Source organism: Camelus dromedarius, chromosome 9, assembly GCF_036321535.1.
Source record: "Camelus dromedarius isolate mCamDro1 chromosome 9, mCamDro1.pat, whole genome shotgun sequence".
NCBI lineage: Eukaryota > Metazoa > Chordata > Mammalia > Artiodactyla > Camelidae > Camelus > Camelus dromedarius.
Genome location: NC_087444.1, coordinates 80,001,331 through 80,143,239, shown reverse-complemented (window position 1 = coordinate 80,143,239; position 141,909 = coordinate 80,001,331). Strand labels below are relative to the sequence as shown.

At 45.4% G+C, this 141,909-nt stretch overlaps 6 protein-coding genes, 3 long non-coding RNA genes and 1 other non-coding gene across 14 annotated transcripts in view; 5 read left to right on the top strand and 5 right to left on the bottom strand.

Annotated features, from left to right (window-relative positions):
• Nucleotides 1–5,866, bottom strand: part of ZNF135 (zinc finger protein 135) — a 12,141-nt gene extending 6,275 nt beyond the window's left edge. Inside the window, exons 1-2 of one of the 2 annotated variants that reach the window (XM_010989239.3) lie at nt 5,620–5,866; nt 4,149–4,233 (exon numbers count right to left, since the gene is read on the bottom strand). In XM_010989239.3, coding sequence (XP_010987541.1) covers nt 4,149–4,181 — 33 coding nt within the window. In that variant the 5' untranslated portion in view covers nt 4,182–4,233; nt 5,620–5,866. Of the gene's footprint in view, nt 1–4,148; nt 4,404–5,619 lie in introns of those variants that run through there. The other variant, XM_064489946.1, reaches the window with a different exon arrangement.
• Nucleotides 5,867–12,102: 6,236 nt separating this feature from the next.
• On the top strand, nt 12,103–31,316 carry LOC135322146 (uncharacterized). The gene is made up of 3 exons (XR_010382512.1): nt 12,103–12,808; nt 13,657–13,752; nt 30,528–31,316. It is a non-coding gene; the product is annotated as an uncharacterized LOC135322146 (long non-coding RNA).
• An 833-nt stretch (nt 31,317–32,149) lies between these two features.
• ZNF606 (zinc finger protein 606) lies at nt 32,150–51,425 on the top strand. Of its 3 annotated transcripts, none has more exons than XM_010989241.3 (7): nt 32,150–32,480; nt 33,494–33,602; nt 34,257–34,313; nt 34,808–34,896; nt 42,818–42,944; nt 43,146–43,244; nt 48,195–51,425. In XM_010989241.3, the coding sequence occupies exons 2-7, from the start codon at nt 33,572–33,574 to the stop codon at nt 50,180–50,182; spliced, it is 2,391 nt and encodes a 796-aa protein (XP_010987543.3). In that variant the 5' UTR covers nt 32,150–32,480; nt 33,494–33,571; the 3' UTR covers nt 50,183–51,425. The 3 variants fall into 3 exon arrangements, with proteins under 3 accessions (XP_010987543.3, XP_064346011.1, XP_064346010.1); XM_064489941.1 differs by having other exon boundaries at nt 33,443–33,602; XM_064489940.1 differs by having other exon boundaries at nt 32,692–33,602.
• A 5,495-nt stretch (nt 51,426–56,920) lies between these two features.
• On the top strand, nt 56,921–64,389 carry LOC135322149 (uncharacterized). The gene is made up of 6 exons (XR_010382515.1): nt 56,921–57,083; nt 58,882–58,986; nt 60,052–60,601; nt 62,079–62,184; nt 63,187–63,291; nt 64,347–64,389. It is a non-coding gene; the product is annotated as an uncharacterized LOC135322149 (long non-coding RNA).
• A 152-nt stretch (nt 64,390–64,541) lies between these two features.
• Nucleotides 64,542–70,440, top strand: C9H19orf18 (chromosome 9 C19orf18 homolog). Its single transcript, XM_064490039.1, has 5 exons — nt 64,542–64,707; nt 64,964–65,215; nt 65,629–65,731; nt 68,916–69,079; nt 70,185–70,440. Exons 1-5 carry the CDS (start codon nt 64,542–64,544, stop codon nt 70,298–70,300), a joined length of 801 nt encoding a protein of 266 aa, XP_064346109.1. The 3' UTR covers nt 70,301–70,440.
• TRNAV-CAC (transfer RNA valine (anticodon CAC)) lies at nt 66,944–67,016 on the bottom strand. The gene has a single exon. It is a non-coding gene; the product is annotated as a tRNA-Val (tRNA).
• A 4,899-nt stretch (nt 70,441–75,339) lies between the features above and the next one.
• On the top strand, nt 75,340–84,158 carry LOC116154688 (uncharacterized). Its single transcript, XR_004138626.2, has 2 exons — nt 75,340–75,604; nt 83,950–84,158. It is a non-coding gene; the product is annotated as an uncharacterized LOC116154688 (long non-coding RNA).
• On the bottom strand, nt 84,061–104,858 carry LOC105096816 (zinc finger protein 154). 2 transcript variants are annotated; one of them, XM_064489950.1, is made up of 10 exons: nt 104,632–104,858; nt 103,583–103,684; nt 100,878–101,004; nt 98,213–98,290; nt 95,327–95,408; nt 92,175–92,324; nt 88,951–89,063; nt 87,706–87,874; nt 87,205–87,373; nt 84,061–86,212 (listed from the first exon to the last, which is right to left on the bottom strand). In XM_064489950.1, exons 1-5 carry the CDS (start codon nt 104,659–104,661, stop codon nt 95,353–95,355), a joined length of 393 nt encoding a protein of 130 aa, XP_064346020.1. In that variant the 5' UTR covers nt 104,662–104,858; the 3' UTR covers nt 84,061–86,212; nt 87,205–87,373; nt 87,706–87,874; nt 88,951–89,063; nt 92,175–92,324; nt 95,327–95,352. The 2 variants fall into 2 exon arrangements, with proteins under 2 accessions (XP_064346020.1, XP_064346019.1); XM_064489949.1 differs by lacking the exons at nt 84,061–86,212; nt 87,205–87,373; nt 87,706–87,874; ... (1 more) ...; nt 92,175–92,324; nt 95,327–95,408 and having other exon boundaries at nt 96,670–98,290.
• A 6,598-nt stretch (nt 104,859–111,456) lies between these two features.
• On the bottom strand, nt 111,457–122,222 carry LOC135318416 (zinc finger protein 345-like). Its single transcript, XM_031457435.2, has 3 exons — nt 121,711–122,222; nt 120,260–120,386; nt 111,457–116,071 (listed from the first exon to the last, which is right to left on the bottom strand). Exons 1-3 carry the CDS (start codon nt 121,741–121,743, stop codon nt 113,742–113,744), a joined length of 2,490 nt encoding a protein of 829 aa, XP_031313295.1. The 5' UTR covers nt 121,744–122,222; the 3' UTR covers nt 111,457–113,741.
• An 8,945-nt stretch (nt 122,223–131,167) lies between these two features.
• LOC105096815 (zinc finger protein 256-like) overlaps nt 131,168–141,909 on the bottom strand; it is a 14,107-nt gene continuing 3,365 nt past the window's right edge. The window contains exon 3 of the mRNA XM_064489945.1: nt 131,168–134,983. Coding sequence (XP_064346015.1) covers nt 133,164–134,983 — 1,820 coding nt within the window. The 3' untranslated portion in view covers nt 131,168–133,163. The remainder of the gene's footprint in view (nt 134,984–141,909) is intronic.

Sequence of the window (141,909 nt, the reverse complement as noted above, 5' to 3'; positions counted from 1 at the left end):
AACATGGATACCTGCTTTCTCCCAGCAAAGACGGAATGTGTCCCTCCCACTTCTACAACCAGCCAGGGAAAACGCTCTGCTCTTAAAGCCCTCATGGGAGCAGGTCAGGCCTACACAGACGCTCTCCCTTTCCTCAGGCTGATCGTGTTGGATAACATAACATCTTAGATTTCGACTAGGACACTCCTCTCCAAAAAACTGAGTTGAATTGAGATACTCAACTAAATTAAAACGTATGCACTGTAAAAACTACCATCAATCTTAAGAACTGGGAAATGTATGCGCAACATGTGACGTACGTGGGGTACTAATTTCTTTCCTTAATATGTAAAAAGCTCCTATGAATCAGTAAGACAGAGGCCAGTCAAATTATGAGTGACAGATGTCAGGCAGGAGAGAGCCCATTTCTTCAGGGAAGGGAAGACAGTTTCTATCTACTGTGTACGCCAGATGTGCCTCCTCCATCTGCGTGACCTGCCCTGTCTCCACTGGCACCTGGGTTTGTGTCTGGATTTGGTAGGGAGGGGATGGTGGCCTCTGCGTCCGCCCAACTAGGAGTAACAATGATAATGGCTTATGTGTACAGGTCACGTGTCAGGGGCTAAGCACTGGGATAGCATGGTTAAGGATTATTATGGGTCTGGATACACTTCACCAGACTTGGAAGTATATACATGATAATGATGAAGACTAAAACCACGTGCAGCAGGCAGGGAAATGGGAGCTTCATGGACTAGCTCAGCCTAAAACTAGGTCCTAACACAGGAAGGAAGAAGCCCAAATTAGTAAGGAAGAGAAAGACTGCCCAGAAAACACACTGATGATAACTGGTGAGCCTGACAAGGGGCGAACCTACCTAAATCCTCACCGTTCACCACAACCTGAAATATATTCTGTAAGAGTTATGAAAGATTAAAAAAATGACTCAATGAAACCCTCACCCACAGTGCCCATGCTGGGCCCTGGGCCAAGATTTCATCCCATCCAATCTAATCAGGAATCTTGGGAGAGGGTCCCTGCTGCTGTGAGCCCGTTTTACAGAGACTGGGAGCACTTAAGAGTCTTGCCCAGTTATAAAGCTAGTAAGCAGCAGGTCTAAGGATTGGACCTGGGCGATTTTAATAAGAATCTGTTCACCATGTAAATTAAATCCAAGCACACGAAGCTCCACGTGTAAGTGGAAAGTATGTGTGGTGGTGGGCGCATTTCAAAGCAACAGGCACAACAGGGCACGGGCCCTCTGTCTGGGAGAAAATCAGTAGATACCTGCCTCACACTGTAAATACAGAAAAATCCCAGAAATCTTAAATATCAAAAGGGAAAAATTTGGAGAAGTTTAAGCCCTTAATAAACTGGGGGTAGAGGAAGTCTTCACACAAAATATAAGACACTAGAAGTTAGAAAGAAGAAAAATGAGTGTGGTGGGCACGACAGTGTCACCACCAACCCTGGATAGCGACGGGGAAATTACGGTGGCCGGTGCGATGAAGGCTGCTAGTCAGCAGATCTTAGAAGATTCTCCTGGAATATCCTGGTGAAAGCAGTATAACCGCAAGAGCCTTTCAATGGGGACAAGACAGAAAGTCAGCCTCACAGTGGCGGGATGAGAGGAAGACTGAAATGGCCAAGCTGGCTTGGACGATGGGAGGGGGCCAGGAGCCAAGGGACGTGGGAGGCTTCTAGGAGCTGGAAAAGGCCCGGACGTGGATTCTCCCCTAGAGCTGCCAGGAGGCACACAGTCCTGCTGCCACCTGGATTTTAGCCCCATGAGATGCCTTTCTGGCTTCTGACCTCTAGAAGTATAAAATAATACATCTGTGTGGTTTTAAGCCACTGAGTTTGTTGGGGTTTGTTACAGAATCAACAGGAAAATAATACACTGAGCAAAGTGTGTGACTTCTAGTGACAAAGCTACTACAAGCCAGGACAGCAAAATGAGCATATGCAGCATAAGTGGAAAGAAGAGCATTCGTGGCTGTGCAGGTGAGGGGCTGACGGCTCAGTAAGTGAAGCTCAGTACGTGAAAGGCAGACAACGGGACGGGGAGCCGGACCCTCGGAGAAGAGGAAGGGTGGTGTGTACGCGGGCGTGGGCTACTGTTACCACCGGCAGGGTTTCTAAGCGCGTCCGTTCGTTATTCCAGCAATTCCACTCCCCTCCATCCCTCTCCCTGCAGAGCCCTGTCCCATGCTGCCTCGTCTGCACCTAACAGGAAGCCACTGACAGCCCAGACACCCCTGGTAGGGGAGCAGCCAAAGTCAGGTTCACCCCGCCGCAGAGCACAGCACTGTGACGCACAGCTGGGGCGCAACCTTCCGGATGGAAAAATCTCAAATGGTCGGACATTGCCAGCACAGAACTGTTTATGTAAAACAAAACTCGAATTCCTATCTGTCTGAAAACATACCCGTAAGCACAGGAACCAGAGGTGTGTGGAAGTGACACCAGCGGCAGCTTGAGAGGGAAGCCTGGGCCGGGCGCTGGGGAGCAAGGGGGACTTTCTAGGTGTTGCTCGACATGTTTATAATGAGACTGACTATTCCGGGACTATGTGGCCTTAAAGAAATAAGTCTGCCAACTTATCAACCCAGAAATCACCATGGAAGATACCAGCGTTTTGACACATTAAGAACTTTAAATTTGTGAATCTTAAAAATTCAGAGCAAACAGACGGTGCTGAGAGATGATGTGGATCGCTCACTGAGTAAGCCTGGGCCGTGGATGACAAACCAACCCCTGCTCACCAGAGAAGGACGCCAAGGAAGTCACCCAAAGTCCCCGGGGGGGAGAATGGCTGAGCTGGGATTTGAACTGGTGGTCCAGAGCCACCTGCTGGCCAGGCCTGAGCCACCTCCTTGACAGACGACCCGGGGGTTGGGAGACTTCTGGGCCTTGTGGGTGGGCAGGAAACTCGCACCCTCTCTGGCTCCTCCTTGGACAGGACTCCTAAGATATCACAGCACATCGACGGAGAAAGGGGTTGCCCTGGGGGGTGGGGAACCTCCGGCGCCTCAGCTGGACCGTCCGCTGGGGTCCCCCAGAGCCGCAACCAGGCCATGGATACAAGACCTCCCCTTCCCCGTGGTGCTTGGGTGCTGGGAGCAGGGTCCGGGCAAGGCAACATGAAAGTCTCAGGAGGGTCGGCGCTCGGGAGAACCTGGCAGCGCGCTTCCGGAGGAAGGGCCACGTGGGCTGGGCCTTGGGGGCCTCAGAGGGGCAGGCGGTCAAGCTCAGGCCGGCCCGGCCACTCCCACTTGCACAACTTGTTCTGGGCCGTGGCTTCCTCCTTGTTCCCACCGTATGGGATGGACTGGGGACGAACAGGGTGAAGCGAGGCCAGCACTGACCAGAATTGGGAACGTTCATCGTTCCCCCTTCACTCAGCACCTACTGTATGCAGGGCCTCTGCACATGGCGAAACCAGCCAGAACTGCTTACCAAAGGCCACGCGCCCCTGCAGCTGGCGTAGAAAAACCCCGTTCTCCATCTTCCAGCCCCTCCTCTGCAGGCTCTTCATAAGTGCCCAGCAGGGTCCCACTTCCATGCCTTGGCTCGTGCTGTTCCCTCCACCTGGAACATTCTTCCTGTGGGCCTCGACCTCACCCTCTGTGTTGCTGCAGGTCTCTGCTTGGGGGTCGCCACTTCCTCAGGGGGACCTCCCGAGCTGTACGGGTTAATGCCTGGTCCCCCAGCCCACCTTCTTTCCCTCCCCAACATTTGGCACATTTACATTCCTCATATGGTCTCTGAGCCCCATGGGGTGGCGATCTCTGTTCATTTTGTTTGTTCTGGCCCCTGCAGCACCTGGAATGGTGCCTGCTCATGGCAGGTGCTCAGTACGTCTGCCAAGGGACTGGATGGAGAGAGCGAGCTGGGAGAACAGACCCAGAACCCTATGTCGGGAAAGTGCCAGATGCATCAGTGAGATGGATGAGTGATGTCTGCCAGGCTGGCACTGGGCAGGGGAGAATCCGGGAGGTCTTCTGGGAGGTGGTGAGGTGAGATCTGGAAGAAGACATGGAGCTGACTAAAGCATATTGCTGGCAGGGAGCAGAGTGAGGGCCAAGGCCCTGAGGGCAGAATGAGCTTGGTGGGGAGCCCAGGCTGGAGTCTGGGAAGCCCAAGTGTGAGGGTGGCAGTGTACTCACCGGGTCCACAGCAGTGAGGAGCCCAGCGGTCATTCCCTCCTACTCTGGCCTCTTGCAGGAACAGCCAGCTCCTCTGCAGGAAGTTCTGGGGGGAAAGGGAATGTGAGAGACTGAGCAGGCAGCTGCAGTGATCAGGAACGCCGGGCCCTGGAAGCCCTATGCGCAGGTGGAAGGCGCTGCAGCTGCTGGAGCCTGGACCAGCACCGAAGCCAAACCCGACAGCAGTGGACCCTTAGCTTGGCATTTTCCAAGCTCCTGCTGTGTGCCCAGGTGCTATTCCAAGCACTGGTGAAGGATGATCTTGAATTTCCCTTACCCCATTCCACATACAGGGAAAATGAGGGTGGGTAGCGGTTGCACAGGTGATTTCCAGGGTGGTAAGTCTCTCTGTTACTGTGACAGAAAGCCAGACAGTTCTGGGGTTCAGGGCACTGTTGAGTGTGCCTCAGTTTCCCTCTCCCACAAAAAGAGGGTGTGACCCACAGAGATTTTAGGAGTTAAAATGGGAAAAGGACTGAAAATGGAGCCCGGCGGGCAGCAGAATACACAGGAAGGCCACAGTTCCTGGGAGGGAAGCAGTGCTTCAGCGGGCATCAAATGAGCACCTACTCAAGCTCCCCTGTGTTCCCCACCATTTACAAGCTCATCCCTGGCTGACTGCCAAAGTGAAACTCAGGCCAAAGGTAGGCCGTGTTCCCCTTCTCTCTGTACGGGCCCTTGGTGGCCCTGCCTCTGCACCCCTGATTCTGCCCCATCCAGCTTGTGCCCCGTTGTCTTTACTAGTTTCCTGGGTGGGAGTTATCTTGTTCAGCGACGTTTTATGGCTTTGTCGTCATCGCCCTGACTCTCCTGGCGTCCGGGGCACAGACAATGTTGGGCGCTCTTGGATATGATGGGGCACCTTGGCAGCCATCTAAGTACTTGCTTGTTGAATTAATGAAGGAGCCTGCATGGTGCCTGGAATGCAGTTGCTGCTCAATAAGAGTTTAATATAATGGGTCCCAGGTGGCTAGGATTAAAATGTTGTGCTTTAGGTTTCCCTCACTTTCAGGAAGGTGAGGCTCCAGAGCTGACATGGTGCTGGGGCCTTGGCCTTCCCCACCCCCGAAACTCTGGACATCTCACCAAAACGGGGGAGGGATGCAGGTCAGGCTGGCTCCAGGCTCTGAAAGGTCGAGGCAGCTAGTCTCTCTGACTGTGGCCCCAAGCCCGAGACCCCATCTCTTTGGCCAAAGCCAGGACTCAACCCCGGCCCCAACACCTCCTCTAAGACGCTGGGACCCTCCTTCCCAAGCGGTCCCGCCCACTCGGCCCCGCCCCCACTGACCCAAACCCCGGGACCAAAGCAGCAAAAAGGACTCGACCTAGACGTGCGCGGTTGGGTACACACCCCGGCCAGGGCCCCAGAGAAGGCCCTGGACCCATGCCTAGCTCGGCCTCCCCAGAGCCGAACACCCCCAATCTCACTTACCTGGCGGACTGCAGGACAAAGGCCGCGGTCGCCACGCAGCGAATTGCGCCTGCGCAGGCGCGCTAAACTACATCTCCCAGAAAGCGGCACGCACACTTCCGGTGCCTCCGCGCTCGCCCCGACCCCGTCCTGGGCCGAGGCAGAGGGATTCGGATTCCGAGTTAGGTCTCGCAGACCCTCCGAACTCAGCCTGGTATCCGACCCCGGGACCCTCCCACGCCGCATCTTCGTGGATCGCAGGGCGAAGGCTGAGCCCGTGACTAGTCGGGACTGCGCCTGTGCAGAGGGCGCCAAACTCCATCTCCCAGAGGGCCACGCGCGGCTGCCGCGCTCGTCGGTCCCCGCCCGTCGGGTTTTCTGGGACAGGGGTTCCCGTCTTGACGCCCGTACTGGTGTCACCTCGTAAATGTTCCCTGCGCAGCCGCTGCGTTAGGAGCCTTGACCGCCTTCCCCGCGCTTCTCCAGCAGATGACTGCCTGGGGGACTAATTCAGACAGGGGGGCCATGGGGTCAGGAGTGAAACCGAGCATCAGCAGACCCCTGGTGTTCCTTACCTCTTGCTTAAGGGGAAAAACTTAAGTCCCCTGAACCTCCCCTGAGTTTCCAAAAGTCTGGCTTGAGGGTTAATGATCAGAGCAGCGATGACATGCAGAGACAAAGAACAGCAGCCCGGCAGGGGAAGTGGTAATCATTTAAAGGATAGATGAGCCATGTAGCAGTCACAGGACCTTCAGTTCCTGCGTGAAGGACGTAGGTAACAATGTCTGGCGGGCATTCCCAGGCTGCTGCTGCTGTTTACAAAAACCAAACTCCGTTAGAGGGAAACTGCTGACCACAAGCGCGTAGACTTCAGGCCAGCTGAAACCAGAATGCTGATGATGTTAGCACCTGAAACATCACACTGTTACCCCATCACCAACCAGTTAGAAGAAAGTCCAGTAGCCGCCATCCTCACCCTTAATGTTGCCTTTGAAAACCCTTCTCTGAAAGCCCTCCTGGAGTTCGGGTCTTTTGAGCATGAGCTGCTGGTTCTCCTTGGCTGGGGCTCTGCGATGTATGATGTACTTTCCTTCACCACAACCCACATGTCAGTAGATTTGCTTTGCTGCACACAGGGCTAGTGGACCCAGTTTGGTAACAATACTGGAAATTTTACTGTAAGTTTTATTGTAAAACAAACCAGGGGGGTCAACAAAAATAAAACAATTACAGGAAAAGCTGAAACAAAAACATTCACTAAGATTCCAAACACAAGAGCAGTTCAGACTTTGCCACACTGACCAGCTTTGGACAGTTGCCAGTGTTTAGCACGTGGTTATAGAATGTCACCGCTAGACCTAGGCACTTGATACTTCGCTGCATACTTGTCAAAACTGTGTGTTTGAGAAGTAGCACATCATTCAAAGCTGATGTGCCTGCAGGCGACTGAATTCGACATTTGGCCAACACTGACCAAGGCCCACCCGGCAGAAGGTCCATGGTACAGCAGCCAACAGTGGACGAGGTGAGGGCATTCACCATTCCCCACCTGAGCTGGGCTTATTTTCACAAATGCACGTGGAACATCCATGGAGCAGTGAGCAGGAAGAATCTGACCAACACTGAGCCACGTGTGTTTGCCCTTTGAAGAAAGGACTGATTGATTCAGATCAGTCAGGGCTTGCCTGCTGGATTTGAAGCTGAGAAAAAGTTTCAAGACAAGGGCATGTTTTCTTTGCCCAAAACAACTATTTCTTTGAAAAATCTCTGACTCTGAAAACGAGAGAGAAGATAGTAAGAATTCTCATGTCAGGAAAAAACCTAGCTGATTACATTTTCTTTACACATATAGAGACTCTTGAAAAGATTTGGCTGATTCACACATGAGTGAAAGACTTTAAATCTCATAAGCGCTGTAACAGTGGTTGTTACGACAAGATATGATGGATCCCCAAAGTCAGAACACACTGATGTAAACAAAGCAAAGGCAAGCTCATTAGCTTTTCTTTAAGGGTGTCCAGCACATTCGGAAAGTATAAAGGCCCACATTTGTGATTGCTGTACTGAAACTACCCTTCTTTCTACTGCAGTAAGAAAGCTTTTTTGGGGCGGGGGTTAGGTTTATTTGTTTGTTATTTAATGGAGGTACTGGGGATTGAATCCAGGACCTTGTGCACGCTAAGCACACACTCTACCACTGAGCTATATCCTCACCCCTCCCAGAAAGCTTTAAAATGTATATAAAACATCAATTACCAGTTCCCTCACCTGCAAATCCAAGTGCAAAAAAAGACAATTTTTTTCTGTTAACTTTTCTTCCACAAAATGTGTACCCTTTACTGGATCAAAAGATATGGACACAATTCTCATGGTGAATTCTTTTCCCTCAAAGGTCTGAGAAGACTCCCGGTGATGAGCTGACGGTGGTGTGGAACCAGACTTGCCTGCCCTGAAGTTGGCTCAGGTCCCTGCCCGCTTCCCTTTGGACTTGCCCCTCTGCCACCTGCCTCTGGCCTTTGAATCCTTGTTTTTCCCCAACCAACTTTCACAGGCTTAAATGCCTGTAGGGCCTGGACTCTTTCTAAAAGGGTTGCTGCTCATGACCCCAGCCATGAGGTGCCATGGGGACAGGTCTGGATTTCTCAAAAGAAACCAAAGATTTGGATTTGTGTGTGAAATCTCTTGATTTGTAAAAGCTGGCAGGGGAGGAGGGTATACATCAGTGGTAGAGCATGAGCTTGGCATACACAAGGTCCTGGGTTCAATCCCCAGTACCTCCATTAAATAAATAAACCTAATTACCCCCCCCCAAAAAAAACCCCAAAATGAGAAATAGAAGCTGGCAGGGAATTCAAAGATTTTAAAAACACTCTGCCAGTCAACTAAGATAAACTGCAGGCTACATCTGAGCTGCCTTCCCTCCCCACCCCGAGACCACGTTGTCACCATTGGCTGGGTCCTTCTAAGTCCAGTCTTGGCTTCCTCCAGCCACAGGTGTCCCTCCCCGTGGCTGTGGCAGGACCCACCCTGAGCAGTTACATTACAAATCAGTGTGGCTTTCAAGGAATTCTATAATTATATCATGGAGAGCAAGACTGCAGTTATGCTGCGTTTTTGCTAATTTGTTCCATAGATACATTTAAATATGGTCCAATGTTTATATAGCTCTCTGGATACATTTCTTCCTTAAGAATAATCATTTCAGGAGCCTTGAAGCCTAGCAGTGCCCACCCCTCCTCCAACCCTAGGGGCCCTGATCCTCCAGCAGCACCCAGGACCCAGCAGGCAGCTGCTCTGTGACAAAGGCTGGAGGCTGGACAAGGGGGCTGGGAAGGGTCCTGCTGGGCGGGCACTGAGGTGTTGCAGGGGACGCAGGTGGAGGAAGGCACAGGGTGAGCCAGATGTGCAGGGAGTGAGAGAAGAGGGCCAGAATAGGATTGCCAGATTTACCAACTGAAAAAATACAAGAGACCCCGAGAAGAGCTGAATTTCAGATAACAATGAATTGTTTTTTAGGATTAGTATGTTTCTCATTGAGTGTATTTGAAGAACTTTAAATAGATGAGCAACAAGGATCGATTGTACAGCACAGGGAAATACAGCCATTATGTTGTAATAAATCTAAATGGAGTATAATCTATAAAAAATACTCATCACTATGTTGTACACCTGAAACTAATGTGATATTGTAAATCAACTATACTTCAAATTTTAAAAAGTGATCAAAACCCAAGAATAACAAAGAGGTGCTACCATATATGAAAAAGGGAGGAAAAGGATTGCCTCGTCTGTTCTGGGACCATGTAAACATTACTTGAAAAATAAATATGAAATAGGCACAGGAAAAACAAATTTTGTTGCCTGATATAAAAAATCCCCAACATTCAAAAGATGATAAACACAAAAACTTTACAAATATACTTGTGTAAGTAATTTTCAGTGTAACTATGTCCCATAGTAGGGTTGCCAGATTTAGTAAATAAAAACACAGTCTACTCACTTAAATTTAAATTCCAGATAAACAGTCAATACTTTTTTTGGTATAAGTGCATCCCATATTTATTATATTTTCAGAACTTTTAAATAGAAGTATATTTAGTATGAGTCATTTTTGGTATGTGTCACATTAGGGTTCCTACATTTAGGAAATAAAATTACAGGACAACACTTAGTTAAATATTAATTTCAGATGAGTAATTTTTTAGTAAAAATATGTGCTAGGGGAGAGTGTAGCTCAGTGGTAAAGTGCAGGCCTAGCATGCACAAGGTCCTGGGTTCAATCCCCAATACCGCCATCAAAAAACTAAATAAACAAAGTTAATTACCTCCCCCCTGCAAAAACCTTTTTAAAAATATTCAAGCACATTTAAAACATTAGAAACTCTTTTTCTTCAACACCCCTCAAGAAACTTTTGTTTTCCCATATTTGTAGGATTGGTTGCCAGATAAAATGCAGGATACCCAGTTCAATTTGGATTTCATGTAAGAAATGACTAATTTTTAAAAAATTTGTCAAAAATATTGAATAGGACATACATGAAAATAGTATTCATTGTTTACCTGAAATTCTAATTGAACTGGGCATCCTGATTTTTATTGGCTGAATCTGGCAGTGTTACTGAGTCCAAATTTGTTCTGATTGCCACATGACATGACAATAAATCGGGAGACTAGGTGTTGGGGTAAGGAATAATGACTGTATTCAGAAAGCCAGCAGACCGAGATGGGGGAATTAACGTCCAAAAGAACCATCTTCCCCAAGTCAGAATTCAGGCACCTTTTATACTGAAAATGGGGAGGGGAGTGTAGTTGGTTGTTGCAAACTTCTTGAGGTCGGAATCCTTTGTTGCAGCTGTCCACTTGGGTCAGGTCATGGTGTCCCTGTAAACCTACAACAAGACAAATGTTATTCTCTGTTCTGCAACTTTTTGTTCCTATATGAATGGGGCAGTCTTATATCTTTAAAGACCAGAACCTTTAGAATGGGTTCTCCTACATATTTCAAACTATAGGCAACATTCTTTTACAAAAGGTGTAGAGCCAGCATGACTAAGCACAGGAAACAGCTCAGGATTAAGGTTGAAGAAACAGAACTCATATGGAGTCAGATTTGTTCTTCCCTAGTACAGTAGCCCTACCTTTGTGGGATTTAGTCGCCCATATCCGTCTCCATAAACCAATCAGGCCAAGAAGCCTTCCCCTTAACTGTGGAACCTATTTATAACCTATGTTATTACTACCCTCTGGCGGTGGAACAGCAGATTGCTGGAGCCGGTTCAGGCATCAGCGTTTTGTAGTTAACTAGACGATCCCGGGGTGCCCCCAGTGGGCTAGGACCTCCTTACTCAAAGTTCGGACCTGGAAGACATTGCACATACAGACTCTGGACTCCTGCATCAGCGCCTGGACCGCAACAGGCCCCCACTTAAGACAGAAGGGGCTTCAGGCTCAGCTGCTGATGTTCCTTGAGTGAGGACTGTGCTCCAGGTGCTGCTCCTAGTAGGGTGACTACCACCCCCTTATGCCCAGGACGGAGAGAGCTCATGGGATGCAGGCCAGCAGGACGAGATGGTGACAGTGCCCACCTCCCCTCGTTTAAACCCACGGTCAGCCCACACCCGAGCTCCCACCGAAGGCCCCTTCCCTGTTCTCACGGCCCCTCCTTTATGCCTTGGCCCCCTCCTGCCCAGGTCAGTTACTTGGCCAGCCTCAACGACAAGACCCGGTTCCTGTCCTTCCTCTGGACCCTGGCCAGTGCCCTCACCTCCTCTCCTCTCCTGCAACCTGGCCTTTTTCTTCTCAAGTGGGAGTCAGGCTCCCATCGCTGGACCCCCAAACCCAGGGGATGCAAGGTAAGCATTCACAGCAGTCCCTAGAAATCTCTCAGTGGGCTCCAGATGGGTGGAGACCAGCCTGGAGACAATGGACTACAACTCCCAGAATGCCTTGCTCCCAGAGGCTCTGGCCTGAAGACAATGGACTATAAATCCCAGAACACACCGCTCCCAAAGGACGCAGAGCGGGTCCGCCCACTGTGCCGTGGAGCTCTCTGGGAGGTGTAGTACGAAGCTCTAGGTGCACACAGGCGCCGCCTGGCGGACAAGGGTAGTTTGACTATGAGTCCCTAGAACGCCCAGAACGCTCTTACCTAGGCCTCCTGGACCCTGTGGATGCCCGCCCAACGGTCATTTCTGTGTGGTCTCAGGGCGGCCTAGGCCTGGCCTTTAGAGCCTTGACTATGAGTCCCAGAGGGCCCCATGCCCAGCGAAGGCCTGGCCGCGCACACCCATTGGGCATCCCCCCGCGCCGCCGCGCTTTCTGGGAAATGTAGTCGAGCTCTCTGGACGCCCAGGTCCAGGGCTTGGGCCGCAGGACTACAAGTCCCAGAATCCCCAGCACGGCGGCGCTTCGACGCTGCGGACTCTCCCGTCGCGCCCTCGCGTTGGCGCGCCGCCGCGCCGCGGGGGCTTCTGGTCGTGGTAGTTCCCGTCGAGGGCGCGCTGCTCCGGGGCTCTCTGGCTTCCGCAGCCTGGGCTCTGGAGGGCTGCGGGGTCGGCTGGTGGGGTCTGGGCCGGTCGCCGTCGGGAACTGATAGGGCCCCAGAAAGGCCAGGGTTGGGCCTCACTGCTCCCCACGTCTCTGACTCGCTTCTTCCACCTCTGACTCGGTCGAGACTCCGGAGTCAGAAGAGGTGGGGGCCGCGGGGGTCCAGGCAGCCCGACCCGCGGTGAGTCGCCGCGCCGCTCCCTCGAGACGGGCTGGGGTGGTCCCAGGCTGGGCGGCAGGGACTCCCCCAACTTGCCGGGCCCCTACCTCGAGACGGGCTGGCCTGGTTCCCAGGCTGGGCGGCAGGGACTCCCCCAAGGTGGGACCCTCAGCGCGTCCTCTGGCCAAGGAGCGATGAACAAGAGGCAGAAAACTGACCCCGCAGCCCTTAAGTGCCTCAGGTGCAGCCCTAACACCGCTAAGGACCGAGTCACAAGGCCCCAGCGAGAAGACCCCTGACCCGAAGGCTTCGGCTACCGCACATTGCCATCCCCTGGACCGATGTGTCTCAAAGAGGGACTTCGTTTCCGTTAGTTCTTAGGAAACCGGCGTCGCCATGATTCCGAAAGCTGGACGCGTCTCGCTCAGGCTACTCCTTTGAAAAGACAAACAAAGAGACTCCAGGAGGAGCGGCTGCTTTTTCTCAGGCTGTCTCGAGGGTCAGGTGCGTTTGCGTTAGAGCCAGTGCTGGTAGCACTGCGCCCGGGCTGGAGCGCCCTGGGCAAATGTTAAACGTTATTACCAGCAGACGACATCGTCATCTTTTTATATCTAGTGGTATAAAAAGGAAGGGGACCAAAGCGGAGGGTACAGCCCAGTGGTAGAGCGTGCGCTTAGCATGCGCAAGGTCCTGGGTTCAATCCTTAGTGCTGCCCTTAAAAAAAATAAGTAAACCTAATTACCTCCCCCAAAACAAACAAACAAAAAAGAAAAGAAAAAAAAAAAAAAAAAAAGGGAAGGGGACCAGAAGGGAAATCCTAAAGGGGGCCTGTACATTTTGATCTTGTGGAATATCCCTAGTTTATCAGGAAATGGGTGAGATTCTTAGGGGGTAAACATTCCAGTATCATGGGAGCTCCCCTCGAAAATGGCTGATTCAGACCCCCTCTCCCGGAGCTCCCAGGAAGCCTCGAGCGCAGCCCTCAGACCCAGAATCGTCGCAGGCCATCTCTCTGCACACCTGGGTCCATCCTCACGTCCTCATGTACCTCCCTGCCCTTCTGGGAGCTTTGCAGAGATGAGGGTCTCCGCCCAGCAGACGTGGGTGGCAAATAAGGGGCAAGTAACCTTGGATAACATGGCTGTGGACGTCATCCAGGAGGTATGGGTGCTGCAGGTCCCTGGCCAGAGGACCCTATACCACGATGGGATGCTGGAGACCTTAGGGCATCTGGTCCCTGTGTTGACTTACACCTGGCAGGGGTCTTGGCAGAGTAGCTGTGTGAGGTCTGTGAACCCTAGGAGGGTTCCTCTTATTCCAGACCCTCACGGCCTGATCTCTCACTTGGACAGGGCCTTGGATACCCAACCCAGCTCTCCTTGCCCCACTGGAACTTCTAGTGGAGCCATGGATAGTGGACAGAGGACTCTCCCAGGATTCCTGCCCAGGTGAGGTGGCGAAGGGTCTTTACATTCAGTGTGTCTGTTTCCCTTCACATCTGCTCTCTCTCGCACTCTCCACCCACTTTGTAGTTCCGAGATTCCACCCAGGATCGTTTTCCTTTCGCCTGAAGAGCTCCGTTTATCATTTCAAGTGACAAAATTCCCCACTCTGTTTCCCTGAAAGTGCCTTTATTTTGTCTTCATCCTGGAAAGATACCTTAAGCAGAGCATTGTAGGCAGGTAGGTTTTTTATTTTCTGGCTCTTTAAAGACACCCTGCTGTTGTCTTCTGGACGCCATGGTTTCTGTTGAGAAGTCAACACTCCTCTCATTGCTGTTACGTTGAAGACAATAGGCCTTTTTTATATATTTTTGCTAATGATACCTTTTTATATACGAATTTTATTTCATCGGGTCTTTTTTAGGGGGGAGGTAATTAGGCTTATTCATTTATTAGTTAATGGAGGTACTGGGGATTGAACTCAGGACCTCATGCGTGCTAAGCACACGCTCTACCACTGAACTGCACCTGCTAATGGTACTTTTTCAAAGACACAAATTTTAAGTATACAATTGGTAATTTTTGACAAATGTATACATATGTGCAATCATCATCCAAATCGAGCTTGAGGACACTTTCAGTACCTCACAAAGTCCCTTGTGACCTCTTTCGACTTAATAAAGGCAGCCACTGTTCAGATTTTTTCCACCACAGATTACTTGTGCGTTTCGTAGAACTTCATATAAAGAGAATCATACATTACTTCTTTTGTGTGAGGCTTACCCTGAGATTTTTGAGATTCATCCGTGAGATTGTATGCATCGTTAGTTCATTTCTTTGTTACTGTTGAGTAATACTCCATTTTTTGAATGAACCATAGTTTGTTTCATTTCCTGTTGATGAACATTTGGGTTGTCTCTAGTTTGGGGCCATTATGAGTAATGCTGCTCTGAACATTCCTATACAGTGATTTTAGTGGATCTCTGTATTTCTCTTGGGAAAATATCTAGGGGTGGACTTGCTGGATCGTAGATTAACAAGGTCTGATTTTATTAATCTTTTCTTTTATGGTTAGTTTTTTGGGGGGGGCAGTTTTTAAAATGTCCTAAGAAATCTTTGACTGTTCCAAGACTCCAGATGTATTGTCCTGTTTTCTTCTGGTAGTTTCATAGTTTTTGTTTTTACATTAAGACTTAATGTCCACCTTGAATTAACTTTTATGTAAGTGTGAGGCTGTAGACACGGTATTTATTTTTTCTTATTGTTAATCCAGTTGTTCCAGCACCATGTAATGAAAAAACTTCCCTCCATTGCATTGGTAAAAATCAACTGAATGTGTGTCGGGGGAGTCTATTTCTTTGCTCTCTTCTCTTCCATTGATCTGTTTTTCTAGCCTAGGGCCAACATTACTCATCTTAATTATTGTAGCTTCACAGTAAATCTTGAAATGAGGTAGTGAAAGTCAGCGTCTAACTTGATAACTGCCTTAGCTGTCCAGGTCTTTGGCACTTTCACACAAATTTTAGAATCAGCTTGTCAATTGGAAAATATCAAGCTGTTAAATTCCACAAAATTTGATTTGCAGTGCCTTCCAGATCAGTTGGGAACAATTTACACCTTAATTCCTTGATCATGGTTTAATCGTTTAGGTACTTTATTTTTTCTCAGCAGTATTTTGCACCTTTAAAGTATACAGGTCTTGGACATCTTTCATTAACTTTATTGCTTTCCATTTGATATTTTTGGTGCTACTGTGAATACTATTGTTCCTTTTTAAAAATTTTCTATAATGCTGTTTTTTATTTCATCTGGAACAAATTTTAATTTTATTATTTTTTAAAGTATAGCTGATTTACAATATTATATTAGTTTCAGATGTAATTACTATTGTTCCTTAATTTTACTTTCTAATTGTCTGTTGCTAGTGTATACAAATATAGTTTATTTTAAAATTGACCTATTCTATTGTTGATGAAAATTTAATTAACAATCAAGTTTAGAAGAAAAAAGGAAATTTTATTCAAGCCAAACTGAGGATTATAACCCAGGAGACAGACTCTCAGAAGCTCTGAGAGCTGTTTTGCCTGTTAGAAGCTGAAGGTACAGTCATATACATTTTCAAAACAAAGGATGGTACATCAAAATGCTTATGTTTTATATAAAATTCACCAACGATATATAGTCAGGTAAGCATGAACAAAGTGAGCAGTTAGTCACTATGTCTCCTACAGAGCTGAAAAAGAACGCCATTCTTTTAAGAAGTCACATTGTTAGTGTCAGAAGAAAGGGGAAAAATTGATACTTGTGGTTGAACAGACGTTCTTGTCTTTGAGAAGTTCTGGGTAGTGTGTGATGCAGGTGCACTCTGCTCGTGAGGGAGGGGCCCAAACAGACACAGAGAGTGAATTTTATGTTTACATTTTCTTTCCTGCCTTAAGATGCAAATTTTATTTCATCACTGTGAACCTGCTGAAGTCCCTTGTTCTAGTAATTTGTCAGTCTCCTTGGATTTCTTACACAAGTATGTCATCTGCAAATAAAGATCGCTTTATTGCTGCTTTTCCAGTCTTTATGTTTTTCTTTTTTAATTCTAGCTATACTGGCCAGGACCGCTGGTACTTAAATAAAATAAAATATTGGTGTGTAGTTAACGTACAGTGAGACATGCTGTCCTTAAGAGTTCAGTCCAATAAAGGTTTACAACTGTGTACTTGTGTAACACACCCTCTAATCCACGCGTGGAGTGTTTCCATCTCCCTGTACTTTCCTTTTGAGTCCCTTTCCAGTTAGTGTGTGCAGAGGTGGCAGCCATCGCTCTGGTGTCTCTCACTGTAGATTATTCAGCACAATATTGAATAAAAGTGAGAGTGGATGTCCTTGCTTGGTTACTGATATTAAGGAACAGCAGTCAGCATTTCACCCTTAAATATGATCCCATGCCCTGTGCCTGACTGAGGACTGTTCCTTGTCTGCTGAGTTTTGTCGTGGATGGGTGTTGTACTTTGTTAAATATGTGAATATATTGTCGTGACTGTATTTTTTCTCCTTTGTTCCATTGGTTTCCCCACTGGATTATTTCCCTCCTTTGTCTTCATTTAATTTGCTTTCCTTTGTCCTGGTTTCTTGAGGCGGGGGCTTAGGTCGTTGATTTTAATCCTTCCAATGTTTGCATTTATAGCTACACATTTTCTTTTAAGCCTTATTTTAACTGCATCCTGCACATTTTCATGTGTTACATTTTCATTACTGGCCTGTTCTTTGAATATCTGAAACTGATTCCTTCTTTGATTTGTGAAATATTCACTGTAATTTCTAAATACGAGTCTTTTGTTGTTGACGGCTAGATGAATTCCATCGTGGTCAAAGAACCTATTCTGTATGAATTCATTCCTTTTAATGTATTGAGCAATGTTTTTATGACACAGTGTACGATCTATTGTAGTGAATGTGTATTCTGCTCTTGCTGGGCACAGTTGATAAATGTCAGTCAAGTTAGGTGTGTTGCATACTTAATTCTGGATTTTCCTCATCTGCTTGTTCTCTCGGCTACTGACAGAGGAGTGCTAAATCTCCAGCTGTGGCTGCATTTGTATATATGTAAAATTCTAAACAATTTTTTCCAATTTTATTGAGATATAATTGACATACAAAATTGTATTACATTAAGGTATATATACTACAGTATGGTTGATATACATGTATGTTGTGAAATGATCACCACATTAAGTTGAGTTAAAATCTATCACCACATAGCTATAATTTTTTGTTCCTTGTGATGAAAACTTAAAAAAAAATTTTTTTCTGAAGATGGCATAACTCTCTTTTTTATTGAGGTATAGTTGATTTACAATATTATGTTAGATTCGTATATAACATAGTGATTCAGTATTTTTATGGATTATACTCCATTTAAAGTTATTACAAAACAATGGCTATGTTTCCCTGTGCTGTGCTATATATCCTGTTGCTTCTCTAGTTTATACTTAGTATTTCATACCCCTGAACATTTTTTATCAGGTTTTGCTTCGTGCATTCTGAAGCTGTGTTCCCGGGCTTAATGACCTGTCAGATTGTTGGGCCCTCCTGTTGAGCGTGCCTTCTCTTCACTGTGAAATGTCCTTTCCTCTGGAAATTGAGAAATGTTTTTATGACACAGCATACGATCTATGTCCTTGAAGTTCACTTCGCTTGAATATCACATAACCAGCTGGCTTTCTTGTAGTCAGGCACTGCATGACATGTCTTCTTTCTACTTTCAACTCACCTGTTGAAATGTTAAAGTGAGTCTCTTGTGAGCAGCATTTAACTGGGTTTTGTTTGTAATCCATTTTGCCGTCTTATTCTTTAATCTGACTGTTCAGTAAATTTGTATTTATTATATAATTACTGGTAGGTTTGGGTTGAGGTCTACCGCTTGTTACTCTGTCTCATCTGGTCTTTTACTTTGTTTTTCCATTCTGCCCTCTTTTGGATTAACTGGGTAATTATTTCATCTCCTTTATCTGTTTTTAGCTTTATAAGTGCTGTGTACTCTTATGTCTTATTTGCTCTAAGGGTGACAGTACAAATTCTAGCTGATCATAGTCTACCCGGAGTTAACCCTGTGCCACTTAGTGTTCAGTGTGAGAACTTACATTGGCATCAGTGTGATTTTCGCTGCAGTCACGTAGGTCACTTCTGCATATTGTACAAGCCCCGTGGTGCACTGTTGTCATCCTTGCTGTATCCAGTCACCAGCATTGTAAAGGAATTTAAAAGTACTTTTGTACAATGCTTTTCCTAATTAATTAGGTGGTTTTTTAGATTTTAAAAAAGTTTTTGCATTTTTAAAAATGATTTCTTTGGGGGGGCGAGGTAATTAAGTTTATTTATTTACTTTAATTAAAAAAAATTTTAACGGAGGTACTGGGGATTGAACCCAGGACCTTGTGCGTGCTAAGCACATGCTCTACCACTGAGCTACATCCTCCTCCCGAGTTAGTTAGTTTTGGGGTTGCTATTAATTCCTTTCTGCAGCTGCAGGTTTCTGTCTCTGATTGCTTCCCGTCTGTCTAAAAAACATGCTTTCCCCAGAGGGACTTTTGGATAAAGTCTGTCATCATTTAAAGTCTTGGCTCCATCCTTCAGTGGTTCTGGCCTTGGGGAGGCTCCCATGTGTGTTTCAGTTCTCCCTGGAAGGCAGGTGCAGTTCATGAACTGTTCTTGAGAGCAGAGAGGATTTACAGGGAACAGACTAAAGAAATCAGAACTGGAGTTTCAGTTCTTACGTCTCCGGGTTTGGTGCTTTAAACTTCAAACCCACGCTGCTTGTGACCTTTCTCTTGTTTGGTTCTGTTTTGGTAAGTCTTTGTTATGGGCTCAATTAAAAAGTTACAGTTAAAAAATGGAAAATTAGTTTTCACGTGTATCTTTCCCCCAGAGACTGTCGCTTAGAATGGCTTTCCTAGCTGTACTTACCATAACGTTGGAGTATGTTATGACGAGCTAAAAAATGTGAGTTCAAACGTCAGAATCATAAGGTTTTCTCTGTAGATTGTTGCCTTTGAACAGTAAACATCTGTTAGGAAAGGACTACGTTATCACCATGTCTGGCTTCTCTATTCTCAGTTCAAATTACTTAACTTGGTAAATATTTGTAATACGCCAAGTTACATATCTAGCAGATGTAACATGCCAGGTTTCAGTTCTTTGCAAATCCCACCACCTAAGTTACTTCTTCTGTTCTTATGATCTTTCTTATACTGATTAGGTTTAGCTTTCTTACTAAACATCGCATGTCAGTAACTTCTCCCCACGATCAGGCTGCCCAGGCCGCCCAGGTCAAGTTTGAGGCAGACGTCTTCAGTAATTGACACTTACTTACTTATACAGGCGAGGAGCCTCAGTCATTGTTGATTTTACTAGATTAACTCTCAGAGGGTTACCTTATTCTTGAGTTTTGAGTTTGCCTTACTGTCACCAAAGAGTATTAGCAATAGAAATTAGCAGTAGATTAAAAAATTAACATCGATGATAATTGATTGAAGAACTGGAAGAATATCTTTGAAAGATAATAAAATTTAAAAGTTAATGTTATAAGGGGGAGGCTAGAGCTTGGTGGCGAAGTTCGTGCTTAGCACACATGAGGTCCTGGGTTCAATCCCCCGTACCTCCAATAAAAAATAAAGCCTAATGACCTCCACCCCCCCAAAAATTAAAATTTAAATTAAAAAAAAGAAAAGTTACTGTTATGACTGTCAGACCTTAGGGGTAGAACATTTGCCAGGAAATACATGTACATGCCTGTAGTGCGCTGTTACGGGGTGGTGCTGATAGGAGGCATCGTGGTGGGAGGGGAGAGGCTTCCCCAGTTAGATTGTAACCCTTGAAAACTCAGGTCATGCAGGCAGTTGACAGAAGCCAGCAATAGTAAGGAATGTCAGCTGAACGCAGCAGTGAAAAGAGAGAGGGCCAGAAGACGAAACATCGGCTCACAGCTTTTCCTCCAGTTTGTACACGGCCTCCAGCTTCAGGGACCTGCTGTGTCACCAGGTTCAGTCATCAGGGTGATCTTAGTTACCTTCTGGCTTTCATGTTATGTCATTTCACGTGACTGTAGAGAATAGGGAATAAACCACGTAAAAACACTGCTGTGATGTTTCTTGTGGTGTGCTCAGGTGGTGAAAAACCTCCTCACTGTGTGTGTGTGCGCCTAAAAACGTCCTTCGTTATCCTCCTTTTTGGAAGGACTTTTTTCCCTGGATATAGAATTTTAGGTTTTTCCTCTCAGGATGAAAGACGCTTGTCTCTTGTTTTCTTGCTTCTGTGGTTTCCTGTGTGGAGTCAGCTGTCTTCCTAATTGTCCCATGAATGCAATCTGTTCTCTTCTCATTACTTTCAAGAGTTTTGCTTTGTATTTGGTTTTCAACACATTATGCTGTCTTAGGTGAGGTCTTCTTTGAAATGACTGGAGTTTGCTGAGCTTTTTGGATCTGTGGGATGTTGCCTTGAGTCAGTCTAGGACACTCTCTCCCACCACCTCTTCAGACTCGCCCTCTGCTGCCGCTCCAGCCGCACGCGAGTCCCTTTGTCAGATGCTCTGCTTGTACGTTCTTTTCTCTCCCTTTGTATCTTCATAAAGATTCCACTTACCTGCCTTGAACTCACAATTCTCTCTTCTACTGTGTCCGGTCTGCTGTGAAGTCCATTCATGCTTTACTTCAGACACTACATTTTTATTTATTTCTAGAATTTTTATTTGGTTCTTTTTTCAGTTTTTCCATGAAATTCTTTTTTTAAAATTGAATATACTTGATTTACAATGTTGTGTTAGTTTCAGGGGTACAGCAAAATGATTCAGGTATGTATATATATTCTATTTCTACATATTCTTTTTCAGATTGTTTCCCATTGTAGGTTATCCATGATACTCCTTACCATGTTTATAATAGGCATTTTAAGATCTTTTCCTGCTAACGTGGGTACGTCTGTTTGGTTGCCTTTTTTTCTTGATCATGTGTTGCGTTTTCCTGACTCGTACGTGCCTCGTTATTTTTGTGTCCTGGACACTGTGGATGAGATGTGGTGGAGACCGTGGCTGTTACCTGCCGCTGCAGGGTGTGGGTTCTGTTCCGGCAGGGGTTGCGCTACTGCAGGGAGCCCTCACTCTGCTGAGGCTGGTTTTAGGATTGATGAGGTGGCGTTACTTCGGTGTTGCCTCAGTCCTAGATTGTAGTCCTTATTCTCAGGCGTCGTCTTTCCTTCTGGGGTGCAGCTTTATCAGATTTCAGCTGAATGCCTAGGGTGCTGGGTCAGAACTCGGGTGTTTCCCAACCCTGCGTGACTTCTGAAACGCCTGCTCAGGACCCCAGCAGCTGTTCTGTGCCAGGTCTGTGCATTTGCAGTTAAGGGTCCAGCTAAGAAACCTGCTCCATGAGTTTCTAGGTCCCCTCCTTTGCCCTTCAATTCCACAGCCTCCTCCCCCCGGTCAGGCCTCCCCTCCCAGGAGGCAGGCTGCTGGGGAGCACAACCACATCGCCTGCCTGCACATCCCACAGACGTGCCTCGGCACCCGCGGTGCTCCGGGCGCCGTGCTGGGCACTGGGGACACAGTACGAACAGGCTGACGAGGTCCCCGCCCCCGTGGAGCCTAAAGCCTCTGCCGTGTGGTGTCTGGGGGAGGACAGACAGTAAAGGGCCAGAAGAACACGGTGTGTTATATAGCACTGAACGGCGCTGTGCTGCAGAAAAAACAGGACAATGGGATGGAAAGTGAGAAGGAGCCCATATTGGTGGGGAGGTCGGAGAGGGTCTCTCAGAGGAGGTGACCTGGGAGTTGTAACCTGATCGGTGACAAGAAGGGGAGGGGTTGCTGTCACCTAGGACCTTGAGGACCAAAGGCAGGTCTTCAAGTAGAAAGGAACTGTGTATAAAAATGGGGGAAATGGTCATATACAGCGAGGGCTAGAGAAGCCTGGAAGAAAAAGGAGCAGGGCAGCTGGGGTGGTCTGACCGGGTTCGCAGCGGTTGGGAGGACTGGGTCTGAGGGGGTGTTCTCTTGTGATACTGGTTTGTTAGGAAGCTTAGTATGATGTCAGAAACAGGAGGGATGGACACTAAGCACAGAGATGGATAGAGAAATCCGCTGCATTTCTTTACATTAACAATGAAACAGCAGGAAAATAAAGTAAAGAAATGATCCCTTTTAAAATCACATCAAAAACAATAAAATACTTAGGAATAAATCTGACCAAGGAGGTGAAAGACTTATACATGGAGAACTACAAAGCATTGATTAGGGAAATGAAAGAAGACTGAAAGAAATGGAAAGATACCCCATGCTCTTGGACTGGAAGAATCAATGTTGTTAAAATGGCCACACCACCCAAAGCACGGAGATGGACCAGAATTTGGAGATATCTAAGCATTCAAGAAGGGTGGCTGTCCTGAATGGTTTATGTGGGAATGCCTGCTGCTTCCATGATCTTCCCCTAATGCTGTCTTCTCCCCTGTGTTGCTGGTGACTCTTAGCTGATCAGCCTCCCTGTGGACGCCTCTTGTTCTGTGCGTACATTTTGCGGCCTCTCTTCTTCGTCCCTTAGTTGATACTGAAAAACATCTACGTGTGTTGCGCACACCTTGTGGCTTTTATCTCATCATTCCCACTGAAGGAGTTTTTGTCCAAGCACCATTTTTCATTTCCTTCCAGCGTGGAAGAACAGACCTAAAAGCCAAGAGTCACCATCAATAGAGGCCACTTCTGGTGAGGAATTACCCAGCAGCGTGAACCTGGAAAGGTCCACAGGGGGTGATTCCGGGCGTCCCACCGCAGCCTGTGACTGGGAGTCTGAGGATGAGTCAGAAAAGCAGAAGACACGCAGTGGTGGTGTGGGGCCAGTGGAATATAAACAAGGGCAAACAGTGACCCTGGACGGGGCCTGGGAACACACACAAGTTGCCAGAAAACGCAGCTTCGATTCAGACTTTGTTCCTTCACAGAGATTTCTTATCAAACAGTTCCATCAGATTGACTCAGACATTCAAAGCTTACAGCGTAACTTTTTTTTACTGAATCATCAGGAAGCCTTAGAAGAGAAATCTTGTAAAGGCAATCCATGTGGAAGTCTTGGGAAAACGTGCAGGTTGAATGAGTGCAGTAAACATACCAACCAGGGCATATACGTTTCTACACGTGAGATAATTGACACAGGAGAGAAATTTTATGGATGTAAGGAAAGTGGGGATTTTTTAACCCAGAGGTCACATCTCTCAGGTCATGTGGGCTCAGTGGGGGAAAATCCTGTGAATATAGTGGAAATGCCTTCAAGAAGCTTTCATCTCTTTCTCACCATCTGACAACTCACAGTAGAGAAAAAGCCTATGAATACAGTGAATGTGGGAAGTCTTCCTGGCAAAGACTTCACCTCGTTTTGCACCAGAGAATTCACACCAGTGAGAAACCTTACGATTGTAATAAATGTGGAAAATCTTTTAGCCCAAGTTCTTACCTTCTGTATGTACATCAGAGAACTCATACTGGAGAGAAGCCCTCTAAAGGTGATGAACATGGAATGTCCTTCAGTGGAAGGTCTAATCTTTGTGTGCACCGGAGATGCAACAAGCGTGGACGAGCCTTCAGCCACAGCGCTCACCTTACAGTTCATGAGAGAACCCGTACTGGAGGGAGGCCCTACAAACATGATGAAGGTGCAGACCCTTTCGGTTTTCACTTAGCCTTCACTCACATAAGAGAACACACACTGGAGAGAAGCCATGTAAATGTCAGCCGTGTGGGAACGCTTTCCATCATCAAGGCTCTAAACTCACTGGGCACCGAAGAACTCATACAGGGTGCAGGGGGGCAACTGCATCTTTCATTTTAATTCAGAAAAGCTATACAAGTACATGTAGATTTTGTCTTTTTCAACCATTCCCAGAGAAGGGCTGAGCCTGGGAGGCATTTGATAGCTGGGGAAATTGCCAGTGAGAAATACTTAGTAAGATCAAAACTCCCCTCAATAATCCTAGGTAATGCAATCAACCGGTGTGGGAAAGGCTGTTGCGAGAAGTCACAATAATTGATGACATTTGACTAAGTGACTGAATGAAGTACTTCAAAGAGCCAGAGTGCTCTTATTTTTTTACTTCTTTGTTCCCCCAATGCTGGAAGGCTAGGCTACTTCTAGTTTGTTTCAGGAAGCCACCCTGAGCTGTAATTATGAGCACTGTGTGGAAATGTGGAGAACACCCATAATGCACTGAGAGGTGCAGAAACGTGGCTGTGTGACCCTGTGTGTGCACCTGGAAAGGGCTTAGAAGGAAACACAGAAGTGAACCTAGCTAAGTTTTAATTATTTATATACATTTTTACACTGTTTTGTTTCTTTTTCATTTCTTTTCTTCTCTTTGGAACATAGCTAATTTAATAAGAGTCTTAGAATACTGTGTGACTTTTTATGTTTCTCTAAAAATTGCTACAATTTTACAATAAATAAAAAGACAAAGAAGAGAAAGACGTAGATCCAACGTCAGTCTGAGTCATTAGAAATGGGTGCACCAAAGTAGCAAAAGCAAGAAGAAGTGGACAGTTAGTGGCCAACACACGAAATGAGAAAAAGAAAATATTTCTCGGGTGTGCTCACAATATAGTTGGGCCTCATACCCTCCGGGTGGGCAACCCACAAGCTGAAGAACAATTAAGAGAATATTTCTAATCAAAGCAAAATCAAAGACATAATAAAGATAAAAGCAGAAAATACCTGGTAAAAGGTGACTCTGAGAAAAGCAAACTGTATACATTCCAATCTAAGAAAAATAACACAGATTTGCAACTTTGGGAATGAAAAGGGAAATCAACACAGAAAATTATATCAGAAAGTTTGTACATCTTTGTGTTAATACACTTGAATAACTTAGATGAAAAAAGACAGTTTTCTAGGAAAACATAGTACTGACTGAGAAAAACATAGAAAACCTAATAAATATTTCAGCTTAAATTGAAAAAGTTCTCAAGAGAATTACTCCACAAAATTTTAAACCCAGGCTGTTTTACCAGCAAATTATTTACTTGTTCAAGACAGAGAAAACTCTTTGATCAACAACTGTCCCAGAACATGCAGAAAGCTAAATTTTACCTCTTTTGTGAGGTAACTAGTCACTCAAAGCTCAAAGAAAGAAAAATTAAAGGCCAATATCTCTCAGGAATATTAACGCAAAAGTTCCAGCTCAGACATTACAGTGAGGACGCATGGATTTAGGAACAGTCCTTCCAGGAAACGGGGTTCTTTGTTTTGGGAAGTGTACAACTATAGTGCTCCATTTTAATCAACCAGTGGAGAAAAACAAGTCATCTCAATCATCAATGAAAAAATTGATAAAGTTTAGTATTTATTATTTCAGGGGAAAAAAGTGTTTTTATAATATGGTGATATCAGGCTTAATGGCGACACTAGAGCTGAGATTGGCAGACTAGGGCCCACAGTCCAAATCTGGCCCATGTGTTTTTGTAAATAAAGGTTTATTAGAACATATCATGTACTCAGTCGTTTCCTTATTGTCTACGGCTGCTTTATAAGGTAGAGCTAGTAGTTGTGGAAGAGATTGCATGGCCTGAAAAGCCAAAAGAACTTACCAGAAAAGGCTCTGCCAATCCCCGATCTAGGGCCATTCCCATCCCATTCAGGGAGGACCAAGGCTGGGTGGCTCCCCGTCCTTACACATGAGCAGGCAACGGATGAGAGGACAAGTGGTCAGTGAAAACATGGACAAGTGTATGAACTCATCAGTACAAGAGTTGTAAGCAAAAATGGTAAAAGTATACACTTGGGCACATGTTATGAGGTAGGTGGTGTCCGAAGCACTCAGTCTGAGTAACCTCATTTGATACAGAAATCCTAGTCAGGAGTTTCTTTTTAGACTGCAGAAAATGCAGTCCCGGGAGGGCAGCTGACAGGTAAAGACTGGCAAAGATTATAAAAGACCGTCGGACGTAGGCAAAACTAGTGGGGACATGGACCCCAGTACTCAGCACACGTGGGTGGTTATATGGGTGCACCTTCTCTATAGGGCGGTCAGGTTAGAAGAGTCCCAGTGTAGAGAACGCCTGTGAGTCGACTCAGCAGCCTCGCCTTGGCAATTCACTCATGGAAGTAACTGCCCAGGTATGAAAGCACGTGGGTGTGGGACCTTCATTATAGCGTGAGTCACAACAGCAAAGTAAGGAGTGCTCACCAGTAGGAGATTGTTTACGTAGTTATGGTGCAAGAATTAAACAGCCTATTATTGGAAGACAAAATTAGGCTCATAATAACACGGATAATCCCAACTCTGTGAAACCATAACGCCCTTCTAGGGGAACTCCCTGGAAGAACGTCACCCACGTGTTGAAACTGATTACCTATGAGCAGTTGTAATACTTCATGCGAATATCAGCCATACGTGAGAATCCTGCTTCCCCGCATCCTCAGCATTTGGTATTGTCCATCTCTTCCATTTTGGCCATTCTAGTTATAGCTCATTGTGGTGTGATGACTAATGACACTGAACACTTTTCCATGTGCTTTTTGGCCACCTGTCTTCTTTTGTGAATTATTCAAGCCTTTTACCCATTTTTTTGTTGGGTTATTTGTCTTTTCTATTATTGAGTTGTAGGAGTTGTATATAGATCTTAGATACTAGTCCTTTATCAAATGTATATGTTACAAACATTTTATAAACAAAATTTCAGGACATTGAATCCAATAAAATGATAATAACATAATAAAAATAATTTTAAAAACATCATGATCAAGTGGGGTTTATCTCAAGACTGCAGAGTTGGGTGTAACAAAAATCAATAAATATGATTCACTGGATTAACAAGCTAAAAAGGAAAAAGTATGATTATCTTAATACATGGAGAAAAAAACCTGACAAAATCCAACATCCATTCCTGATTTAAAAAAAAAAAATACAACTTTCATCAAACTTGGAGTAGAAGGAAACGTTCTCAACCTGATAAAAGGCATCTGCAAAAACCCACAGGTAATATCACACCCAATGGCAAAAAACCTGAATGCTTTACCCCTAACATGAGAACAAGGCAAGGGTGCCTGATTTCATCACTTCTGTTCAACATCGTAAGGGAGGTTTTAGCTAAGGCAATTGGCAAAGAAATTGAATTAAAGGAATTTATATTGGAAAGGAAGAAGTAAAATCTGATGGAATCAACCAAAAAAAAAAAGCTATTAGAACTAACAAGTGAGTTTAGTAAGATTGCAGAATACAAGATCAACCTACAAAAATCGATTGGATTTTTATATGCTAGTAATGAACAGCTGGAAATTGAAAATATTAAAAATACCATTCACCACAGCATCAAAAAATATGAAATACTTATGGATAAATATGACAAAAGATGTGAAGAATCTCTACACTAAAAACAAAATATTGCTGAAAGAAATTAAAGAACACCTAAACAAATCGAGAAATATACTTATTTATATGTCAGAGGAGTCAATATTGTTAAGATATCAGTTTTGTCAAATTGATCTATATATTCAGTGCACTCCCAATCAAAATCCCAGCAGGACTTTTGTAGACAGGGAATCATGGAACTGCAAGGAACCTAAAATAATAAAGACAACTCTGAACTGAAGAAAGTTGAAGAGTTAGCACTATCTGATTTCAAGAATTATTATAAAGTGCATAATCAAAGCCTCATGGTATTGGTATAGAGATAGACAAATATGTCAACGGAACAGAATATACAGTCCACAGAGAAGCCCACACATCTGTGGATAGCTGATTTTTCACAAAGGCATACAGGCAGCGAAGTGGGAAATGGATAGCCTTTTCAACCAATAGTACTGGAACAAGAGGATAGTTATTTCAAACAAAAACAAAAAAAACCAAAACTGTGACCCTTACCTCACACCGGCTACAAAAATTAAGTAAAAAAATGGATCAACAATAAAAAAAAAACCCCAATTTTTGAAAAACAGGAAAAATATTTTCATGAAAGAAAATACACAAATGACAAAGAAGCACAAGAAAAGATGTTCAACATCAGTAGTAATTAGGATATAAATTCAAACCACAGTGAGGTACCAATACACATCTGCTGGAGTTGCAGAAGTCAAAGAGACTGACCACACCAAACATTGGTGAGGATGTGGAGGAGTTGGAACGCTCATACGTTGTGTGGGTGGGAATGTAAAATGGTACAACCACTTTGAAAAATAAAATGACAGTTTCTTTTTTTTTTTTTTATCACAGATTAGAACAGTTTCTTTTTTTCTTTTTTTTTTTTTGACAGTTTCTTAAAATACTGAACTTACACCTACCATGTGACTCAGCCATTCTGCTCCTAGACATTTACCCAGAAGGAAATAGATGCCCATACAAAGACTTGTACCCTATGCTAATGTCATATCCGCTTTATTTATAACAGCCCTGAACTGGAAACAACTCAAATGTCCAACAACGGGTGACTGGGTAAACAAATTGTGGTAGATTCATAAAATGGAGTATTACTGAGCAATAAAATGGAATGTCCCATTGATACATGCAACAACATGGATGAATCTCAAAATAATTATGCTGAGTAAAAGAAACCAGATCCCCCCAGATAAAGAGTATGCAATGTATCGTCCCATGTGTGGAGAGATGGGAGGGAGGAACTTAAAGGGACGTGAAAAAACTGGGGATGATGGTTAGATTCATTCTCTTGATTGTGGTGATGGTTTTACAGGTTTAAACATATCAAAATTTACAAAATTATACACTTTAAATATGTGCAGTTTATCATGTGTCAGTTATACAGCAATTAAGCTGATTAGGAAGTCTTTTAGGAGAAAATACAGGATCTAATTTTTAGGACTGAAATGTAGCTGAGATTTTGAAATGAAGACAAAACACAATGGAAACAAAAGATATTAAAAAAATCCTTCTTTTCTTCAAAAGACACCATAAACAAAGTAAAAGATAAGTTACGACTTAGAAGGGATATATTACTAATAAAAGATCAATGTTAAATTTATGTGAAGAACTTTTACAAACCAGCAAGAAAAAGACAAACCAAGAGAAAAATACAGGAATGAAATGAGAAATGAGAAGGTAATTCAGAGAAAACACAAATGGCTAAAAACCATGAAAAAATGCTGAGTCTCATTAGTAAGCGCACACATGTCACAATGAAATACCACTCTGTACCATGCATTTGGCAAACATTTTAAAATCTGACACTACCAAGCATTGGTGAGGATGTGGAGCAGGTGGAACTCCTAGATGTTACTAGTGGAACTATAAAAAGACGCAATCCTTTTGGAAACTGGGTGACATTTCTACCAGTTGTGGACATACTCACACCAGAGAAACCCACAAGGAGAAACTATAAGGAGACCTATACGTGAATGTTCATAGCAACATCATTTATAGGAGCAAAAACTGGAAGCCCTTTGCTTGCAAAGGTGCAAGCAGATGTCTGAATGGCTGGCTTCCTCCCTGTGTTCAGATCTTTGCTTCTCAGTAAGGCCTTCCCTGATCCTCCAGCCTCCCCTGTCACCTTTCCCTCCTTGGCTTTTAGCAGTTATCCCATCAGATATGTTACATGTTCTACATGTTACAGTTACTTCTTTACTGCTTATTCCCCTCTAGAACGTAAGCTCGATTTTTTTTCCACTACTTTATTCCCAGTTTTTTTGCTTTAATGAGTATTTTTGAATGAATCCAAGTGGCTATCAAAAGTAGAGACGATGTGGGGAGGGTATAGCTCAGGTGGTAGAATGCATGCTTTAGCATGCATGAGGTCCTAGGTTCAATCTCCAGTACTTCCTTGAATAAGTAAACAAGTAAACCCAATTACCTCACCGCACACACACACACAGAAGTAGAGAGGATAAACATTGTGGTAAACTCATTCAATGGGAAACTATACAGCAGTGAAAATAAATGAAATACAGCTTCACATACCAAAAAGGATAAATACACGGAGCAAACAATGTAAGTTGCAAATGAAATCTTATGGTATCGATAGCATCTCTGTGAATGCAAAACATGCTTTGTATTGCTCTGGAATACAGACGCCTTGTAGTTTCAGGAAACACGTGGAGCGACCCACATCTCATTCAGCATAGTGGCTGCCTCTGGAGGAACCTGCGGTTTCTGTTGGAGAGGGGGAACACAGGGGTTTCAACCTGTGGGTTGATTTTTTTTCTTTTTCAGCTTAGTGTGTTCACAGGGTTTCACTGAGTTTCTTACAAGTTTATTGTTCTACATATTTTTCTTAAAAGCAAAATGAGCAGACTTCTAACATTAAATTACAGGGATGTAAGAAATTGAAGGCTGAATACTGAGCTGGTGGCAAAGAGCCGTGGAAGGCGGGGCTTCTGCGTGGTTATCAACAGTAGACAAGCATCGGGACTTTCACGTGGGGAACCCACTCCCATCGACTGTTGACCTTAGTGACTCTTGGACTCTTGGCTGGAGGAGACGAATTAATTCTAGGATTTGAGAGCGTAAGGTAACTGTGAGCTAGCTAATTTGTGCTAGTTATTTTACTATTGGTGACCCTACAAACGAGTTCATAAAATGCCCTAGGTGTTCCAGTTAACGCCTCCTGGACTCCCTCTCCCTTTACCTTTCATTCTCATCTGACTATGAGGAAGTGGAACCAGCTGGAGCCCTTCATGCGGCATGGGGTGGCCACACTTTGGGCGTCTCCCAGAGGAAGGGCATGTCCATAGAGAACCTAGATTCTCCTACTCCTCTGGTCTTTTCCCACTCAGAAAGCTCAGTAACAGCTCAGATCCCCTAATAGGGACATCCAAGACGGCTGTCCAGCCCAGCCTTTGCCACCTCGTAGCACAGAGCATAAGGTACCATCCAGCAAGCTGGGGTAGCTGAAGTAGGAGAGGGCCTGGGTAGGAGGGAAGCCAATCACTACACACCTGTAACCATTCCCAGCCACCCTGGGTGAGCAGCTCCGCACGGAGAGGCCTCCTCTATGCCCCCCCCCCCCCTTTTTCTGGGTATTACAGGCTGGACTGCAGCCCATGACGCAGAACCTTGAATACACTGTCTGTTGGCTCTACTTTTAATTAAAATACTAACATGTCCACAATCTGACGGCTGATCACCACCCCCTTGGCTACTGCGTTGGTTCATGGGTCACCCCGGCCTTTCCCTCCCGGGCTCGGTCTGCTCTCTACGGAAGCCGGAGAGCTCTGGCGAGGCCAGAGCCCAGGTCTGCTCGGCCCACCTCGCTCAGGGCCGGAGCAGTGACGGCTCCCTGCAGTCGGACACTCTGTGACCACCGTGCTGTTCCCTCAGCTGACAGTCGCAACTAAGGTGAAGTGAACGGGCACGGCGAGCACGGAGCAAGGAGAAGGCGGCGGGGGCGCGGGAAGCCAGGGCCTGGGCAGGGGTGGGAGAGAGGCCTCGGTCCAGGACTCAGTTCGACTCGGTAACAAGCCACGTGGCTTCATACGTGAGGGGAAGCTCAAAGTCAGGCTCCTCATCCGAAAACGGGGCATCGTAACAGCCACTTCCTTACAATCTCGCAACTGTTAAGCGACGGAGAGCGCTCGGACTCCCCCACGTTCCTCCTGCTCAGCGCGGCGACGCGAGCCGCCATCTTACGGACGGCGGGCTGATGCTCGCGAGCCGCGATCACCCAGGCGCCCCACGTCGGCCAGCGGCGGCGGGGGAGCGCGGTCCGCCGCTGGGACAGAGCCGCCCGCCCTGCCGCGGCTTCGAACACGGCGACCCGGGTCAGCGCGTCGGAGGGCGCGTTGGAGGCGGCGCAGCCCCAGCAACTTACCGTGGAGGCACTTTCGGCCCCACCGGAAGCGCGCTGCCTGGAACTACCACTCCCAGCAGCCCGCGCGGCGCGCGTCCCGGCCGACGCCGGGGGAGCGGCCGCCATTGTCCGCGGCCGAGGTGAGGCGGTCGCCCGGACGGTCTGGCTGCTGCTGCTGCTGCGTTCGCCGCTGCCGCCGGCCGGGAGGGTCGGGAGAGGCGGCGCCTACGCTCGCGGCGGGCGCGGCGCCAGGGCGGGTCCTCGGCCCGCCTTCGGTCTGGAGGCCGCGCCGGACCAGCTAGGCGGGCCCCGGTGAACCCTGCTTGTCGGGCTTTTGTGCCCCGGGCGGGAACCGCGAGCGTACGGCCGGGCCGGGCCGAGCGCTCCCCGTGAAGCGCGCGCGAGCTTGCTCAGTCGTCCTTGAAGAGCGGCGGCGCCGGCCCGCGAGGTGGGAGGCCTGTGGCTCGCAGGACGGGCGGTGAGCATCACTTCCGAGCCGGGGTGCGGAGGAAATCTGGGGCGGGAGGCCGGGAGGCTTGAGGTGAGGACGCCTCCGAGGCCTCTCCGGGAATCCACCTTTCTATTTCTCCTGCGAGCCCGTCCTCCTCTGGCCCGGAGGGAAGTCAGAAGTGGGCTGGGGATAGCCCGGGGCGCCTGCAGACGTGCCGTGACCGGAGGACTTTGTCCAGTTGCAGACAGCGGTGCAGAATACTCAGTGTTCCGCCTCGGCGTTTGGGCGCAGATCTCGGGTCTCCCGGAGCCCAGTGGGTGTCCCAGTGCTTTGTAGACGCTCCCAGGAAGTCGCGAAGCCCTGCCAGTTGGCGTTGGTACACTCAGAGGTTGCATAAAGACCTAGAACCTGGGGAATGGGAGGAGGACGGGGTCTGGGCTCCAAATTCGGCTTTCCGTTGGCCTCTGCACCAGGAGAAAGAGGCTTGGGCCTGGCAGGTCTTTCAGGTGGTTTTTTTTGGTTTTTAAGCTAAGATTTATGTGACATGAAATTAACCATATTAGCGTACAAATCAGTGGTTTTGTTGTACGTTGAGAACGTTATGCGGTCCTCACCACTATATAACTCCAGAACATTTTCATCGCCCCCTCGCAAAAAAAAAAAAAAAAAAAAATCCAACCGTGAACCTATTAAGCGGCCACTTCCCGTTCCTCTCTCCCTCTCAGCTCCAGGCAACCATTTACATACGAAGGTTGTAGGTAGATTTTACGTTAATTTTTGTTAAGTCAACAGAAAGTTACCTCTCTTGGGAACCAGAGACAAATTTCCGCTGTCTCCTCCTGGACTGTTCCCTTTTTCAGCTTATTCAAGTCACCCTTCATTTCTTTTCAGGAATTCTGTTATGTTTTGACACGTACATTCTATTTTCTTATAATGCTCCCTAGGAGTCTTTTGTTGCTTCTGTAGTTGTGTTCTCTTTATTCCCACAGGATCGTCTGTGAGAAAGAACCACTTTTGTCTTTTTCCACTTTTGTGACTAGGTGGGTATTGGAGCTGCTTTCTGTAATCACCCAGATCCACTGCTCCTGGGCAAGTGCCTGGTGGATTAATCCTGCAGGATGGCTGCCATCAACCCTTGGGCCTCCTGGGGTGAGTCTAAATCCCTGTTTCTTCTGGGCCTCCCCAGCAATGCCCTGCTGTAGCCAGGGGTCAGAGCTGAAGGGAGGTTGGGCTGAGGGCTTTTGGGGATTGGAAGGGATCTCTCTGACTTGGTACAGAATTAGAACTGAGTGAGATTTTTAAAAAATTGTCTGTTCATATAAAAGACAAGTGTAATTTTTGTGTATTTTATAGTCATTTCCTGAGACATTAGTTCTAAGAGATGTTTCTGGTGATTTGTGGGATTTTTTGGAAAACAGTCATACCTACAACTAAAAATTCTCTACTATTTTCATGTTTTTTTACTTTTATTATTGTTTATTATTTATATAGTATTGGTTTATAATTTAAGAACATATTTTTCAAAATTAGGTGATGTTAATTTTATCAGCTACTTTTCCAGCCATTTAAAGGGATCTATTCTGTCATATCAATAAATTTCCTGCAAGTGACCCACCTGTGCATTTCCACTATAAATTTAGCTTATGTTGGATTTTTTTTTTACATGTCCCTGGGCTCTGTTTATGGAATTCTGTTATGCCCATTAGTGAGACAGGTCTCCTCTTCCGTTTTGTTGCCTTCAGTCACTAGAATTGATATCACAATTCTTTCTTTTCCTTGTCCTAACCTGATCCTCTGGTGCAGGTTTCCTTACGGACCAGTCCTGGGGGATGGCAGCTGTTGACCCGTGGGCTTCCTGGGGTGAGTCCAGAACCCATATCCTCATCAGCCACGTTGGCTGCCATGTCATGGCCTCTCCCAGCAGTAACCTGCCATTACTGGGGCTCAGAGCTCAGGAGCCAGGTCTTAGGACAGGGACGGTGGTCCAGATCTGTCTCTGTGCAGAGCTGAAGCAGGAAAGGATCAGAAGATTCCATGAGGGATTTCAGAGTGGTGACATTTCCAGGACAGGATGTATGAGAATGAATGTGTGGCCATTTAGGGCCCAGGCCCAGAAAGGCTGTAAACAGACACTGCTTCTCTGAGACAGTGCCTTGGAGCAGAGGGAGATGGTCCATGGTTTCTGTGTTGAGTCACATTCTTTAACTTCTCTGGCCCCATGTCCTTCATCTGTACCATGAGGAGGTGGGTCTTTTCCCTTGCCCAAAGGGGCGGGCCAGGATCCAGAGGTAGGATTTCTGTGGGCACACTTCAGCAGGGAGAGCTGCCTCTGTGACTTCACTTTCCTCCCCCAGCTCTGTGTCCTCAGGACGCTGCCTGGCGCATGGAGGAGACCCCTGAGGAGAGGAGGAGGGCCCCCGGGTTCCCGACAGCCCAGGCCCAGGTGAGATGGGGCTTCTGCTTTTTCCTGAGGGGTTACCCTGTTCCCTAAGGTGTTCAGGGTATCCCCAGCCATCCCAGTCAACATGGTTCCTCAGTTTACCATGGCTAGGGTTTAGGTAGAGAAGGAATCAGCCAGAATTTGATTGATTCTTGAGCGTGGGTAGGGGGAATTCAGTTTTCCATGACTGGGAGCCTTACTGTCAACCAGCCTGTTCAGAGTCCTGAGCCCCAGCTGTGCTATGGGCTGTTTGGTAGGTAAGGGACACCCCCTTTGGCTAGCAGCCCCTCCTCTCCCACCTTCGCACACGTATTCAGTGCCAGATGCAGGTTGATGCAGGGATGCTGTCCATTAAGCTCTGTGCTTGCCGGGGGTGGGTACCCCCATCCCAAGGAGCTCCCAGGCCCCTCTGCAGGGTTGGTCAGTCGGCTCCTGAGGCCTCACGAGCTGCCTGGTGCTACACACGTGGTCAGGCCCCAAAGAGCCAGAGATGCTTAGGGAGGCGCTGAGCCTGGAAGTAGCGAGCACACCTGGTGCCCTGGGAGGTGGGCAGGTCTGTATGGAGGTTGTGTGCCCAAACAGCTGGGGCCCCTCTGCTGTGGAGGGGGAGGCGCCTGGGAGACGGGACACTCCTGAGCAGGGAGGTAGCTGGGACACACCAGCCTGGCGAGCAGGAAATCAGTTCCTGCGGCACCACAGGGACACACTGCATGACCAGCATCTGTGTGAAGGCTGACTGGAGTGAGATTTTAGGCCAAGGAGGCCGGGCCTGACTCAACCATGTCCTGAATGCCTGCTGCAGAGCCAGGGCACCATCCTGGTGGTAATAAAGAGCCTCAGAAGTCTCGGGAGCAGGAGACATCAGGGTCTGGAATGGGGCTGGAAAGATGCCCCTGGCAGGGGAGTGGAAAGAAGAGGGAGGTGGGAAGCAGATTCAGGCTTCAATCTGACCAGCACCCAGAAGCAAGGTGTGAGGTATGAGGGAGTCAGTCAAAGCAGGAGGACTTTGTGACTGTAAGGCCATGACGGTGGCTCCAGAGAGAAGTAGGGCAGCAGAGCTAATGGTGTTGGAGAGGTGTAGTCTCCCTCCTCCCTCCTGCCACACCCCCTGCTAGAGGCAGCCACTTAGAAAAAAACATTTTTTGTAGCAGCTTTATTAAAGTATAACTCAGATACCATAAAGTTCAACCTTTTAAAGCATATAGTTGGGTGACTTTCAGTATATTCACAGAGCTGTGCAGCCATCACCAGTATTTAATTCTAGAACATTTTCATCAAGCCAAAAAGAAGCCCCATACCCATTAGTAGTTACCCCCGTTTCCTCAGCCCCCAGCCCCCGGCAAGCACTAATCTGCTTTCTTTCTCGACATTTCATATAAAGGGAATCAGACAATACATGGCCTCTGGTGTCTGGCGACTGTCACTGTAGCAAGTTTTCAAGGCTCATCTATGTTTTATCATGTTACCATTTTTCTTCTTTCCATGGCTCAGAAGTAGCCATTTTTAACTTCTTCAGTTTCTTAGGGTTATTTCTAAATTAGGGATTTTTATCCTAATTCATCAAATTTACATAGTCTGTAATGATTCTCTGCTATGAAAGACAAAGAATAGTTTCATTACTATATTTAAGGTTTTTGTTTCTAAGTTAAAACAATGAATCATGCACATGTGAGATACTGTGATATAAAAATATTAACATCTCTGTTCAACTTTATGCCTCCTACTAAATTAAAAAATAAAAGGACCCCTCCCACAGTTTGAAAGCTGACTGGTGAAGTCCATCGTAGTAACTGCCACCACCCATGGCAGCGCTGCTGTCTCAGGGAGACAGAAAGGCCTGAACCTCAGGATGCAGGGAGGTGGCTGTCAGGCGTCAGAACCTGGGCGGCTGTGGTGTTAGCTGCTGTTACAGGGTGCAATTGGTTTTAGATTCTGTAACAGTTAATAGGGAAGCTAGACTAGGCTGAAGGATGAGCCCTGATCAGTCGCTGGGGATCAGAAGTTAGCTGTAGTGAACTGACATGAAGTTCTGAAAACCACTGTGCTGTACTCTGCTGTCAGTTTATGTGAGGGTTTCTGAGAATTACTAGCCAAGAAATGGCAAGAGAATAAAAATGGAGAATTAAAATAACATCGCCCTGCAGTGTCTGAAGAGTTGTGATTTCTAAGCACATATTCCTGGCCCCATCCCCGCACTCACTTTGGATCTCTCCCTGGAAACTCAAGAGCTGATTATGTGAATTTTGTGTTAAGTGAGGTCTTCAGGAACACAAGTGAGTGCCCCTTATCCCTCTATTGTCCCCTCCGAATTAAGCATTGAAATAAAGCATTCATCTGGTGAAAAACGTCAAATGCTGTCATCCCTTGTTACCTGAACAGTCTGATCTTAGAAACAGGTTGGATAGTGAAGTTTCAGCTAGTTGGAGCACAGGTCCCATTATGTTGATGAATGGGGGAATAATAATATCCCAGCCCATGTAAAACCCCCGCCAGCCTCCCCAAATGTGAAAACTCTCAAGGCCCTCTAACCACCAAAGATTTGTACACAGTAAACATTCACAGAGAACACCAGTAGTTGAATACTCTGCCCCTATCCTTGATTGTCTCTAGGATGAGCACGATCTAGTTATGTTTTTCTTCTCTGCAAAGTTTGCCCTAAAACCTTAATAAATAAGGAAATTGTGGAGATGCCAGAGTCCATCTGAATGTACCCAGGTTCCATGAAGGGGCAAATTGTCAGAGAATTCAGGTAATGCAGGAGCAGGCAGATGAGATCTTGTCAGCAAGCAGCCAAGACCCAGCTTGGCACCCCTGTACCCTCCGTTAAGCCCTCCTGTGTGCCAGCGGATTGCTCATAAAGTGCTTTAGAATGCCTGGGCAAATGTTCATATGTGTGTACAAAGCAGTACATCTAAAAATGTTTACAAGAATGTGGGTGAAACATCTTTGCAACTCATAGCAGATGGTATTTGGAAAGTGGGAGTTCAGGTGAGGGGGTTACAGGGGAAGTGGAAGGGCTCACTGGTACCCCAGACTGGGCCCTCAGTCCTGCCACCTTGCCCTGAGCATTAGGTCGCAGTGATACCGGCATCTCGTCTCCCAGCCCCACCTCTTGTCTCCACAGCCTGTCTTCTGCCATCTCTCCTGTTCCTCACCAGCCTCAGTTTTGCATTCTTCTCTGTATCCCTAAGGCCTCCATGATTTGTGGGCCCCAGCAGAGGGCGTGTTCCTCTGGGAGTCTTTTTTCTTGCTGTTTGGCAGTCCGTGGGCCCTTCAGTTTTTGGTGACATCTCAATTCTGGAAATCTTTCTTTTTAAAATTTTTATTTTGACAAATCCCATAATTGCAGAAAAGTACAAGAAGTGATTAAACATCCCCATCACTCCAAATGAACAGTGCTCAGTGTCTGCCACGTCTGCTTTGCTTTCCTTTTTAGTCCCCAGTAACATTCCCTCCCCACCCTCCTCAGGGTGACCCCTCAAGATGGCGCGCACAGCTGGTCCATTTTCACACAAGTAGGCAGTAAATCACGTAGGCATTGCAAGTTGAATAACCTCTTCTTTTTAGACAATGCTTTTTCTACATGGAACTTTTCTACACCTCTCTGCTCACTCGGGCAGGTTTGAGGCCCATCCATGTGAAGGTAGAGGTCAAGCACGTTTCTTTTGTCCCATCAGAGAAGTGGGCTTGGTTCGTTTCTTCTGTCCTCCCTCCCTCCACCGTTTTTCCTGTTGCAGACGGCCGGTAGGACATTCTTGGAGTTCTGTGTGCATACGTGCATGTGCCCCAGAAGCAGATTTCTGCTGAATTTCATGGGGCGTGTGTGTTTCAGTATGACTAGTGAGGCCTCGTGGCTCTGAAGAGGTAAAGCCCTTCTCAGTCTCACACTCTGGGAGGAGGTGCCTGTTTCCCCACATTTCTGCTGATACTTGACAGTATTGGGTGTTTTAATTTTTGCTTACCTCAAGACTGAAAAAGTTTTATTTTAATTTGTATTTCCTTGATTGCCAGTGAGGTTGAATACCTTTGCATGTAGTTACTGCCCATCTGTGTTTCCTTCTCTCTGTGTGCCTCCCCATCCCTAGGTTTCTGTAGACTCTGACTTCCTGTTAAAGGGGCATTTCATGCTTTCTGGCTCCTGCCTTTGGATTGTGTGTATGGGTTGTCTTCTAATCTATAGCTTGTCCTCACTTTGGTGTCTTATCAGAGAGGTGTTTTTTGGTGAGTTTTTGTCAGAAATACCTGTTTATGGCTGGTGTTTGTGTCTTTTTAAAAGAAGTCCTATATTTTTAAAAAAATTCCCTCCCGTCCTTGTCTTTTATATTTTTATGAGGTCAGCTGTTACATGGCCTCCTGACCTGATTACTGTGTCTTCTTCATATTCTGTGAATTCTTTCCTGTGTTCTGAGCCTCTCATGTCCTGTCCTGTTTTATACGGAGACTCCAATCCAGGAGTTAGAATTACAGCTCATTGAAAGTTGGATGCAACCGCTGCCTGGATTCTGTCTTGGCCGCCACGTTCGGTCTCCAGCTGAGCAGCAGGTGTCCTTGCGTGCGCAGGGGCCCTCTGGTCCATCCGTGTTTCCCAGAGAAGAGCTGTGAGGCTGTGTCTGACAGTTGTGCTTGGTGCAGCTGAGCTGATCTGGTGCCTTATCAATTTGCCTCCCTCCCTCCCTGTGTCTGTCTGTTTGCGTCTCTCTGTCTCCTGACAAGTCTCACTCTAAACTCCATGGGCCTGGGTGGGCCGAGATCACCAGGTCGGTTCTGCTTCCAGTTTTGTGAGTGCACAGCTGGCTGTCAGGCAGAGACCTCACTCTTCTCCCTGTGTTGGGCTGAAGAGGGCTCAGCTCAGGGGTGGTCACTCACCTGGGCAGCGAGACCCTCCCACACTCTTGAGTCTCAGAGGGTCCGGGGAGTTTTGCCCACAGGGTGGAATGGCTGGCAGGGAGGTGGGGCAGCTGGTAAAGCCCACCTGAGTGTGGACCTGACTGTCACTCTGCCTTCATTTTAGCTCAGAGCCCAGAGCCTCTCCTGGTCCTTCTCCTGCAACCCCTTCTAATGTGCAGCTGGGGCCTCTGCTCTGCTGCTTCGGTTGGCCGTGCTGCCACCTGCCCCCTGTCCTGCAGGAGTGTGCAGACTGCTACATGCCAGCAACCTCATCTCTTCATTGGTGCAGTGTCTTTTACTTTCTTAAAAAACTTTAGATTTTTAAACCCTACATTAGCTTCCTGTTGCTGCTATAACAGATTACCACAAACTTAATGGCTTAGAGCAGCATGAATTTATTCCCTAGTTCTGGAGCTGAGTCTGTGTTCCTTCTGGAGGCTCAGGGAGAATCTTCCTCCCTTCTTCGCTGGCTCCTAGAGGTGCCTGCATTTCCTGGCTCATGGCCCCTCCACTTTCATTGTGCATCACATTGACCTCTGCTTCCACCCTGTCATTTTCTCTGATGCAGGCCCTCCTGCCTGTCACTGGTCCAGACCCTTGTGATTACATTGAGCCCAGCGGGTCATCCAGGATCATCTCCCCATCTCAGCGTCCTTAGTGGAACCACATCTCTGCAACATGATCTCTTTTGTTAGATTAAAGTAGCAGTTACTAGGATGGTTACGTCTTTGGCAGGACCATTAGTCAGCTGACCACAGGCACCCGTATTCACCAGCCTTAGCAACTGTTACCTTTCAGCTTTCTGCCTTTTCATCTATTCTGGCACAACCTTTTTATTTTTATATAAAAAAAAAAAGTATTTTAAAGCAAACCTCAGATACTGTATCATTTTACCCATAAACAGTTCTGTGTGTATATCTGAGACATACATACCTTTTAGAAGATAAACATTGCTTTCATCACACCCAGCAAAATTAACGGCGGTTCCTTAGTGTCACCTAATACCCAGCCCACGTTCGGTTTTCCCCACTTGTCCCCAGTGTCTTTTGCAGTTGGTTCATTCAGATCAGGACCCCAGGGAGGACCACACGTTGCATGTGCTTCGTAGGCTGGAGAAAGCAGGTCGCCTGTCTCAGGGTTTCCCTGATTTTTGCCCCTGTGGCGTCATTGAATGTTCCTCCATCCCTCCGACTCCTGTTGTCTGGCAGTTGGGCTGCAGCAGATTCAGGCTTTGTATTTTGGGTGTGCGTGCTTGATGGGTGGTGCTGGGTCCTTCCTACTGTGTGATGCCAGTGGGCTCGGGATGTCTGGTTGCCCCACTGCAAGATGCTGTGACGGATTATTGGGTGCCGGTGTTGTCGGCCTGACCCCTCCATCGTAAATTCCCCTGCGGGCCGTTCACCCGTGGTTTCACAGTCATCGATGTTCATGGCCAGTGTGCACTTTCTTTTAGGGTTTGCAGAATCTCTGATGATTTCATTCCTTCTGAGATTCTTAGGTGTAGTTCTTTTGTTCCTTTTTAAGTGTGTGTGTGTGGGGGGTCCGTCGGGGTCTTGGGAGGGCTGGGAGGTGAACGTGTAGTCCGTCCCCCAGCTTGACAGCTGCCGGGGTGTGGGTTTGGAGCCGTCCGAGTAGATGGCGCCCTCCAGGGAGGTTAGGTGGCAGGAGAGGAGCCCCCGGGAGGAGCGCGGGGGCAGGAACAGGGCCCTCTCCCAGCTGGTGCACTGCTCTACCGGTTAAGTGTTACATTTAAGTAAAAAGTTTACGTTACCCCAAAACGTAGACGCAGCAGCCGTCACAGAAACGGAGGCCCGGGCCGGTCTGTGAGAGGGAACCCAAGAAATCGGCGTAAAGGAGTCCGAGGCGGGGGAGGGCTTCCCCGCGGGAGGTTGGGGCCCGCAGTTTCCAGTGGTTTTTGGAGTAAGGGACTCGCTGGAGCAGAGCCAGCGGTGTGGACGGGAGGGGGGCGGCTCCGACGCGCGGAGTCGGAGTCGGTGCTGGAAGACCCAGCACGGGGCGGCCCGGCTCAGAGATGTCGGGCTGCAGGGGCCCGGAGAGGAAGGCAGTAGGCTGGGGGGAGGGGGGCAGAGGCGAGACGGGCGGGGCGCGCTGCACGCGTGCGGTTCCGCGGGCGCTCGTCCCGTGGGTCTGCGCCGACGTGGAGGGGGCACCGAGCGCGCAGGCAGGCCAGGAGGGGCCCGAGAAAGGAGGAGGGGATGTGGGGTTTGTAGCTCACCCGCCACCCGCTCCTCGAGGGAGGGCGCGACCCCACCCCACCTCGGAAAAGCCCAGATCCCCGGGCTCACGTTGACTGCTTCACAGGACTGTAAGGGTTAGGATTCACTGCAAAAATCAGACTTCCGTTTGTTTTTCTGTGGGTATTCCCGGTTTTCCTTTTTCTAAAAGCACCAGTTTGAACTTGTAAAAACTCAAGAGTGCTTTGACAGCAACTGTAAGTGATTCTCCTTGACTTGGGCTGCTCTGCACAGGCAATCCTGTCTCACAACCCACCTCCAGTTCTCCGGCTGGAGACAATCTGGGAGTGGAAACTTCTCCGCTGTGCCCGGGAAGACAGGCTCTGAGTGTTCGGATCACCCTTCCAGGTCCGCGATCCCTGTGGAGCATATGCCACCCCCAGGTTCTCTGGTCTGTGACCAGGGCTCATTATCTGTGTCCACTCTGGTCCAGGTCTTGTCAAGTGTCTGCAGCTCCAGAGAAGCAGGGGGCTTGCCCTGGTGGGAATCCTGCCCACACTCGCCAGTGTTACCAGAATTGCACAAGGCGCTTAGGAGAGACCTGCTCATCTTAACTGTCGTCATTGTGGGCCCAGATACCTGACTCCCTAAGTGTACATCCCAGATGCAGGGTCCCCAGGGCTCCCAGTGAGACCTGAGCCAGGCCAGGAATATGGAACGCTTCCAGGGCAGACAGTTCCTCTACATCCTGTCCCCTCCCCAGGGCTATCAGTCTCATTCCACCCCCAGAAAACACGGGAAGGGGTAACTCCGGGCTGAGGAGGAACATGTGTGTCTTTTAGGAAACTGTGACCTTTAAGGACGTGGCTGTGGACTTCACCCAGGAGGAGTGGGGGCAGCTGGACCCTGTTCAGAGAACCCTGTACCGTGACGTGATGCTGGAGACCTATGGGCACCTGCTCTCTGTGGGTAAGGCGGGCGCTGCACAAGTAAACGAGGCTGCCGCCCTGCAGTACCTTCTGCTGTGTGTTTACGGCTCGCGGGGGCCTCACAAGGGCTGAGGTGGTGATGAAATCCCTAGTGCTCATAAGGCATGTCGTGAAGTCTTTCACGAGGAACAGACAGGAGGGTTACTGGCCACACAAATCCGTGCTTTTCCTCCACGTGCAGGGAATCAGATCGCCAAGCCCGAGGTCATCTCCCTGCTGGAGCAAGGAGAAGAGCCGTGGTCCATGGACCGGGTGTATCCCCCTCAACGCACCTGTCCAGGTGAGAGCAGGCCCCAGGTGGGAGTGGGGAGCCTTCCTCCAGGCCTCCTTGTTGGAGACACAGGTGAGACCATGAGGACGCCACTGCCTCGGAGACAGCCGCAGCCACTCCCGAGGAGCTGTGTCCCTCGTACTGACTGTTTTCCTGCCGTTGAGTCAGAGCAAGGTGCCCCTCTTTCTACCAGGGTAACTGTCTGTAAGGGTTCCCTCCTCACCCCTACTCTCCCGTCCACTCCAGTGCCTCTCATCCTGTCTTCTCTCCCTTTCTCCTGGGTGACTTCTCCTCATTTACCTGCTTTTTAATTTTTTATTGTTAAACTTACAGCCTATAGTCACAGACTGCTCTTTAAAAAAAAAAACCAAAAACGGTTTTTTTGTATAGATACTGTATTCACATGGTTAAAAAAGCTCAAAGCTGTATAAAATGTGTAAACTGATAAAAACCCATACTCCCTCCTCTTGCCCACATTATCTTTATCCCCCAGACACACACACACACACGTACACGTACACACACGTACACACAGGTGGCCACTTTCTTTTTACAAAAATCTTTGGGTTGTTTTATTAGTGATTGTCCTGGGAATTGTAATTAACATCCTAATTTATAACAATCTAGCTTGGATTACTATTAGTTTAATTTTGATAGTGTATAAAAACTTTGCTTCTGTGTAGCTCAGTCCTCCCCCTTTTGTGCTATTATTGTCACAGATTACATTGTACATTTGTGTCCCTTAACACAGGTTTATAATGATTGTTTTCTGTAGTTGTATATTAAATCAGATAGGAAACAAACAAAAAATGCCTTTGCGCAGTCTTGCTGTGTTACCTGTGTAGTTACCTGTATTGGTGGTCTGTATTTCAAGTTACGTCTAGTGCCCTTTTATTTCAGCTAAAGAATTTGCAGCATTTCTTGTAGGGCAGGTTTACTAGCAGCAAACCAGAGTTTTCTTTATCTGGGAATGTCTTGATCACTCCATTTTTGAGGGATAGCTTTGCCAGATATGTATTTGATGATTGACACTTTTTTCTCTCCGGCCACTGTGGTCTCTGATGAGGAGGAGGCTGGTGATCTCGGTGAGGGTCTCTGGTGTGCGATGACTTGCTTCTCCTGCTGCTTTCAGGATTCTCTCTTTGGCTCTGGGAGTTTGAGAGCGGTGTACGCAGGTGGCCGTCTAGATTGCTGGGAGCAGGGCAGAACTTCTCACAGCTCCTCTGGGCATCCCACTCCTCCACTTCTCCTTTCACTGTTTTGGTTTGTGCATTTGGTTTGCTCCGACTGTCTTCCATCATCTCAGACAGTAGCGCCTGTAAGTGTTTGACAAATACCTACTTCCTAGAGGTTTTTAGGACTGTGCAAGTTCCCAGCAAGCCTTTCGAGTGGGGTCTCCCGGGGACCCACCAAGCAGGTCAGATGGTGACTGCCCTTTGGGGCGAGGCTTTGGGGAAGCTCTAACTCGGTCTGCTCCTGCAGCACCAGAGACGCGGGCTGCTGTTTTCTAGTTGCTGCTGCTGAGCTCAGGAGTCAGAGATGGGTTTAGGGTTAGAATACCACAGAACTCAGCTGTTTTCCTTGAATAAACTCCCCTTGGGTTGCTGCAAGGCTTTGTTAATTTATAGAATTCTGAAGAAATTTATTCTGTCAGTTTTTGCCAGCTTTATGGTTGCTTTTCCAGAAGGGTGAGATTTCAGAGGTCCTTACTTTGCCATTTTCGCTGAGGTTTTGCCCAGGTTAGTTATTTTCAGTGATTTCTATTGTTTGTTTCCAGAGTCTCTTTATTCAGCTGCAGGCACATAGGTGTGCGTGGTTACTGTTCACCTTGCCAAAAGTGGGACAGAGCACATCGTTCTGCGTCATGCTGCTTTTAACTTGACGGTGTGCCATGGCCTCCTTGAGTCCTGAAGGTGGACGTCTTCCCGTCCAGTCTACCAAAATGGGCTTTTGTGGAGTCTTCCCCATTGCCCCCATTTAGATCTGAAACCTCCCACCAAGGACTCGTGAATTCCAGTAGCTTTAACTGTCCCACCATCTTGCTGGCCAGTCTCTGTAACCATCCTGGGCCCTGCAGCTCCACCGCTGCCATCGTTACACTTGTACTGCCCTGCACATCATTCGGCTGCCTCCTTGATCTCAGCAGAAACAGGAACCCCAGCTCCTCCTGAGATGTGCGTCCATTGTGCTGGCCGTCTGTGAGTCCTGCGTGCTGGACATTTGGAAGCTGCCCTGACTTCCTGCCCTTTCTTCTCTGAGGAGTAGTCTCTCTTCTGCCTTCCGAGGCTTTCTTCCTCTGAAGTGCCCACTGTGTCATTCTTCCTCCACCAACATCCCCGCCACGTGCTTCCCCATAAAATCCTAGCTCAGGTTGATGAGTGCATTGTTATTTGTTACTAGCTTCCTCAGATGTTAACTCTGGATTTATGCCCCTGGAGTCGTCCATTACGAGGGCTCTGCCAGTAAACCTACAGTGACTTGAGTTGCCTTTTAAATAACTCAGCTGAGATTTGAAGACCTTCCAGTTTTTTGTTATTTTTCTCTTTTCCTGACTAGCTCCTACAGTTCACCCAGCTGGCTTCCTGAAGGCCCCCCTCACATTTCAGTCGCATCGCCCAGGCCTTTGCTCATGCCCCGCTAGCAGGCTGCCTGTGCCGGAGCCACGCTCAGAGACTGAGCTCATGCCATTTCTCTTATATGAAACCTGCCTTGATTGTTTCTGTCGGTGCTGGTCTCCTCCGACCTCCCACGTACTTAGCGTCTGCAACCCCACAGTCTGTTCATAGCTGTTCAGATTGTTCTTTCATCACATAGATTATAAGTTACAGGTGGAGGAGACACTCTAGCTGTGAGTACTGCGTATAAAGCTGGACAGGAATTGCTTATTTGGTCACTGACTTGGTCAAGTACCATTTTTGAAAGTTTCTACTGGAAGAATTCAAAAGCTGTGTGAAAATCATTCCCTGACATCTAGGGGCTAAGCTTGGGATTGGTAATAAATGCCAGTTCTTCAGCAGAGAAGGATCCCTGTTGTAATGGATTTGGGTAGTAAAAAGGGGGCGGTGGTGTATAGAGAAGAAAGAAGACAAGGGTCTAGGTCCTGCTGGGTACTGCAGCTTTAGCCCCTGTGGTGTGCTGAACAACGACCCCCCACCAAAAATGTCCGCTTCCTGTACTTGTGCATAGGGTGCCTTATGTGGCAAAGGGGGTTTTCAGATGTGAATGAAACCCTGGGTCCTGAGATGGAGAGATTGTCTTGGATTATATGGGTGGGCTCATTGTAATCGTGAGGCCCTCACGAGAGTGAGTCAGGAGTATCAGACGCAGGTATAACTGACAGGAGCAGAGGTTGGAATGATATTCTTTGAAGATGGGAGAGGAGCGACAAGCCAAAGAATGCAGGCAGCTTCTAATGCTGGAAAAGGCATCAATGAGGATTCTCCCCTGGAGCCTACAGAAGAAAGCTACCTTGATTTTAACCCAGTAAAAAGCCATCGAGGACTTCTGACCTCCAGCCTGTAAGACAGTGAATTTGTGTGCTCATCAGGCGCTGCATGTGTGGTATGTGTCACAGCAGCTAGAGGGCACTGATTCAGACCCCTCCCACTGTTGAGGGGCCGACACTCAGCAGTGATGAGAGGTGGCTCCCACGTAATGGATTTGCCAGACCTTTCGCTGGATTCTCAGTCCCATGTAATCCTGGGAAGGGTCCTCTAAGGATAGTGGCAGAGCGGGGGCTTCCGCGAGCTGCAGCCTGACAGCCCGTGTGTGTCTGTCTCACTGCGTCCTCCCAGCCTGCAGGTGGCGCTGGTGTGGGAAGCACTGTAGCGGTGCCCTTAAAGCCTGTGGTGGCTGCCCTGGGGCAGATGAGTTCTGTGTTACTGAGGGCACCGTCTGTGGCGTGGGAAATGCTGTGACAGCTCGAAGCTTCTGTCGGTGATGCTTTCTCTTAGCCCAACCCCTCCTTTTTCTGGCAGGTGTCACAGTAGTGGAGCAGTAAGGACCTTATAGCACAGAAATGAATTAGCACACTTGAGTAACTTAAACGTTAGTTGCTGAGGGGCTGGTTGTACATCTTTCTTTTTTTCAAGCCAGTTAATTTCTTAGTTTTCACCTGAATTGTGTTGGGACCCTCCAGACCACCCCCAGGTTCAGCGATTCACTAGAGGGACTCCCTGGACTCAAACATTATACTCAAGATGATGGTTTATGACCTTTGTGAAAGGACACAAGGCAGCATCAGCCAGGGGAAGGTGCAGGGAGCAGGTCCAGAGGGGACCGGGTGCAGGCTTTCCGCAGTCCTTTCCCAGTCCCTTTGCACAGGACACACTTAGTTCCTTCAGCAAGGAGCTGTGACAGTGTGTGTGGCGTGTCATCGACTAGGGCAGCATGCCTGAGCCTTGGAGCCAGGTGTTTCCTGGGGGGTTGGCCATTTAGGCACACATGGCTGACTGTAATCACGGAGGCTGCAGAACCCTGGAAGGAAAGCAAGTGTTCATAAATGACGTTGTTTGTACAGACCGTCTAGAGAAATTGGCTCAGTGTGCTTCAAGGCCTTACGCAGGCAAAACTCTCTCATGAGTTAGAACATTCCAAGGTCTCAGTTCCTAGGAGTTGGCCCAGGGAGTCATGAAACAGGCCTTTTTAGCAATGTGCAAAGTTTGAGCAACTCAGGTGTGCAGAGTTAACTCCTTCCTGCACACCCTTATTCTGGTCCTCTTTTCCTGGGAAAATACTCCTATATGGGTTTTATTCGTATTCAGCGCACACTGTAGTCTGGTAACCACTTTGATTCACTTTTTACTCACTATTACAATCTTTCTCTGGGTTGCAAGTCTATTTGGAAACAAGTTCCCACTTGCCTTCTCAGTAAAATGGACAATAAATCTTACCTTTTCCATTTTGCTCTTAGAGGTTCTTTCTCTGTGCTCTCATGAGTTTTTTTTCTGTTTATTTCAGAGTGGATGAGAAATCTTGAAAGCAAAGCATTGATCCCAACACAGAGCATTTTTGAGGAGGAACGGTCCCATAGCCTGAAGCTGGAGAGACACATATGGGATGACCCCTGGCTCTCCAGGTTAGAAGTTCTGGGATGTAAGGACCAGTTAGGAATGTGTCACATGAACCGGAGTACAGCTGTGAGGCAGACGGTCTTCATGCAGAAGCAAGTGCTGTCTCAGAGAAGCTCTGAGTTCTGTGAACTTGGGGCTGGGTGTAGCCAGAGCTTAAACATTGTTCCATCTCAGAAAGTTTCTCAAGTAGAACATTTCTATAAGCCTGATACAAATGCTGGAAGTTGGAGATGTAACTCAGCCATAATGTTCACAGATAAGATTACCTGTGAAAACAGTGAGTGTGACGGAGCCTTCTGCCAGTCCGTGCAGCCTGCTCACCCTGCAGGGCTGCACGCTGGAGACAGCCATCTCACGTGTACGGATGCCGTTAAATCTTTGAATCATATACTGCATTTTGGTGACCATGTGGGAATGCATACAGGAGAAAAGCTCTATGAATATAAGGAATGCCATCAAATCTTCAACCAGGGCCCATCATTCAGTGAACATCCAAGACTTCATATTGGAGGAAACCAGTATGATTACAAAGAATATGAGAATATCTTTTACTTCTCATCCTTTATGGAACACCAGAAAATCGGTACTGTTGAGAGAGCATGTAAGTACAACGAATGGGAGAAAGTCTTTGGGTACGATGCGTTCCTTACACAGCACACGGGCACTTACACTGCAGAGCAACCCTACGAATATAATGAGTGTGGGACGTCTTTCATCTGGAGCTCCTACCTTATCCAACATAAGAAAACTCATACTGGAGAGAAACCCTACGAATGTGATAAATGTGGAAAAGTTTTTCGGAATCGTTCGGCCCTTACTAAACATGAACGGACTCACACTGGAATAAAACCCTACGAATGTAATAAATGTGGAAAAGCCTTCAGCTGGAATTCTCATCTTATTGTACACAAGAGAATTCATACGGGGGAGAAACCTTACGTGTGTAACGAGTGCGGAAAGTCTTTTAACTGGAACTCCCATCTCCTCGGGCACCAGAGGACTCACACTGGAGAGAAGCCGTTCGAGTGTACCGAGTGTGGGAAGTCTTTCAGCTGGAGCTCGCATCTCATTGCCCATATGCGAATGCATACCGGAGAGAAGCCCTTTAAATGTGACGAGTGTGAAAAAGCTTTTAGGGATTACTCAGCCCTCAGTAAACACGAGAGAACTCACTCTGGAGCAAAACCATACAAGTGTACCGAGTGTGGGAAATCCTTCAGCTGGAGCTCCCACCTTATTGCCCACCAGAGAACTCACACGGGAGAGAAGCCCTATAACTGTCAGGAATGCGGCAAAGCCTTTAGAGAGCGTTCAGCCCTCACTAAACATGAAATAATTCATTCTGGAATTAAGCCCTATGAATGTAATAAATGCGGCAAATCCTGCAGCCAGATGGCTCACCTCGTTAGACATCAGAGGACTCACACTGGAGAAAAGCCCTATGAGTGCAACAAATGTGGAAAGTCCTTCAGCCAGAGCTGTCACCTTGTCGCGCATCGGAGAATCCACACTGGCGAGAAGCCCTACAAATGCACCCAGTGTGAACGGTCCTTTAACTGTAGTTCTCATCTCATTGCGCACCGGAGAACTCATACTGGAGAGAAGCCATACAGGTGCAACGAGTGTGGGAAAGCATTTAACGAGAGCTCTTCCCTTATCGTGCACCTGAGGAACCACACTGGAGAAAAGCCCTACAAGTGCAACCACTGCGAGAAAGCCTTCTGTAAGAACTCCTCGCTCATCATTCACCAGAGAATGCACAGCGGAGAGAAGCGCTTCATCTGCAGCGACTGCGGGAAGGCCTTCAGCGGCCACTCAGCCCTGCTGCAGCACCAGAGGAACCACAGTGAAGAGAAGCTCTGTGCGTTGAATTGATGCGAGATGCTCCTTTTACTGTACATGTGATAACACATTCGGAAGCCCTCTAAGCCTAATCAAGAGGGGCGTTTTCAGTAAGACTTGACCCCTCACTAATCAGTAGAAGTTTCCTTTGTAGAAGAAACCTGTGAATGAAAAGAACAGGCAGTGGCCTTCCACCAGGCCTTATTCTTACTTAAAAGCAAACAGTTGCAGAGAACAAGTCCCCAGACTCCCCTCATGACTTGCGGAGGTCCTGCCTGAGGAGCACGGACGTAGGGAGTGAGACGCCGGCTAGTGAGAGATCTCTGCCCCTTGTGGGTCAGAGTGTGCTGTTAAGGGAGGAACTTTCTCCTAGGGAGCGTTTCAACTAGAAATGCACTGTTTTGTGTCAGGCTGCGGTATTGGATGGAAGCATCACAATAACGTTTTGTCATTATGGAAACAGATTTTCCTCTGAAAAGGGGTAGGTTCTGGGTGCCCTTTAGCGAATAGAATATGGAAAACTAAATCTGAATTTAAGAAAAAATAATATTGAATGGGATGTTTACTGATGATCAAGATTAACCTTAGAAAAGCTTAGTGGATGAGATTACTAATGATGGAAATGTCATTGCCCAGAAGGATGAAACTGATGCTGTTGAAACAGGAGGTGGTGCTTCGTAGCTCACTGTGTCAGTGTCCTCGGTTTGTGACTCACTCCTTCGTTGCTGGACAGGTAGTTTGTCATTTGTTCCAGGCAATCACTGTGAGTTATGATTATGGACGCTGCATCAGTATCCGTGACACGAAGGAATAAAAAGGACACAAAATTGTTTATAAATATCTACTATAACATCCAAAAAGTGTATATGGAAAAGGGCTGGAAAGACCCATGGATAAATTAACCCAGTTAATTTAAGATTTTTTTAAAGTTTTACAAACACAGCACTTACCATGTGCTAGGCTTTGTTTTAAATGCTCTTCAAATATTAACTTGTTTGGTCCCCTTAGTTCTCTGAGATAGGTACTGTCACTATCCCAGCTTTGCAAATGGAGCAACCGAGGCAGAGATGATGAGAAACCTAGCTAGGGACACCCAGTAAGGAGTGGAGCTGAGATCGTTTGGCTCCAGAGCTCATGTTTTAACCACTATGTTATGCTGCCTCTGCAGTGATTTTTTTTTCCCCTAATGTTTTTTTAAAAAAAAAAAAATTTGTTCAGTGTTTCTATAGTAGATATTTGATAATAAAAATCAAATTCCTAAACAATGTGAAATAAAGGTACCTGGCTCTCTGTCCTGCTGGATTTCTGCTAAAGACGAGAGCTGAGCTCCTTTTGGAAAATGAAGTCTGGATTGGACGTTCGGAATCACTGCATTTCTGAGACCTGGGTCTCACCACCTACACCCTGAGGATTACAGCAGAGCCAGGGCTGGAGGACTCACCAAAGGTTTGGGCAAGTCAGAGGAGTGCCCCTCGTGAAGCAGAGGGCAGGAGACACCTCTGCCGGGGCGGGGGGGTGGGAGAAACGGTGGGGTACCGTTTCTCAAGGTCTCCCTTGAATTCAGTGTTTATGTTTTCTTTAACTTCTCCAGTTGAAAAGATCGCTTGATAGTAAGGAGGATTCAGAAAGGGAGGGAGCTGATGGGTCCATAACAAAGTGAGGAAGTTTCTCTGAGTGCTCAGAGGGGAGCGGGGATAGGAGAGGATGGACAGCGAACCCAGGTTGTCTGATTTGGGGGCCCCGGAGGACTTTGTAAGCCGTGCAGTGCTCCACAGGCATCCCGGCAAGTTCCTGTGTGACTGTATTACCAGGCCTACTGTCTTTTAAGAAGCATTTCTGAAGGGGCCTCCTGGATTTCTACAGGGCCTTTCTAAAAGGGTCCGGGACCCTGCTGCTTCCGGGGGTGTTCCCTGCCTCCTGCCTCCTGGCTCACAGCCTTGTGTGTGTCCAGGACTCCCGGGTCCCCTCTGACTCCCTGACTTGAACCCACATGTGCTCAGTTCATTGCCTTCTGACCCCCGTTCCACCCTCCCTGACTCTGAACCTGCTGGGCGGGGTGGGCCCTCTCCGTTCAGCCGTCAGGACTCTGCCTTGACCTTCCTGCTGTGGCTGGAAGCTGGGTCTCCCCTCTGCAAGGCACCACTTAACGATCCTTCCAGGGAGGGGCTGCCTTCTCTCTGTCTTCTTCACTTGCTGCTTCTGGACTGTTCTTCCTCCCTCCCCTGGAGCTCAGTCCTGACCCAGGGGACACCAGGCCCTCTCGTCACTCCTGCTCCCCTTGTCGCAGTCAGTCACCCTGTGAGTGGGTCACTCGCCCACGAAGGGTTCAGCTCCTGCTCTGCGGGACCTGCAGCGACCCCCATCATAATGCTTCCTGATCCCTGTGTCCATGTGGACACTTTCCCCATGTTCTGCCCTCACAGCTCTTTGACCTCCCTGCGTGTGGTTTTGTGACCCGCCCTGCAGCGGCCCATCACTCCCAGGGCCATCCCTAGGGCCATTCCATTACCCGTGACGACACCCGCGCCCCCGTCTGTTTCCAGCACCTCTTCCTGAGCTAGTCAGCTGCTTAATACCAACGTTCCAGCAGTCCCTTGGCTGAACCTCTCACACTCAACCCCAGCGGATGGCTTTGCTTCCTGTTTCCCCGGGACAGCGGACGCTGTCAGCGGAGGCCTTCCGTAGCATCCTTCCTCCGCCTCCCCTGGCCTCCCGTGATGCCCATGCCCTCCCGCCAATGCCTGTGTGTGGAGCGGCTGGGTCGGCACCAGAGCCCTGACCGCTGCCCCCGGACGCCCTCCCGCAGGCGTCGCTTATCTCTCATATCATCGGGCTTTCCCTGTACTGCATTCTTCCCATCGACAAGCGCACATACTTAAAAAGAAAAACAACCTCTTGTTCCTATGTCATTCTCTGCTTGGTTTCAGAAAGCAGGACGTCTCAAGGGCTGTGTGTCCTTGCTGTCCCCACTCCCTTTCCATTCTTTCCTGAATCCCGTGGTTGATTCTGTCTTCTTCCCAGACGCCGTCATCAGCATCTCAGACTCTCAGACAGTGGATCATGTCCTCCTTGAAATACGTTCACCTGGCCTTGGGGACTTGCCTCCTGCCCCTCTGGCCTTCATTTCAAGTCCCCTTTGCTGTTTCCTCCCACCGCCCTTACCTCTTAACTGTCAGGCTGCCCATTTCCCATCTGCTCACACTGCCTTTACCTCATCCCGTCTTGAGGCTCTGCACGCACCACTGGTAGCTGACGACTCTCCCTGTCAGGCTGCAGTTCCAGGAGTTTTGAAAAAGTGCCTACACCCTTGTAACCACCACTACAATAAAAATAGAGACTATTTGCACTTCTCCAAAGAGCTCCCTCGTGTCTCTTCACAGGTAATCCCCAGCCCTACCCGGCAACCACGCGGCTGCCTTGTCAGTGCATCTCAGAGCTTTATGAAAACAACCGTACAACATTCTGTGCACATGCGACCTTTCGTGTCCAGTTCTTTTGCAGAACGTGGGGGCTCATCCTTGCTGTCTGGTGTGGTTTACCCTTTCTTTGCTGAGCATCAGTCCGCCAGGTGGGCGGGCCACCGCAGGCCGTCCTCCCGCGCGCCTGGGGGTGGGCAGCCCTGGGCTGCTGTAAACACAGCTGCTGTGGGCATCCTTCAGGCCTTCACTTACCTTGGGTAAAAACCTAGGTGTGGACTAGCTGGGTTGTGTGGTAAGTATGTGTTTAACTTTGTAGACGTTTCTATGGGCCTTTTAATCTTGCATCTTTATTCTGTTTTACATTCTGGGAAATTCATCTTTTTAATATTTCATCCTTTCCATTTAAAACCTGTCTCTTTTTAGGACTCCTATCATTTAGGTGTTAGTGTGTTTATGTCGGTTGTTCATGTCTCTCACCTTTGCTTGTCTGCTCTCTCATTCCTTGTCCTTTCTTCCTTTTGTCTGGACTTTCCCTCAGTTTGCTCCTTGTTTCCTCTGTTGTGTCTGCAGCGACTGTCTTATGTACATAGTATTTCTGCTTGGTCCTTTTATGTGTAGTTCTCATTTCCTGTTGCTAATACCATGCCTTCTCTTTAAATGTACTTGATTGACTGACTTAAAATTTTGGTCTGTCTGTTCTAATATACGTGCTTCTGATGGAATCTGTAATCCAGTGTGTTGTTTTTCTTTTGAAATAGTTATGCTCAGAGAATTGCTTATTTCTTGGCCCGTGAGCACATTTGTTTCTCTCGGGGTCATTGCTGCTCCATCAGTGTGTGTGCATACACAGGACGGGATCAGATCCTGGCCCCTGTAAACCCCACTGAACTGAGGGCTGGAGGGACGGAAGCTGGGTTGGGGAGGTGAAGGCTCCACCTCACAAGATAACGAGGTTCCTCTGAAATGGGGTTCACCAGCCCAGGGCTGAGGAGGCAGGGTGGAGAAACGTGTCCCGCTGTGAGGTGGTCTCTGCGTGGCCTCAGCTGCTCCTAAGCGCAGGCCGCCGCCCTGCCTTGACTCCACGCCTCAGGGAGCCTGGGCTGCAGCTGGGGACAGACACGGTCTGTGTCAAGGCAAAGGCCATGGAGAAGCAGGGCAAACTCCAGAGGCTTCTTTCCTGTTCTTAGAGCCAAGCCGTGTGCTGCCTCCTGCCTCAGCCACCCAGCCCCGCACTCCAGTTCAAATCAGAGGTCAACCCGGGTCTTTCTAACAGTTTCTGATATTCCCTCCTCTTTTGCCTCTTAAGTTACGCGTGGCTTTATCTCAGCTGCCTGTGATTGAGCTGGCTTGTGGCACCCAGAACTGGAAACCCGGTTGTGAATCCTTTTTAAGTGAAGGTCTGTAGGAAGGTACTGGAGTCCCCGTCCCAGCGACCTCTCCTTGTGCTCAGCTTCTCCACAGAAGCAGCAAGCGCCACAGGCAGGCCCAAGGCCAAGGGGCTCCGGTCCAAACGGCCGCTCCCTGCTATTCTTGACCGCCTCCCCTGCGCTGCTCATCTGCTGTAAGTGCTCATGGCACGTAGCAACTGCAGGCGTGCTGTTTAATCTGACTTACTTAGCATGTTTCTCTTTATTGCTTGTTGCTCTTACTAGACGCGACCTCCAGGAGGGCAGCGATTCTCACTCGTCTGGGACCTAGAACTGCTGGCCCACAGCGGGTTCAGTTCTCGATGAGCATGGGGTGGACAAATGGCCAGACCAGCATTACAGTTATTCCCAAGGCACCAAACTCAGTCTCTAAAGACCCTCCCGTGTTATTAGGACAACAGAGGGGGCCTGATAGAGTCCAGGGAGGGCAACCCAGGCGAAGGGAAGAAGGTGGGGCTTGGATTTGTGTAGCGCACACAAGGGAATCGTGGGTGAGGTTGATCTGGACTTTGAATAACTGGAAAAACAAGCCTCCGTGTTAATGAACTTCGTGGGTGCTGTGCTTCCTCCAGTTTATTTACTGGATATTATTCTCGTCCAGTGAATAAAGCAGCTGGACTAGGAGGCCTTGACTCATGCTTTTGAAACTTGGTGTAAATTGGATGGGGACTGCCGTGTGGCCACTCATAGCCTCAGTGGGTCTTCTGGTGTCTCAGCGCGGCCAGGGGTGCAAACATCCTGATAGAGGGCAGCGGGGGAGAACTTCCACAGTTAACATTCTAGGTAAATGCTTGTAAGCAAGTCTTTCACAGTCCTGATGTGAACAGCCCAGTTGTAATCATCCTAACATGGGACATTGTCATTTCTAGTTCTTTCGCAGGGTCGGGTTCACTACTCAGCACAGAAGTTGAGTGTGTACCATCACAGTGCATAGCTCACTGATATAAGAAATAGTGATGGGGTTTGTGGGGGTCGGGGAGGGTCATGGACTCCAGGCCCTTTCAGAAACCAGCTATGAGGACAGCAAAGACTTGGAGCTGATGCCACCAGACAGTGATTTCATCTCACGGCTGCAACTTGGGGATAAGTCCAGAAGCAGAACAGAAGCAGGTAAGTTCTGCAGTGTGAACGGCTACACCTGGTTCACCAGCAGGAGGAAAGAGCATCGGGAAACTGCGCTCCAGCACGTGTTCGCTGGTCCGTCTGTGCCTTCAGAAAACCCTCCTGGAGGGGCTGGGGTAAGGAGTCCTGGGCCAGGCCCTGCGGATGCCCTCAAGGAGCCACAGTCCCATAGGTGAGACATTGGGTACACTGGTGGGGACAGGTCGCGGTGTCTGGACCACGGCAGGGGCTTCAGCAGGGGTGATGGCAGCACCCGTGCAGGCACTGCAGTCAGACCAGGGAGTCAAGGAGGGCCTTCCGGGGAGGTGAAGCCACTCCTTACTCCTGTCCATGGCCATAGACTAGCAATGAAACCACCAGCCATTTCCACTGTTCTGGGATTTTCCAGAGAGAAAAAAACACATTTGCATGAACATGAGACATTGCAGAACATCAGACTCAAGGCTTTGTTCAGCAGAAAGAGGCGAGTACAGTTGTCCACTCTGGACCCTGCTATGGAGACGGCAAAGGGTGGGGTGACGCTAATCAGGAGAACAGGGAGAAAGCTGGGGAGACGCTTGGGTCAGGGAGCAGGAGAGCAGCGAGCTAGCTCTGTCCCTGGCTTGGGGACTCGCCCCGCCAGCTTCAGTTCCAGCCCGCAATGGAAACGCCGCCTTCTGCAGCCGCAGGGGCCACCCACGTGCTGGAGTCTTGCTTCCTCCCTGCCCTCCCCCTCCTCCAGCCTACTGTCTCGGCCCCTGCTTTCCCTCCACAGCCACTCTGCCCAACTGGGACTTCCAGCAGGAAGGATGGCCGCTGCTCCCTGCTGTGGGACAGACGGGGTTCATCACTTGTTTGCTCAACACATGTTTACAAAATGCCCGGATTGCGCCAGGTGTTGTGGGGAGACTAGGACACAGCAGCAACAAAGCAGCACCCTGCCTTCGTGCAGCTGGGACTCTGGTGAGGGCAGTCAGACAGTGGCACGTACGTACACGCGATGCTGTGAGTGAAGAGAAAACAGGGAGAGCACGTCGGGGTGGGGGTGTAGCTCGGTGGTGGAGTGCATGCTTGGTGTGCACGAGGTCCTGAGCTCAATTCCTAGTGCCTCTGCTAAGGGGAGAAATAAATAATAAATAAAAGATTAAAATATGTAAAAAAGAAAAAATATATAAAGATGTACGGGGGTGGGAGGCGGCGGTCAGTGGTAGAGCATGTGCTCAGCATGCACAAGGTCCTGGGTTCAATCCCCAGTGCCTCCATTTAAAAAAAATTAAAAATGAAAATATATATTTAAAAAAATAGGGAAATACATTAAGAAAGAGATGGAGCAATGCCAGTGGGAAGAAGAGTAAAACAGAGAAAGATGAGATTCCACAGAAAGACTGTCCCCTAGAGGCATTAGCAGAGTTGCAAAGTGGGGGCTGGTACTTGGAATGCAAGACAAGAGTGGTATCCTCAACAGGGAATGGGATACTGATTTAAAGAGGAGCCTGGCATCTCTGAGACTAAGGGCAGTGAAAGAGAAGATGGTGGGGAAATCGAAAGCCTTGAAAACCCTGAGGTGGGCCCCACAAAAGGGGTCGGCCTTGTCCTCAGAAGAAGGGGCTCTGAAGAGAACACTGGACCTCAGTGTCTAAAGACCCAGCCCTCATAAGCAACATATGAGGAAAGAATGGCTGGAAATTGCTCTGAAGTGATGACAGACACCAACTACAGCAACACATCTGATCAGCCCCACCTGGTCAGGTCACAGACAAGCTGCTGGAGCCAGTGAGATGGCCCTGAAAACACTCACAGGAAAAGACACCTTAACCTTAAAGAAGTGACATGGCAGCTGACTTCCCATAGGAAAGGATGGAAGCCAGCTGGCGATGGGGTGACACTGAAGGAAAACAAATGCCGTCTTCACCAAATATGATGGTGAAGAAGAGATTCAGATGGACCAAAGTGGTGGGGTTTTTGCCAGTGGATCAACACTAATAAATACTGAAGGTGGTTCTCTGGGCAAAGGAAGGTCATTGAGACAGAAACAGGAAAATGCAAGAAGCATGAAGAGGAAAAGCACATACCTTCATTACCAACAATCTCACAGTGCCTGGCGGGGCTGGCCCTTCCTCCTCTTCTCAACATTTGGGTCTCTGCTCCTAGATAATATCCTGAGACCCACCCTCCCCGCCCCACACTCCAGACCTACAGTCAGTGCATCCTTCCCTTCGCGGTCCGTCTCATTGCACACGCCACTGACGTCGCCTGTCTACTTGTCTCCTTCCTCATTGTCCACACCTCCTTCCAATACCGCACTCGGCTGTGAGCCCCATGGGGGTGGGGATGACGCTGGCCCTGGTCATGCTGAGTCCCTGTGCCCACACGGCACCTATGGCACGGAGGGTACTTGAGACACACCAGCATGTTGTTGACTGAGCTTCCCAACAGCCCAGCCTCATCAGGTGGGGCGGCTGTGAGTTCTCCTCATCCAGGGTCTCCCGACCATGGGGAGGAGACAGGCTGACTGTGAGGTGGGGCCCACGGGGAGAAGGGCTCTGCACGTGGAGGCAGGTGGTCCACAAACCCTGTGTGTGGGAGAAGGATGAGTCAGAATGCTCAACTGTAGAGTGGGGCGTGGTGGGTGGAAGTCAAGGAGTCGGTTAATCAGAGAGGCAACAAATCAGCCTCACCTGTGGACAGCGGAGAGCGGAGGAAGGGGCATGGGCAGTGCAGAGGGGCCCCAGCAACACAGAGACTGAGTCGTGAAGGTCAGGGCTCAGCCTGGGTTTCTCTGCAGGTGCTGATCTGTCTCCCCTGGCTACGCCTCCCTTGTGACATCACAGAGACAAAATCCCTCTCAGGCGGAGCCAGTAGTGCTCAGTGAGCAGCGCCCTTGCTCAAGGTGGGTCCTCGTGGTGGGAGTATTTACGCTCCAAAGAGGGAGGGTCTCAAAGGTGGAGAACTGGGGGCAGGGAACGTGATCAGATTTGCCAACCAGAAATCTCTACGTTTGGCCTTGCTTCCCAAACTCCAGAGCCTAAAAGTCACTTGGGGTGTTCTTAAAAATACAGACAACCCCCTCACCGTGGCCCCAACCCCGATCCACTAGACCCAGAAATCTGTATTGTCGGCCGAGCTCTGGGGATTCTTGTCATCCTGGGAGCAGACATCCAGTGGGACCCGGCATGGTTTCCACCACAGGGAAGGAAGCCAGCCTGACTTGGGGTCATTTTAGGGCCACCTTGGGCAGGGCCAAGCAAGGTGCTGGGGACTCTAACCTGGCCCCGTGTGACAGTGACACTGTTGGAGGAAAAGGTGGTGGTCTAGGCTTCATGTGGCCGTGGGAGGCCATCCTAAGGTCCTCTCCAGAGGACTCAGGGATAAAGGAGACCTGAAACCTGGAGGTGAGAGGTGACGACGTTGAGCTTCAGGCTTCTGGAACACAGAGGCAGTTAAATCCCTCTGACCTTTTGTGTTCCAGGAAATGGCTCGCTGCCAAGGACCATCCTTCCCCACAGGACTGATAAGGCTCTCAGGGACCCCTCTTCTGCACAGGACAAGGCCAGATCCAGACTCCAGATTTCTGTTGTCTTTCTTGGAAGTGATTAGCAAGACTGTCCACTCTGATCAATCAGAACAAAAGTCTGTAATCTCGACTTCACCAAACTTTAGTTCAGCTTCTTTCCTCCCCAAAGACCCTTGAACTTTGACTCACTCCTGAGGTTAAACAAGTATTAGGGTGCAGAACAGCGGCCGCCTCTAGAACTGGCCGACAGCAGGTGTCTCCTCTGATCTCCCGCTCCCCACACCCGGTTCTTTGTAGCCTTGTTCATGCCTCCCCGTGAAGGCATGTTCCTCTCTGCCCAGCCTTGGAGGTGCTGGCAGACAGCCCCCTTTCCTTACAGGACTCATATTTCTGAATAAAGTCTTTCCTGACTGAAGACTGGTTTTGTTTTCCATTTGGCAGAAGTTGGCTCCAAGCCCTGGTGCTAAGTCTGCTCAGAATCCAAAGCTGGAGGAATGAGTTCTCAGAGCCCTGCTGAGCAGCCCAAAGACTTGCCCGAAGGCTGGGTTTCTGCACCGGCACCACTGAGCATCTACCCAGGAAGGACAGAAGATGCTTTTGTGTTTGAAGAGGCCTGGTGGCTGCTGGGCGGGCAGTGAGCGGGCGGAGGCAGCTGCTACCACGGGAAGACAGGTGTGGAGACCTCTGGTCACTCAGCGAGAGATGGCCGCTTGGACCAGTGTGGTGCAGGGGCTGTGCAGAGAGGTGATGAAAAGGTGCTCGGTGAACCTCGGAGCAGAGAAACACGAAGAAACCGCAGTGTTACAGAGAAAGTACTGAAGCCCAAGAGAAAAGGTCGCAGTCATGGTGGAGAAGCTTGGATCTGATTTGTGTTCCTTCCGGTAATAATTTAAAATTCCTAACCTTGAGCAAAAAAATTAAGGCACCTGGAGAACAGCCAGAGCAGGGAGAGACTGGTGGACCCCATCCTTGAAGAAGGAAACTGTCCCAGGTGAGATCCACGCAGGAGGTCGGCTGCCCCGGAGGTGTGCCTTCTGGGCTTGTAGTCCATGGGCGACACTTAAGAGCATCCAAATTCAGTGGCTTTTTCCATTTAAAAAATAATAATACCTTTGATAGGGAGGGGAAAGTTAGGGGTACTGGATTAAGAGGGACAAACTACTATGTGTAGAATAAATGAGCTGCAAGGATACATTGCACATTGCAAGGGATGCAGCCAATATTTTATAATCGGTGTCTTTGTTTTCTATTTTAAAAATAACTTTAAATGGAGGTATAATCTATAAAAAATGTGAATCACTGTGGTCTACACCTGAAACTACTGTAATATTGTAAACCAACTATTCCTTAATTTTTTTGGGGGGGAGGGAGGATAAATTAGGTTTTTATTTATTTATCTTAATGGAGGTACCGAGGATTGAACCCAGGACCTCGTGCATGCTAAGAACACACTGCACCACTGAGCTATATATACCCTTCCCCCCAAACCTTTATTTAAAAAAAGCTTGAGTTGCCAAGCCATGAAAAGACACGGAGGAACGTATTACTATGGGTCATGTTAAATATGTATTAATTAGTGAAAGAAGCCAGTCTGAAAAGGCTACGTGCTGTATGAGCCCAACTCTCTGATGTTCTGGAAGAGGGAAAACCCATGAGGGCAGTAAAAATACCAGTGGCTGCCAGAGGGTGGGGGGAGGAGGGCGGAAGGAAGAGGTGGCACAGAGGATGCTTCCAGCAGAGGAGCTGTGCTATGTGACGTTTTATAAGATTGGGATTCATGTCATGGCGCCTTTATCAAACCCCACAGAATGTCTAATGCCGAGAGTCAGCCCAGCAGAGGCTAGGGACTTTGACCATGATGTGTCGGTGTGGGCGCAGCAGCCGTGACAATCTCCCTGTCTGGTGCGGGGTGTTGATAATGGGGGTGGCTGCGTGTGCGTGCGTGTGTGTGTGAGTGTGCGTGAGGGGCAGGGCATGTGGGATCTCTGCTGTGAACAAAAGCTACTCTTAAAAATAGTCTGTTCTGAAAAATCAGTAGCTTTCTTGAGACAGTCGCAGACCATGACGTTAACCGTTTTGCAGTGGTTTTCGGTGCGTTCACATGTTGTGCCGGATCATGACTGTCTAAGTGCAGAACATCCACCACCGCGGAAGGAGCCCGTTAGCAGTTACTCCACCCCCTGCCCCTCCTCCCCCGGCCCTCGGCAGCCTGGCGGTCCACATTCTGTCGCTGTGGATTTGCCTGTTTCGGGCCTTTCACAGAAATGGGAGGACGTGCCGTGTGGCCTTAGCACAGTGTTTGCACACAGTTCATCAGCACTGCAGCACGCACGGTGGGTGAGCAATCTTCCATCACACGGTCATACCACACTGTGCTTGTCCATTCATTGGTTGCGGGAACTTCGGGTTTATAATAACTTCTTGTGTACTATAAATAACGCCATGAACACCACTCTGTGTTCTCTCAGGTGATGGTCCATCAGGTGCCCTGAGAAGAGGAGCCACAGGGGAGGAGCACCCAGGGAGGGGCTCAACCCAGCAGGTGGGGAGCAGAGAGTGAGGACAAGCCCACAGGTGAGTGCTTCTATTAGGGGACCGGGGAGTCCCCAGGAGTGGCCCGTGGCGTGGCCACTGCTGCACCCGAATGTTGCTAGGTCACATTTACAGGAGAGCAAAAGGGGGACCCTTGTGACAGCCGGTCAGCCTCATCACTTGGGCCTAGGTTTCTGAGTGTAGGTACCCCAGAGGTTGGAGGTGCACTGAATTGCGAATTTTTTGCAAATATTGTAGTCTCGCATATTACAGCGAGAACTCATGTTCAGTGCCCACACTGGTTTTGAGCTTTGTGTGGGTTCCGTTACTCAGCCATCGCTGTGACCCCGTGAAGCAGATATTACTTCTTCCTCCTGTTTCACCAAGGAGGATACTGGTGCTTGGAGAGGTTAAGTAACTGGATTGGCTCCAGCACCTGGGAAGCCAGAGATGAGGATCTTTTCAGGTGTTTGACCACAGAGCCCGACTGCGTTCTGTTTGTGTCACAAGGACTGATAATTGACTTCCTCTGCCTCCTCACTGATCCGTGCACTTTCTGAGGGCAGGGACCCGGTCATATTCATAGCTGTACCCAAAACCTTAGCCTGACTCCCAGCACCGGCCCCCACATTCTGTGTCTCCCCATTGGCCGACTCGGTTCCATGAGAGAATTCCCCGTGGCAGCGTGTGCTGACCTCACACTGGTGGCTCCAAGTCAGGACCCAGACATTCTGTAGGTAGAAGACCTTCGTTCCTCAGAGAAACACAGGACTGATGCTGGAAAATGTCTAAATACTTCCTCTCCCCCATATGGTAAAATAATGAACAATTTGGGGATGATGGACAAGGTTCAAAATTCTTTCATCTTTTTATTTTTATTTTTAATGGAATGCCCCCTTCATTTGTGCTTGCCTTATGCAGGTGAGTTCAAACCAGCCGACTAAGCAGTGGGTTTAAGGGGTGGCTCCCACCGTGGTTTTCATTTTCATCAGGGGGAGTAGAGTGGGGTCATTGCATTTCACTGCTACAGGTTCTCTCTTCAAGGCTATCGACAGGCACAGGCACCCACAAAAGTCACCCAGCGGCCCACGCTGCCCTTTACGGAGATTCTCCTATCTCAGGTTCAAGGGCCTTTGGTCCAGTTCCGAGGTGAGTCCTTGTGGTTCCTCATCCAGTTCAGTGAGAACGCTAGTCTGGGGCCCTCTCTCCTGCTAGACCACTGTCTCCTAAGCCTGGCAGTAGCCCAGCCACAACATAATATGGTGAGGGAAGCACTGCTTCGAAGTGAGTTGCTCTGTTCTTCACTCTGTCAGCTGGCAGATCGCAGAGCTGTCTGCCTCTCTGCCCTGATGGGAGCCCAGCCCCGCCACTCTGTGCTGACTTCCTCCAGGCCCTCAGCTTGGGAGGGATAGGGGTGCTTCCCAGCGACTGCAAAACCAGGCCAGGAACCAAGTGCATTATGTTCTTAAGGGTGCATATTCCTGAAAGGAGACACTGGGTGCCGGCAGAGCTCCGTGCTCCTGCAAATTAAGCCCCATGTTTCTACCAGGCATTGGAATAAGTTTATTAACAACATTTACCATCTTAGCTGTTTGGGTTTTTTTACTTTGACAATTACTTTCTATTTTTATTTTTAGTTATTTTTGGGGGGGTGAGGTAATTAGGTTTATTTATCTACTTATTTATTTAATGGAGGTACTGGGGGTTGAACCCAGGACGAGCTATATACCCTCCCCCAAATATATTTTTCTTAATTATTAAATTTTTAAAAAGTTATTATTTTTTTATTTGGGGGTAATTAGGCTTATTTATTTATTTTAGTGGAGGTACAGGGGACTGAACCAGGACCTCCTTGTGCTAAGCATGTGCTCTACCACTGAGCTTTATCCCCCTTAACATTTACCATCTTAACTACTTGTTTTTTTTATGTTGACAATTACTTTTTTTTATTTTTAAAATTATTAATTTATTTATTTTGGTGGGGGAGGTAATTAGGTTTATTTATCTGTTTATTTAATGGAGGTACTGGGGATCGAACCCAGGACCTAGCACATGCTAAGCACGCGCTCTGCCACTGAGCTGCACCTCGCAGCCTCATCTTGCCCATCTGGAACGGCCCCTCTCGTCTGACACCAGGGCAGATCCTTATTTCCCTACATCTGTCTTAGACCCCTCTCTTCTTCCTGGTCCCCTTCTACTTCCAGCACGAACCGCGACTGCGCCCACGCGGTCCCCGCAGCCTGAGGGTGAGTCAGGGGATCGGGCGGGGCGGGGCGGGGTGGGGCGGTCGCCGACGCTCCCAGCGCTGTCGTGGGTGTAGCTCCCGGCACCTGCACAGCCCCTCCCCGTGGTCGGATCAGTAACGCTGCTGCTTCGGGCAGATCAGACAATAGCGCGAGATGTCAAAGCGCTGGGAATACAGAGAGAAACAGAGGCAGACGGTTAATACACCCGTCCACCCCAAAGATACTACGACTCTTCCTAAAGCTCAGCGATGGGGTTTCGCCCCCCGCCCCAGCCCCACAACCACGAAGCCCAGCGGGGTCCAGGCCATGGTGTCCGAAGGTCCACATTCTTTGGCCCTTTTAGAAAATTTATCATTGAAGTGTAGTTGACTTACAGTGTTAATTTCAGGTGTACGGCAAAGCGACTCAGTGATACATAAGTATTTTTTCAGATTCTTTTCCATTATACGTCATTACAAGAAATTGAATGTAGTTCCCTGTGCTGTACAGCAGGTCCTTGTTGTTTACTTTGCATACAGTAATGTGTGTCTGTTAATCCCCAGCGCCCAAATTATCGTTATCAAAGTATTTTTCAGCTCAGCCGCTGAACTCCTCATCCTGTACCAGTGAAGAGACAAAGTGCAGGAAGGTCGAGTGTGGGTCAGGGTTCACACGTGGCTGGGTAACCTCGTTGCTTTGCCCTTTGCTCCCTCGTTCGGTTTGCACGGTCACTCTGGTTGTTTATTTTTTTGATTCAGGTAATGGGAAGACGGACACCCCTGAGGCTACAAAGCTCCGTGGTTTTGTGGGGCATTCAGTGGTCCCGAACACCAACACCTGGAACACAGGTCTGTGAAACTGCATCCTGAAGTGCCCTGTGATGTCCGTTCATAACAGCAGTTCACAGCCTGAGGCTATCCGGGCAGCACCTGATTGGAAAACAAAGGATCCTCCCCTTTCAGCCCCCTCGATGGCGGGAGCTGCCTGCCGTGCTGAGTCGGGGACCAGTCTCTGCGGGGCATCAGAGGGGCTTGGACCAAAGACAGGAGGCAGATGGAAAAGGAGTCAGGGCTTAGGTGGGAATTCAAAGTATATTTGTTCACTCAGGCTGTGCAATCTAGCCTCCATATGTTTTAGAATTAAGAATGCTATTTTTAAGGGTATTCCTGGTTTTCTCTGGAAAACAATATGAGTAACATACTCACTGATAGTCACAGCTAAAACAGGATTTAGTGAGAACGTCTGTTCTTTCCATTTTTAGCACTGATTCCTCATAGACCTGCTCTTGTTCAAGTAGTTACAGTCGCGGGGGTAGCCTTCAGCATCGCCCTGGTGTGTGGCATCGCTATTTCCTATATGATCTAGTAAGTATGTGCTGGGTAACCTTCACCACCCTTACGTAAGACGTAACTAGTTAAGTAGGTTATTATTTTGTGATGGTAATGATAATAATAATGACAGTTCTTATAATCACGAACTCATTATAGTCATTATATATGATAGACAGTGTCTTTTAGAATACGGACTGTGTTCATGTTGGGTCATGATATAAAAGAAAAATATAAAAAGAAACAGGAGAGAGTACAATTTAGTAGAATAGAAAATATTACAAAGCATTACATGTATTAAAGTAAATACTGATTCTCAATCTTTTCAGACACACGATTGTGAGGTAAAGCTTATTTCTTACTTGAGACCATGATCAGAAATGTTTGAGGGGTTGGGTAGAGCTCAGTGGTAGCATGCCTGCTTAGCATGCCTGAGGTCCTGGGTTCAACCCCCAGTCCCTCCATTAAAAAAAATATTTGAATGCCACTATCTGAGATGCTGGCATCCCCCCAAAATGTGAAGTTGATACTTTGGGAGGAATCTTAACAGTGCAAAGCAGAGAAGAGTGACCACTCCCTCTTTCACTAGAAACTTATCATCAAGGCTCTCTGGGGTAATACTAGCGTTTGGGGAAGACATTTCATCTTGTTCGCACCGATAAAGCTTACAGTCAAGTTCTGTGATCATTGTTTTTGTTTTGTTTTTTGTTTTTGTTGGTGGAGGAAAGGTAATTAGGTTTATCTGTTTATTTTTAAGTTTTTAAAAAACAACTTTATTGTGGTACAATTTCTATATTGTAAACTACACATATTTCAGATGTACAATTTGATGAATTTTGATAGGTGTGCACACCCATGAAACCACCACCACCACAATCAAGATACCTAACATTTCCATCACTCCCCAAGAGATGCAGATTTTGAATTCCCGACTTATCCCTTGCCACCCCATTTACCCCCTGGTAACCATAAATTTGTTCTGTATGTCTGTGAGTCTGTTTCTCTTTTGTAAATAAGTTCATTTGTATCTTTTTTTTAGGTTCCACATATAAGCAATATCATATGGTATTTTTCTTTCTCTTTCTGGCTTACTTCACTTAGAATTACAATCTCCAGGTCCATCCATGTTGCTGCAAATGGCCTTATTTTATTCTTTTTTATGGTTGAGTAGTATTCCATTGTATAATTATACCACAACTTCTTTATTCAGTCATCTGTTGATGAACACTTAGATTAATTTTATTTAAATGGAGGTACTGGGGATTGAACCCAGGACCTCATGCATGTGGAGCACACACCCTACCACTGAGCTACACCCTCCCTACTCTGCGATCACTTTGGAGTTAGTATTAGACAAAAGTGAGCTGCACTGTGACATTGTGCTGCTCTGATCAGTGCCAACATGTTGATTCCTAGTCTAGGATTTAGTTCTGGGATTCCACTGTATCCCATCAAACTGAGGAAGTACTAAATTATTTACTCTATTAGAATTAAGTATGTCCATGGGGAATATACTGCCATGTGTGGGATGTTTTTTAAGGTAGCCATTTTAGGATCACCTTGGTGTACATCAAATGAAGGCAAAATTAAAAGTAAAATTGAAGAAATTTTGCTAATGAGAGTGTGTCACCAGCATGTCTGGCTCCAGAATACCTAATGTGGTGATCTCCTTTGACTCAGTTTATGTAATTGCAATTTCAGTTTATTTCATTAGTATTGACAGAGATGTTAACAGATAGAAAAATTTCTAAAATAACTCGCTGAATTGTGTCTTCCTGGACTTTCAGTGCCCAATTAAGTTACTGAGCTAATGTCAACATTTACAGCTTTTCCATTTGTGTTACCCTTGGTGCCATGGGAGAGCCTAGGGCAAAAGGAAAAATGTGTGCCCAAAGTACATGTCTTCATGTAATTTTTAGCGGTTCATTTTTCCCAGAAGCAGATTTTGAAAATATATTGGTGAGTGTGATTTCATTTAAACCAGGAAAGTAAAATTATAATAAATTTTGTTTCTGATATAAAGTTTGTCAACTTAAAGTAATGGTGTGAGTTTTGATTATGCATTTTTAAATTTTTTCATATATTCTCAACTATATTCATAAAGTTTTAGAAAAGAATAACCATAAAATAATACATAAAAACATGTATATAGAGACTCATATTTTCCCCTTTGCCTCAGGCTTTTGTGTGGTTAATCACAGCACTGTTGGATCCTGTCTTTAAAATTTTGATATTTGGTTTATCATGGATTTTTCCCATTCCTTTCAATTTTAAAAAATATTAAGTCAAAATATTTATCATCATTACTGAGGTTTTGGCACCCCCTTAAATACTGCACCTAAAGGGAGCACCTCACTCTCCTCACCCAAATCCTGCTCCTGCACCAACCTCCTGATTACAGTCAGGCCAGTTCCCCCCGCTGCACAGTATGATTCTGGACTATTCCTCCTGTCCCTTCCCTCCATCCCAGCCCCTGAGAGCACAGATACACTAGCCCTAAAATTACTAGTTACTACACGAGTCAAGCACAGTCAGGAATGTAAGCGTGTTAGGAAAAGTTAAAACACTATTGCCCATTTCCACTTCAAACAGAGATCCATGTCCAAGGTTGGACCCAGGGTGAGGTGGGTGAGGCGCTCACCTCAGGTGCAAAATTTAAGGGGGTGGGTGTGTGCCAAAAATTTGATAATCAAGATAAATAATAATTTAATACAGTATTTTTTAAAAAATCTAAATTCATGCCTTCAAAAATCCATAATAAACAAAATATCAATATTTTAAATACAGGCTCAGGAATGCTGCTGAGGCAAATCATATTGGAAACTGAACCAAAGGAAAAGCCAGTAACACCTATACTGTCTTTCCTGAAAATGTTGACCTTCTGTTCATTGTGGATTTCTTGGCATTAATTATTCTTTTGTAAAATACTGCACTAAGATCTTCAACTTGATTGTGGCGTTTTGTACCCAACATGAGTGCCTCATTCATCCCACCCTGGTCTTGGCTCCGATCCAACTTGGCATCATCAGTTACTCCTTTTCTGCTCGTCAGCACAAATCTGAGATCTGTGAAAACTTTGGTTTCACAGTCTATTTCTGCCTCCCTCCCCCAACTACCACCGTGTACTAGTGACCCTTTTCCATCAAAAAGTCACAGAATTTAAGATGTGAGGATTTATCGTGAAAATTGGGCTTTTAAATTCATCTGCATTGTTCTCCAGTCGACTGGCACAGGCTGAGGAGAGACAACAGCTGGCATTGCTTTATAAAAATATCAGGGTACCATCAGCAGACGAGGAGGAGAGCCCCGAGGATGACAGCCTGGACGAGTCCACGTATCTGCTTCCCGAGAATGAGAAGGAACTGGAAAAGTTCATTCATTCAGGTAGAGGGGCAGCCAGTTTTTTTGTCAGGTCCAGAGTTGCATGAAAGCTGAGCTGGCCATGATGGTCTGGTTTTCAAAGGCAGAGCTAAGTGGGAGTTGATGGAGTCTGAGGTAAGCAAGATAGATGTTTACGGCCACACCTACAGAAATGACCTGTCCCATCAGATTACACAGAAGGACAAACAGCTGTGGTTGCTTGGTTCCTTCTGCAGGGCAATTCGAGGACTGAAAATAGTTTGGGAAACAAAACCTTTCCCATACTAAACATTTCCCTTAAATGTACCATTTGTGCAGCGTTATTGCTGAGTTTTGAACACAGTCAGGTCGATGTCCCTCCTGCACCATCTGCCTCGATCTGACGTGGAAACGGGATCCAGGCCCGCAAAGTGGAGGTTACTGCCCCCGGGTCAAAAGCCCCCGGGAGCCCACCACACCTGCAAGTCCCTGTGAGGAGAGAACAGTGTATATGCGCACATAAACCTGCTTTTTGTAGAAGTTCTGAGATTCTTGGATACTTGCTTAAAAAAATTCTAGAGCAAAAATACATACAATGTCTGATTCAATCACACTGACGTCCCCTGCGTGGACCTCCCCTCTAAGAAGCCCAGAGTTGGACCGTCAGAGCTGAGAGGTCAAGGAATAGAAGTCACTGGTGCTCCCCGAGGCAGACGGCCCTTGTACCCTTAGAGGATAGTTTTTCAGTGTCTTTTCATTACATTGAATTATAACTTCTCTAATTTTTTAAAACTTTAGGTATGTATTTGTTTTACAATATCATTTTAAAAATTGAAGTATAGTTGATGTACAGTGTTATATGTTACAGGTATACAGTATGGTGAGTCATACTTTTTAAAGGTTATACTCCATTGATAGTTATTATAAATTATATATTTTTTAACTGGGTATTTATAAAGCTTGACCACAGAAAGTGGGGAACTGATTTAAAAATGCAATATTCACCATCCTTACCAGACAAATAACATTGCTTATAGCCTGAAAATGCCATTGTTGTTACCTTTATTTTTCCATATTTTTCTCACTTTTGTCCCCATTTCTAGTCCTCATTTATTAGTTGTTATCTCAATAACATTATGTCTATATTTAGTTATTAGATCGAAAAGAAGAAAACACATTGAAAAGAAATTGAATCAAGAGCAAAAGTTAGTAAAGGAAGTGAAGATAAAGGATGCTCTGCACACTTCAGAGATGGAGAATATGTGAAAGCAGATGAAGCAGGTGCAGGAGGTGCTGGCTAGTGTGGAGGAGCCCCCGCAGGGGTTTCCGGTGACTGAGGGTGTGCCATGACGTTCCCCGGAGAAGCTTGTGCAAGAGCACTCGAAAGAAAGCAAGCTAGATGTATATAAGAGAAAATAAATTCATATGATACAGAAATTCTTGCTGCTTAGCTGTCACGGTTTATGAATACATAGAACTTAATTGGAAAAGAAAAGAAAAAAGTCCAGCTTCCTAAGTGTGAAAGAGAAATTGTCGGGACGTTCTTTTCTCACTCCTAACCAGGAATTTCTCCAGGCAGTCTCCCAAACCGGGCCAGGGAACCACCTGCATTAAACAAAGCTTCCCCGGGGACACTAATATCAATTTCAGTAGCTTGCTTCCATTTTACATACAAGGAGACTGAGTGTCAAAATAAATATGACACCAGATTAAGATATAGTAATCCTTGTTTTTAAGGTGCTGGGACCTGGTGAGGGAAATGGGTCTGCAAGCCAAGAGCTATAAAAGATTGCCAGGTGTTCCGAGAGCTGTAAGCCGGGAGCCACCAAGGCTGTGGGAACACAAAAGAGACAAGATTTAATCTGGACGGTGCTTTTGATTTGGGCAAACAGTCTGATGGTTCATCAGAAAGTTAAATATAGAGACGCTACATGTCCCAGCAATTCCACTCCTAGGTATATATCCAAAAGAATTGAAAATATGAGAAACCTGCACACAAATGTTCAAAGCAGCATTTTTTATAGGAGCAAAAAGGTGGAAACATCATATATGCCCATCAACTGATAAACAACCAAACATAATGCATTCTGTCCATACAACAGGATATTATTAAGCAAGGAAAAAGACAGAAGTGCTGCCACGTGCTACAAAATAGATGATCCTTCAAAATACACAAAGAGGTTAGACACAAAAGGTTAGACATTGTATGATTCCATTTATATGAAATACCCAGAACAGGCAATTCCATAGAGGCTGAAAGTAGGTAAGTGGTTCTAGGTGCTGGGGGAGGGGAGAAAAGGGAAGGATGGTTCGTGGGTGTAGGGCTTTCTTTGGGGGGCAATGAAAATGTTAAAAAAAAGAAAAAAGGACTGTAACCAGACAAAGCTGGTACCAACCCCAAGTTCAGCTGCTAACCACTAGAAAGGCCAATACTCGGGAGACAAGTGTTGGTGATAAAGTTACTTTGGTCAAGAAGCCATCCACCTGGGAAGATGGTGGACTAATGTCCTGGGACCATCTCCAAGTGCTGGTTAGAGGACAGAGTTTTAAAGAGGAGTTTCGGGGGTTCACAGGTGGGTGGCAACGTGCAGAACAGCACAGGCAGCTCCGATGATCATCCTGAGACTGGCCGCGGGGCAGTCTGGGTAACATCCTCTTTGATGGTCTCATGTGCAATCAGTCTTCTACTCCAAGGTCCGTCTGCTACCCCCTCCTTAAAGCCATCCCTGGAATTCTCAAGCAAGATTAATTCTCCCTTCGCTAGCCAGCCATTATTTGTAACTCTAAGCAGGAAAGAGGAATGTATGTAGGTTTCAGAGTCTCTGCTGCTCAAGGTGGAGCAGCTTATGCTGTGGCTACCATAGCGGTGATGGCTGTACAAACCTGTGAGTGGTCCAGAAACCACGGAGTTGTACTCTTTAAAAGAGTTATTGTTGTGGTATGTGAATTCGATCTCAATCGAGCTGTTTAAAAAATTAGTCTAATTTGGGGATGAACTGAAGCCAGGTCCAAGTCTCCTGACTCAGTTTCCACCTTTCTTAAATTAAAAACTGTATAACAGACAATGTGACAAAGGAGTAATGGGACTATAGATTAGAAATGGGACATCCCAGAGGCTGCCTCAGCCAATAATTTGCACCTGCCTGCACATTGCAGCCAGGAAGGGTTACAGGTGGGATGAGTGGCCCAGCTCACAGGGAAAGTAGCTGTCAGTGTGCTGCCCTGGCTCATGAGTCTCAGAGCCTGGGTGGGCCTTCAGTGTCCCTTTGTGTGGCTTCTTACCCTTAGACAAGGCCATGCCCAGACCCTCTGAGACAAGACCTAACTCGGGAGACACTAACATGCCACACTGCTGTCTTAGTCGGCCATAAAAAGTACCATTGACTGGACAGCTTAAATAACAGTTCTGGACTTGAAGTCCAAGATCAGGACGCTAGCGTGGTCGGGTCCTGGTGTAGGTCCTGTTGTAAGGTCAATAATCCCATTCACGAGGGTGCTACCCTCATGATCTGATTTTTCCCAAAGGCCCTGCCTCTAAATACCATCCTACTGGGGTGTGATGACTGAATTTGGGGAAGGAGTGAGCATAAACATTCAGCCCATGGCAACTGATTTTAAAAACATTTTCCTAATCAGCAAATAATTGTTGGGCCAGCAGCTGGTTCATCTGCCAGCCAACAAGGCAAAGCAAGTTTGAATATTTCCCAACAAATATTATGACCTCTGGATTACCTATAGTGGATATAACATGTCTGAAGGGGCAGGTACTAACTCTTAAAAAAACTCGGCCAGTGCCAGTTGGTTATGCCCCACAATTCAAAACTTTCCTGGGAGCTAGGTGGTACCAGAGGAAGCCAGGCAGAAATCCATTCGATCGTCGATAATTCTCAGAGTGATTATATTCCAGGATTCCAAACCAGGTGGGGGCCCAGAAAGATGGGAGGCCAGGCTGCAGCACACCTTCGTGCCTCTGGAGTCCACTGAGGTCTGCGGTGAGGCCCTCTGGTCATTGGTAGCCAGTGTGGTCCCTCCTCCAGGGTTAGTTCTGCTGGCAAAGTGCTACATACCATATAGGGATGCTGGCATGGAGAGGCTGGACTGTTTTTTATCAAGAATATAGCAAGCATAAGTCTTCTTGGGCAGGTGTCTCTTAGCAAAATCCACTGCAGCAGGTGGAATTATAAGATGGCCCCCAAGACTCCTGCCTCCTGATGCACAAGGCTCTATAACTCCCTTCCCTTGAGCGTGCGTCTTAAGAGGGATGTCATACTTGTGATTAGGCAAAGGTGATGTGACCATTATTCCCTTAGTTGTCACATTAAGCCACCTCTCCAAGCCTCTAGGGCCTGGCTCCACGCAGAGAAAAATCTTTACTAACCAACCCATTGTGGAGGCTAAAGGCTTTGTCAGAACTTCTCTGGACCCGCCTCTTCCCTCCAGTGTGTGCCAGTGTGGGTTCCCCAAGTTCTGCCTACACAGTATGCAGCATTTAGTGTCTTAATTTCCCTAATAGTCCCACCCTCCCCTCATTTTACTCAGCATTAAACATTCTACTGCATTCCTCTGCCATAACCTTTTTGTCCCCAGGCACCTGCAGGCAGGACTGCAGTTCCTGGCAGCTGTCCCAAGGCTTGGAATCTGCTAGTCCCTGACTGGTCTCCATCCTGACTTTCAAACTGTTGCCGCCCTTACCATCAGCGCTGAGACAGGCAATGCAGAAACCAGACCGTTGGTCAGGCTTCAGACACACCAGAAGATTGCAATCAAGTCCTTCAGTTTTCCTTTCTTTCCCAGAGCAGAACTGAGAATTGGGCCACTTCCACCCGCCTGTGTGGTGTCAGGGAGGAGGGCATGGGGCTAGGGCAAGCGAAAATACCCTCAGATTCCTTATCATTTTAATTGTGGATTTTTTTTTTTTTTGGTTGGGGTGTTTGCTTGGTTTCTGCAGACCCTCAACTGGTTTCTGTAGTACTCACAAAGCTATTTTGATTAGCATGTTGTTGTTTACTCAGTGTTTTTAGGAGGAGCAAGGGCTGTTAGTTTCCCAGTCTGCCATTCACTGAGGTCATTCTGATTTAAGGTTCGACTTTCAAAGTCTTTCTTCTTATTGATATGGTTGGCTTTTTGGAATTCTTGTCATCTATAAAAAACGGTTTTAATTCTTTTGAGATGACTTCTATCTAATTAATTTGTAGGACTTATTTATTACATAAATTTACTATTTATAGACCAGCTCTTAAACAATTATAAATAATTCAAATGTCTTCTCAACTCTGTGGCCGGTTATTTCAATTTTCTTGGTATTTTATTATAATAGACCCTCTCTTTCAATGTAGTTGGCTCTATTTGGATACATACTCCCTGTCATGTTTTTGAGTCTGTTTTGAGAAATCCTTCTTTGTGTACATCTGATCTGCATTCTCTTCAATCAGCTTATAAAAACAATCATTTCTGTCATTCCAAGTAAGCCTTATCTACCTGCAGCTAATATTTGTGTCCAGTTTGAAGAAGTCTAAAGTCGCATTTTAACCATTTGCATACTTCAGTACTCCAGAACATCCTTAAAAGCTTGTATTTCCCACTGCTATCTGGTGCCACTATACCCATAAATCAAGGATAAAATCATACACATATATCTTTGTGTGTGCCCGATATTCTGTTCTGTTACATTTATGACCTAAATTGTACGCCCTTATACCAATACCACAGTGTGTTGGGGTTTTTTTTTTGCAATTTTTTTCCCTTAGAATTGTCTCAGTTTCTTTCAGAGCCATTATTATTATTTTTGCATATGACTGTGAAAGATAGTTTCTTGAATTCCTAAACATGGTTGAATTTTAATCATTCTGACATTTGAATTGAAGGACGATCATTTTTGAGTGTCCTCTACCAGTCACACCTTTTGTGACTGGATAACTCTGTGGAGCAACAGAGACTTTGGAAGCATCTGAAAGGATACGTTTAGCCTGTGAGAGCATGTTAAACCTCAGAGCGTCTCAACTAAAGTCTCCAAACACCTGCGTGATCCATCAACTGCTGACGGGCTCCCGAGAAATTTGAGCGCGGCCTCTTTAAGAAGGAGCTAAGTCCCTCCTCCGCCCGGGAACCCAGCGGCGCCCTTTCCTAGCGCCCCTGGCGGCGGAGCAACGCCTTCTTCACTGGAGGTCGGCTGGGCTCCTGTGGCTCTACGGGAAATACATTACCCAGAATGCACCTCGACAGGCAGCTGCGTCACTCAGCCAACCAAAAACCTCATGAAGAGAGCGTTTCCGTCTGAGGCACGAGTGGTAGAGGCGGGACTTCCTGTCGCCGCCTCTTGGCGGCCATTTTAACTGCTCTGGGGCTGTGGCTCCGGAGCGCTGGGCAGGGACTGAGGAGACGGGATTGAGAAGGTCCGAGAAGCGTCGTGGTCCACGCGGCACAGAAGCGGGTCCGAGGCTCGGCGACGCCGCCCGGGGAGCCCCGCGCCGGGCCTGGGATACGGACCCCCGCGCCCTTGTTCCCCTCCTCCCCCGCCGCTCCTGCCCTCAGACCCCGATGGCGACGGCTGCGCTGAGGGACCCGCCGCAGGTAAACGCGCGTCCTCCGGGCCCGCACCGCCCTCTCCCGCCGGACACTAGAGCCCGAGTGCGGGGCGCCTGCTCGCGTGCCTGCGGCCCGGGCCCCGGGGTCCAGGCCGGGGAGGCGGCCGCGGGTGGGGCCGTGTTTCTGACAGACGGCGTGACGGCGCGGGGACGGGCCCCCAGGCGGGGGGAAGCCTGGTAAAGGGCGAACTGAGCGCTGAGCAGAGTCGTTAAACAGCTACCCCAGGCTTGAGGGCCAGGCGAGGGTACAGGGAGGCCTGAGCCCATCGAACCCCCCCCCCCCCCCCAAACGCATCACTTTCCCCACATTCCCACGGCTGCAGAAGCGCGTGTGAACCGACACAGCCAAGTAGAGGGTGTCCATTCGGTCACCGGCCCTGACTCCGAACCACATGTTCTCTGGATTATTGTGTCTTTAGTCTGTTAAGTGTACCCCCCCCCCCAGTCCTTGGGTCCCACCTTGAGGGGTGGGAAAGGAGTTGGGGAGGCTCTCAGACATGATGCTGGAGAACCCGGTACTTGTAACTTCGTTAAGACCCTCAGAGACAGTATTGTCTGGCAGGTGGCCAAGGCTCCCAAGAGATGAGTGGACATGAGATGGGTGCAGGGTCATAGTAATTGAGGTGCGAACGACGCTCAGGCCGCAGCTGGTGCTCATTTACCACTCCGTACACACCAGGGTTGTGTGAGGACTTTGGTGGGGCTTGTTTTCCATTCAGCGTGGAGGATGAGGTCAGGAGCAGATGTGGTCTTCTGTGAGAGTCACTAGGCCCAGGGAGGCCAACAGGGGCTGGACCTGGAATGAGGGATAGGTGGACAGAGGAAGACTGCGCGTGGCAAGGGGACAGCAAGTGAAGCACAGAAGTGGAAGAGGGCCGCTGCTGTCTCAGCCACACATGATTCTGTGTGACAAAGTCTGAGGCAAGGAGCAGAGCCAGGCAGGGAAACCTGGATAGAAAGTTGTGAGGCTGTGCTGCTAGTGAAAGCCATGGGATGTCTGGGGTAACACTGGGTCGAGTTTGAATGTGTCCAGCATAATCTGGATGTCATCTGCCTTGTTACAGCATAGGCCCATTATGGGCAGCCTTAAGATGGGTGATGAAAATGGGATGGTTTAAGTGGCCGGAGTGCAAGTTACTGAGTGTGAGTTTTTCAAGATCAGAGCAGTTCCTGTTTATCCCTTTGTAGTGGGATTCAGTTCCTACCAATCCTCCCTTGGGAGCCAAGGAACACCTCTCTCTCGATACTACAAAGCTTATGTCCTACAGCCCCTGGTGGTTTACTCTCTTCTGGAGTAAAACCTCCATGTGGCCCTGTGTGGTGTGGTGTGTCCTTGTCTCCCAGGCTGTGAGTATATGTGATTTAATAAATGTGTGTCATCTGTTCAGTGTCAGGTGTCAGGTATTTGGCTGTCTCCATAACCATAGGGCAGGAATTCTACCCTCAACAGTGGGGTGAAGAGATACTAATTAAGTCACGTATGGGGAGACCAGGGACAAGGGGGTGGCAGCCAAGAGCATGTGGCTGTGGAATCCAGAGGTGTGAGCGACGTGCATTGTAAAGACTGATGTGTACTTGGAGAGGGAGTTTACCTGATGGTTCCAGGGTCTAGTTTTGAGACCTTGGCCATACCAGTGTAATAGGAGCAGCTGGATCCCACTATGCCAGGCCCATGGCTTGGATTTACAGTTGAGCCTTGAACAACAAGGGTTAGGGTAAAAAACAAAACAAAAACAAAAACAAAAACAAGGGTTAGGGCACCAACCTTGCACACACTTAAAAAATTCACATAAAAATTTACAGTGAGGCCCTCTGTGTCTGTGGTTCCACATCTGCTGATTCAACCAACCTATACACAGATCATCTAGTACTGTAATATGTATGTATTGAAAAAAATCCAAGTATACGTGGACCCTTGCAGTTCAAATCTGTGTTGCTCAAAGGTCAACTGTCCATTTGTTCACCTGCCTCTTGTTGCTGATGTCTGGATCCAGCGATTAGTAGGCTCATGTAGACACAATGGCATCAGTAGTGCCAAGGCCTGGTTTCTTAAAACGCTGAGTTAGGAAGCTTGGGAGGAGGGTGGGTGTGGGATAGATGTGTAAGGGGAGGGATTGTGACTCAGAAGTGGACTGTTTGTGGTTCATCTGTCACCATCCTGGCAGGGCAGTGTGACCTTTGAGGATGTTGCTGTGTACTCTCTGAAGGAGTGGGGTCTCCTTGATGAGGCTCAGAAACGCCTGCACCATGGCGTGGAGCTGGAGAACCTGGCACTTGTAACCTTGCTGGGTGAGGCCCTCACACCCACCCCTGTGCCCAGAGATAGTCTCTGCCCCTCGCCTTTCCCCAGGGCCAGCTGTGTCCGTCTCACGTGGGCATTGCTTCCTTAGTTTGCTGGGTAGGTGCTGTGGCTGGTAGGACTGCCCTCCTGTCTTTGAGCAGGCCCAACACCTGCCTTCCTGCAGACTCCCGGGTGGGCGCAGGCGCAGGAGCCTTACACTCATCCTAACGAGTCCCACATTACTTGCCCTCTCCCTGGCCAGGTGACTTTCTCTGGATCCAAGGCACCTGTGTGACCCAGGTTTAACTTTCTTTCTCTACCAGACATTTCCTCATGCCTCTGCCAGGAATTACCCACACTGACATCATTATTACTTACGTGGGTTGTGGTCTGTTGTTGTAAGACCCTCCTCCGAAGTTCTCTCTGTAACAGTTTTCTTTCCTGTGAGCTCTCATTGTTCTGGGCTAAACCTAGATGCCGTCTGTCCTTTCTTTCCTTTAATACTTATATCACCTAAGTCCCATATAGTTGCTCATTGTGGGGACAGAGTCGAGAGCCCTTGGTGGGACACAGGAAATAAGCTGTCTTAGTTCATGCTGCTCTAACAAACTACCATGGCTGCATGGTTAAGTAAACATTTATTTCTCACTCTTCTGGAGGCTGGGAAGTTGAAGACCAAGGCACTGGCCTCACCGAAAGAGCCTCCTCTTTGTTTAGGGAAGGAATAGGTATATGGTTTCTACTCCCCAGGGATGGTCTACGCCTTTGACAGCATTTCAGGACATGGACACCATTCCATGAGGACATACTACACAAAGTCCTCTCCTGGAGTCTCTGGTGAAGAGTTGGGTCTTGCTTCACAGAGTGATTCTATCCATAGCCTCCACCCAGTCCTAGTTCTGAACATGACCCCTCAGCAGAGAAGCCAAGCATAGATTTGAGGGTCCTTTATGGGAAAAATGGTTAATAATCAGGAAGCTGGCTCTCACAGAGAAGCAGCTTGTCCAAAGACCTATGACCTCAACCCCCACAAAGCCCGTTAGGGACTTCAGGGTTCCCCTTCCTGCCTTAGCACTTCCAGCCTGGAATGTTCTAATGAGTAACAAGCCTCTTTCTCCTTTAGATCTATGGAGCACAGTAATCTTCAGACTATAGGAACTATATCCTGAACACTGTAAATTTTTAAACTTTTATAACAGCTTTATTGAAGAACGATCAGTTGTCATTCATTATAGTCATGTTCTAAGAGTCGCTGTGAACACTGAATTAGTGAATCTGGATCCCTGGTCACAACATATTTGTCAGCCAATCAATACATAACTTTGTTTTCCATGTTTGTTTAAAGACGTTCATTTACTATTTATTCATTGATTTGTTTAACATTGAAATCTTGGCCGACAGCACTATGAGTCATGCCTGAGCAGTGCTTATAACAAGAATTTTCTAGGCACACCCCTTGTGCTTAGGAACACTAGACAGCATGTAAACACCAGGTCTGGAGGCTGTCTTGGACCACAGAATCACCAAAAAATGCACAAATGGGGCACTCAATAGATCATGGCAAGAACACTTGTTTACGTTGTTGAGAGCCGAAATGAGAAGGCAGAGCGTCACCTTGTCTGTCTCACACACATTTTTGTGTCTCTGCATGTGTTTGTCAGTGAGTATAAAAGTGTAAGTATTGCTTGGAGGGGTTTCCAATTTTGGTAAGTAGGAAAATTTATAGTAGGCGTAAGTAGGCGGAACCCATGAAAAACAAGGTCTGACTAATTGTGTTGCCATAAATTGTGCATATTTAAACATACTCAGGCTGAAATAGGTGCGTTTTTACCACCCTATGGTATCAACCAAGATTTTGTGAGGACTCTGGGGGAGTCTGGGGTGTTCCTTTCACCTGGGTGGATATGGTCAGGGAAACTCAGTAACCTGTGAGTCACCAGACCTGGGTGGGTCGTCAGTGGGACTGGGCTCTGCGTGAGGGTTGGGTGGATGGAGGAAGGCTGTAAGTGCTGAGAGCTCAGTAAGTGTACGACCATGGCTGTGTGAGGTCCACGTGTGGTTCTGTGTAGCTAAGTCTGAGGCGAGGAGTCCAATGAGACCTTCACACAGTGTTGGGGCTGCCATTGCTGTTGGGAACCATACCTGTACCACGTCTGTGGTCATACTGGATCTTGTTTGAATTTGTGAAGCATATTCTGGAAGCTGTCTGCCCAGCTGTGTTGTTAAGTTCTAAAATTCTGGCCAGTAGATGTGCTGCCTTGACATCTGGTGAAAAAAGGGTGCCCTCCAGTGCCGGAGTCCAGCTTTCCCTCCATCCTCTCCTTTCACAGGTGATGCCTCCTAGCCTCACAGCCCTTTGTCTCAACAGAGTAGGTGCAGTTCCTGTGTATCCCTTTGGGGTGGGTTTCAGTCCCTACCAACGTGCAGCCAATCACATTCTCCTGGAGGAAGTGGGGCGCCCTGCCCTCCTGATCCCACAGCCCTTGGTTGGTCACTTTCCTGGGGTCCACCCTGCACGTGGCCTTTGTTTGGTGTGTGTCCTCTCCCACTTACTAATACCTGATTAATAAATGGCTGTTGACTGCATCTGGCCAGTGTCAGGTGGTGTCTGGCCACAGACTTGGGGTGGGAATTAAACCCTCACCAGTGGTGGTATGAAGGGGAGACTGAAGTACAAGTAACATGAGAAGGGCAACGAGACACCTGTGTGGGCATGGCTTGTGGCTGTGGGATCTGGAGGCGAGGACCATGCATTCTGTAGTGATGTTTGGTCAGACAGAGAGCATGTCTGGTGGCCTAAGGCGCTGCACTGAGAATTACATGGTGACAGCCATTCCAGGGGAGTTGCCTGTGGATGTGTGGGTCCTACTGGGCTAGTCCCACCGCTCAAATCTCTGCCTGCCTGCCTGCCTCTCGCTGCTGATGGCTTTACCCAGTGATCAGTGGACCCAAGAGGAGAAAGTGGCACCAGTAGTACTGGGGCCTGATTTCTCCTCTGAGTTGAGGAGCTTTGGGGTGGGAAGGAATGGATTGTGGCTCCTTGGGAGTGGGCTGTTTGTGGCTTCATCTGTCACCATCATAGCAGGATGGCGTGACCTTTGAAGATGTAGCTGTGAACTTTTTCTGGAGGAACAGGTTCTCCTTGATGAGGCTCAGATGCCTGTACCGTGCTGTGATGCTGGCGAACTTGGCACTTGCCACCTCCCTGGGTAATAGCCTCAAACCCGCCCCTGTTCCCTGAGCTGGTCTCTGCCCTTCCCCTTTCCCAGTGGCAGCGCTGTCCTCACATCAGGACCATGGACACCGCTTCCTTCAGTTCCCTGGGGGAGGTGCTGGGGTTGGTACTGTAAGGTCTGAGCACTGCCCTCTATTCTCCCTGAGCAGCCCCGACACCTGCTCCCTGCAGCATCACAGGAAGGTGTCAGACGCAGACCTTTTGCAGTTGTCTTAATGGATCGCACCTTATTTGCCCTCGCCGTGGCTAGGTAACCTTGTCCAGCTTGTGTACTGCAGGGTCTGTTTCCTCTAGCTGACGTTTTCCTCATGCCTGCTTGTGTCAGGAGCTGTCATCACTGAAATGGTCACTGTTCACGTGGACCATGGTCTGTTCTTGAGGAACACCTCTGAAATTCTCTATTTTTATTTTATTTTTATTGGGGTACAGTTGATTTACAGTACCATGTTAGTTTCTGGTGTATAGCAAAGTGACTTAGTTATACATATATGAATTCTTTTTCATTATAGGTTATTACAAGATATTGAATATGGTTCCCTGGGCTGTACAGTAGGTCCTTGTTGTTTATGTATAGTAGTCTATCTGGTAATCTCAAACTTCTAATTTATCCCTCCCCACTCACTTTCCCCTTTGGTAACCATAAGCTTGTTTTCTATGTTTGTGAGTCTGTGTTTTGTAAACAAGTTCATCTGTATTTTTTTTTTTTTAGATTCCATGTGTGATATAGTATTTGTCTTTCTCTGACTGACTTTACTTGGTATGATAATCTCTAGGTCCATCCATGTTACTGCATGTCTTGGCTGTGGTAAATAGTGCTGCTGTGAACACTGGGGTGCGTGTATCTTTTTGGATTGCAGCTATTGCCTTTTCTGGATATATGCTCAGGAGTAGGATTGCTGCATTCTGTGCTTGCTCTAACTTCAGTTTTTTAAGGCACCTCCATACTGTTGTCCATAGTGGCTGCACCAGTTTTTATTCCCCTCAACAATGTAGGACAGTTCCCTTTACTCCACACCCTCTCCAGCATGTTTTATTTGTAGACTCTTTGATGATGGCCATGCTGACCAGCGTGAAATGATAATGTATTGTAGTTTTGATCTTCATTTCTCTAATAATTAACAATGTTGAGCATCTTTTCATATGCCTATTGGCCATGTATATGTCTTCTTTGGGGAAATGTCTATTCAGGATTTCTGCCCATTTTTTGATTGGGTGATTTGTATGTTTTTATTGAGCTGTATGAGCTGTTTGTATATTTAGGAAATAAACCCCTTGTTGGTCACATCATTTGCAAACATTTTTTTCCCATTCTGTAAGTTGTCTTCGTTTTCTTTATGGTTTCCTTAGCTGTGCAAAAGCTTGTGAGTTTAATTGGGTCCCATTTATTTATTTTTGCTTTTACTTCTTTTGCCTTGGGAGACTGATATAAGAAAATATTGGTATGATTTATCTCAGTGTTTTGCTTATGTTTTCTAGGAGTTTTGTGGTATCACGTCTTACATTTAGGTCTTTATAAATCGTTTTGAGTTCAATTTTGCTGCATCATGTATGCATGTGGAGGTGCTCTAACAACAAATTAGAGCTCCCACATGATGCAGTGTGGTGTGAGGAGGGAGTGTTCTGACCACATTGGTCTACATGAGACTGGCCAGCTGTGCCAGTACCACTTGCTGAAGAGACTAGACTGTCTCTTCTCCATTGTGTGTTCTTGCCTCCTGTGTTGAGGATGGACTGACTGTAGGTCTGTGGGCTCTCTGTTCTGATCCACTGACCCACATGTCTGTCTTTGTGCTGGCAGGTATCTGTCCCTGCAGTTCTAGAGTAAAAGCCTCTCCCCACCACTCACCCCGCAGTGTGCTGGGGAAACACATGGTGGTGTCCTCCACTTGCTGGAGGGAACAGTGAGCACCTGGGCACTCATTGCTTCCTCTTTGATGCATCAGGCCGAGGAGCTGGCCCACTTTTGGCTCAGGACTTTGCTGGTGACTTGAAAAGATGGCTTACTTTTTCAGTAATACTCTTGGTCTCACGTGAGTCCTGTGATGGAATGTTCCATCCTCCAATCGTGAACCTGAGAACAGCCTGCCCCCTATTGCTCTGGTTTGTGATTCTGAAGGAAGGCCTTGCTGCTTACTCATGGGAATTTTATTCCTTGTATGGGGGTGGTTTGAAAATAAGTGGCCTCTGCTAACATAAAGGGATGAACGGTTTTTGTTGGGATCCCAAACTTTATGTGCCTCAGAGGGGACAAAGTGATGGCCTAGTTTGCATTGCTACCCAGAGTCAGTTTGTAGTCTGAGTGCCATGATTTTGTGAAGGGCACACCTATGACAACTTCTTTTGCTTCTTGAGAAACATGAACTTGTACAGTTCACAGGAGAAGTTGCATTGCTCAGTATTAATGAGGTAAATCTGTTCTCCAGGTCCTGCAGAGGGGCCACAGGTCCTGCTGCCCATTAACTCCTTAGAGTAGTATCCCTGGTTGTAAGTACAGTAGGAATCATATTTGTGACAAAAACATTAGGTTTAAAGGAATCGGAGGAAGGAGACTCAGCAGATTGGTTGGAATGTCCCTCTATCAAAATGGCATCCACGTGTTTAGTCACTGGCCGTGAAGGATGAGCAGGCGCAGAAATCCTCTGGCCTCCTGGGCCGTGTACCTCGTGTGAGTAAGGGCCACGGCTGTGAAAAAAAGCCCTTGTGGAATACTGGAGCCCATCTGGGCTTTTCCTTTCACATCTTTGCTGTACACAAAGATGAGCAGGATGAGGAAGAGGGGGATGTGTTAACGCAGCCTGCATTTCTCTTAACTCAGGTGGAAACGGCCCCCCGCGGCTCACCAGTGTTGCTACCAGTGAGGCAAGGCACCTCCACCAGGGCATGAGGAGAGAGATGGGGGATCAGCATACTCAACCTGACTTCCAAAGACAGAAGGAATTGCAGATTTTTATTTCGAACCATATTTTAAAGCTTTAAGAAGATATAAATCATGTGAAATAAACTGCACATACTTGAATTTTACAATTTGGTAAGTTTTTTCCTTTAGTTTTTTATACAATTTTTAAGGTTACTTTCCATTTACAGTTATGACAAAGGGCGGACTGTATTACCTGTGTTGTACACTGCAGCTTTGAGCCTGTCTTACACCCAGTAGTTTGTACCCTCACACCCCCAACCCTACACTTCCCACCCCCTCCTCTCCCTAGAGGTAACCACGACTTTGTTCTCTGTATGTGTGAGTCTGCTGCTTTTTTGTTATCTTCAATATTTTGTTGTACTTTTTAGATTCCACATTACAAGTGATATCATACATTATTTGTCTTTCTCTGTCTCACTTGTTTCACTTAGCGTAATGCCCTCCAAGTCCATGCATGTAGCTGCAAATGCCATTACCTCATTCTGTTTTATGTCTGAGCAGTGTTCCATTGTATAAGTACACCAACACTTCTTTATCCAGTCATCTGTCGACGGACGTTTAGGTTGCTTCTACATCATGGGAATTGTAAATGATGCTGATGTGAACGCTGGGGTGCGTGTACCTTTTTGAACTAGTATCTTCATTTCCTTTGGATATATGCACAGGAATGAAATTGCTGGATCATATGGTAAGCCTGTTTTTAGTCTTTTTTCACAAACATCCATTCTGTTTTCCACAGTGGCTGGACCAATATACATTCCCACCAACAGCGTACAAGCGTCCCCTATTCTCCATAGTTTGCGAACATTTGTTATTTGTGCTATTTTGAAGATAGGCATTCTGACAGGTGTGAGGTGATACTGTGTTTTTCACTTTCATTTGCTTGATGACTGATGTTAAGCATCTTTTCATGTGCCTACTGAAAATCAGCATTTCCTCTTTGGAAAATTGTTCAGATCTTCTGCCCATTTTTAAATTGATTTGTTTCTTTGATGTTGAATTGTATGCATTGTTTATATATATTAGACATTAATCCATTATCGGTCATACCGTGTCCAAATATTTCCTCTGTTTCAGGACACTGTCTTCTCATTTTGTCAACGGTTTCCTTTCTTCAGAAAAAGCTTTTAAGTTTAATTATGTCGCATTTGTTTATTTTTGCCTTTATTTCCTTCATTTTAGGAGACGGATCCAAAAAAATACTGCTGTGATTTATGTCAAAGTGTGTTTTGCCTGTGTTTTCCTCTAGTTTTATAGTATCTGGTCTTACATTTAGGTTGTACTCCATCTTGTTTACTTTTGTATATGGTGTCTGAGAATGTTCTGATTGCATTCTTTTACATGTAGCTGCCCGGTTTTCCCAGAACCACTTACTGAGAGAGACTGTCTTTTGTTCATCGTATGTTCTTGACCCTGTGTCGTAGAGTAAACTGACCCCAAGTGTGCGGGTTTATTTCTGGGCTCTCTGTTCGGTTCTGTTGATCTGTGTGTCTGTTTTCAGGCTGACATCATACTTTCTGATTACTCTAGCTCTGTAGTATAGTCTGATGTCAGGGAGTGATTCCTCCAGCTCCATTCTTTCTCTAGATTGTTGTGGCTGTTTGGGGTCATTTTTTGTTCCATTTATGTGAAAAATGCCATTGGTAATTTGATAGGGGTTGCACTGAAATCTGTAGATTGCCTTGGGTAGTGTGATCGTTTTAACAATACTGAATCTTGCAGTCCAAGGACACGGTATATCTTTCCACCTGTCTGTGTCATCTTCAGTTTCTGTCATCGGTGTCTTAAGTTTTCCAAGGACAGGCCTTTTACCTCCTGAGATAGATTGATTGCTCGGTATTTTATTATTTTTGATGTGGTAATTGGGCTCGTCTCCTTAATTTTCCTTTCTGACAGTTCACTGTTACTATACAGAAATGAAACAAATTTCTACATGTTAATTTTGGATCCTGCAGCGGTACCTAATTCATTGATGAGCTCAATGGATTTTTCTGGGGGCGTCTTCAAGATTTTCTACGTATAGTGCCATGTCATCTGCAAACAGTGACAGTTTTACTTCTTCCTTTCCAATTTGGATTATTTTTCTTTCGCTTTTCTGATTGCTGTGGCTAGGACTTCCAAAATTATGTTGACTGCAAGTGGTGAGAAAGAAGCAAAGCATCTGAAAGACAAATATACGGTATCACGTATGTGGAGTAAAAAAAAAATGATACAAATGAACTTACTTACAAAGCAGAAATAGACTCACAGACACAGAGAACAAATTATGGTTACCAAAGGGGAAGGGTCAGGGGCAGAGAAATTAAGAAGCTGGGGATTAACATATACACACTACGATGTGGAAAACAGAGAAACAACAAGGACCTGCTGTATAGCATGGGGAACTATACTCAGTATCTTGTCATAACCTATAATGGGAGAGAATCTGAAAAAGAATGTATGTCTCTGAATCCCTTTGCTGTACACCTGAAACTGACACAACAATGGTGAGGACTTTAAAACCCCACTCCCAGAGAAAGAAGTAAGGAGACAGACACTGGCCGCACAGGACACATCCCACTAGATGGACTTTACTGACTGATGGAGACAGCATTCCATCTGACACCAGCAGAGGCCACATGCCTTTCAAGTGCACGTGGAGCATTCTCCAGGACAGGTCACATGCTAAGCCACGAAACGGGCCTCAGTAATAAGAAAACTGAAATCATATTAAGCACCTTCTCTGATCACAATGCTATGTGATTTGAAATCAAATACATGAAAAAAACTACAAAAAATAGAAACACATGGAGGCTAAACAATATGCTATTAAACAACCAATGGGTCACTGAAGAAATCAAAGGAAACCTGAAACAAATACAGAGAGGTAATAGAAAGGAAAATCCGATGACCCCAAACCTACGGGCCACACCAAAAGCACTTCTAAGAAGGAAGTTGATTTCGATACAAGCTTAGCTCAGGAAACAAGAACTCAAACCACCGAACCTAATGCCTAAGCGAACTACAAAAAGAAGAACCAACAAAACGAAAGTTAGTAGAAGGAAAGACATCAAAGATTAGAGCAGAAACAAAACAGAGTCTTAAAAAAAAAAAAAATAATAGAAAAGATCAATGGAACCAAAGGCTGGGTCTTGGAAAAGACAGTCCACTTACCTTTTAAAATTCATATTATCTGTTTTTTATAATTTTCTGTCATTTGTTCATCACAATTTGGCACACTCTAGATGTGGCTTTTTGAGTCTCTGATGCTGTTTCACTGTTCACCCTTCCCCCTGTTTCCTGTACATTAGGTGTTGATGTGATGAGTGGTGAGGTTTGATCCCTGCAGACAGATGAGTGATTGTGACTGGGAAGTAAAAACAAAAATTTCTCCCAACCTAGAAACCCTCTTCACAAAGGTAGAGACAAAACCAATCTTATTCTTAAATAAACATTAAACCAAAATAGATGTGCATCAAAGGCAGTCCACTAGGAAGTAGCAAGGAGAGAAAAAAATCTCACAAATAGCTAAGCAGTACAACCCACTGGACACGCATATTCAAGATAAACAATAACAGGTCTTCAAGAAAGAGGAGCCGACAGCACCGTTTGTCTGAGGTGAGTATCTGTGTCAGCTTACTGGCTTTATCCATAGGAAAAAAGCAAACTTCTCACCTCTTCTCACCTCTCTATCGGAGACAGTTTTCATGTTGGAGCAAGGTGTCCACTACGATGAGACTCCTGTCCTCCCACAGGAACTGACAAGCAAGCTGTCTCCCTTGATGTCTGCAGTTTGAAAGGATGGCTCCAAGGTTCTTGAGAAAGACATCTTCGAATCCTAAAACTGGAAGGAAAAAAAAAAGCCAGCTGAAAAAAGGCTTGTGTAGTATCCAAAGACATGAATTTTAAAGAGATGTGACAGTTAGAAATGTCCTAAAGTAAATGCTCTGAGGGAGAAGGAAATCTCCCCATTTTCAACAGGGAGAATTAAAATCAATTTTAAAATGTGTATCTGTGAAATAAAATAGTTTGTATGTGACACACCTAGAAACACAGGGAGTCTAACTGTCTTGCCACCACACCATGACAGCCTGGAAACAAACATTTCAGGCCTTGGATATGAGCTGCACACACACTGGGGACCCTGTGCGGCAGGTCTGTGACACTGACATTTATCAGCCCAGCCTGGGGCACCTCACATACCCCCGGGGATGCAGTGACAAATCTGGGAGGCCATTATCCTGTCACTGTGACAAGTGCAGGATTTATAAGGGGGCCAGACCTCATCTAGCCCATGTAGGGAAAGGCAGTCAAGGTCAGTTCCCTAGGAGAGCGCCAGAACTTTCTTAGGGATTAGCAGTTTCATTCATTGGTTTGCTTTGTACCTAGAGGGGTGGGAAGGAGCAGTCAGGGCTAGAGTCATCGGCTAGAAAGGGTGAGAGGAAGGGCCAGGGAGACAGGGACGGTTGAGGGTCACATCAGACATTCTTGGTCTTTAGCATGTCTTCCAATGTCCACGACAGTGACATAATTCCTAGGTGACAGCTGAGTGCTGGGGCACTGATTGGAGGAGACTCCCTGGGGCAGTATTAGGAGGAAGACCAACAACCCTGGGGTGACTCACGTGTGGCAGCAAGGGCCAGTCATGTGTCCAGGGTGACACCAGGGAAGACACTGCATGCCCGAGAGGGAGGGGAGCATGGAGGCCCTGGGCCAGGGGTGGGGTTCGTTATGTGATGGCTCAGTGTTCAGCAGATGGTCTCACTGGAGTGGAGTCCAGTGGAGTTCAGGGTCTGGATGGCTATTTCTGTCAGGAGAGGATGTGAGGGAAGTAGGTAAGCTGACCCAGAGTAGAGTGTAGGGATAATCTTCCCCAATTCAGATGTCTGGTGGCTGTGTGCCCTTGTGGAAGTCACTCACCCTCTCTGAGCTGCAGATCCCTCCGTTGAGAAGTGGAAATAAATAGCTCCTCTGCTGGATACTTCTGGGGTTGTTAAATGATGTAATTCTCAGGAGAGCGCCTCGTTAACTGCCTGTGAAAAGATGGGTGGGGCTGTTATGGGCAGAATTGTGTCCCCCAAATTCATACACTGAAGTACTAAACCCCCAATACCTCAGAATGGGACTGAATATGGAGATAGGGTCTTTAAAGTGGTAAAATGGCATCATCAGGATGGTTGCTATTCCAGCGTGACCAGTGTCCTTATACACAGAGGAAAACAGGACACAGATGCACACACAGGGAAGACCACATGAAGACACAGGAAGGGGACAGCCACTTACAACTGTAGCCTCAAAAGAAGCCACTGTTAGGTTAACCCCTTGATCTCAGGCTTCCACCCCCCGGAATTGTGCAGAGATAACTTTCTGTTTAAAGCACCCGGACTGTGGTGCCCTGGTCTGGCAACCTTAGCAAACTAACTGAGGGACCACCAGCATCCGGGAGGAGGTCTGCAGGGCACCAGTGGGGAGGGTGAGAAGGACCCTAAGAGGAGCCTGAGGGAAGCAGAAGGGACTTTTTGTGGGGAACCGGGCTGGAGGGGAGGAGGACGCAGTGGGCGAGCCTGGTGTGGATTTCTGCATCCCTGCCTCTCCTGGGGTCACAGCAAGATACACACCCTCCAGCCCACACATCCTCAGTCCCCCAGTGCAAAACGGGGCTAAGATGGAGCCGGCTCAGGAGCTCCTGGGGGATGTGTAGGGCGAGGCCGAGAGGGAGGCTGCAGGGCAGCAGCTGTTAGGGTCCTGATACCTGCAGGGTGCTGCAGTGCCCCGGGGAGCCTGCGATGACCTCCGAGGGTTTCGTGGGCTGCAGGGCTCCAGTGCCAACAGGGGGCTCTTCCCAGAACAGCTCTGACCCCTACTTGGGGTCCTACTCAGAGGCTGCAGCTAAGTCTTCATCCGGTGGGGAGCTGCCCAGGTCAGCTGTCTCCCCAGGAGGCACCCTGAGACACTTCTGCCGTGGGGTTCGGGTCTCTGCTCTGCCTTTTCCCAGCAGCAGGACTGTCTGCTCGTGCCGGAGCCTCTTGTGTCCCCATCTGTGGGATGGGGGTGCTCACAGAGCCCTTTCTTGGAGGCCCTGGGGAGAGGGTCAGCAGGCGGGCTGTGAGCAGCTCTGGGCACTGTGCCCAGTATAAGTGAGCTGTGCCTCGAGGACTATTTTCCAGGTCCAGGGAGAGGGAAATGGGGCTTCTAACCCTGACCCACAACTTCCACGTGGACAAAGCACTAAGGAGCAGCTGGGGTGGCAGAGCCCGCAGACTCTGGAATGGATGCATGCAGGTTTTCAGCCTGACCAGGGGTGCTGATGGCTGGGTCTGTGTTTGTAGGTGGTACACTGTCAGTCTGGGGCTTGAGGCCTGAAGTGTACACACATCTGCGTGTACCATCACCTAAATCTACCAGGAATAATCTTGTGCTTCTTATACAGACTCATTAGAATCTGAATTCTTGCATCTATCTTTATAAATGGCATAATTTCAGCAAAGATGATTTAGACCTTCAGTGGCCATGCTGGGGAACATTCTGTTTGAAAAAAAAAAAAAAGTTCATCTGAGAGGTACTTTAAGTTCTGATAAGCTCAATGGGCAGTTTTTTGTTTTTTGCTATGCAGAGGTCTCCGAAGAAAATTTGGAATTAAAAATTATTTCACTAAAAGATTCTTTGACCAAAAAACTATGAGAACTCATCAATGAATTCAGTAAAGTTGCAGGATACAAAATTAATATACCAAGACATGTTGCATTTCTGTACACTCACAACAAAATTATCACAAAGAGAAATTAAGACAGTAGTCCCATTTGCAGTTGCATCAGAAAGAATAAAATACGTAGGAATAAATCTAACCAAGGAGGTAAAAGACCTATATTTGGAAAACTACAGGACATTGGTGAAAGAAACTGAAGATGACACAGACAGATGGGAAGATACACTATGTTCATAGACTGAAAGAATTAATATTACTAAAGCGATCACACTCTCCAAGGCAGTCTACAGATTCAATGCAATCCCTATCAAAATACTAATGACATTTTTCACAGAACTAGAGCAAATAATTATAAAATTTGCACGGAAATACAAAAGACTCCAAATAGCCAAAACAATCCTGAGAAATAAGAACAAACCTGGAGTTATCACATGCCCTGATTTTAAACTATACTGCAAAGCTACAGGAATCAAAATAGCACAGTACTGGCACAAAAACAAACACCTAGGTCAATGGAACAAACAGAGATCCCAGAAATTACCTCACAAGTATGTGGTCAATTAATCTACAACAAAGGAGAAAAGAAGAAACAATGCACAAAAGACAATCTCAAAAATAAATGGTGTTGGGAAAAATGGACAGCTATATGCAAAAGAATCAAACTATGTAAGTTTCTCATACCACTTACAAAAAATAAACTCAAAATAGTTTAAAGAATTAAATTTAAGACCTGAAACCATAAGACTCCTAGAAGAAAACATAGGCGGTATGCTCTCTGACATCAGTCTTAACTTTTTTTTGGATACGTCTTCAAGGGAAACAAAAACAAAAATGAAGCAATGGGACTGCATCAAACTAAAAAGCTTCTGCACAGTGGAGAACACTACCAACAAAATGAAAAGGCAGCCTACTGAATGAGAGAAGATATTGTAAATGATACATCTGATAAGGGGTTAACCTGATGAAAAAATGGGCAGAGGGCCTGTCAAAAACAACAAATAACAAGCTGTCAAAAACAACAAATAACAAGTGTTGGTGAGAATATGGAGAAAAGGGAACTCTTGTGCACTGTGGTGGGAATGTAAATTGGTGCAGCCATTATGGAAAATATTATGGAGATCCCTCAAAAAATTAAAAATAGAAATAACATAAGATCCAGTAATTCCACTTCTGGGTATTTTTTTGGGAAAAAAAAAAACTAATTGGAAAAGAGAGCGAACTTCCCATATTCCAAGGGTAATGGCTCATCAAAACAAAACAGGAAATGAAATGTTGAGAACAGAAGCCGCTAACCCAAACAAAATGAGAAACAAAATGCTAGAGGCCCCTCAAACAAAATGGGAAGCAAAATCCCAGAGGACAGAAGCCAGCAACAGAGGACACCCAAATAAACTAGAACTTCTACGAAGGTAGGTGGCTTAGGTACAGGAGGACTCACCAGCACGACCTGGGATCACCAAGGAGATGGTAAAGCACAGTGGTCTCTTGTAGGCACCTTACTCGAATCCATGGCGGTGTTAAAGTTTGCAGATCATGCTGTATCCCACTTCTGACAGATGTAACGCCAACCAAAAAATAAGGCAGGAGGCTGTAAGTAAAAACAGAGTTTATCCAGGGTCTTAGGACTGCAATTCAGGAGGCATAAATTCAGGTAACCCCACGAGTGTTCCAGGGAAAGAGAGTCAGGGGTTTACAAAGACAAGAAGCCATGAAGTTGTTGAAGTTGCCTGGCAAGAATTGTGATCGACTGATGCAACAAATACTTAGGAAGTATTTGTCCTTAAGGAATCAGGAGTTATTTTAGGGTAGCGGTCCAATAAGTAGATAGTCTGTCACAAGTTATTTTAGGGTAAGGGTCTGGTATGTATCTTGAGTTTCTTGCAGAAATTCTAGATGACTTCATTGGGACAATAGGTGGTCAAAAGATCAGATTCCATCCAGGCTGAGAGGTACATTAAGCCACACTTCCTTAGTAGCTTCCTGGCTCAAATTTAGAGTGTTCTTAGGAACATCGACTTCATTTTGATTTTCCTTTCACAAAAATCACGCCCATTGCCCGAAAAATTTAGGAAGAACTATGTGTCACAAATGGAGCAATCAAATTCTCCTGACTGTGTGTGTGTGTGTGTGTGTGAGCGTTTTCAGGGCTTATTTCTTACTTTTCGGCTAGACCTACTTTGATGGTTTTAAAATAAGAATGAGATGGAAGTTTCAGAAACTAAGAGACCTACCAAAGGATTATTCTGCTGCCTCTTTGCTCTGCCCAAACCATATTTAAAATTATTCATAGATTATCCCTGATTTCAGTTCTGGGCAGCCATGCAAGTATGCTACTCAGTTCTCCCTTCACGATGGATTTTGTTCTCAAAGTGCAGCTGGCCAACAGCCCCTCATTGTGCTGCCTTGGGAGCCACCACACATCCCAGAAGCCACACTCTCGGCAGGCGGCTCTCAGCCAGTGACTAAGCATGGAACAGGTAATAGCGCTAGGCAACTAGTTACTGTTTATCTTCAAAACATGTAATGGGTTGTATCTGCTTTGAAACATAGAGCGGAGTTTTTTTCAGGTTTTGTAATGTCTTAGCATGTGCCCTGTGATACATACCAAATTCTGGTTTAATGCTTACTCAGTTAAAATAAAAAGTGTTTCCTGTCACTACTACCTTTGAGGAGAGGATTTCTGAGTCCGGAGATTTTATTTTTATTTACCAGTCACCGTCACACACTGGTCTGCTGGGATCAAACTTAAATCACCCATCTCATCAATATCTGGTGTACAGGGTTACGGGGGAAGGGTCATCAGTTAAACAGTTTCAGAGACTCAATAAGCCACATCTAGAATCTGCCAAATTCTGATGAACAAATAAGAATGCAAATGATGAGACTTGAATATTAAGAGACTTAATGAGACACAGCTACTGAAAACCGTAAGAATACATTTTGAATCTTGACTGCGATTAATCTGCCTTAAAGAAACATGCTTTTGAGACAATTACAATAACTGAGCATTCACAACACATTTCCATCTTTAAATGTTTTAAGTGATAGTCATTGGGGTTATGAAGGAACACTCAATTTCTAAAAATGCATTCTGAGGCAGTTATGCTTAAATGTTATGTCTGGGATTAAAAGCAAAGTAACCCACTAGTGTACATGAAGGTGGATGAAACAAGAATGGCCATGAAATGCCAGTAATGATGGTAGATTAGGAAAGGGTTCGTCCAGGTTCTTAACATAGTCTTTTCCATTTCTGTGGCTACTGGAAATAGCCATAAGAGATAAGTCACTGTATCAGTAATTCTATGTTGTGAAGGATGAGTCAAAATGAGTAGAAGTAAAGTTTTGGTTTCAGATGGAAGCATGTGTCAAACCATTAAAATGTACATTTGAAATATGTGCAGTTCACTTTATGCAATTTTACGACAACTGAACTGTTTAAAAATATGTAAAAACTTCTGACTTCCTAATCATTTCACTATTTTTTTCCTATGTTCTCAGTGGCACATTTTCCCACCATCATTAAGGTGGAATATATATTAGCGTGCTACTAGCAACTTTCAAACTCTGTGTTCAGTGATGTCACATTGGAAGTTTTGAATTGACCACAGTGGGAATACTTACACTGGGAAAACTGCGAACAGTACAAATCTTGGCTTGATGATTTTATTGTTTAATAAAATCTACACTTATGAAAGTGATGGAGAATATGTCAGTAATACAGATTAAACTTAAAAGTATATTCTGTATGTAGCCACTGCGTGCAGCAGAATTTAGGAAACAGCATTTCAGTATTCAGTAATAATTATTTCTCACAGCAGGAGTCACATCTCTAAAGAATGGAATTTCAAATAAGTCTTCATTGTTTCATTATCTTATTTGTTAATAAAGAGAGAAACAGTCAATTCATTTTAAAAAATGGACAAAAAGCAGGGGAGGGTATCTCTCAGTGGTAGAGTGCATGCCTAGCATGCATGAGGTTCTAGGTTCAATCCCCAGTACCTCCATTAACAAACAAGCAAACTACCCTGCCTCCTAAGTGGACAAGAATTATAAAAAGACATTTTACTAAAGAGAACATACAAGTGGGAAATGAAAAAATGCTCCACATCAAAAAACATCTAAGAAATACAACTAAAACCACAGTGAGATACTGCTACGTATTTATTTAAAAGGTCAAAAGTATAAGAAGACTGAACATATTGGCAAGGATAAGGAAGATCTGGAAGTCCCAAACTGTTCTGGTAGGAATACCAAAGGACACAAACATTTCAGATCATAGTATGGAGTTCTATAAAAAGTTACACATTCACTAACCCTGTGTCCCAAGCACTGAACCCCAAAGTATTAAAACAGAAAGAGTGAGACGTAACCACATGAAGAAGTGGATTCACATGCCCACAGCAGTTTTACTTAAAACTGTCAGAAACTGGAAACAACTCAAATATGCATAAACAGACAAAGGAATAAACCCACAGAACATCGTACTTCTCATCAATATAAAAAGAATGAATTAATATAAGCATCACTGACAAATCTCAAAATAAATGTTACATGGGGCCATCTGGGGGGAAAAGAGTAAACACTTCCTACCTGATTCAACAGGAATACTGGCTGGGTCAGAGTCCATTATTCGATGAAGCGATATCCCTCCTCCGTATCCTCGTTCTTCTGCCTGCACAGAAATGGCCTTGAGGACGATGGCCCAGAGAGGCTATGGAAATCCACAGAACCTTCAGATTATTTTCTCTCATAACAGCCTCTGCTCTACAAGATTCCCAGCTCAGAAGTCTGAGAATTTCTGCACCTGCTCATCCCTCACAGCCACAATGACTGAACATTGTGAATGCCTCTTTAAGAGACACATTCCAACCAGCTTTTAAGTGTCCTCCTCCCACTATTAATCCAGTGTTTCTGTAACAATTATTTCCCCTATAATCTTACAACCAGTGATGCTGCCCTACAGAATTCTGCACATCAGGGCAACTGGCTCCACTGCAGAACCTGGGAGAAGATTCTCATCAGTGCTGAGCACCAGGTAATGTCTCCTGTGAACAAGACAATTGGATGTTGCTCTCAGAAGCACCAAAGGTTGTTGCAACAACTGCTCCTTCTTCCTGCTGACTCCTGAACCTAGAAAAAATCGTGGCATTCAGGCTACAAATGAAGGACCATAAAGCTCTGTAGTCTTTATTTGGAGGCCTTGGGCAACAACTCAAACAAGGCCAAAATGGAGAGAGATGTATTCTGCCATCACACTGTGCCCTTGAAGCACACAGTTTGGAACTCCCAACAGAAGTTGTTCACTCCTTTATGGTGGCAGAACCCAACCATTTTCAAATCGCCTCCCACAGTGAATGGAACCTCAAAATTAAAGGTGGCTTAAACAATAAGGCTTTTATTATTGCATAAACCAGAGCAATGGGAGGCAGGCTGTTCCTGGGCTTGAGCTGAGGGCTAGATAATTCCATCACAGGAGTCACGGTGACAGGAACAATATCCCTGAATAAAGGTAGTCCATTTTTGCAGGCCACAAGCAGAGTCCTCTGGGCCAAAAATGGGTCAGGTCAGTGACTTAACTCATCAAAGCAACAGGAAAGGAGTAAGCGCTCTGGCTTCTCGCGAACCCCTCCTGAGAATGGGAAAACACCAGTGTTTCCCTGAACACACTGGGGTGGGTGAATGCTCTACACTGTGAGCACGAGCTAGGCAGCAGAGGTGAAATGGCTTGAGCCACAGAAACTGTCAGTGACAGAAATCTGGCAAAGAGCCTGGGCAGATTTAAAAGTACAATGTAGCTCCCAGATACCTGGGATGTTTGCAGATACTTGGATTTAAGAGGTTCAATTCAGACAGCACCATCACGAGGGATCCCAAGTGTCGATACACTGAAAAAGGAAACTGTACATCCCTGCACATGTAAGGTGTTTTTTCCCTTGTGAAATGTGTGGTATCCAAAGAGTGAAGACCTTGGGCTAATACCCTTACGACATTCACTGCATTCATAAGGCCTTGATCCAGTGTAAACAGTGATTTAGGACACTGGAGCTGTAGGTAGAGAATTGAGCATATTCCCCAGATTTTAAGGCCTTTTTCCAGTGTGAATTCTTCGATGTGTGATGAGGTTAGAGCTTTGGCTAAAGGATCTCCCACATTCACTGCACTTATAAGGCCTCTCTCCAGTGTGAACCCTCCGATGAGCAGTGAGGTTGGAGATATATCTAAATGACTTCCCACATTCACTGCACTGGTAAGGCCTTTCTCCAGTGTGAACTCTCCGATGTTGAAGCAGCACAACATTTTGGCGAAATGATTTTCCACATTCGCTACATTCATAAGGCCTTTTCCCAGTGTGAACCCTCTGATGTTGAAGGAGTGAAGAGCTTTTCTTAAAGGACTTCCCACACTCACTGCACTCATAAGGCTTTTCTCCAGTGTGAACTCTCCGATGTGTAATGAGGTTAGAGATGTATCTAAAGGACTTCCCACACTCACTGCACTCATAAGGCTTTTCTCCAGTATGAACTCTCTGATGCTGAAGGAGTGCAGAGCTTTGACGGAAAGATTTCCTACATTCACTGCACTCATAGGGACTTTCTCCAGTGTGAACCCTCTGATGTTGAAGGAGCACAGAGTTTTGGGAAAATGATTTCCCACATTGGCTACATTCATAAGGCCTTTTCCCAGTATGAACACTCCGATGGTGACTGAGGCTGTGGCTTCTGCTAAAAGATTTCCCACATTCTTTACATTCATAAGACCTTCTTCCAGTGTGAACTCTCCCATGTTGAATGAGATGTGATCTTTGGATAAAGGCTTTTCCACATTCACTGCACTTGTAAGGTCTTTCTCCAGTGTGAACTCTCCGATGTTGAATGAGATTTGAGCTTTGGCTGAAAGATTTCCCACATTCACTGCACTCATAAGGCCTTTCTCCAGTGTGAATACTCCAATGTCGAATGAGGTGGGAGCTTTTGCTAAATGATTTCCCACATTCACTGCACATGTAACATCTTCCCCTCATGACGACTCTCTGGTGCTGAACAAGTGTGTGTTTGCAGCTCAAAGTCTTTGTGCAGTCTCCCTGGTTATGACAAATTTTTTTCCCTGAAAATGCAGCCTCACACTCAGCTCCACTATTTGACTTCTCCCAGGTGTTTGTGGCCTGTTGGTGAAGAAATTCTGAGTCACCCAGGAAGTCCTTCTCAACTGCCCCAGAGGTAAAGGGCTTCCTTGATATGTAGAATTTGCAGTTGTTCACAAACAAGTATCTCCTCACATGATTTCTCAAAGGTTCCTCTCCAGTGTGGTGCTTGTGGTGCTGATGGAAGTTTGCTCTGAAACAGAATGGTTTCTCACATGGCCCCAATGTGTGTAGTTTCTGCCCACAATGTGTTCCCTGGTACTTAGCCAGGTGAAAAATGTCACTGAAGCCTGGGCTGCACACCTCATAGGGGTTGGCCTTCTGGGGAAACAGACCTGCCTTGACAGTGCTGATCTGTGACCCTCCTTGAATTTTCTGCTCAGAAACTGCCTCATCTGCTCCATGCCAACAACCTGAAAGCAGAAAAATGCTGGTGAAGTGCATGTTGACTCGTGTGAGGAGAAAGCCCCATTACATATGTGTGTCTCACAAACCCAAGAATGAGTCCTCGGGACTGTCTACAAGACAAGTTGGTTAGGTTCAAGTTGAGTATGGGGATGCTTTGCAGTACTGGCCCTTTAAAGATCACAGAAAGGGGAGGCCTAACAAAGTGAAAGACACAACCACAGGAAGCAACAAAGAGAAGAGGCAGGGTCCACAGCTCATTCTGCTGCAAACAACATTCAGCAGGACCTTGTCTGATGGTGACACATGAGTGCTCTGCAGTAGGCTGAATCCAGGCCCAGGAAAATCCAACTGCAACAGAGCAGCTGGTATTCAAAAATTAAGAATGTGAAAAAAAACAAAAACAAAAACAAAAATTAAGAATGTGCACACCCCATGACACAAAAGGTACAAGCCAATGCTGGGCAACCCTCCAGACAGACCAGTGTTACAAAGCACTGAGACATGTATTCCAGGGAGGTAAGACTTATCTTTGAGCTGCTAGTAAGAAGTGACATGTAACAGAGCTGAGAAGGTGGCTAACTGAAGAATGCAGAAGGACAGGCAGAAATGAGGTGTGGATACCACTGTGATTGGCACCAAAAGGCTAGTCAAAAAGGAAAGATTTCTGCTATGATTTGTATACAGACCTGACATCATGCCCTCCCTCAGGAGCCACTTCTCAGGGCCAGGCCATGTTTGAATTCCTCCTGCTGTAGTTGGATTTCTTTCCTCTCCACCCGACCCCACTGATGAGCAACTAAAAAGAACCTGAATGATTTAAGTACTAAGGTAAAGAGAGGACAAGTGAACATTCAGGACTAGCCAAAAATAACTCAGCACGTGATAGATCACAAGAAAGAAAACTAAATATTACAAAACAAAACAAAACAAAAAAGAAACAAACAAACAAAAAAAACCAGAGGAGTGTCTTTCAAGAATACTTCACGGTCCACATAAGAGTGACCAGGTCATACTATAAAACCCCTAGAGGAACACACAGAACACTGTGGCATAAATTGCAGCACTGCTTTTTTGGATCTGTCTCCTAAAGGAAATAAAAGCAAAAATAAACATATGGGACCTATTTAAACCTAAAAGCTTTTGCACAGCAAAGGAAACCATCGACAAAAAAGATAACCTACTGAATGGGAGAAAATATTTGCAAATGATATGACTGATGAGGCATTAATATCCAACATATATAAGCAGCTCAGACAACTTAACATCATATAACCAAACAACTCAATTTAAAAATGGGTAAAAGAACTGAACATACATTTTTCCAAAGAGGAAATGCAGACGGACAACAAGCACATGAAAAGATGCTCAGCATCGCTAATCATCAGGGAAACTCAAATCAAAACCAGAATTAGGTATCACCTCAAAGCTGTCAGAATGGCTGTCATCAAAAAGAACACAAATAGCAAATGATGGCAAGCATGTGGACAAAAGAACCTCATGCATTGTTGGTGGGAATGTAATTTGGTGCAGCCACTGTAGAAAACAGTATGGAGGTTTCTCACAAACCAAAAAACAGAGCTCCCACCCCTGGGTATATATCCGATAAAAGCAAAAACACTAATTTGAAAAAATACATGCATCCCAATGTTTATAGGTGCATTATTTACAACTGGCAAGATGTGGAACCAACCCAAGTGTCCATCAACAGATGAGTGGATAAAGAAGTGGGGTGTGTGTGTGTGTGTGTGTGTGTGTGTGTGTATACATTACTTATATTATATTATTATATAATACTACTCAGTCATGAAGAATGAAATTTTGCCATTTGTAGCAATGTGGATGGACTTGGAAGGCATTATGCTAAGTGAAGTAAGTCAGACAAAGACAGACAAATACTTTATGATACCATTTATACATGGAGTCTAAAAGATAAAACAAAATAGTGAACAAAAAAAAGGAGACTCACAGATATAGAGACCAAATTAGCGGTTACCAGTGGGAGAAGGAGAGGGGCAATACAGAGGTGAGGAGTGGGAGGTACAAACTACTGGGTGTATGACCGGCTCGAGGATGTACTGTACAGCACAGGGAATATAGCCAATATTTTATAGTAAATGTGTACAGAAATAACTTTTAAAAATTGCATACAATTTTGAAAAATAAAATAAAAAAATATGGAATCACTATGCTGTACACCTAAAACCAATACAACAGTACAAATCAACTATACTTAAAAAAAAAAGTGATCAAGTTAGTGATGGCAATTTCTGGCACAAGTAAGAATGAGGAAATGTTAGCTCGAGGAATACTGTAGAACCTATGGTACACAAGTGCCTTGGATCTGGAAAATGCACCTGGCTAAGCTGAGAGGGTAAACAAGGTAGGATTCATGACTGCAAGACTCTTGACTCTGGACCCATCCCTGTGAGGTGACAGGTAGCCGGAGTAGGGCCTGCTCAAGAAGAGAAGTGCTCCCACCTCAGCCCCACCACAAAGCAGCACCCAAAGTCCTGATGTGAGAAGGGCAGATGTGCCAATGGATAGAGGGGCAGAGACCAGCTCAGGGCACAGGGGTGGGTGCGAGGGCCTTACCCAGGGAGGTTATAAGTGCCAGGTTCTCCAGCATCACGTTGTGGTACAGGCATCTCTGAGCCTCATCAAGGAGACCCCATTCCTCCCAGGAAAAGTTCACGGCCACGTCTTCAAAAGTCACACTGCCCTGTCATGATTAGGACAGATGAGACCACAAACAAGCCCATCTCCTGAGGACCTATGATCCATTCCTCCAGGTATCTATTCTATGCCCATCCTCCTCCCAATCTCCCCAATTAGAGGAAGAACTAGGCCCTGGTGCCACTGGTGCTACTGTCTCCCTATGGACCCCCTGACTACTAGATTCAGCCATCAGCAACAAGAGTTAGGTGCACAGACATCCAAACTGTGGGCCTGACACAGAGGCATCAGCGCCTCTGCCAGGCAATACCCCCGGTATGATCAAGGTCATGTAAGTCCCAACAGCAGGGGCCTGGGGCCACCAGACATACTCCTCCTACAAGTACACATCACTCTTTAAACTGCACATCCCTCACATCTCTATATGCCACAGCCACATGCCCATGGCCACCACCACCTCACTGTCCCAATCCAGAAGCATCTCCCTAGCCTCCCCACTGCTGAAGTATTTTGATCACCTCTTTTGCACTTCACTGGTGAGGGTGAAATTGTGCCTAGAGGTATGGGGATGGCCAAACACAGGGCAGCTGACACTGGACAGATGCAATCAGTAGCATCTTACTAATCTATACCCACAGTCTGGAATAGGAGGACATTACACACCACATAAGGCTACATGGAGTTACTCTGGAAAAGATGAACAACTAAGGGCTGTGGGTAAGCTTTGTAGTATCAAGAGGGTAAGATGCCCTTGGTTCCCACGGGAGGATACAGTTTCCTTTCCTGAATAATTCCAAGGGCTGACAGGGAACTGAAACCCACTACAAAAGGATAAGCAGCAATTATACCTGGTCTCCTCATACAATCCCCTTGATAAAAACAGGTTGTTTGGTTAGGAGACCTTATCCATTGGAGTAGAGTGAGGTGAGAACTGGTGCTCAGACCACATGAGGTCCTCTCAGTTTCAGCACATGTCATGGCAGCATATAACACTGGGACTTAATTTTGGGCCTTACAACAAAATTCAGCAGAGAGTACCTAGAATATGCTTGGCAGATTCATACAGGATCCTTTATTTCCCTAGACTTCCCACAAATCCCACTAGCAGGGACAGCACCACAATCTTCTATAAAGGCCTCCCTGCCAGGCTCCATTCCTTACTTCAGACTGAGCCACACAGAATCTCCTGTAATTTCAGACCCCATGGCCTATTCCACTTCATGCTGTACCTGCTGTTCCCTAACCAGTCACAACCTTCCTCTGTCCACTTAACCCTCATGCAAATCCCAGCCCATTGGTGGCCCACTCAGGCCTACTGTTGCTCATAAATGACCACATTTCACCCTGATCTTGTTCATTCAGGGTGAATGAAACATGCCAGAGCACACCAAAGTCATCAAAAAAAAAAAAACCCTGCAGAGTCCATAGGGAGGTAAGCACCAGCTCCAGCCTGAGTGTCAACTTGCCTCAACTACTTCTAGACCTCCTCATCATCTCAGGTCCATTTTCCCCTTAGAATGGTCACCAGCCACTCTATCTTGTCTCCAAAACATCCTCCTCTGTGGCCACTTACCTTCCTCATTTTGGCTTGTTAAGCCCAACACCATGGCCCAGGTACTCAAGCAAGAGATCCCGTCCACAGCCCCACTGTCCCTTTCCCAGCTGCCTAACAGTTTTTCACCCGATCCTGAAGATTGTCCCTCCTAAATGTCACCACAGCTTATTAAACCTGGTCTACACAGTGCCATCCACATTTTAGATGTCTCCATCCTGTACCACCTCCCAACATTTCCAGACTTATGTGTTCAGCTGCCCCTTTCATGCCTCCACTCAGTAATCTCCGATACACCTCAGACTTCAAATATGGCTAAAACAAAGCTCTTGCTACCCCCATTGAATATCACTTACTTAAATCCTTCTCATCCCAGATGGAGTTTCCATCCCTACTGCTGCTAAGACTGAAAACCCTGGAGCCATCTCTGACTTCTTTTTTGTGTGTGAAGCTTTAGAATATTACAAGGCCATCATAAAAGTAAAAATATATGTATCTCATTACTCTTTCAGTGGTTCAAGTAACAAGTACAAGTAACAAAATAGATTGTTTAGTGTACAAACTGGGAGTTCGTGGGTACAGAGCAACATCAGCCCCAGCTCCACCCCAAAGTGAGGTCCTGTCCAGGGTGCAGACCCTCAGCCAACCAAGGCCTGTTGGCAGATGTCAGCTCTGGTCTCAAGAATGCAGTCAGTCTCACCCTACCCCCGAATGCAGAGTCCAGGCCCTCTACTGTGGGGAGGCAGCAGCTCCCACACTCCAGCTTCTGTTCTGCCACCAGGCCTGAGCTCCAGGGTCCCCTCTCCTGCTGGCCTGGGGCCCCTCTTGTCACGGTGGCCGCCGCTGGTGCTTTGTTTTACTCCCTCCCTGTTCATATTAGAAAAAAATCTCACTGTTTCTTTTAAAACATGACCAGAATCCAACCACTTTCCCTAAGCCACCAGTATGGTCCATTAACCCTCACTTAGATGAAGACAGTAGCCTCTACCCTGATTTCCACCCCCCTCCCCCATGCCTGTCTGTTCTCCACTCTACAGCCAGATGGAGCCTGTTAAGACCTTGGTAAGATCACCTGCCCACTTTGATTCAAACCTCCGGTCACCTCTTGAAGAGACACCCATCTTTTCAGGCAACCGTTTCTGTACTGACTCCTGACGCCGCTCTTTGTTTTCACCTAAAAAAAAGGAGATCTATGGTTTCCTAAACAATCCCTGCTCAGTTTTACCTCTAAGCGTTTAGAAATCTTGGAACTGGTGCCTGCAAGAACACTCCACACCTGTTTACACTGGTTGCCAGTAATGGAAACACCTCTGTATAAAGCACGACATGTACCTAGGACCCTGGGTCTGAGGTTTCTCCAGGGACCCCAGACTCAAGAATTGGAGGACTAGCATTAAGAATCTGAGGAAACCACAATTCAGAGAACACAGGAGTGGGGTGTGGAGCCGGGACACCCTCCACGTACCTGTGCAAATTCCGTAAACGCTCTGCAGCCATGGGAAACTATGCAAAGAGGCAGGCCTCAGAGGAACGAATCCACGGTGGAGTTCCTTGTGCTCACTGCCTCCCTGTACCCTTCCCTGACCCTGGAGACAGGTGACCCAGGCTGCCTGTCTGATCTCAATGATCAGTGTCTGCCCTTACTAGCTGTGTGACCCTGAACAAAGATTCAACCTCCCAGCGCCTCAATGTCCTCATCCCCCACTCCACTGTTCTTCCTTTTAAGAGCCCGTGGGAACGCTTTAACCTGTACGTAGATCGTGCCCCTCCTTTCTTAAAACTCCCCATGGCTTCTACAGTTCTCACAGTAATGAACAACCTGTTTCCCCGGTTTAACTCCGCCTCACGTTGTTTTTTCCCGGCCGACAGAAGACCGACCCCAGGTTTCCCGAATCCTCCCGCCTCAGCCCGGCCTCCAGGCCTCCGCACCGGCCGGACCCTCGCCTGGGGGCCCCTCCCCGCGCCGTCACGCCGTCTGTCAGAAACACGGCCCCACCCGCGGCCGCCTCCCCGGCCTGGACCCCGGGGCCCGGGCCGCAGGCACGCGAGCAGGCGCCCCGCACTCGGGGCTCTAGTGTCCGGCGGGAGAGGGCGGTGCGGGCCCGGAGGACGCGCGTTTACCTGAGGCGGGTCCCTCAGCGCGGCCGCCATCGGGGTCTGACGGCGGAGTGCGGCGGGAAGAGTGGGACGCGGGGGCCCCCCCGGGGAGTCGCAGAGCCTCGAACCCGCCTCGGTGCAGCGGGGCCAGCGTCTCCCCTCAGACCTTCACAGTACCCTCACCTCAGCCCGGACTCAGCGTTCCGGAGGCGGAGCGGACCCAGAGCAGTTAAAATGGCTGCTTGGAGGAGGAGCCAGGAAGTCCCGCCCAACCCCCGTGCCCAAACGGAAACACCTTTTCTTCTGAGTATTGGCTCAAAAGCCCTGGGTCCCACGCAAGGCATTCTGGGTCATGTAGTTCTCAATTCCAGGAGAAAAGGCCAAGATGACCGGGGAAGTTGCACAGAGACATGGCGTGCAAGATGTCCAAGGGCCATTTTGAAAATGGCTAAGGAGAGAGAAGGAAGCATGCATTTTCTTTACTTTGATGTTCAGAGTGCACTTTACAGTAAACAAATAGAAAATTAGGAAAATTTCTTCTCTATAAATTATTTCTAGATAATATATTCATAAGTTCTGATAAAATTAGGTAGAATACATTTTTCCAGCATAAAAAAAATCACATGGAAAAGACAAAGAAAATTGAGGCATTAATCCATTGGAGAGGTCTAAAATGGAAGAAACTACAGAGCAATCTGATACGAAGAGAAGATTATCGCTAGGAGCCCAGAACAACTTTTGGTTAACTTGAGGATTGGTAATTTTATGTTTAAAAAAAAGAAAAAGAAAACCTGTAAGCTCAGGGGAAAAAAATAGGTAGAATACAGATAGATCTAAAGCTCATAAAATAATGAATTTAATCAATGATCACCAACCAATTACTTCAATCAAATAACTTCAAAGGACAGCTAGCACAACAGATAAAATTCCAGTGGAGAAAAAAATGACGCTGGATGAAAAACAAACCCTAACAACAGTTGGACCCAGTATGCAAAGTGTTGACAAAAATTAATCAGTCTATCTAAGGAAGAAATGTAAATTTTTATTTGAGACACATTGTTATAACCTGGGAAGCACCTCTCAGAAAGCTCTGAGGACTGTTCTGCCCGTCAGAAGTCAAAGCATAGTTATATAATAGGTTTTGGAGACAGAGGGCTATACATTAAATGCAGTGAGTATTTCGCACGAGCCAAAACTGCAAGTACAAAGTGGTGGGTCATTATGACCCCTTACAAGATCAAGAAGGCATGTTATCTTTGAAGGAGTCATCTTGTTGGTGCTAGGAAAATGTTGCTCTTTATAGCTGAACAGGTATTTCTGCCGATGGGGAGGTTTGGTGGATGCATGGAAATCCACCAAATGCAGATACACAATGCACGGTAGAAGGGAAAGAGGAAGCCAAACTGCAGAGAAAATTTTTTGTTTAAATTTCCTTGACTTGCCCTAGGATACAAATTTTTATTGCATCAACCATTTACTTCGAAAAACAGAAGACATCCAGACTTCAGACTATGTTAGTGTTGAAAACAGAAGTCTCAGCCCTGCCTGTGGAGCACTGTGACCAGAGTGAATGTGATTAATGCCTCTGGCTCTAATTATACTTTTATTGGAAGCAATGGAGGACATGTTGAGGCCATCAAAGAGACACAATTACCTTAGAAGATGTAATTATACCAGACAGATGACCTAGTCCCACCATCATATAAGACAAACACAAGAATGTAGGACAAACCTATGAAATAAAAAAGAACTAAGATGCAGAATATGAACATAAAATGGGAGCATACTGTTTATGATTTAATGATTATGAAAAACAAATCTTAGAAAAGGGGAAAATTGAATTCTAAATTATTAGTATTTCTGCTGGTGTGAAAATGCTATTGCAATTATAATGAAAGAGAACTTGTACTTTAGAGATATATTTGAAAGATTTATAGGTGAGATGTGTCTGGCATTTTCTTTTTTTGGAGGGTATTTTGTTTATTTGTTTTGCAGGCAGGTACTGGGAATTGATGTCATTTTCAATGCTATAAGATTAGGAAAATATTTATGAATTATATTTAGAGATAATGAAGAAGTAATATTCATACCAAAAGTTGATCTATGCATAGCTGAGAATCCTTTAAAAAATCATTTGAAATATTATAATTAACAAGAAATTATGGGTATGTATATAAAAATTTTAAAAATTTAAAATAAATTAATAAAATAAAATTTAAAATCAATAGTAATTCTGTAAGGAGCTTCCTCCTATTTAAAAATTTAAAGCAAACATGTTACTAACATATAAACAAAAATTTGAAAACCAGCAAAAGTAAGAAATGTGACAATTGAAAAAAACTTTTAAAACTTGGAAATTAAACCAGAAATTATAAAAACCACCTCTAAATAAAAATAGGTATAAGCCAAGTTTCTATGTAGAAAGATCATTATGAATAAAAATACAAGAGATCATTTACTTAATGTATTTCAAATAAAATGCTAATGTTTCAGAGCTTATTAGTTAAAACTTATTTAAAGGATAATAAAAAGTTTATATAAAGAACTTATAAATATATCCAACAGCTTATTCTGGCAAAAAAATAAAACAACATAGTTGGGTTAATAGTACATAGTAGTGAGCCTGGAAACATGTTACTATATTTACATACTGAATTAATTTATAGGAGCATATGTACTAAACTTGATTATCAACTTGAAGAGAAAATAGGTAATGCAATAAAATATTAAAATGGATTGTAAATTGAGATGCAAAAACATCTTGATTTATACCTCTTCTCAAACTGAAAAATAATTTAATCAAACTTATGCATGAAAACATCATATATGTATGGGCTGGGTAAGAATGTTCTCAGTGAGTGTATTGATTTATATAGCATTCCACAAGATTGAACAAAATTAGGTAATTGGTAGTACAATAAAAATACCAAGAAATTTAAAAAAAACAAATAACAAAAAAAAAACAAAGAAGAAAAAAAAACCAAGAAATTAAAGTGAATTATAAGAAGGAAAAAAAATGTAGTTTATATAAAACCTCTGAAATGAAATTAAGTCATATACAAGTAGCACTACTGATTTCCTATGAGGATTAACAGAAATTGTTTTAATTAGAGACAAGTAGGGCCTGAAAATTCTGGACTTGCTCTCATTATTGAACACTTGGCCCTTTAGAAACTGCAGTTTTTTGAGAAAATAAAGGCCATTAAATTTCCCCTAATTACAGAGGTTCTATGTGAGCACAATTATGGTGTAATCAAGAAAATTTCACTCTCCACAAAGGGATTGAAAGGTACTTTTGTCAGTGTGTGTGATCCTGATGTGATTTGTTAGAACAAGCCATCTCATGACTTCTACATGACACACTAGAAACCTACTGAATCACAAGTGGATCATCAGAGCTCTTTGCAGAGAGAAGAGAGCAAAATGTTAATGATAATGAAGATATTATATTCATACAAAACATGATGTCATATAGGATAAGCTTTAGCTTTGAGATTCTTTACCTCCCTGCTTATCTTGCTGTTTGTATTTTGCAATCTTCTAGTCACATTATTTTTTGTGTCTTGCTTTCACTAGATCTGACAGGATGTTTTAACTCTTCCATGCATCAAAGCCATCTTAGTAAAATACTACTATAGATTTCATTTGCAAATCATTCTCCCAAAACATAAAAAATGCATATCCTGAGTTCTAATATGTGAGAGAATTAAGCTGAGCCCATGGCTATGCTGGAAACTTGATTTGGGCCCTCTCTTTTTTTTTTTCTTGATTTGTCTGGCTAAATGTTTGTCAATTTTGTTTTATCTTTTCAAAAATCCTTCTCTAACCACAACTCTTCATACTTTTCAAGCACCTTTTCTAACCTCAACACTATGAGAGTAGAAATCAACTACATGAAAAAAACTGCAAAAAATACAAACACATGGAGGCTAAACAACCAACTGGTCACTGATCACTGAAGAAGTCAAGAAGAAATTAAAAAATACCTGGAGAGAAATAAAAAATCAAAAACAAAAACATAATGATCCAGCAGAGATCATCACCTCAGAACTGCATAGTCAGGAAGTACAGACCATTCTGTTTTCACACATGAACCCATTTAGACAAACAATAATGCTGTGACATAGATACCATACTACCCCATTTTGTGAAGGATGAACCTGAGCCACAGAAAGGTTCAGAAACTTGCCTGAGGCCGCACAGCCTGTGAGCGGCAGGTTTGGGAGTCTCACCGGAAGCTCTGGCTCCAGGAGGAAACAGCTCACAGCCCCGTGTGGGATCAGCATTCTTGGAGAAGGTAACCATGAAGTGAGTGGGAGGTGGTCTGGAGTATTTAATCATCAGGGAATGGGAATCTGCGTGAGGGGATGACTTGGTCATTCCCAGATTTTGATATTTCATGGACTTCTGAAATTTTTTAAAAATCAAAAAACCCACACAGTGATTTGGTCCAGTAAAGACACAAATTATCATCTATAGTCACTCCTATTTCATTTTAAAAAAAGGACTTCTAGCGGGTAAGAAAGCACAGGTTGGCACCTCATAATAAAGGCACATATTCTACATTGAGTAAGCTGAGGTTCCTGAGGGACTCGCTCAGTGGCTGTATTTTCCTTACTTTGCCGAGGACAATAAGATGTTGGAATCCAATGAGTGGAACTTGGACAATGCCTGCAACAGACCTGACACCTGGTCTGTGCTTAGGGGACCTTAGCTGTGGCCAATGTTATAATTCTATTTAAAATGACCTACATTTTATTTTTCTTATATAGATTATATGCTAAAATGTCTATTTGTATCGCTCTGCTAATGGGAAAACCAGTTTGACTTCTGACAAATGGAAATTTACCACAAAAATACGATGAAATCAAAAGAATGCTCTGAAGTCCCAGAGACTTCCTGAGGCCTGCTCTCTGCTGAAAAGGGATTTTAGTGACAGTGGGTGGGGATGGGGCAAGAGAGATCAGCTCTATTCCAAGACTTTCTCCTGACAGCAGCAAGGGAACAAAACGAGCAGGGGAAAGCATCAGCTTACTCAAGGTGTCCTGGCATGCCATCTGATGTCAGATCGGTGGACTCTCTAAAATAATCTCCTGAACCAGCACAGGAGCGTGGCTCAGGCCTTAAGAAACAAGGGGTGATGGTGCAGCCTTCAGGAGACCATTTTAACTGCAACAGTATTGCTTAGGAAGATACCCTGGGTGGACTCATGGCAAGTGGCTTCAAAAAGTACTGCCTGACTCACCCTCTTCTCTTACCCTGCCCACCACCCATGACCCTGATAACTGGGCCAAGAGGACACCTAACCCAACTAGGCTGGGCCAGTGAGCTCCCCACCTGTGGAATCTGGAATGGTGATCTCAGATGTGGCCACAGTGCTGGGCAGTGGGGTAAGGATTTATGTTTAGAAGGTCTATTTTTTTTTTTTAAACCAAAAGATCCTTGGTGCAGACACAGGGAGATAAGAACAGAGGATATGGGTCCAGAACTTGGTGAGGACTGCAGGGAAAGATGGTATATGCCACCGGTCTTCCCAACCAGCCGTCCTGGACTAGAGGACAGGATCAAGTGGCAGCAGGTGCCTTGAATGGAGCAGAGGTGAGCCCTTACCCAGTGAGGCCAGGAGCCCAGATGTCTCCATTACCACCTCCTGGTAATGGGTCCTCTGGGCTGGGCTGTTTCTGACACTCCAGGGTGAAGATCAAACACCTGAAAAGGCAAACTGAGGCTTCACAGTGGGTTGTTGGATGGGATCAGAGCCTGTCACTTAGCCGCTGATGAAGGTGCAGAGACCTGCCCCAAGCTGCCGATTCTTGAGGGCTGAGTCCTGTGCTGTGCTCGAAGGGGAAGGTGTGGCCTTTGGACATAATGCAATTTCAACTGAGAGAAAAGCCTCCTGTGGGGGAAGCCACTTGAGATGACAGACAGGGGCACTCCCATGAGGACTGAGAGGGCAGGCTTAAGTGGGGACATGCCGACAGGTCCAACAATGGTAACAGCGGCAGCAGCCGAGACCCCTTGGTCCTCGCCACGTGCCTATCCTGGGCTGAGGGCTCACATGCTGAGGTAAAGGGATTAAACATTCCCAGCTCTAACCTAGATTCAGGGTCTGAATCCAGCATCTTCAATCAGACACTTGTCCAGTGTGACCTCGGGGAACCCACTTCATCGTTCTGACCCTCGATTCCCCCAGCATTCTCAGGGGTGAGAATGAAAGAGAATATGCTCATAAAGCAAAGGGGGCCTGGCCAGGGAATTTCACTGAAGGCGGAGGCTAGAGCTGCCAAGGCCCCAGGAGGCCTGGTGCAGCGGTGGGTGCAGCAAAGGGGCCCCTCAGCTCGTCACCTCCTCCCACAGCTCAAGGGTAGAGTCACACCTTATACCTCTTTTACAAAGGGGGAAACTGAGTCCCAGAGTCGGTGGAGGGTCATTTAACTGTGAGTCACAGTGGTATTTCAGAATCAGGATTCAAACCCAGTCTGCCTGACCCGGGGCCTGGGGAGTCAGATCACTGCCCTACTTCCCTCCCTACTTGGCTTTGGGACTCAAAAAACACTGTGTCCATCCTGACGCAATGTGGTCCCCCTGAGGTATCTGCTTCAACTGACTAACCCCCAGATGATAGACCAGGAAAAGGGGTGTACTCTACTAAGAAAGGGTTTGTGGTATTATTAAATGCCTACACTTTAAAAAGCGATGGAGAATATGTAAGTAATACAGACTAAAATTAAGTGTCTGGTATATGTGTCCATTACATTGCACACAGCATATGAAAACTGAAAAAATTATAGACCATATTATTCCAGCATTAAAAACAACTAACCACAAAGTAAAAAGTCACAAAACGAGTGAAATTCCAATACATCTTTGTCTCACTGTTCTTTTGTTAAAGAAAAAAATTAGCCAAAATTCACAGAATAGGCAGAAGATATGAACATTTCATTACAGATATAGAGATAGCAAATACACATCTGAAAAATGCTCATCATGAATCCTTAGAGAAATCCAAGTAAAAAAGTCAGATAGCATGACAAACTTACAAAAAGGGTCAGAATTAAGAACGACTGACCAAGTATTCACTAAGATGTGGAACTCTCATATACTGCTGGTAAAAATGCAAAAAGGTAAAATTGGTTCAGATCACAATTTGCTAGTTTGTTTAAGCTAAACACTCACCTACCCTAGGACTCAGACTTTGCACTGCGTTACTGACAAAAGATAAATGAAACATATATCCATACAAAGAATTACACAGAAATGTTTATAACAGCTTTTTCTCAATATTCAAATACTAGAAATACCACATGTCCATAAGCAAATGAATGGATAAACTAATAGTGGGATATATAAAGAGAAGAGTATTTCTTAGAGGAAAAAAAAAAGTACGAGCCACTCAAGTATCATTGATGAATCTCCAAGTATTTATGCAACATAAATAAAGGCATGAACAAGAGTAAATATCTTGATGTCCACCATATGAACTCTAGAAAATGCAAAGTACCTGTTCTAATGGAAAGTAAGTCGACGGTTCCTTGGAGGGCTGTGCAGGGCAGGGAAAGATTATAAAAAGTCATGAGATAAATATACGTGACAGATGTGGTCGTTACCAAAACTATGATGATGGTTTCAGTTTCATACACATGTCAGAACTTATCAAATAGCTTTTTAAAATGGTTCAAGATAAAAACTCTATGTCAAACTCGTTTTGGAAAAGAGGTTTGGCAATCCAACATTCATGCCACCTTCTCATGCCTTCTGGAGGTCAGTCTTCCCTCAATAACAGCAAGTAGAGTGGGCAATGAAGGACCTGCCACTCAAGTCAACAGAAATGCTGCCTGGGTCACAAGAGACACATCTGCGGACCACAGCTTTTCCCCCTCTCTCTCTTTTTCTAAACCTGCCTGGGCAGTAATAACCTTGAGATGAGTATCAATGAGAGGGTACAGGAATCTACAAAACCTTTTGATTATTGTCAATGACAATGACTTAAGCTACACAAGACAATTATGCCTAGAGGACCTCAGATTTATGTACATACTGATCTTGCCCAATCATTGTCACAGACATTCCTGGATGCACGTTGAAAACAGGTATTTTCCATCTACTCGGCTGCAGTCGCCTAGAATCCCCTTAATAAGCCGGTGTTTCTGTAGTAATCCTGGTTTGCCCTGAGCCCTGAGCCCTAGTGACTATCACCCACTGAACTGTGGACACATGGTTCTTTGCAGGACCTGGGGAAACAATTCCCCTCAACAGTGCTGACATCTCCTGTGAACAAGGGAAAGAATTCATGCTGCTCCCAGAAGCTCCTGAGGTTGTCACACTTGGCCTCTCCTCAGGGTGATCACTGAGCCTCCTAAAACTCATAGCATCCTGGCCTCAAATGAGGGCAAGAAAGCCCTGCAGTCTTTTAGGAGGCCATGGGCAGCAACACAAACTTGGCAGAAACTGGTAAGCCTCTGTAATGTCTCCTCTGAGGCACAGAAAGTTTGAGACCTCCATAAAAGTTGCTCACCCCTTCATGCCTGTAGAGCCCACCTCACATGGTAAACGGAACGTCCAAGATGAAAGAGGACTTAAACAATAAGGCCTTTGTTACTGGACAAACCAAAGCAATGTGGGGCTGGCAGTTCTTTAGCTGGTGACTTGGGAGCTGGAAAAATTCATCACAACTATCTTGAGTCCAACAGGTTCCTGAAAATGGTAGTCCTTCTCTGCAAGCTGCCAGGTGAACTCATACGATGTTCTCTGGGCCAGTACTGGGTCAGGCCCAAGCTCAAGCTTGTCAGAGAGAAGGGAATGAGGACATCTGAAGGGCTCAAGCTATTCCTAATTTCCTCCAACAAATGAGAGAAGTCAGCACCCCTGAGCAGACTGGGCTAGTGACTGATGCACACTGTGGGGACCTGCCAGATTACAGAGATGAGATGGACCTGGCTGAAGAAACCGGCAATAATAAATCTGCCAAGAGCCCTGGGCAGGTAAGAAACTGCGACACAGCCACACATGCATCCCACATAACTGAAGGTCATGAGCTATCTCCCTACTATTGTGTTTGAATTCAGTTCAATTAGAGCCTCAGTTTCCTTCAGTGCCATTGCACTGAACAAGGAAATTACATATTTCTTACACATCTAAGTCCTTTCTCCAGTGTGAATTCTCTGGTGCTGAGAGAGATTAGATTTTCGGCTAAAAGATTTCCCACATTTGCTGCAGTCATAAGGCTTTTCTCCAGTGTGAACTCTCTGATGATAATGGAGGGTGGAACGAGAGGTAAAAGATTTCCCACATTCACTGCACTCGTACGGTCTTTCTCCTGTATGAACTCTCCGGTGAATTACGAGGTGAATTCTCTGGGTAAAGGACTTCCCACAGTCACTGCACTCATGAGGCCTTTCTCCTGTGTGAACTCTGCGATGTCGAATGAGTATCGAGCTATTGGTAAAAGATTTCCCACATTCACTGCACTTATAAGGCCGCTCTCCAGTGTGAACTCTCTGATGATAGCCAAGGGCAGAAACAGAAGTAAAAGATTTCTCACATTCACTGCACTCATAAGGCCTTTCTCCAGTATGAACTCTCCGGTGTTTAGAGAGGTATGAATTCTGGCTAAAGGATCTTCCACAATCACTACATTCATAAGGCTTTTCTCCAGTGTGAACTCTCTGGTGTTGATTCAGTTGGGAACTATCCCTAAAACATTTCCCACATTCACTGCACTCAAAAGGCCTTTCTCCTGTGTGAACTCTCTGATGACAACGGAGGGCAGAGCTACAGGTAAAAGACTTTTCACATTCCTTGCATTCATAAGGCCTTTCTCCAACGTGAATTTTCTGATGATAACGAAGGGCAGAGCCAGAGGTAAAAGATTTCCCACATTCGCTGCATTCGTAAGGCCTTTCTCCTGTATGAACTCTCTTGTGTATATTAAGATGATTTCTTTGAGTAAAAGATTTCCCACACTGATTGCATTCATAAGGTCTTTCTCCTGTGTGAATTCTACGGTGTCGAATGAGTATCGGTCCATTGGTAAATGATTTCCCACATTCACTGCACTCATACGGTTTTTCTCCTGTGTGAACTCTCTGATGATAACAGAGGGCGGAACCAGAGGTGAAAGATTTCCCACATTCACAGCACTCATAAGGCCTTTCTCCAGTGTGAACTCTCTGGTGTTGAGAGAGGTAAGATTTGTGGCTAAAGGATTTCCCACATTCGCTGCACTTATAAGGCCTTTCTCCTGTGTGAACTCTTCGGTGTATAATGAGGTGATTTATTTGGGTAAAAGATTTCCCACAATCAGTACATTCATATGGCCTTTCTCCTGTGTGAACTCTCTGATGATAACGTAGGCCAGAGCTAGACGTAAAAGATTTCCCACAGTCCCTACATTTATAAGGCTTTTCTCCAGTGTGAACTCTCTGATGATAACGGAGGGCGGAGCTAGAAGTAAAAGATTTCCCACATTCACTGCACTCATAAGGCCTTTCTCCTGTGTGAACCCTCCAGTGCTCAATGAGGTCAGATTTTCGTCTAAAGGACTTCCCACATTCAGTGCACTCATAACTCATGTCTCCAGTGTGAACTGTCTGTTGTTGAATGAAGATGGAGCTGTGGCTAAAAGATTGTGCACATTTGTGGCACGCATGATGATCTTCTCCAGTGTGACTCCTCTGAGGATAAATGAGGACAAATTCTTGGCTAAAGGATTTCCCACATTTGCTGCACTTGTACTGCCTTGCCCCAGTGTGAATTTTTTGATGTTGATTAAGGGCTGAGCTTCCCCTAAAGGATTTTCCATAGTCACCACAGACATAAAGCCTGTCACCAGTATGAACTCTCTGGTGCACGAGAAATGACGATTTGTACCTGAATGTTTTCCCACATTCACTGCACACAAAACACTGTCTTTTAGTGTAGACACCCTGGTCCTGAACAAGTGTGTCTTTGGCGCCAAAAGCTTTCTTGCATTCTCCCCCAGTGCTTTGTAAAGTTTCATTGCTCTGGGTGATTGTGTTTGGCTTCTCCCTGGTGTGAATGGCCTGCTTCCCTGTTTCTCCCTGCTTCAGATGTCCCGAGGTGGTCAGGAAGTCCTTATCCACCTCTTCATAGGTAAAAGCCTTCTCTGACACATGCAAATTGCAGCTCTTCACAAATAAGGCCTTGTCCATGCTGCTTACGAACGGTTTTTCTCCCATGTGCTGCTCCTGGTGCTGTTGAAGGTTTGTACTGAAATAAAATCCTTTTGTACATGCCCCACACTTGAATAGTTTCTGGCTGTGTTGTGTTCCCAGCTGCTCAGCCAAATGAAGAATGGACTCAGCTCTCAAGACTGGACTACACATCTCACAGGGGTGAGTCTTCTGGGAAGATAAAGGTTCTTTGGAAGTCCTGGCCTGTGACATTACTACAGAAACACTCTGCTCAAAGGGTGCCTTAACATCCTCTTCTCCACTCCAGAAACCTGAATGCAAAGAAATGCTGGTGAAGTACACATTCACTTTCTTGGAAGAAACAACAGAACCACAAATGTGTACGCGAAACCAAAAAAGAACAGGGATAACTATACTATGTCAGGCAAAATAGACTTTTAAGTAAGTAACTGTCACAAGAGACAAAGAAGGTCATTGCACAGTGATAAAGCAGTCAATTCATCAAGAGGAAATAACAATTATAAGCATATGCACCCAACACTGGAGCACCTAACCACATTAAGCAAATAGTAACAAAACTGAAGTCAGAAATAGACGGCAATGCAGTAATAGTATGGAGTCAAACACCATTTTCAACAATGGATGATAGATGAGAAAAAAACGGTAAGAAAATGTTGGAGCTGCACTGCACCTAAGACCAAATGGACCTAATGACATGTACAAACGATGCCACCCACCTGCAGCAGAATACATATTCTTCTCAAGTGCACACAGAACATTCTCTAGGATACACCAAAGTTAGGTCACAAAACAAGTCTTAACAAAATTAAGAAGGCAGAAATCATATTGAGTATCTTTTCCAACCACAATGGTATGAAACTACAAATCACTAATAGATTTAGAGGAGAGCTAGAAAATTCACAAATACGTGGAACTTAAATGACACACTCCTGAACAACCAGTGGGTCAAAGAAAACAATTTCAAATATACTCAAACGAAAATGAAAACATAACACGCCAAAACTTATGGGGTGCACAAAAGCAATCGTAAGAGGAAAGTTTATGCCAATAAATGCCTACATTAACAAAAGAGAATGCTCTCAAATAAACAACCTATCTCTATACCTCAAGGTACCAGAAAAAGCACAAACTAAGGTTAAAGTTAGTAGAAGGAGGCAAATAACAAAGATCAGAAAAGAAATAAATGAAACAGAGACTAGAAAAATGGTAGAAAACACCAATGAAACTAAGAGTTGCTTTTTTTTTGAAAAGATAAATTGACAAAACTTTCCCTAACTATGAAAGAAAGAAGATTCAAAATCAAAAATAAAAGAGGAAACATCACAACTGACACTGCAGGAATAAAATCAATCAGAAGAAACTACAATGGACAATTCTTTGCCAACAAACTGGATAACCTAACCTAGAAGAAATGGACAAACACCTAAAAACATACAACCTACCAAAAGGGAATCATGAAGAAATAGGAAATCTGAATAGATCTATAACTGGTAAGGAGATTAAATCACTAATTTAAAAATCTCCCAACAAAGAAAAGCCCAAGACTAGGGAGAATCACTGGGAATTCTATTAAATATTTAAGAATTAACATCAATCCTTCTCAAAGTCTTCCAAAAGATTGAAGAGGGACCACTTCCAAGCTCATATTGTGAGACCAGCATTATCCTGATATCAAAATCATGTAAGACTAATGCAACACAAGAAAATTACAGGTCAATATTCCTGATGAATAAAGACGCAAAAATTCTTAATAAAATACTTGCAAACCAAATACAATAGCACATTAAAAGGATCATACATCACAATCAACTAGGATATATCCCTGGGATGAAAGGACGGTTGAACATCATGCGCAAATCAATAAATGTGACACATGAGATTAATAAAATGAAGGATAAAAATAATAGTCATATCAACAGATGCCAAAAAAAGCATTTAACAAAATTTAATATCCTTTCATGGTAAGTACCCTCAGCAAGTTAGGTATAGAAGGTATGTACCTTAACACATCTGAGAAGTCCACAGCTAACATCATATTCAACAATCAAAAGCTAAAAGCTTTTCCTCTAACATCAGGAACAAGACAAGGATCATTATTCTCCCCACTTTTATTCAACATAGTACTGGAAGTCCCAGACAAATTACAGAAGAAAAAGAAAGAAAAGGCATCCAAATCAGAATGAAAAGTAAAACTATCTGTTTGTAGATCATATACTTTTATATGCAACCCCCCCCCCCATATTCCACCCTAATAAATGAATTCAGTAAAGTTGCAGGATAAAAAAATATATATACAAAATTCAGTTGCATTTACATACGCTGTTAATAAACTGTCTGAAAAGAAAACTAAGAAAACAATCTCATTTAAAATAGCATCACAAAGAATAAAATACTCAGGAGTAAATTTAATCTAGGAGGTGAAAGACCTGTATTCTGAAAATTCTAAGACAATGATGAAAAAAATTGAAGAAGAAACAAATAAATGGAAAGATATCTAGTGTTCTTGGATTAGAAGAATTAACATTGTTAATTTTACCAAGAGCAATTTACAGATTCAAAACAATCCGTATCAAAATTCCAAAGACATTTTCACAGAAATAGAAAAAATAATCCTAAAATTCATATGGTCCCACAAAAAAATCCAAATAGTTAAAGCAATCTTCAGAAAGAAGAAAAAAGCTAGAGGCATGACACTTCATGATTTCAAAATATCACAAAGCTATGGTAATCAACACAGTGCGGTACTAGCATAAAATCAAACATATAGACCAATGGAACAGAACAGAGAGCCCAGGAATAAAACCCACATATATATGATCAACTAATCTTTGATAGGCACAAGAAGAACACGCAATGGAGAAAGGATAGTCTCGTCTATAAATGGTGATGGGAAAACTGGATATCCATATGCAAAAGAAAAAAAAAAGAGAGAGAGAGAAACTAGCCCCTTATTTATACTACTCACAAAAATTAATTTGAAATGGATTAGAAACTTAAAACATAAGACCTGAAATTATAAAATGTTTAGAAGAAAAGAGAGAAAAAGCTCCTTGACACTAATATTGGAAAATATAAAGAATTCATACAACCCAATAATAAAAAACTAAAGAATCCAATTAAAAATGGGCAAAGGCTCTGAACAGACATTTATCCAAAGATATATAAATGGTCAACAAGTACATAAAAAGATGGTCAATATCACTAACATCTGGGAAATGCAAATCCAAACCACAATGAGATATCACTTCACACCTGTGAAGAACACTATTATCAAAAAGACAAGTGATATGTGTTCATGAGGATATGAAGAAAAAGAAACCCTCATACACTGTTGGTAGGAATGTAAACAGGTACAGCCATTATGGAAAACAGTATGGAAGTGCCTCATAAATTAAAAAAAAGAAAGAGAAAAAATTAAAAATAGAACTATTACACATCCTGTATATTTCTAAAGGAAACAAAATCAGTATCTCAGAGAGATATTTGCACACCCATGTTCACTGCAGCATTATTCACAATAGCCAAGGTATAGAAACAACACAAGAACAAGGTATACCTCATTTTACTGTGCTTTACGGATAAGGCATTTTTTTACAAATTGAAGGTCTGTGGTAACCTATGTCAAGCAAGTCTAATGGTACCATTTTTTCAACAGCATCTGCTCACTTCATGTCTTTGTGGCACATTTGGGTAATTTTTGCAATATTTCAACTTTTTCATTATTATTATCTTTGGTGTGACTACTATAATTGTTGGGGGTGCCAAAAACTGCACCCATATAAAAGAGAAACTTAATCAATAAACATTATATGTGTTCTGACTGTTCAACCAATTGGTGATTCCTGTGTCTCTCTCCCTCTCCTGAAGCGTCCCTGTTTCCTGAGATACAACAATATTAAAATTAGGCCAATTAAGAATCTTACAATGGCCTCTAAGTGCTCAAGTGAAAGGAAGAGTCACATGTCTCTCATTTTAAATCAAAAGCTAGAAATGATTAACATTAGTGAGAAAAGAGATCTAAACACTGCAAACAGAACCATACAGGATAGCCTTAAAAAACAGCCCATGGTCCAGGTAATGGCCACGACAACGCCTTCAATTCCTGCCATAGGCAGGCACAAGGAAATGTCAGATAATAAAAGGGAACAAACCCCCGGGACACACGAGTGCCAGGGACCTGGATATACGACCTGGCTAGGGAAAGTGCAAGCATGGTGCAATCCATTAGCCTCACTGCAAGACTACTGACCTCAAATCCATTTCAATGAGGGTTGAGTATGGACCGTACCCAGGATGCAGGGAGAGACAAGAGCAGCGCAAACAAAACAACCCTAGTTACCACAGCAGTTACCCAGAAAGCTGGGGAAACAAGCAGTGACCAGGTCCACATGTGAGAAGGTTGGAGCAACCCTTGGGGAAAGGGGAGTGAGGCAGGATACAGAGCCTAGACTAGGGCAGTGGGGAGGTGAGGGTCTTACCCAGTGAGGATATAAGTGCATAGTTCTCCAGCATCACATTGAAGTATAGGTGTCTCTGAGCCTCATCAAGGAGGCACCATTCCTCCCAGGAGAAGTGCACGGCAATGTCCTCAAAGGTCACACCACCCTGTCGTGAATGGAATAGATGAAACTGTAAACATTCTCTCTGAGAACCCAGAATCCATCTGCTCACACATGTACCCCACAGTCATCCTCCTCCAGAGCTCCCGCCTCAGAGAAGATACCAGGCCCTGGTGACACAGATGCCCACTCTCTCCTCACTGTCCCTTACTCACTGTAGTCAGCGCTCAGCAACGACAGACAGGGGCTAAACTCCATCTAAGTTACGGCCTGGTCTGCAGGACCCAGTCCCTCCCGCCAAGCAGTTCCCTTAAGGTGTCCCACAATGTGCCTCCAAGATACAGCCAAACACGGGCTCCTCTTTACCCTTAAGTCCCGAATACCAGAGCCCTGGGCCCTTGACTCACACTTCCTCTTGGTGTGCATATCATTCAGTTGACCAAACCTTCGTTCTCACATCTTCAGATCCCATAGTTACACTCCTCGGCTCTGCCATCTCCCTGCCCCGCGCCACAGGCATCTCTCAGGACTCACACAGGTACTTGAATTAAGGCACCCAGAGTGCTTGACAAAAATCAAACATGACCTACTACAACCCCAGTTCTCTGTATGACGGGTCCCATAGCCAGGGAAATCCTTGATTGGTCTTTTGAAGGACAGTCCGCCTTGCCTCTGATCTTTGTTTCAATGTTAGCCACCTAGAACCAGTGAGGGACTGGGGCCATCCCCGCGTCTTATGTAGGATCCCTAAGTGCTTTTTCAACGTTCAGCACCTGTAGGTAGAGGAAAGCAACCATCGCTGGGCTCCCGTGTGCAGGGCTCTCCTGTATCCACACCCAGCCCTGAAATCTAGTGACCTCGGGCTCACTGACCCCTGCGTCTCAGTCCTCAGTGTTGTGACCCTGGACGAGGACTCAACTCCCTGTGCCTCTCTGTCCTTGTCATCGCCTTTCCAGTCTGTTCGCTCTTTGAGCAACTTTTCGAAAACTTAAAGCCCTAACGCAGACTATCCCTCTTCTGTTCACAACCTTCCGCGGCTCCCAGGTCTCTCAGAACGAATGGAAAACCTCTCTGACGGCCAGTCAGGCGTGATACCGCCTCACACCGTGTCCCGCAGACCTAAGACTGACCCAGGTTTCCCGACCCCCCGCCTCAGCCCGGCCTCCAGGCCTCCGCACCTGCGGGTCCCCCCGCCTGGGGGCCCGTCCCCGCGCCGTCACGCCGTCTGTCAGAAACACGGCCCCACCCTCCACCACCTCCCTGGCCTGGACCCCGGCGCCCGGGCCGCAGGCACGCGAGCAGGCGCCCCGCACTCGGGCTCTAGTGTCCGGCGGGAGAGGGCGGTGCGGGCCCGGAGGACGCGCGTTCACCTGCGGCGGGTCCCTCAGCGCGGCCGCCGCCATCGGGGTCTGAGAGCGGAGCGCGGCGGGAGCGGAGAGGGACGCGGGCACGGCGGTCTGTATCCCGGGCCTGTCGCGGGGTCCCCAGGCAGCGTCGCGGAGCCTCGAACCCGCCTCAGTGCAGCGAGGACAACGGCTCCTATCGGACCTTCCCAGTCACGTCACCTCAGTCCTGACACAGCGTTCCGGAACCGACCCGAGAGGAGCAAAAGCAACGGCCGCAATGAGGACGCCAGAAGTCCGGCCCCGGCGCGCTGCGCACGCATGGAAGTCCCGCCTCCTGATCCGTCGTTGGCCCATAACTGCCGTCTCTTGTCCCGGGGTCTTCTGGGTAATGTAGTTCCCAGCGCTCCAGCGGCCGCAGGAAAGGGTGTTCTCGCTGCTCACGCGGAGCATTAGCTTTGAGGCGCTCGGAGGAGCGATGGACCGGGTATTCCTACCTCAGAAGTGGAAGGGGCTTTGCTCGTTGTCAAAAGCGCTGAAGAGACATCATTTCAGACTCCATGAAGCTCAGCCGGCTCCCAATTCTACTGATCCAAACGGCCGTATCATTTACATAGTCACTCGGACATAAAGTGAGGCCACATAGCTGGAAATGTGTTGTTGCATTTCAAATGTATGTAGCCTCAAGTGTTACTCCGTTTTGTCCGTTTTGTGAGTTCAGTATGTTTGGTAAGGAAGAAGGGAAAAGACTCCATACAGGTCCATGACAGAAAAGCAAGTAGAGGTATGTTAGGCTGCCCTGAAGCAGGTGGAAAAGCAGGAGCTCTGCCTCGGGTTCCCAGAGAAAACGTCTCCCTTGCCTGTATTATCAGTCATTTTCAGAAGTGGAAGGAAAAATCAACAGAATGAACAGAAGTGGAAGCAAAATAGGAAGTGACAAACTAAATCCCCTAAATTTTATGAAAGCTAGTTTTTGGGGGGGTTTTTTGTTTTTGTTTTTTTTAGTCTTATAGCCTTTTTAGAATTGTAACAATTGTGTCTGCTAACTATATATTTTGGGATGTTGAGTTCATTTATTTATTTGGTGAGGAGAAAATATTAAATAAGAGCTGTGTTAGTCTGCTAGGACTTCCAAAACATCTAAATACTATTGAAACCGAGGGTAGTCATCAATAAACAATAAACTGTAACCTGCCTTCGCTGATCAAGCTCACTTTGTTTTTACAAAAATTCACATGTACTCCAAGCACCATATAGCCTAAAAAATAAGATCTTTGCCCAAGTAACAAGTGTTTTAGAAACTTTGAGTTAGCTGTATCCAGATTGAGCTGGAGCCGGTAAAGACTGGTTAAGACCACTGACCCTCCATCTGGGCATGTGCAAGTGTCTGCTCAGTGACCTTTTGACATCAGAGGGCCAAAAACTCCACCCTCAGAACATGGTAAGGCTGCCATTTTCTGAACAAGTGTCCCATGAAGAAGTCTGTAGTTTACTTTCACCTGTACAGAATGACAATTACTGCACCTTTTCCTTTTTTATATTTTTTATTGAAGTGTAGTCAATTTACAATATTTCAGGTGTACAGCTAAGTGATTCAATTATATATACATTTTTTTCAGTTTATTTTCCATTACAGCTCATTACAAGAAATTGAACTTAGTTCCCTGTGCTATACTGTAGGTCCTTGTTGTTTATCTATTTGATATACAGTAGTGTGTATCTGTTAATCACAAACTCCTAATCTATTCCTCCTCCCTCTCCCCCACCCAATAACCAGTTTGTTTTCTATGTCCATGAGTCTATTTCTGGTTTCTAAATAAAATTTTGGGGATTTTTTAGATTCAACATATAAGCAACATCATATTTTTCTTTCTCTGTCTGACCTACTTCACTTAATATAATCTCTAGGTCAATCCATGTTGCTGCAAATGCCATTATTTCATTCTTTTTATGGCTAATATTCCAACACACACACACACACACACACACACACACACACACACACACACCCCTTCTTGATCCAGTCATCTGTTGATGGACAGTTAGGTTGTTTCCATGTCTCAGCTATTGTAAACTATAAAAAAGGTGCTGCACCTTTTTCTTATCTTCAGTGACAGCCCCCTCCCAACCCCAGTTTATCCCATAAATATCCCTAGCCCCTCGCCTTTGGGGAGGTGCCTTGTGAATAAACATTCTCTGTTGCAGACCTCAGGGTCTCAGCCTTTGGCTTGCTGTGCAACAGTCAAAGGAAACTGGTTTGACAAAGGTATGGAGTAGGCGACTCAAACAAGAGAAAGTTATTTTCTCAGTTCCGAATGCTCAGGTCTAAGAGGAAGGTGTCAACAGGTTTAGTTTCTCCTGTGGCTTCTGGATTTGGCTCTTGGGTAGCCAACTTCTTCCTGTGTCCTCACATGGCCTTTTCTCCCTGTAGGCATACTCCTGGTGTCTATCCCTCTTCTTATAAGTGATGACATACAATTTATATTTTAAGGCAGGACGAGAAAATTTAAACATAAAATTTTCTGTTTTGGCCCCTCCTTCCCTCCCTAGTGTGCATGGTGCATCTGCATCACACATTAGCCAGACATCCTCAAAGATAGAAATGCTTTCTTGACTGCAAAGATCAATTTTTTTCCTTTTGATGCTAGCAATGTTAACTTCTTAAAATATTAGTGTTCCTTCCCAGCTTTGTTGGGGGTCATGGTGACTTGCTGCTCACTTTGGACATGCTTACTTGGTCTGTGTAACTTTGGTGAACTTTATGTAAAATGTCAATGTCATTTTGACTTACGATCTTTTGTCTCATAAATGTATATGACTGTGCCTTCAACTTCTAACAGGCAGAACAGATCTCAGAGCTTCTGAGTCTCTCTTCTGGATTATAATCCTCAATTTGGCTCAAATAAAATTCCCTTCTTTCTTCTTGATTGTTAATTTTTGTCGACGTAGGGAAACCTTTATGGAGTATGGGCACACAGTTAACTTTAATCACCTCTGTAAATGCCCTGTCTCCAAATACAATCACATTGTAGTTTAGGGCTTCAACATACGACAAGGATTATGTTAAAAATAGTGGTAACAAAAGGCAAGTGACTTACTAAAGTTAGGTAATAAAGAAGAAAAGAGCAGTCAACTTTTCAAAGTATCCTCCAGGTGCCAATGGATCACAGTAATTTCTAAAGCTGACTTTCATAAAAGCTTAATTTCCAAAAGCTGCCCTTAAATACTGTAAATCCATCGCTTCTAAGAACAATTGCCAACAAAAAAAGCTTTAGATTAAAATAAATATCAAAATAATAAAAACAAAATTAAACACACAAAAAAGAAAAAAAAACAAGGAAAAATGAAAAAAGAAAAAAACAAATCTCAAATAGTGCTAAAATTTAGAATTTAATAAAGTAAATTTTGAATTGAATGCTTAGACTTTTTATCATTTATGATACTGATTACTACCCCAATTAAGCCCCTATACACCCATCACCTCCCCTACAGAAAGTTCTGATCATTCTGATCATTGAGATTTCCTCTGATTCCTGGCAAAAGAAGCCTTCACCTACTTTCTCTGCTTCTTTCCTCAACACTCTTCTTATCACACACTATGCCAAAGCACAGTAGTCTTCCTTCAGTTCTCTAAATCCCACATGTGACTTTATACCTCAGGGTATTCCCAGGTCTTTTTCTCTCCAAGTGAAACATCTTTTTCCCCCACAATGCTTTGTAAATTCAAATAAATCTTTTAAGTGTCAGCCTAAAATTTAAGTTAAAGTGCTTTTATACCCCAAACTCCTAAATCCAGAACATTCTCTATACTATCATAAAATTCCCTGAAATTCTAGTGAACATTATAAAATTATAGAAAATTATTTTTGAATAATTATGAGTAGCTTTCATGTTTTTATACTCTAGATGCGATATGAAGCAGTTATAATCACTGTTCCTCAGTCTTTAATAAAAATATTCCAGAAGATGAATGACATGGAATGTAAGCCTACAAATACACAAAGTTGGTTAAATAAATGGTGGGATGTTCTAGAGAGAACTTACGGCCCAGGAGCTTAATTTGTCTTGTAGGCAAAGCAAAACTGAGGAGGGACCTGGGTATCACCACCAAAGGGAGGAAGGGATGAAGCCTGAAAACATGTGTGCAGAGGCGTTCACCAGACCACGGTGTGGGTTCATAACCAGGGTTATCCAAAAAGATAAAATAGAAGGGAGAAGGTAAAAGGAGACAACATATTCATCAGGATGAGAAGGCTACTTCGGTCTCATGGGGTAGTCTAGGGGAAAGGCTATTTCTGTGAACCTGCTGGATTCTCTGCTTGTGCCTGTATGGGAGAACCACGGAGCCACTGGCAGACCATGAGGCCGTAACACTGAATGTCAATGAAGAACAACATGAATGCACCATGTTGTTCTGAAATAACTGAAAAAATAGTATATATGCAATTTTTTCAGTAGTTGTTTTTCCCCTTTCTTGGTCCAGTCTATTCATAGCAATGAAAGGTATTTATCAGGAGTTGCAGTACCCAGCAGAGGAAGGAGAAGAATCCAATGCATTTTGGGGATGTCAGTCTGAGCACCACCCACCTTGAAATACTAGGGCAAAGTTTAATGGCCTGGAAGCCACTTAAGAGCAGGGAGTGCTGACACAAATCCTTCAGCCCGCTCTGTGAAGATACATTTATATTCAACATCATCTAGAAAGTATTTCCTTCCAGAGCTGCCATTGTCTTTAAAAACCCTTGGTGAAGACAAGCTGTTTTATCAAATCTCTTAACAAATAATCTCCCCATCATTGTTACTCAGTCTCTTTGAATCTCTTAAAAATAACTATAAATATTGGACACCTTCAAACAATTATGCTTCACTTTTTCATCCAGAACAGTTCCTGATTCTACCATTTCTCACACCCTTTACAACTCAACTTTTTTAAAAGCTGTTTTCCTCTCTAATTCTATTATCTGAACTCTTACATAATTCTTCACTCATTCCATACGCAGTTTCAGCCTCACAAATTCAATATCACGAAAAACTCCCAAACATATTGTGAAGGAAAAGCCCAGCTGGGCTAACGAGCTAAGTCACAAATCTAAGTGTAACAAGTGTCGGTTTACTGATCTGAGTTCTGCCGGGCTAACTTGTAAATCTGAAGTTTAGTGTCAGTTTACTGGGCTAACGAGCTAACTCGTAAATCCAAGCTCAGCAAGTGTCAGTAACGTGATCTGTTCCGAATTGATAAGCTCCAGTGTACTGATTCCTTGCTTTTTGTTGTTTGAGCCTTATTGGCTAATAGCCCCTACTTGTAATTAACCCTATGAAACCTCCTGTGCACGTCTTGGAGGTGCTCAGAGCTTCGGAGCGGAAGCCCCTCTGAGCCCGCCGGCGGCGTAATACATCTGAGTGCTCCCGCCCTCCGAGTGGTGCCTGTTTCTGGCTGGCCTGTCGTTTCCGTAACAGCTCAGTCCCGTGTAAAATTTTGGTTAAATTTCTCAGTAGCTCTTGACACCATTGATAATTTTTGTGTTAAAAGTTTTTGGTTTACTTTGGGCGGGAAGAATGAGATTTCTTCCTTTCTTTTCTTTCCTGCAGGTACTGGGGATTGAACCCAGGACCTCGCGCATGCTAACCGTGCACTCTACCACTGAGCTAGGCCCTCTTCCCTTAATTTCTGTATTTCTAACTTAAATTTGCTGATTCTTCATTTTTTCCCACTTAGTAATGGAATTCCTGAGGGCTCAATCATTAGTCACCTGTCTTCACAATCTACACACATTTTATTGGTGATCTCGTCCAATGTCCTGGCATAAATTCCATGATAAACCCAAACTTCCCAAATTCCTATCTGTGAGGATTTCTAATGATACTGCCCCACTCGTTCTTTGAGCAGTGATAACTTGGGCTCATTCTGACCTCCAAAATTTAAGCCACAGAGCTGTGAGGTAGGGATTTTCCTGCCACTTCCCCTGAAACTAAGATGTGCCTAATTTACTCCCTAACTGTCCTTCCACAGAAACCACTCTGGAAAAGACAGGAGACAGGCTAGATTTTTTTCCTGAATGACTGGAGTTTTTAATGGGGGTGAGACATGTGACTACAACTGGCCCAGGATTCAAAGATATTTTGTGGTCTCCATTAATTACCCAAATTTTGTGATTCTCATTTAAATGATATGTCTGGTTATTATTTAAATTAACTTATATAATTTCTCTTTATTACAATTCCCCTATATCTTTCTATTTGCATGTATTGATTAATTTCATACACACACACACACACATACAAACTTTTTAAACTTTGGTTTATCAGTATTTTCCTAATTGTTTCCTCAATGTGTACTATAAAACCTAAACTTCTTGTTCAGAAAATTCTGAGATTTAAGTGCATATACATAAAATAAATGTTATTTCCTCATTCTTCTATTCCACTCCCCATCCTCTGTAATACACAAGTTGTGTTATCAATTATTGTGTATCCTTCCAGAAATATTTTTTGTTAGCATAAATTCATGGTAACTAATCTGTACTTTATCAACAGTCGGGTACTCCTTAAACTCTAGCCCCAATAAATCATTTATTGTTATTTAATAATTTATTGACTATTAATGTAAAGTAAAATATTATTATAAACTTGAAGTATGTGATGCTATGATGAATCTTAATTTGAATTCTCTAGGAGCAACTAAATTTTAGGTGGTTTAAAAAATTTCTCTTAACTTAAATGGGCTAATAAATCTGTTCTGTTTTTGTTCTTTTATATAACCATTAACAGACACCTTACGAAAGAACATATACAAACAGAAAACAGCATATGCAGAGATGCTCAGTATCATTTGTTATCAGGGATTTTTTTAATTAAAACAATGAGATATCACTACACACCTGTTAGAAATGGCCAAAATTCAGAATACTGTCAGCACCAAATGCTGGTGAGAATATGAAGCAACAGAAACTCTCATTCATTGCTGGTGGGAATGTAAAATTGTACGGCCACTTTGGAAGACAGTTTGGCAGCTTCCTATAAAACTCATCACGCTCGTCATGTAATCTAGCACAGAGCTCCATGGTATTTACCCAAAGCAGTTAAAGACATGTCTGCACAAAAACCTTCAGATGGATGTTTATGGCACCTTTATGTTTATGGCAGCTCTAACCCTGTGCTCAGTTTCCTGTGCTTAGTCATGCTGGTTCTGCATCTTTTGTAAAAGAATGTTGCCTAGAGCCTGAAATATACAGGAGAGCCCATTATCAAGGCTCTGACCTTTAAGGATATAACACTTTTCCATTCATATAGATAAAAAGTTGCAGAACAGAGAATAACATTTGTCTTATTTACAGGAACATCATGGACACTACCTGGACACTGCAAGAACAAAGGATTCTGACACCAAGATGTTTGCAACAACCAACCACATTCCTCCCCTTTTTAGTATAAAAGAAGCCTGAATTCTGACTTGGGGAAGATGGTTCTCCAGGACATTAGTCTGCCATCTTCTCAGTCTGATGTCTTTCCAAATAGTCTTAATGCCTTGCCCCAACAATTCGTCCCCCAATTTATTGGCCTGTAGTGTGGAGAGCAGAACGTGTTTGGACTCCGTCACAACCCCAGGTTTCCAGACCCCTCTAGCCTCAATGTGACCTCCAAGCCTTTGCATCTACAGGGCCCTCCTCCACCTGTAACCCTCTCTCTCTTTCTCACACACGCACACCATTATACTGTCAGAAACAGGACCCCACCAGCAGCCGCCTCCCTGGCCTGGACTCCGGGGCCCGGGCCGCAGGCACGCAAGCAGGCGCCTCGCACTCGGGGCTCTAGTGTCCGGTGGGAGAGGGCGGTGCGGGCCAGGAGGATGTGCGTTCACCTGAGGCAGGTCCCTCAGCGCAGCCACCGCCACTGGAGTCTGTGTACACACACAAACACACACACACACCCATAAGCATAAGCATATATAGTGGAATATATTACTGATATTATTTGGAACAAATTTTCTCTGTGAGATCAAGCAGTGACTCAGAAGGTCCTTCCTGAATCTCCACAGGGTGCAGACACATGGTAGATGTCCCCTGCAGTCCCTGTACTCTGCCAGCGAGCATTGCGGGTCTGACATCCCCTACTGTGGTCCTCCACCATCCCCACACCTGTACTCCACCTGGTTCAGCCCCTTCCTCTGTGTCCCTTTTCAGATGCAACCTTTGATCCCAGGTGTCCCCACTGACTTGACACGTGCATCTGGGAGGAAAGATGTAATCAGGTTCCCTCTTTAGGTGTGGAGCTGAGAAAGAATTACCCAGAACTCTGCCCTGCACACTCCCTAGCCCCAGTTCTTCTAAGACCCTGCCCCAACCGGGAAGGCAGGCAATGGCCCCACATCCAGCATGTGGTCCTAGAGTCCAGCTGTCTGATAAAGCAGCCTAAATTGGTGGCAAAATCTATAGAAGGTAAATACAATTGCAAACAGTCAACACTTACAGAAAGGGAGATGAAAAGAACTTGGAGAGTTCAGAGGGTGAGACTCCCTTGCAAGGTAACACGTGGAATCAGAGGAGGCAGCTCAGAATAGTGTGACTGCTCTGATACCTTCTCACTAACAAGGCCAACTAGGGTCTCCACTAACCACTTCCAGGGTCTTCAGGGACTTGCGTTCTCTCTGGCCAATCAGAATTACAACTCTCACCTGTGAGGCTTCTGCACCTCCACCTGGCTCACAGCTCTGCAGCTACTGTCTGCCTGGCCTGGGAAAGTCTCCTCCTGTTCACACCAAGCAGAGTTTCCTACCTGAGGGACCTCGAGTAGATTTTTTCAGCTCCTCTGAGTGCTTTCCAAATTAGTGGTGGGAGAATTTACACTTCAGAAATTGGCAAACACTACAAAGCAGGGCTACATTTACTGTATTACTGAATGCCTGGACTTAAGTGACAAAAATTATGTTAACAATGCAGACTTAACGTAAACGTACATGGGGTCTATGGTCATGACATTGTGGATGACACAAAAAATTTAAGGAAAAATAATGAGGAAATATCCTACCTGTATTAAAAACAATTATTCCATACAGCAAATGTTATTCACTCCATTTAAGAATGAGTAAAATCCCACATATGTCTTTGTTGTTTCAGTCTTATTTGTAAATGAAAAAGAAAACAGCCATAATGCACATTTTAAAAATAAGCAAATAACAAAAATCGAAATAGCACAAGAAAATGATATACAGGTATCAAATAAAGACATGAAAAATGCTCAAGATCATGAATCATTAGAAAAATGAAAGTAAAACACACTGAGATAGCACTATACACTTAAGAAAAGCTGATATAAAAGACTGACCACATCAAGCACAGGCAGGGATGTGGAATAAATGGAGCTTAACACTGCTGGTTAATATGCAAAAGAGTACAATCATTTCAGATCTACCCTGTGACTCAGACATTCCACTCTAAGTTATGGACAAAAGATAAAACAAACATATATCCATATAAACTGACACAAATGTTTGTAACAGGTTTATTTCCAGTAGTCACAACCTAGAAATAACCTCAAGACCCATAAAGAGATGGATAATTAAAACAACAGCAGCATATCCAAAGATAAGAATATTACTCAGGGGGGAAAAAAAAGGTGAGTTACCCAAATAACACCTCAAAATCACAAAATACAAAGGAAATCAGAAAGAAAACAATAAACCGTTTATGATTCAAACTGTATGAATAAAAGAAAATGCAAAGGTTATCTCTTGTAAGGGAAAGTGAATCAGTGGTTATCTGGTGAGGTGGGAAAGGCAAGGAGAGATTCTAAAAGGACATGACATACATCCACTGTGACAGGGATGGTCATTATCAGGATGAGGATAATGTTTTCACAGGTTCATATACCTACATCAGAACTTCTCAAATGGTGTAATTTCAATATAAGCTGTTGAGTACATGTAAACCATACTTCAATAAAGCTTTAAAAACTGGCTCAAGATTTAAAAAAACTTCTGTGTCCCACTCTTTATGGAAAATAGGTTTGGCAGCCCTGTTCTGACTCCACCCTCTCTCTCCTTGTGCCCTCTGGGGGTTGGTCTTGGCTCAGTGGCAACAGATATGGGGAGCAATGAAAATCTCCATGCAAGTCAGGAGGAAGGCTGCGTGGACCCAGAGGGTCACCTCCTCAGAATATAAGTTCCCTTTTCTCTTTTCTTTCCTGCCTGGGCAGTAAGGGCCGTGAGGCTACAGCAATCCACAAAACTTCCTGGGTAACCTCTCTGACCGTGTCTTCAGCTACACAAGACAAACATGCCTACAGGCCCTAAGATTTGTGCACACACTCATCTTGCACAGTCATCGTCAAACAGACATTTGTGGATGAACTTTAAGAAGAGGCACATTCCATCTAGCTGGCTGCAGTCTCCTCCACTACCTACTAAAGCAGAGTTTCTGTAGCAATTACAGCTTCCTCTGGAACCAGTGAAACTACCCAATGAACCGTGGATGCCAGGGAGCACAGCTGTCGACCTCTAGAAGACATCCCCTCAACAGTGCTGGAACACTCTGTGATCTCTACTCTGGAAAAAGGAATTCATGCTGCTCTCAGAAGCACTATTTTAAGATTCTAACACCTGCCCCTCCACAGAGTCACCCAAGTTTCCTTAAAAACCTCAAAGGAGGAACAGAAAGCCCTGCAGTTTCTCCTAAGAGGCTCTGGGCAGCAATACAAATTTGGTCAAAAATGTCAAGTTATTTTCTGCAATCATACTGTCCCTCCTCAGGCACAGAGTGTGAGACCTGTAAAACAGAGCACAAATCTGTTTAGAAACTACCCTACACAGGAACAGAGCTCCCAAGATGAATAAGGACTTAGAAGAATAAGGCCATTGTTATCGTTCAAGCCAAAGGAACGTGTGGCAGAGAGTTCTGGAGTTCAGGACTTGCAAGACAGAAAAACTCATCGCAAGTATCACATGACCCAACATGTCCCTGAAAATTGTTTTCCTTGTTGGAAAGCTGCCAGCAAAGTCATATGATGTTCTACGGACCAACACTGGGTCAGGTCCCTGCTCGAGGTATTCAAAAGCGAAGGGAAGGATCTGCTAGGGCTCAAGTGACTCCTAATTTGGCCAATACATGGGAGAAGAGGAATCAGCTTCCTTGAGTGCACTGGGAAGTGACTGATGCACACTGTGTGGGCTTGCCAGGTGGTACAGGTGAAATGGCCTTGACTACAGAGATGTCAGTGACATAAATCTTCGAAGCGCCATGGGCATGTTCCAAAGTGTAACACAGCCATACACACTTCCCACATAACTGAAACTCACAGGGAACCTCCCCACTCTGCATGCTCACATGTATGAGATTCAATTCAGACAGATGGCTCCTCCTCAGGTTTCCTCCAGGACCCTTACACTGTACAAGGAAACTGCACATCTATGCCTTTGAGTAGTGGGAACTCTCTGATGTTGAAAGAGGTTAGACTTCCTTGTAAAATTTCCCTCATTCAGTGCACTCTTAAGGCCTTTCTCCAGCGTGGCTTCTCTGATGACAACGCAGTTTGGAGGTGGTAATAAAAGATTTCCCACATTCACTGCACACATAAGGCCTTTCTCCAGTGTGAACTCTCTGATGATAATGGAGGGTAGAACCACAGGTAAAAGATTTCCCACATTCGGTGCACTCATACGGTCTTTCTCCTGTGTGAATTCTCTGGTGTATTATGAGGTTATTTCTTTGGATAAAGGATTTCCCACAGTCATTACATTCATAGGGCCTTTCTCCAGAATGAACTCTCTGATGATAATGGAGGTCAGACCTTGAGATAAAAGACTTCCCACATTCACTGCACTCATAGGGCCTTTCTCCAGTGTGAGATCTCTGGTGATAACGGAGGCTGGAACTAAAGGTAAAAGATTTCCCACATTCACTGCACTCATAAGGCCGTTCTCCTGTGTGAATTCTCTGGTGTAAAACGAGGTTATTTCTTCGATTAAAGGATTTTCCACATTCACTGCACTCAAAAGGCCTTTCTCCTGTGTGAACTCTCCAGTGCTGGATGAGTGTCCACCTATTGTTAAAACATTTCCCACATTCAGTGCACTTAAATGGCTTCTCTCCAGTGTGAGCTTTCTGGTGTTGATTCAACTGGGATCCGTATTTAAACAATTTCCCACACTCAGTACACTCATAAGGCCTTTCTCCTGTGTGAACTCTCTGGTGTTGAATGAGAACCCACCTATTGTTAAAAGATTTCCCACATTCACTGCATTTATAAGGCCTTTCTCCCGTGTGAACTCTTTGATGATAATGGAGGTTAGAGCTAGTGGTAAAGGATTTCCCACAGTCACTGCACTCATAAGGCCTTTCTCCCGTGTGAGATCTCTGATGATATCTGAGGGCAGGCCTAGAGATAAAAGATTTCCCACAGTCACTGCACTCATAAGGCCTTTCTCCTGTGTGAGATCTTTGATGATAACTGAGGGCTGAGCCAGAGGAAAAAGATTTCGAACATTCACTACACACGTAACTGTTTTCTCCACTGCACCATGTGTGGGGATGAATGAACACAGATTTGTGATTTAAGGACTTCCCACAATTGCTGCACTTGTACTGCCTTGCCCCAGGATGAATGCTTTGATGTTGACTGAGGGTTGAGCTTTGCTTAAAGGATTTTCCACATTCACCACACACATGAAGGCTTTTTGCAGGGTGGACTCTCTGGTGCACAACAAACGAGGATTTGTACCTGAATGCTTTCCCACATTCACTGCACACAAAACACCGTCTTCCAGTGTGGACACCCTGGTCCTGAACAAGTGTGTCTTTGGGGCTGAGGGTTTTCTTGCACTCTCCCCAGGCATGATGACTTATCTGGCTTTTTAAAGTTGACCCACACTGGGAGATTGGGTTTGGCTTCTCCACACTTTGAGGGGTCTGTTGCTGTAGATGTCCCACGATGGCAGGGAAGTCCTTTTCAAACGTCCCCCAAGTAAATGGCTTCTGCGACACATGGAATCTGCAGCTCTTCACAAACAATGCCTTGTCTATGCTGCTTCTGAAGGTCTTCTCTCCCATGTGTTGCTCCTGGTGCTGCTGAAAGTCTGCACTAAAATCAAAGTGTTTCGCACACACCCCACACCTCAATAGTTTCTGGCTGTGTCGTGTTTCCTGGTGCTCAGCCAAGTGGAAAATGTCTCTCAAGACTGGACCACACATCTCGCAGGGATGGGTCTTCTGGGAAGACAAAGCTGCCTTGGGAGTCCTGGCCTGTGACCCTCCCAGAGGAGCCATCTGTTCAAAAGGTGCCTCTGCATCCCCTGCTCCACAGCAGCAACCTGAACAGAAAGAGATGCTGGTCAAGTACCTGTTGATACACGGACGGGCCAACTCACCACAAATGTGCATCTGTCTCATCTAGGTCTGAGTCTAGGGGATGCTTTTCAAGACAAGAGAGTTGGAATTCAGTTGAGGGAACAGCTGATTGTTGTGCATTACTGGGTCTCAAGGTCACAGCATAGTGGAGACCTCACCAGGGGAAGGACACAGAGGGTATGATACAAGGAAGAGAGGCAGAGTCTACAACTCACTTCTTTCTCTCCCAACGGCTTCCTGCAGGACCTTTTCTGCTGTTTACTTGGGGCTGTACAGAAGTCTACATCCATGCCCATAAAAACCCAACTGCAATCGATCTGTCTTCAAGGTCATTTTAAGGATATGTGAACATCTCATGGCACAAGTGAAGGCCAGTGCTGAAAAGTATTACAGAAAGAGCAGTGAGAGAAACAGGTGAGATGTGGAGTCCACAGGGGTGGGGAGCTTCCCTGGGATGAGAGTCACAGTAAACAGCAGAAATGATAAGTCAGCAGAGTGTGAACAATGGAGAAGGAAAGATAGAAATGGTATGTGGTCACTGGTTATGGCACCAAAACTCTGGTTAAACAGGTTCCTGGTATGCTCTAAATATAGCTGATGTCACACTTCCACAGCTACCATGCATCAGGGCTAGGCTCCTCTGAGTCTACCCGGCTACGGCTGGCGTCACATCCATTCTGTGATATACGAAGGACTCATCCCCATAAACCCTAGTTCAGCAGCTAAATGGGACAACAGGATGCAAGTACTGAATGAAAAATAGGACAAGTGAATGCTAGCACTGTTCCAAAGCAACTGCACACAGAGGACCAAGAAACGAGCAAAAGGCAAGCGATGTCCACAAGAGAGCAGAACAGGAGACACCACCATTAACACCCAACAAAATCGGCTCAAATTCCGTGAGTGAAATTAGCCTTGGAGGGCTCAATTAAGAACCGAATCCAACTCGGTGGAGCGTAAGAGAATAAGCACACAGACAGGATTGCTGGAGACTGTTTTGGCAAAGACACTTGGAGGGGGCTGGGAAACAGGGGCTGGGCTATCTCTCTCTGCCACAGGGCGGGTACCGCTGCAGTCCCCGGTTGCCTGCTTCCAGAGGACACTGGAGCTTTTGATACTGCGCTAACTAAAAGCCATCACTATGGCTCATGCCCTGGTGAATACGAGGTTACTGCGCCCGACCCCTAGAAGGAGCTGCTGTTGTGCCGATCCAGGATGAGGGCCGCCACATCCCCCAAACCCGTGCATATCCTCACCCCCAGAGCTGTGCCTGCTCCATGTGTGCCTGCATCCCAGACCCTGACTCCACTGCTGCATTGTGCACACAGTGGTCACAGACACCAGACACCCTCACTGTAGGCCAGCCAAATCCCAAAAACTAGTGTCTCGACACAAGCACCCTGACACAGATGTCATGGTCACTGGACGTGCAGCCACATCTCACAAACCAAAGCCGAGAGCACTGGGAGCCATCGAGCCATCCAATGTCCCAGAACCAGAACCGCTGTCAGACTACAAGGATCCTCACACAACACCCCACTACTCCACAGGTGCCCGCGCGTCAGACGCCAGCGCCACCATAACCAACAGGGAGCCCAAGAGCCACTGGGCAACAAGAGGAATCCCTTTGGCCACAAGGTCCTCCTTCCATGGGAGGAAAGAGATCAGGAGTTCCCCTTCAGCCTTCTCCACCGTTGCAGACACCCTCAGCCTCGTGTATTGAAGACCCCCACTACCTTCACCGAGGCTGACATCAGGTGCAGAAGCGGTATGGATTCCACACGGTTGGCCTCCACTGGAGCCAGTTTGGCCACAGCCCACCAAGCTGCTGCATAAACCACAGGTGGAGGTCTTTTCCCACCAAAACTGTACCATGAAATTTGGAAGAAATGACTACACCATCAAATCAGCAGACATCAATGCAAGGCTACAGGAAACACAAGAAAATTAAGGAAGATAAAACCATCAAAGAACTACAATAATTTATCAGAAACAAATTCCAAAGCAATAGAAATCAGTGAAGAGCTAGACAAAGAAATCAATTGTTTTAACAGAGTTCACTGAGCTGCAAGGAAACACAGTCAGGCAATTAAATAGACTAACAAGTTATTCAACAAAGAGATAGAAATCATAAAGAACAACAAAACAGGCTGGCTGAGGGCATGTATGCAATACCGAAAACCACAGAACTCCTAGAAAAAAAAAATGGGCAGTACATTCTTTGATGTTGGTCTTAGCAATACCTTTCTAGATATGTCTATTCAGGCAAAGGAAACAAAAGAAAAAAATAAACAAATGGGATTACATCAAACCAAAAAGCTGCGTGGCAAAGGAAACCATTAACAAAATGAAAAGACATCCTACTGAATGGAAGAAGGTATCTGTAAATGATATCTCTAACAATGGGTTAATATCCAAAATATATAAAGAACTCATGGGCAGGGGGGAGTATAGTTCAGTGGTACATGCATGCTTAGCATGCACCAGGTCCTGGGTTCAATCAGTACTTCCATTAAAATAATAAAGACATAAACAAGTAAATAAACATAATTACCCCCCCCCAAATTGATACAATTCAACAACAACAACAAAAAACAATCCAATTAAAAAATGGGCAGAGGAGTTGAACAGAAATCTTTCAAAAGACATACAGATGGCCAAAATGCACACTAGTGATGTTCAACATCACTACTTATTAGGAAAATGCAAATCAAAACCACAATGATCAAAACTCATCTGTGTTATAATTGCTATTATCAAAAGGCAAGAAATAATAAATGTTGATGAGAATGTGGAGAAAAAGGAACTCTCATACACTGTTTGTTTTAGTACTTCCTATGCCTTTTAAAAATATTTTTATTTATTAACTATTATATTATTGAATTATTTTATTTTGTTGGGGGGGTGTGATTAGGTTTATTTATTTTTAGAGGAAGTACTGGGGATTCAACCTGGACCTCATGCATGTTAAGCATGTGCTCTAGCACTTGAGCTATACCCTTCCCCATCTCATACACTGTTGGTGGCAATGAAAATTGGTGCAGTCAATACAGAAAAAGGAATAAAGATTCTTCAAAAAATTTAAGAATAGAACTACTATATGAACTAGCTATTCCACTAGTTGGTATATATTCCAAGAATACAAAAACAGTAATTTGAAAAAAAATGCACCCTTATGTTCACTGCAGCATTATTTACATTAGCCAAGATATGGAAACAAGAGTGCCACCAACGGATGAATGGATAAAGATGTGTCAATCACATGCGCACATGCACGCACACAGACACAATAAACACAATGGAGTACCACTGGGTCATTAAAAAAAAAGAAATTTTACCATTTGTGACAACATGGATGGACCCTGAGGGTGGTATGCTAAGTGAAATAAATCAGATGTAGAAAGACAAATACTGTATGATGCACTCATATAGGGAATATAAAAACAAACAAACCAAACTAAATACAGGGATACAGAGAACAGAGTAGTGATCACCACAAGGTTAAATGAATCAACCATACGGTAAGAATGAATGAAAAATAAATTTTCTGTAAGGTATACAAAAGGAGAAATATAATGTACATATAAAACTTATATAATGTTATAAACCAATGGTAGCTTAATAAAAAAATAAATCTAAACAAATAAAATGATAAATCAACAAGCAAAACAATTCAAAAACTCAAAAAAACTAATTAAATTTATACCTCAAGGAACTAGAAAAAGAACAAATTTAATAGAAGAAAGGAAATAAAAAAAGATCAATGAAGAAATAAATGAAATAGTGGGGAGGGTATAGGTAAAGTGGTAGAGTGCATGCTTAGCAAGCAAGGGGTCCAGGGTTCAATCCCAAGTATTTCCTCTAAAAGTAAATAAATAAATAAACCTAATTAACCTCCCTGCCCGAAAAAAACCTAATAAATAAACAAATGAAATAGATCTAGAAAAATAGAAAAGATAAAGGACATAAAAAGCATATTTTTTGAAAAGATAAACTATTGACAAACCTTAAGAAACACTAAGAAAAAAAGAGAAGACTAAAATAAAATCAGAAATGAAAAAGAGATATTACAACTGATACCACAGAAACAAAAAAGACCATGAGACTACTATGAACATTTAAATGTCAACAAATTTCGATAACCTAGAAGAAATGGATACATTCCTACAAAGACGCAAGTTCTCAAGACTGATAGAACACCGAAAATATGAATAAACATAAAACTAGTAAGGAGATGCAATCAGTAACCAAAAATCTGCCAACAGTGAAAAGTCTGGGACCAGATACATTCACCAGTGAATTCTATCAAACATTTCAGGAAGAATTAACACTAATCATCCACAAACTCCCAAAATTAAAGAGGACGAGCCACTTCCAAACTCATTTTATGAGGCCAGCATTAACCTGCTGCCTCACACTACAAAGACTACGAGGACACTACAAGAAAAAAAATTGCAGCCCAACATCCATGATGAACACATAAACAGAAATCCTCAAGACAATATTGTGCTTCAAAGCACAATAAAAAAATAATATACCTTAATCAAGTCAGATTTATCCCGGAGATGCAAGAATGCCTCAACATACACAATTCAACGTGATATACTGCCTTAACAGATGGAATATAAAAACCGTATGATTATCACAATAGATATGGAAAAAGCATTTTAAAAAGTTCAGCATACTTTCATGATAAAAACTCTCAACAAATTAGCTACAGAAGGAATGCATTTTACCATAATATGCACCGTATATGACAAGTCACAGCCTACAAAGTTTGCAATGGTGAAAGCTAAAAGCTTATCCTCTAAGATCAGGAACAAGGCCACTTCTTTATCACTTCTATTCAGCATTGCTGAATAGAAAACAGAAAGAAAGTAAGAAGATATCCAAATCTGAAATGAATAAGTAAAGTTATCTATACCAATGATATGGTCATATGTATAGAAGACCCTGAAGACTCCTCCACCAAACTAGAATACAAATTCAAAAAGTTGCAGGATACAAATCAACAGAAAAATCACCTGTGGAACACAGTATGGAGATTCCTCAAAACACTAAAAATACTTACCATATGATTCAGCAATCCCACCCTGGGCATATATCCAGAGGGAACCTTAATTCAAAAAGATACATGCACCTCAATGTTCAAAGCAGCACTATTTACAGTAGCCAAGACATGGGAACAACCTAAATGTCCCATCAGTAGAGGACTGGATAAAGAAGATGTGGTATATTTATACAGTGGAATACTACTCAGCCATAAAAAGAACAAAACAATGCCACTTGCAGCAACATGGATGAACCTAGAGATCATCATTCTAAGTGAAGTAAGCCAGAAAGAGAAAGAAAAATACCATATGATGTTACTCATATGTAGAATTAAAAAAAAAAAAAGACAAATGAACTTCTTTATAAAACAGAAATAGACTCACAGGCATAGAAAACAAACCTATGGTTAAGAGGTGGTGGGGGGAGAGGGTGGTAAGGGATAAATTAGGAGTTTGAGATTTGCAGATACTAATATATATAAAATACAGAAACAACAAATTCATACTGAATAGCACAGGGAACTATATTCAATACCTTGTAGTAACTTATGGTGAAAAAGAATATGAAAACAAATGTATGTATGTTCATGTATGACTGAAGCTCTACACCAGAAATTGACACAACACTGTAAACTGACTATACGTCAATAAAAATATATAAAGAAAAACATCATGCGTTTCAGCACAGTAACAATGAACTATTTGAGAAGAAAATAATCCCAGTTATAACAGCATCAAGACTGATAAAATACTTAGGAATAAAACCAAGGAGCAGAAAGATGTGTACAGTGAAAACTATGAAACACTGATGAAGGGAAATGGAGAAGATGGAAATATGTGGCAAGATATCTGTATACATGATTGGAAAATTAATATTGTTAAAATGATATAATACCCAAAGTAATCTACAGTTTGTATGCAATTCCTATTAAAATTCCAATGGTATTTTTCACAGAAATAGAAAAAACATACCTAAAATCTGCATAGAAGCACAAAAGAGCCTGAATAGCCAAAGCAATCTTGAGAGAGAAGATCAAAATGAAAAACACTGCTATCCTAATTTCAAATTATATTACAAAGCTGTAGTATTCAAAACAGTATAGTACTGGTATAAAAATGGACAGAACTATGGAACAGAAGAGACAGCCCAGAAGCAAACCCACGCATAGACAGTCAACTAATCTTTCACAAGTGCACAGAGAACACACAATAGAGAAAAGAGAGTGTCCTCAATAGATAGTGTTGGGAAAGCTGGATATCCACATGCAAAAAAAAGGAACTGGATCCCCATCTTACAGAACTTGACATGAATTAAAGACAAATAGAAGACCTGAAACCTTAAACTCCTAGAATAAAACATAGGGAAAAGTCTTCATGACTTTATTCCTGACAGTAATTTTTTTTCAATATGACATGAAAAGCCAAAATAAACAACTGGAACTCAACAAATTAAAAAATTAGTAAACAGCAAAAGAAACACTTACTGGAGTGAAAGGAGCTACAAATGGTCAACAGGTGCTCACAATCACTAACCATCAAAGGGAATGCAAATCAAAACCACAAGATGTCACGTCACACCTGTTAGAATGGCTATTATCAAAACGAGGTAACATGTTGGCAAGGATATGGAGAAAAGGGAACCCTTGAACACCATTGCTGGGAACATAAATTAGTGCAGTCATGGAAAATATCATGGATATTCCTCAAAAAATTGGGAAAAAAAACTACCATATGATCCACCATACGCACTTATGGGTATATATGCCAAGGAACTAAATCAGTATCTCCATAAAATATGTGCATGTACATAGTCACTGCAGCATTATTCAGAATAGCCA

Excerpts from the sequence above, each read along its gene's own strand:
- ZNF606 (XM_010989241.3), top strand. The coding sequence starts at position 33,572 with ATGGCTGCCATCAACCCTTGGGCCTCCTGGG. Across the intron at positions 34,314-34,807 it reads TGACCCGTGGGCTTCCTGGG|CTCTGTGTCCTCAGGACGCT; the intron begins GTGAGTCCAGAA and ends TTCCTCCCCCAG. Across the intron at positions 43,245-48,194 it reads CCCTCAACGCACCTGTCCAG|AGTGGATGAGAAATCTTGAA; the intron begins GTGAGAGCAGGC and ends TGTTTATTTCAG.
- C9H19orf18 (XM_064490039.1), top strand. The coding sequence starts at position 64,542 with ATGTCAAAGCGCTGGGAATACAGAGAGAAACAGAGGCAGACGGTTAAT. Across the intron at positions 64,708-64,963 it reads CCAGGCCATGGTGTCCGAAG|CTCAGCCGCTGAACTCCTCA; the intron begins GTCCACATTCTT and ends AGTATTTTTCAG. Across the intron at positions 69,080-70,184 it reads GGAAAAGTTCATTCATTCAG|TTATTAGATCGAAAAGAAGA; the intron begins GTAGAGGGGCAG and ends GTCTATATTTAG.
- LOC105096816 (XM_064489949.1), bottom strand. The coding sequence starts at position 104,661 with ATGGCGGCCGCGCTGAGGGACCCGCCTCAG. Across the intron at positions 103,685-104,631 it reads CGCTGAGGGACCCGCCTCAG|GTGAAAACAAAGAGCGGCGT; the intron begins GTAAACGCGCGT and ends CCTTTTTTTTAG. Across the intron at positions 98,291-100,877 it reads GGCACTTATAACCTCCCTGG|GTTGTTGGCATGGAGCAGAT; the intron begins GTAAGGCCCTCG and ends TTCTGCTTTCAG.
- LOC135318416 (XM_031457435.2), bottom strand. The coding sequence starts at position 121,743 with ATGGCGGCGGCCGCGCTGAGGGACCCGCCGCAG. Across the intron at positions 120,387-121,710 it reads CGCTGAGGGACCCGCCGCAG|GGTGGTGTGACCTTTGAGGA; the intron begins GTGAACGCGCGT and ends CATTCACGACAG. Across the intron at positions 116,072-120,259 it reads TGCACTTATATCCTCACTGG|GTTTCTGGAGTGGAGAAGAG; the intron begins GTAAGACCCTCA and ends CTTTGCATTCAG.